Raw genomic sequence first — 114915 nt, 5'->3', positions numbered from 1 at the left:
CTGGCTTCCGTCCCCTTCCTTTGCAGTCCCAATGGAGGGTCTCGGCCTGAAATGTTGACTGCTCTGTTTCCTCCGCAGATGCTGTCTGACCTGCTGAGTTCCTTCAGGAACAAGGAACTTCATAATTTTAAGTACTCAAAGTCATACCATATAAAATTGTATCCAAGACATTAGAAGCTGACTCCTTTTTAAAGCAGTTGTTTCACAAAATAAATTATCATTTGGAGTTTGATTAAGAAGATCTTGTCAAAATTCAACTTGAAGTTATAAAATGTAGTTGTTGGCCAAATCCAAAGAAATTCTAAATACTTGCGGCTTTTCAAATATTCAAATTATTGCAGCCAATTATTTTTCAGATTTTCCTTCATCTCTGATTATCTTGTAACTAAATCAAAGCTTCTGTCTCAATTATCAATACATAAAAAACTCACCCTCCAGCAGGAGTTGAATTATGACCTTTCAGCATAGACTTATTCCGTGAATCCAAATTATGCTGTAAATTAAAGAAAATATTTTCCATGTGGTATCATAAAGCACTATGGAACCACTAAACAATAATTTTACTTCGAAAAGAATTTTCTAGATTGTCTTACTATCATGTGGTGCACCAATTTTACATGACACTTGTTTTATTCAATTGCTGAGCACAATCTGGTACTTCCTGCACCAGCACCTTAGTCAGGTTCTCTTCATTTTCACCCTCCTATCTCCCAATTTGCAGCAAAAGAACAACCAACTTATATAGCACCATCATAAATTTATAGACTAACATGATCTAAGAAGCCAAGGGAGAAAAATAAAGATTAAAATAGGCTGTGCAGCACAAACGTGAGATGCTCACCCAGCAGTGACAAAGGTGTGATTACAACATGAAAAGCCCACAGATGGAATGAAGGGACAAGAATACATTGCCAGATTTTGTTGTGAAGGGAAAAGTGATAGTGACCCTGGAGAAGGCTGCTGTCATAGATCTAGAAATCTAACCTATGGATTTCCCATCCCAGCAGTTTCTTTCTGGTGCCAATTTTAGAAACAGGTATTTAATAGGCAATGCATAGATGACACAACCCTAATGTGAGCAAATGCAATTAGTGTAGATGACAAAGTGATTGTCATAGCTTGATAGGCTACAGAGCCTGTTTCTATGGTACATGACTCTATGGCATCCCTGGCAACCAGCAACACTGATGTCATCAAGTATCAAATCGCCAAGAACAAGGTCTTAATTAATAATCACCTGTTTTTACTGTGGAGAAGGTCACAGATGTTAGGGAATTCAGGAATATGTGTCCTGAAACATACTGATGTTTTGAAAGAAGTGTTAGTAGTCTTTAGGCACATAAAGATAGATACACTCCTCAGGTGTGGAAAAAAAGAGATTTTAGCCCAGGTGGGGTAACAGACAACTGGAGGGTTGCTAATATTGTGGCTTTATCTAAGCAGAGCTGCAAAGACATGCCAGTGAGCTTAGCATTAATGATGGGAAAGTTACTGGACGGAATTCTGAGAGACGGGCTCGGTCTGCATTTGGAAAGGCAAGGACTGATTCGAAATAGTTAACAATGGTTTTATGCATGGTAAATAGTGTCGCTGAAAGTTAACTGGTTATTTCTGACGAGGTGACCAAGATGTTTGATGAAGGCAGGGTAGTAGATTTTACATGGACTTTAATGAGGGATTGTAGAACGGCTAGGGAGGTGATATAACAAATGATCCAAGGTGATTTAGCCAAATGAACGTAACACAAAGAATCTGAGGCCACAAACCAGGCATGCCCGGGATCCTCTTCAGTTTGCGTATCAGGAGAAGGTGGGAGTGGAGGATGCTATCACGTACTTGCTGCACAAATCCCTCTCTCACCTGGACAGGGTCAGTGGTGCTGTGAGGATTACATTCCTGGACTTCTCTAGTGCCTTTAACACCATCCAGCCCAGGATCTTAAGGCACAAACTAACAGAGATGGGAGTAGACTCACACATGGTGGCTTGGATAACGTACTACTTGACAGACACTCCTCAGTATGTGCGGTTGGGAGACTGTAGGTCTGACACGGTGGTCAGCAGCACAGGAGCGCCGCAGGGGACTGTGCTCTCTCCGGTCCTGTTCACCCTGTACACATCAGACTTTCCAATATAACTCGGAGTCCTGCCATGTGCAGAAGTTCACTGATGACACGGCCATAGTGTGGTGTGTCAGGAATGGTCAGGAGGAAGAGTATAGGAAACTGATACAGGACTTTGTGATATGGTGCAACTCAAACTACCTGCGTCTCAATATCACCAAGACCAAGGAGATGGTGGTGGACTTTAGGAGACCTTGGCCTCATATGGAGCCAGTGATCATTAATGGAGAATGTGTGGAGCAGGTTAAGACATACAAGTATCTGGGAGTGCAATTAGACGAGAAGCTAGACTGGACTGCCAACACAGATGCCCTGTGCAGGAAAGCACAGAGTCGACTGTACTTCCTCAGAAGGCTGGCGTCATTCAATGTTTGTAGTGAGATGCTGAAGATGTTCTATCGGTCAGTTGTGGAGAGCGCCCTCTTCTTTGTGGTGGCGTGCTGGGGAGGCAGCATTACGAAGAGGGACACCTCACGTCTTAATAAGCTGGTAAGGAAGGCGGGCTCTGTCGTGGGCACAGAACTGGAGAGCATGACATCGGTGGCAGAGCAGAGGGCGCTGAGTAGGCTACGGTCATTCATGGAAAACCCTGAACATCCTCTGCACAGCACCATCCAGAGACAGAGAAGCAGCTTCAGCGGCAGGTTGCTGTCAATGCAATGCTCCTCAGACAAGATGAAGAGATCATTACTCCCCAACACCATTCGGCTCTACAATTCAACCACCAGGGGCAAGACATGTTAAAGTGCCGGGGTTAGGACTGAGCTTAAGTTACCACTCAATGCACTTTAGTAAACTATTTAAGAACTTTTTAAAAGCTATTTATTAATACTTTTTGGGAGGGTGATTTTAGATGCATATCATATTTATACTGAGTTAAATACTGTATGTAATTAGTTTTGCTACAATAAGTGTATGGGACACTGGAAAAATGTTGAATTTCCCCTTGGGGATGAATAAAGCATCTATCTATCTATCTATCAAAGGGATTAAGTCAAGGAATAGTAATAGGGGGTTATTTTCAGATTGGAGGTATGAACCCTATGCTGTTCTGCAGAAATTAGTGTTGGACCTCCTGTTGTTTGCCATGTATTAGTGATTTGGATCCGTACTGGGGTGGGGGCTGGCCCCTCCCACCTTGCTGCTTTCCAGTGTTAGCTCCATGAAAGACAAGCTGTATTACCTGCAGTCGACCCAGCGAAAGACAGGCTGATTTGCCTTCTTCTGCTGAACCAGTATGAGATGAGGGACCACTGCGTACTTGTTCTTGCGGGTGATGAAGAGTATATGGAATGTTTGCCTTTGTTGGCTGGGGCTTTGAGCACAAGAGTCATGTTACAGCTTCATCAGTGAGAGCACAGCTGGAATTATGGAAATACTAAAAGCAATTCTGGTTACAATACTATAGGCAAGATATGATTAATCTAGAGAGGGAGTAGAAAAGATTCACAACAACGTTGCCGGGAATGGATGACTTGAGTTATAGAATGGATAGGTTGGGACTGTTTACTCTGGAGTGAAGGAGGCTGAGGGGTGACATTTGCTTGTTATGTGCTGTATCATATGACGTAGGCGATCATAATTTTTCCATGACCCGTGATTGTTCTTAGCAAGATCTTCTACAAAAGCTGCTTGCCATTGCTTTCTTCTGGGCAGTGTCTTTACAAGATAGGTGACCCCAGCCATTATCAATATTCTTCAGAGATTGCCTGCCTGGTGTCAGTGGTTGCATAACCAGGACTTGTAATATTCACCAGCTGCTCATAAGACCATCCACCACCTGATCCCATGGCTCCACATGACCTTGATCAGCGGACTAAGCAGGTGTTACACCTTGCCCAAGGGTGACCTGCAGGCTAGCGAAGGGAAGAAGCACATTTTGGTAGAGGTGTATCTCCAGCCCACCAACTAGGTGTTGTATAGCTTTGTAAAATTGAGGGTAGAATGGATGACAACAGTCTGCTTCCCAGGTCTAAAACTGGAGAGCACTGATTTAGCATGAGAGGAAGCAGATTTAGAGCATACCTGAGGGGTGGGTCACTGTCACAGGTGTATAAGTGGCAGAAGAGGTACTGATATATTGTTTAAAAGACACTTGAACAGGTTCACGGAATAAGAAATGGACAGAGGGAAATGGGCTAAATCAGGCAAACGGGATTAGCTCCAGAAGGCACAATGGTCAGCTTGGTCAAGTTTGTGCTGTACAGGTGGCCCCGGTTTTTCCAACGTTCGCTTTACGACAGCTCGCCGTTACAAAAGACCTACATTAGTACCAGATTTCGCTAACCAAAGAGGATCTTCGCTTTTACGAAAAAAAAGATGCCCGCTTTATACGTACTTACTCCGAGAAAGACTACCACCACCGTGAAGCCTTGCAGTTGTGTGCATGCGTGTACATACACAGGCATGTACGTGCTGAATTTTTTTTCTCCAAATCGATTTCAGCTCGTTGCCTTCCTGATTTTGATAATTGAAGCTACACCATACATACAATATTTCTACTTTATATAGGCTGTATATTTATCATATCATTCCTGCTTTTACTATATGTTCCTGTTATTTTAAGTTTTATGTGTTATTTGGTTTGATTTGGTAGGTTATTTTTTGAGTCTGGGAACGCTCAAAATTTTTTCCCATATAAATTAATGGTAATTGCTTCTTCGCTTTACGACATTTTGGCTTACAAACGATTTCATAGGAACGCTCTACCTTCAGATAGCAGGGGAAGCCTGTATAACTAAATTGCTGCAGGTGAGACATTACAATCTTTCTTTTTCTTAGACAGTCCTTTGAGACTTAAGATAATTTGCTCTCCCTCTAGATTTGTGGGTTCTGAGAAGCTAACAGCATTAATGAACAATCACAGGCTCTCCTGCCAATGAAATAGTTCAGTGTGTAATTTGTGAGGTGGTGAACTCCTGCCACTTACACTGTATTTTCCTCTGCTTCTAAAGCATGAACGAAGTTCCAATACATCCTGAATGCACCGCCTTGAGTGGCCATGGAGCATGGACACCCAAGAATAAATACATGGGGATCTTACTGGGTCTTCACTAAGCCTTGGACCACTTGGACACAGCAATTATCTACATCAGGCTGCTGTTTATTAATGACAACTCAGCATTCAACACCATCGTAATCAACAAGCTCCAAAACCTGGGCTTCTGTACCTCCCTCTGCAACAGAGTCCTTAAATTCCTCATTGGGAGATCGCAATCAGTGCCAATTATAAATAATATCTTCTTCTCACTGACAATCAATACTGGTGCACCTCAAGGATGTGTGCGTAGCCCACTACTCTAATCTTTCTACAAGCATCACTATATGGCTTGGCACAGCTCAAACGCATTCTATAAATTCGCCAATAACAACTGTTGTTGGCAGAATCTCCAATGGTGACAAAGAGGTGTACTGGAATTAGACAGATCAGCTGGTTGAGTGGTGTCACAACAGCAAACTTGCACTCAACGTCAATAAGACCAAGGAATTGATTGTAGACTTAAAGAAGGGGAAGCCAAGGGAACAGACACCAGTCCTCATCGAGGGATCAGCAGAGCAAAGGGTGGACAGTTTCAAGTTCTTGGGTGTCAACATCTCTGAAGATCTATCCTGGGCCCAACATATTGATCCAGTTACAAAACAGGCATGTTAGCAGCTATATTTTATTAGAAGTTTGAGGAGATTTGGTATGTCACCAAAGATGAACAAGTTCCTCATGATTATTGGTAGTTATCCTTTTAGGGTTTTGAGGTACTGGCTATAGGTAGTCTAGGTCTCAGAAGCAAACAGGAGGGTAGGGATCACTGCTGCCAGATTTGTGGTCTTGATCTTTAAACCTCCTTCAACTAATCAAGGGCAGTGCCGTTGCACTGAAGACAAGTGAGATAGATCAGCTGGTTGGGTGCTGTCCCAGTAAAAGTCTTTCAATTCCTTGATTGTATGTGGACTTCATAGAGGAGAAATCAGGAGAACAGACAGCAGTCCTCAATTAGGGGGAAGCACTGGAAAGGGTGAGTGGCATCAACATCTGGGGACAACATACAGATACGATCATGAAGGCAGCACACCAGCTTCATTATCTCACCAAAGACTAGCAAATTTCTACAGATCTACTGTGCAGAGCATTCTTACCAGTTGCAATGTCACCTGGTAAGGAAGCCCCAATGCACAGGATCAAAAAAAAAGGTTGTGGACACAGCAAGTTCCATCATGGACACTAGCCTTCCCACCATTGAGAAGATCTTCAAAAGGTGGTATCCATCATTATGGACCTTCACCATCCAAGGCATGCCTTCTTCAGAAGTTTCTACATTCTACAGAGGTTGTATTGAGAGCATCCTGAGCAGCTGCATCACTACCTGGTTCGGAAATTGCACCATCTCGGATCGCAAGACTCTGCAGCGGATAGTGAGGTCAGCTGAGAAGATCACTGGGGTCTCTCTTCCCACCATTACAGACACTTACACCACACACTGCATCCACAAAGCAAACAGCATTATGAAGGACCCCACGCACCCCTCATACAAACTCTCTCCCTCCTGCCATTTGGCAAAAGGCACCGAAGTATTCGGGCTCTCATGTGTAACAGTTTCTTCCCCCAAGCCATCAGACTCCTCAATACCCAGAGCCTGTACTGACACCAATCTACTGCCCTCTACTGTGCCTATTGTCTTTATTGTACTGCTGCACTGGTTTGTGCACTTAATGCAGTCCTGTGTAGGTCTGTAGTCTAATGTAGTTTTTGCACTGTTTTATGTACTTTCAGTGTAGCTTTTGTATTGCTTCATGTAGCACCATGGTCCTGAAAAATGTCGTCTCATTTTTACTGTGTAGTGTACCAGCAGTTATGGCCAAAATGACAATAAAAAGTGACTTGACTTGACTTCTCATTAATACCATAGATGAGGTGGTACAGGAGCCTGAAGATGCATACACCATCAGATTTCTGAACAGTTCATGAGCACTACCTCACTATTTTGCTCTCTTTGCACAATTTTTTTTAATATTTATTATCTGAGAAACTTTCTTTAATGTACTGTATTGCACTGTATTCCTGCTGCAAAACATCAAATTTCATGACGTATGTGAGTGATAATAAACCTCATTCTGAATGGCAAATTTCATCATCAATGTCTGCTACTGCTCAGAGCTGGTTCGTTTCCCCCAAAGATATCACTGTGAACTGTTGTTGACAGAAGGCAGTGTTGTACAATGGAGCCAAGATGGTGAAGGACATTTGTCTTGACCTGTCGAGTACAAGGTCTCATTAGTTTCAGTAAACACTTCAACAAAGGTTTGGAGATTTTTCCTGTGTGCACAAACACAAGTGTCAGACTACATACTGCATCTGACTGCCAATAATGGTGTGCTCTTGGATTGACGTGTAGCTAACTGCATTTTAGCAACCAATGTTTAAATTCTTTCAGACGGATTTACCAATGAATAAAATAGTCAAAACATATCTTACTCTTTTCAACAGAAAGTATTTTCAGACAGCAGCTTTAAAAGTTAAAAGCATAATCCATTAGAGTTAAAGTACTGACCAAATATCTGAACATAACCAGAGTGCAGTGAAGAAAATATATTCCCCTCCCCCCACATTGGTTAACCTTTTCAGCACAAATTAGCAGAATGAGCACAGCTTCTTTTTGCCATTTGAGAAACTAAAGCAACAGAGTTCTGATAAACACAAGGTCTGCAGATGCTGGAAACCCAAAGCAACAACACAAAATGCTGGAGGAACTCAGCAGGTCAGACAGCACCTATTGAAATGAACAAACAGTTGACATTTCATAGAAACATAGAAAACCCACAGCAAAATACAGGCCCTTCAGCCCACAAAGCTGTGCCGAACATGTCCTTACCTTAGGTCTACCTAGGCTTACCCATAGCCCTCTATTTTTCTAAGATCCATGTATCCATTCAGGAGTCTCTTAAAAGATCGTATCGTTTCCACCTCCACCACCGCTGCCGGCAGCCCATTCTATACACTCACCACTCTCTGTGTAAAAAAACTTACCCCTGACATCTCCTCTGTACCTACTTACAAGCACCTTAAAACTATGCCCTCTTGTGCCATTTCAGTCATGGGAAAAAGCCTCTAATATCCACACAATCAATGCCTCTCATTATCTTGTACACCTCTATCATATCACCTCTCATCCTCCATTGCTCCAAGGAGAAAAAGCAGAGTTCACTCAACCTATTCTCATAGGGCATGCTCCCCAATCCAGGCAACATCCATGTAAATCTCCTCTGCACCCTTTTATGGTTTCCACGTCCTTCCTGTAGTGAGACGACCAGAATTAAGCACAGTACTCCAAGTGGGGTCTGACCGGGGTCTAATATAGCTGCAACATTACCTCTTGGCTCTTAAACTCAATCCCATGATTGATGAAAGCCATAGCACCATATGCCTTATTAACCAGAGTCAACCTGCACATCAGCTGAGTGTCTTATGGACTCAGACCCCAAGATCCCCCTGATCTTCCACACTGCTAAGAGTCTTACCATTAATGCTACAAGTATATTCTGCCATCATATTTGACCTACCAAAATGAACAACCTCACACTCACCTGGGTTGAACTCCATCTGCCATTTCTCAGCTCAGTTTTGCATCCTATCAATGTCCCACTGTAACGTCTATAATTTCCTGGGCTATCCCTACTCCTTTCTTGAATAAGGGCTGAGAACCTTCCTCAGGAATGGAGAGGAAGGAGGAAGACACAAAAATAATCAGATGGCAATTGGAATTGGCCACCAGGAAGGGAGCTGAATGCAGAACTAAGCCCAACCTCTCAGCTTCAAAGCAATGAGGGATCAATTGCAGTTGGAGTTCACAGTTTGCTTTTGATCTCAGAGGAAAAGAGATCAGTGCAGGCTATTGTCAGGTAAAATACATTCATGGGCAGGACGTTGATAAACCGCACAGCCAGCTGTGAGTTTACCTATGATGGGAAATTGCTTGCTACGCTAAAATAGTCCTTGTGACTTATTACTATAATGCAAGGTTGCATTCATATTTTAGACAAAACAATCTTAACCAAATAGGTGAAATTTTGGACCACTAATCCCACTGTCATAAACTCATATCTTACACACACAAGACACTGATTATCTGTAATCAGAAAGTCATCGAAACCTATCAGAGCGGAAATCTCCCACTACCAACAGTTCTGAATTTTGGGCTGAAGCTGGGCCAATAATGACCATAGGACTAACTACACCAACCCTACACACACTTTGGTAACAAAACAAGAACAGATACCTAAAAAACCTCTGGTAAGAATCTTATATTTCAACGCCACAAAATCTTTCCAACATTCTCTAGGTGCCAATTTGAATCATCCGTCCATCATCTCACTATGCTTCATTGTGTACCATTCACAAATATATTGGAGTATTTGCAGACCCGTGAGGTAATTATCTATAATTGCTATCCAAGTGTCAGGGTGCAGGTACTACAGAATACCTTTCCATTCTGTACTCTCGCATATTAGAGCAATCCTCTGCTCTCAGCAATTATGAACAATGCTTTAGAGTGGAAATAATTTATGAACAAAAACATAGAACATTGCAACATAGTACAGGCCCATTGGCCCACAATGCTCTACTGACCTCTTAACCTACTCCAAGATCAATCTGGCCCTTCCCACCCACATGGCCCTCCATTTTTCTATCATCCATCTGCCCAAGAGTCGCTCAAGTGTCCCTAATACATCTGCCTCTACCAGCACTCTGGCAGCACGTTCCACACACTCACCATTTTTGTACATAAAATAATGCCTCTTTCAGACACCCACCATTCTCTGTGTAAAATATTTATTTATGACATCCCCACTATTACTTTCTCCAATCATCTTAAAATTATGCTTCCTTGTATCAGCCATTTTCACCCCGGGAGAAAAAAAGTTTCTAGCTGTCCAATCAATCTATGCCTCTTATCATCTTGAACACCTCTAATTCTCCATTACTACAAAGGGAGAAACCCTAACCCAGTCAACCTAAGACATGCTCTCCAATCCAGGCAGCATCCTGGTATATCCCCTCAGCACGCTCTCGAAAGCTTTCACATCCCTCCAGACAGACAGACATACATACTTTATTGATCCCGAGGGACACTGGGTTTCATAACAGCCGCACCAAGAATAGTGAAGAAATACAGCAAAATAAAAACATAAATAATTAAATAATACTAAGTTAATCATGCCAAGTGGAAATAAGTCCAGGACCAGTCTATTGGCTCAGGATGTCTGACACTCCGAAGGAGGAGTTGTAAAGTTTGATGGCCACAGGTAGGAATGACTTCCTATGACGTTCAGTGTTACATCTCGGTGGAATGAGCCTCTGGCTGAATGTACCCCTGTGCCTAACCAGTACATTATGAAGTGGATGGGAGTCATTGTCCAAGATGGCATGCAACTTGGACAGCATCCTCTTTTCAGACACCACCGTCAGACAGTCCAGTTCCACCTCCACAACATCACTGGCCTTACGAATGAGTTTGTTGATTCTGTTGGTGTCCACTACCCTCAGCCTGCTGCCCCAGCACACAACAGCAAACATGATAGCACTGGCCACCACAGACTCATAGAACATCCTCAGCATCGTCCGGCAGATGTTAAAGGACCTCAGTCTCCTCAGGAAATAGAGACGGCTCTGCCCCTTCTTGTAGACAGCCTCAGTGTTCTTTGACCAGTCCAGTTTATCGTCAATTCGTATCTCCAGGTATTTGTAATCCTCCACCATGTCCACACTGATCCCTTGGATGGAAACAGGGGTCACCGGTGCCTTAGCCCTCCTCAGATCCACCATCAGCTCCTTAGTCTTTTTCACATTAAGCTGCAGGTGATTCTGCTCGCACCATGTGACAAAGTTTCCCACCGTAGCCCTGTACTCAGCCTCATCTCCCTTGCTGATGCATTCAACTATGGCCGAGTCATCAGAAAACTTCTGAAGATGGCAAGACCCTGTGTTGTAGTTGAAGTCCGAGGTGTAGATGGTGAAGAGAAAGGGAGACAGGACAGTCCCCTGTGGAGCCTCAGTGCTGCTAAACATGCATGTACTGAGGTCTGCCAGTCAGGTAAACAGTAATCCATGACACCAGGGAAGCATCCACCTGCATCACTGTCAGCTTCTCACCCAGCAGAGCAGGGCGGATGGTGTTGAACGCTCTGGAGAAGTCAAAAAACATGACCCTCACAGTGCTCGCCGGCTTGTCCAGGTGGGAGTAGACACGGTTCAGCAGGTAGATGATGGCATCCTCAACTCTTAGTTGGGGCTGATAGGCGAACTGGAGGGGGTCTAAGTGTGGCCTAACCATAGGCCGGAGCTTCTCTAGAACAAGTCTCTCCAGGATCTTCATGATGTGGGAGGTCAATGTCACCGGTCTGTAGTCATTGGAGCCACTGGGGCGCGGCATCTTCGGTACAGGGACAAGGTAGGACGTCTTCCACAGCACAGCACAGGAACCCTCTGGAGACTCAGGCTCAGGTTGAAGACATGGCAAAGTACCCCACATAGCTGGGGGGGCACAGGCTTTGAGCACCCTGGGGCTGACACCATCCGGGCCTGCAGCCTTGCTTGGATGGAGACATTTCAGCTGTCTTCTCCCCTGTTCAGCTGTGAAGCCCACTGTGGTGGTTTCAGGTGGGGGAGGGGTGTAGTCATGAGAGCAGGGTGGGGGGCTACGAGGAGGGGTAGGAGGGGAGAGTGGAGTATGTGTTGGTTGGGGGCCGACAACAGATGAATCATGTGGGGGATGGGCAGGGGCCACAGTGCTAAATCTGTTGAAGAACAGGTTAAGTTCGTTGGCCTTGTCAACACTGCCTTCAGCTCCTCTGTTGCTGGTTTGCCAGAACCCAGTGATGGTCCTCATCCCACTCCAGACCTCCTTCGTGTTGTTCTGCTGGAGTTTCCACTCAAGCTTCCTCCTATACCTGTCTTTAGCCTCCCTGATCTTGGCTTTCAGGTCCCTCTGTATTGTCCTCAGCTCCTCCCTATCTCCATCTCTAAATGCCCTCTTTTTAGCCTTCAGGATGTCCTTAATGTCTTTTGTTACCCATGGCTTGTTATTTGAATAACAAAGGACAGTTTTTGCCAGAACATTACAGTCCACACAGAAGTTGATGTAACCAGTGATGCACTCTGTGAGCCCATCAAGGTCCTCTCCATGTGGCTCACAGAGTGCCTGCCAGTCTGTCACCTCAAAACAACCCTGGAGTGCCTCATAAGCCTCCCCCGACCATTTCCTCACTGACCTCGAGGTTGCAGGTTTACTCTTCACCAGAGGCACGTAGCAGGGTTTGAGATGCACCAGGTTGTGATCTGACCTTCCCAGTGGGGGGAGGGGAGAGGAGCTGTATGTATCCTTAACGTTAGCATACATCAAGTCCAGGGTCCTCTCCCCTCTGGTTGTACAGCTCACATACTGCGTGAAGTTGGGCAGTGTTCTAGCCATGGTAACATGGGTGAAGTCACCCGAGATGGTAATGAGGGCACTCGGGTGCTGGGTTTGTAGTCCGGCTATGACGGTGTGAATGATGTTACATGCCAACGTCAGGTTGGCAGAGGGAGGGATGTACACAACAACCACGATTGCATGTGAGATTTCCCTTGGCAAATAATATGGCCGGAGTCCAACAGCAAAAAGTTCAATATCCGGGCTACAAACACGTTCCTTGATCATAATATGACCAGGATTGCACCACCTGTTGTTAACCAGAACAGCAAGCCCCCCTCCTTTACGCTTACCGCTCTCAGTGCAATTCCAATAAGGAGATGGCCAGACCTTAGCAGAATATTTCAAATGTGGTCTATACAGGGGTTTATAGAGCTGTAATGTTACCGCACAGCTCTCAAAAACAATCCCCCAACACACCATATGCACTCCTAACAACCCTAACAACTTGTGTAGCAAATTTGAAAGTTGATGGAGATCAACTCCCAGCTCCTGCTGTTCCCCCACTTTGCTAAGAATCCTGCCATTAACCCAGTATTATGCCTTCAATTACAACCTTCCAAACAGAATCACCTCACACTTTTCAGGACTGAATTTCATCTACATCTTCTCACCCCAGCTCTGCATCCTATTAAAGCTCAGCTGTAAACCTCAATAATCTTCTACACTATCCACAACACTTGTTGACTGCCCTCTGACCTTTTGCCTATTGCTCCAAGGACAACCTTTCAGGACACAGAGGATAAATATGTTTATTGTACACACACTTTAGAATATTCTACACTTCTGCAATACCTATTTCTATTACGTGCCTGCCCACGATGCTCATTTTCACTCGTAACTAGATTTAATGTATATTTACAACCATACAGTTCTAATAAATGCAAGGACATTATAGGCCACAGAGAAAGGATTTTATAATATTCCACTGAAGCAAATGCAATGGCAATAACAGTCTTAACCACAATATTACGAAAGTCAACCATATTCACTTCAGTATCACTCAACTTTATTTCGGAGGCTTTTTATTCATCACTTTCCGTTACCGTAAGTTAGCTTATTTGTCAAGTAACTTGTATTTCCTATTGGTGATATTGATGGCTGTTAAAGAGTCAACACATCTCCCAAACACAAAAGAGCATTTGAAACCTAATATTTAAACATTATTTAAATAAAGGGCGCATCGTGGTAGACACAACCTTACAGCAAGGAAAGGCGACACAATTTGACTGACTTAAATATGTAATATTGTGCAAACGCGGTACAGCTATTTAAATTCTTTTTTCTTACTCCAAGACTTAACCACGCGCTGCTTACAAAAATGCGCGCAATTTTTAAAAACCCTTATCAAATCGGCCGTACTAATTTCACGTGGAAAACAAACTTATTTCTGCTTTTACGTGGCCTCCCGTAGCAACGCGGAATTCTGCTGGGGTTGAAACTAGTTCATTTGGTTACCACTGGGGGAAATAAACGAGAAAATAAAACAAAGGGCGTTTAGCAAAGACGCTCAAAAATAATTCGAATTTAGAGCAGAATGTTAGATGAGAGGAATATACATACCGTCAAAACTCCTTCCATTTCGGCCGCCGCCTTCGGTTGATTCTGATTGGACCACAAACAGCTGGACCGCGGCGTCAATGAGAAGATCTGAGGGACATTAAGTAGATTTGGTATGGAGTCTATTTAACAACAAAATTCAATGCAACGCAAAGTAAATTATGTTTAATGTTGCAGTGCTGTTAGGTTGATTGGGAGTAAAATATTAACAACTTCAAGATTTTTTTTAAAAAATTGTCTTCTTATTAATGCTATTGTTCGTCGGACCTTCTACTAAGAGGCTCCGAAAGAAAGTGGAAGTTATTACTGTAAAAGGTTTTTAATGCTTAAATATACAATGATAACTTAAATATTGGATTCCACAATATTCTTTTAGCTTTACAGGGATTGAATTTAATCATATCTCGCTGTACTTTGACAGTGATACCATTTGCAAGAAAAGTTTACGCAATGTCTTTTTTTTAAATCATGTGATTTTAGAAGAAATCAGACTAGTTTAGTCTGGTAAAGAGTCTCGGCCCGAAGCTATCGTTTATTCATCTTCATAGATGCTGCCTGACCTGCTGTGTTCCTCTAGAACTTTATGTTCGTCAAGATTTCCAGCATTAGCAGAATCGCTTGTGATTATGAGTAATTTATGATGGTGTTCGAATAAAAAATGTGTTGCAAGAATGAACTCGCTCTGATTGCTGACTTATCTTGTCTTATTTGGAAACTAAATTATGATTTTCCAGTACTTAACTGGGCTATAATATGTACCTCTATCATTTATCAACAAACAAATTGGCTTAAAGGATATCAAATCAATGATTCTGCTTTATGAATGAAATATGTGCTGAGCCATTGAACCATAATTCAAGTACATTTGAATCAATAAGAATGTGGTGTTCTTTTTTTTTCCAAAGAAAAGTCTTTTATATAAAACTTGATGCAGATGGTATAAAACTTGATGCAAAACAAGGAAATATTCAATAGCTCGAGAATAAATCTAATATTTTTTTTACATGGTGATAAACTATGCTCGGGCAAGAAAATGGACATTTAGGGTGATTGGTTTGTTGTGTTTGCCAGTGAGTGGTTTAAATGTGGTACATATTCTTTATTTTTTTGTGAATGGTGTTGTTGAGATGATTGGCATATGTAAACAATAGTGGGGGGAAAGTGAGCAATTGGGGTATTTTTTATATTTACAATCTTGACAGGTGTTTCTTAACTATTTAGCCAGAAAGAACTGCCATCATTGGCTCTTTTCCATGCCACACAACTTCCAAGCCTACTTAAGTGACAGGCTCTGTAGAAATGTTAGAAAAGAATGTATTCTGAGATTTCTGGGGGTATATACCAAGGTGACTCTGGGCAAGGAAAGCATTGTCTAAGGCGATTGGTGGTTTGCTTGATTTTGTAGTTGGTAGCATTGGCATTCTCTTGTGCCACACTCTAGTGGAATCTGATATGAATTGTCTTCTCCCTAGGTAGCCATCAGCTGATCTGGTGCAGAAACAAAGCCAGTGGATATGACTGACTGCCAGAAAAAGAACTTTGGATTCTCTTATTCTCTTCATTTGCATCAAGGGGAAAACACTGCAGTCTGCCATTTGTATTACTGATTAGTCGGAGAACTGTAGAATTGTTTTATTGTGTGTCTTTTAAAAGGAGACCTCTTCCATCTTTATGTTGGTAACTCCATATCTACCCATTGAAGTAAAACTAGTACAGAGGGATTTTATCTTTTTATGGAGCTGCAAGCAGCTGTAGATGCATTGATAGAAGGAAATGGACAGTCAACATTTCAGGTTGAGATCCTGAATGTCAACTGTCTATTTCCCTCCACAGATGCTGCCAAACCTGTAAGATCCTCCAGCAACTCGTGTTTTGCTTTGTTCCCTTATGCCTTTCAAAGTAACTGTAGTCTTATAAATGCCCAGGAGTCTCTGACAAATGGTACTTTTCCCAGCAAAAAGCAGCAAATACAATACAGCATAGAAAATCCACCACCAATAACTCTTCTGGATAAGAAGACTGATGGTGAGGATGATGCGTGGTTTGGGAAAGACTGGAATTTTTTATTCACCCACACTCCCCAGCTTCTTCTTCAATAAAATGCCCTAGTCCAAAGTGGTGTAGAGTGATCTGAGTTGGGGGTGTACTGGGAGGATGTAATCAAGAGACACCCAAGGAAATAATGGAAGACATTGATAAGGAATGGAAGCAATGGGGTTGGATAATTGACAATTTATGTACTTGTAACTCGAGATGTTAAGTCAAAATAGACATTTGCCTTGAGGAAGACAGCGCATGCTTAATCTTGTTATTCATTACCCACCAATGGTCCAGGTGAGATGGGGTTCTATAACTCTACACTTGCTTTGGAGTTAAAGAATAGTTTCAATAATATCAGATATATTTAGTTTCTCAAAAACAAAAGCATGATATCAAATCTACTTTTTACATTTGTAGAGCAGCTTCAAACTATGTGAATAGTAATCCTAACCCTGGAACCATTTAAAACCCAGGGTACTGTGGAGACACAAGACTGCTGTTGATAGGATTTGGAGCAGCACAGAATGTTGGAAGAATTTCAGTTGACCAGGCAGCATCTGAGGAAGGAAATGAACAGCTGTCCTTTCAGGTCAAGGCTCATCATCAGAACATTTTGTTGAGTGTCTCTAAGTGCTAAGGTCATTGAACAAAATTTGACAATGAGCTTAAAAGATATGGCAACATTCCTAAAATTTGTTCACAGGATATTAAGACTGCTAAAGACATGGACAAATATTTTATTTTTAAGGAACATCGTAAAAGAGAAGTGAGTTAGGGAAACTCGGAGAAGGAACTTAGCGAAACATTGACTGCTGAAGATGCAGTGATTGAAAGTTGGGTATATTGTATTAGTGGAGATGTAAACATCATGAAAAATGGAGGGAATATAGTGATTGAGGTTCACAGGGTAGTGTAATCATAGGATTGTTTTTGAAAATGTATGTTTAAAATTTGAATTGGTGCACAACTTGGAGTTAGTGTGGTTCAGAAAGCACAGAAGTGATGCATGAGTGGGACTTAACTAAGTTTAAGTGTATAAAAGGTAGAGTTGGGAAGGTTGACAAGGAATGCATTAAGCAAGTCTGGAGAGAACAGGCATGGCCCAGGATTTCAGTAGTAGCTAAGCTGAGGTACAGTTAGGGCTGCAATTAGAAGCGGAAATGGTCCAAAATTCATTTCGAAGTGTAAACATCCTACCTCGATCCGCTAAGGAGTTGGGTGAGAGCTGCAGGGACTGATAATTGCTGGTCTTTCCAATATTTATGTGGAGGAAATCTAAGTATTCCTGTACTGGATATCAGATGAGTCTGCTAATTTATATCCTTCCTAATTTAGTATCAGGAGGGACAGTAGGCTTGTAGTACTGAGTGCTGTTAGCTTTCTTACGGAGGCTGATGCATTTCACGGATGATATTTTGAACGGACATAATACAGATCACAAATAAAAAAAGATCGCCTGAGCTAAAATGCAGAAATGTGAAGTGAAGCTATCATGGATGAATGGCTATTACTGTTTGTGGAATTAGAACCAAGCCAATGTGGTTCTACTCAGCCCCATGATGCTGGAAAGGAGTTGGAAAGTGGCATGGTCCATCGTGCTGAAGGCCACATACCAAGTGTAGAGAGTTAGCTTAAGTCCAATAGAATATAAATTTTGATTTTGTTCAGAAATTTTCCTGAGTGTAGTAATCTAAATTGTAACTTCTGGGAAGGTTGGGCGTGGATTTTAAAATCAAATTCTTGTTCAGACTTGTGGGAGAAAGGGGTGAGGGTTGAGGGTTGTATTTTGAAGTGTAATCTGATGGTAAATCATACTTTGGTAAATAATGTTACCAGAGATAGAGAAGTATTAGCAATGGCAATACCATGAGAACCAGAGAAGGAAAATTTTCGCAGTATGGAGTTGAAGGAGCAGGAGATGATTTGTATAGGTGAGAGGAGCCAAATGGAGATGATGGGCATTCTAGGATTGGAGCTAGAACTAGAGCTGAGGGTAATTTGAGAGCTGCTTTTGACCAGTGAGCTAGGGAAAGAAAGTAAGACAGAGGTAGTAGATTGGCTGCAGTGGCAAACTGCAAAGCGGTATTTTGAAAGTGAACTGGGAGAATTTTTCTCTCCACACTGAACTGAGCTGTTCCCCAGTTCTGAGAGCAAAGAAGAAAGCAATAAAGATATCCAGAGGGCATTGAAAAATTGGTGTTTAAATAAAGAATGAAACATTATTTGAATGAAAGCTTTCAAAGGTTATGGGTGCTGCTCAAACAAGCTGCTAAAATGCATTGGCATGATATTTAGCCACATGACTTTTTGAAACATCTGAGTAGTCTTAAAGAGAGCTTAAATTATTAAGTTGTTTTCCATGTTTATATGGTACCAAATGAATGTAGAAAATCAATTTGTTTTGTACAGTATTCTTCATAAACCTCTACTGATATCTGCAATGAATTTGAGATCCTATTGGATGTTTCTTCATGTGAGGATGTCGTGCATCCAGATGGCAAATGATTGGAAAAATGTGGAAGCTCCTATGTGCTCTTGATCTATTGCCTTGAGGTTCTCTATACCATCCCAAATGTAACTTCTTTGCTTCTGAGCAGTTATGTGCCAGGAAATTGCAAGAATCAGTGGGGGTGGTATTCATTCCCCATCCCCACCCCAAAAAAGTATTTGCATACTTGAATCTTTTCCTGTGACAGATATCTGATATCAGGTATGAAAACAATTTGGCCTGTCCAACAAAACAGACTGAGTATAATTGGGACCACACAGCTGGTCCCAATTATGTTGTTTATAACTTGGCTTATTGGTAAACGATATGGGCAGTTAATCAGATTACAAATTCTGACATACCAGAATAATCTGAAAGTTATTCATTAAGTCTTCCTCTGACTATTACAGTACATGTATGTTGATTAAGTTCATTTTCTAAAATTTCCCCAAGCTTGACACCTAAATCAAAGCTGGTTTTATCAATTCCTTTATGCTCAGTACATCACAACCAAAAAAGGCTCTTGTTGCAAGATTAATAAAGCAGCAAGACTGGATCTGAAAGATAAACATTTCTTATGCCTATTTCATACAATCTAAATGAAAAGCCAAGTGTACAATTCAGATTTAAGTTTATTTGAGTTCGGTCGTAAAGTCATAGAATAATACAATATAGGCCTTTACACTAGTTAATGTTGTAAAATCAGAGCTGCAAGTTGGTTATAAAATGATCTGGAGAACCAAGAGTAACTATAGATTATAAAACATCTTGTTAAGTCCACAGAGTCTTTTCTCCAGCAGTGAATACAATGGGCTTCAGTGGTGAGAGAGCTGGTGAGTACTTTACTTTGCACTAGACATTACTGAGTTCAGTTTAACTAGTTTCATTCAAAGCAAACATCAAAGTTCTTGTGATCATGTTCAATGTTTAGTCATTTGTCTTGGGTCATAGTCTATAGCATAGAAACAGGCCCTTTGGCTTATCTAGTCTGTACTAAACTATTAATCTGCCTAGTTTCATTGATTTGCACCCAGATCACAGGCCTCCATACTCCTCAGATCCATGTCCGTACATTCGTATGTGCCGTGTTGTATGATCTGGGTGATCGTGGTCTTTCCATCACCGTGATTGTTCTTGGAAAATTTCTTCTACAAATGTGGTTTGCCGCTGCTGCCTTCTGGGCAGTGTCTTTACAAGATGGGTGATCCCAGCCGTTATCAATACTCTTCAGAGATTGTTTGCCTAATGTCAGTGATCGCATAACCAGTGCTTATGATATGCACAGGTTGCTCATAAGACCCTCCACCAGCTACTCCCATAGCTTCTCTTAAACAGTGAAAGTGAACCTGAATCCACCACTTCTGCTGGCAGCTTGTTCCACGCTCACCACCCTCTGATTGAAGAAGTAACCCCTCATGTTCCCTTAAATAGTTCACCTTTCACCCTTAAGCCTTGATCTGTAGTTCTAGTCTCACCCAACCTCAATGGAAAAGGCCTGCTTGCATTTACCCTATCCATATTCCTCATAATTTTGTATACCTCCATCAAATCTACCCTCATTCTCCCATGCTCCAGGGAATAAAGTCCTAACTTTACTCAACCTTTCACTATAGTTTGGGTCCTTAAGTCCTAACAACATCCTTGTAAATTTTTTTTGCTCTCATTCAATCCTATTGAAATCTTTCCTGTAGGGAGGTGACCAGAACTCCACACAATACTCCAAATTAGGTCTCACCAGTGTCTTGTACAAATTCAACAGAACACTCTAACTCCTCTACTCAATACTTTAGGTCAATAGAAATAAAACTCCTTGCTGTGGGAGTAGAATACTCCCCTCCATGTGTTCCCCTCCACTCCAACCTCAGCACAGCAGATGTTCCATCAATCTTCAAAGCAAGCTAATACACATTCCCTAATAGAGACTTGATCATTAAAATTTAATTTGAATTAAGATTCCAGTTAATTGGGACAGCCACTTATTTGGGACAACTCTTAAAGAACAAAAACTAATTGAGAAAATTGCCAGGCAGAAACTCCCTCCATTTAAATGAGGCCAGGAAACTGTTTTCCCAAACAGATTCTAACTAGCGTCAGTCATGTGCACTTATGTGGCTGTTAGACACTACACCGTATTTAAGAGTGATCAGTTTTTAAATGGCATTTGTTTTGTGTGTTTGTATTGAAAAACCAGAGAATTTTGTCACTGATAGTTGAGGAATGAGCAGTAAGATAAGCCAGAACTGTTTTGCTTCTAATCTCAGCTGCTATTGGATACTTAACTTGGTTCTCAGGGTGCATTCCCAAGGACAAGAGCGCAAATAGAATGTTAGTACAACGGCTCAGTGCATCATTACTTAAATAATATGGGAAGAGTTTGAGTTTGTAATGCTGTGCTGGGGATATGGCACCCTATGGGACAGTGCAAAGTATGTTATCCTGTGTACTTTTATACTGCTAAAGGGAGGCCTTTCCTGCAATGAGCTGAATATTTTAAGGACAGTGTTTGTCTCAGATCTCCCTAACAGACAATGACTGGGATCCTGAGATCAACACTCTGACCATTGACCTAAACAAAAAGCAATTGAATCTTGCCTCGGCACAATCATTACAATGGAAACTTCCAGGAATTGCTGCAATTCTTTCTCCTGCGGCTAAACAATCGCTGCCAATGTGTTCACTATTTCTTAAAAACAATGCCAGCAACCCTACCGCTAATTACACAAAAGGTCAAATCCAGACAGATGGACATCTATGCAAAAGAACTAGTTAGCCACTGTTGCAATTGGCCAGTCTTTCTGCGATGAAAGGAGAGCCTGTCACCGGATGTGACAACTTCAATCGTATAGTGTTGTAATGTAAGACAGTTAAAGATCCAAAGGTCTCAAGATGAGCACAGAGAGTCACTGTTTTTGAGCAATGAGTTTGTTAAGTATTCCTTCTAATACATTATGTAACACTCTTCTTGTCAATGGCTTGTTTCTCTCTGAAATTGGTAGACTATCCATAAGTAGAATGTTCGTCCAATTCCCCCAGTTTCCTGCAAAGGTCTCAACCTATCCAGTTTAGCAGGAACCAAAAAATAGTGACTTGTGCCGTACCCTCAGATTTGCAAATCTAGTGACTGTTTAATTAAATTGTTCATAAAACAGTTTCTAACAACATGATCCATTTTCTCCAGCTATGCAGTTTAAGGCAACCACATCGACCACCTTGCATTTAAATGAGCTTAATATTGCATGCAATTTATGCTCTGGAATATCTTGCTAATTGAGCTTAAATGTATCAAATAGATGTAATAAGTGCCAAGTTCTATCCTGCAGAAATGCTCTGACTGCCTGTAAATAACATTCTCATCATGCATGTAATTTGATTTTAAACTCCTTAGAATAAAATATAATAATATCTTTATATTACTTAAAATTCCCAACCCCAATATGACCCTGCTGCCAAAAGTTAATGCTGGAGATATAGATCTCTCATGGTTTCATGGTTTCTCTTATAGCCAGTGATAAGCTGATCTTGCTGGGAGATTTTAAAGCCCGAGTCGGCCAAGACCATGACCAGTGGAGTGGAGTGCTTGGCAGACACGAGTCGGGAAGATGAACAGCAATGGCCTTCTGCTTCTCAGCAAATGTGAAGAGTGTGACCTCACTATCACGAACACGGTGTTCAGAATGGCCAACAAATTCAAGACAGCAAGGATGCACCCTAGATCCAAACAATGGCATCTGATCGATTATGTCATTGTCCGTCAACGTGACATCTGAGACGTAGTCATCACACGAGCCATGCGAGGAGTAGAGTGTTGGACGGACCACAGACTCCTCCATACCACCCTCAAGCTACACATCGTTCAATCTCACAAAAAGCGTCCAAAGGCAGTACGGCCATCCTTTAACACCTCCAAACTTCAGCACCCTCCGTGTCTACGCGAATTTCAAAATGCTCTTAAACAGAAGCTATCAACAAACCAGCCACTCACAGGTAACCTAATCCAGAAATGGAGCCACTTCAAAAATGCTATAACTGAAACGGCAAAATCAACCCTAGGCCGCAGAAAGCGCATCCACCAAGATTGGTTCAATGAGAATAGCACCATCATCGATTGCCTACTCACAAGGCATTCAAAGAATGGCAGGATGACCCGAACTCCACCTGCAAAAAGGACAGATTCAAGTTCTATCAGGCACTCACTCAAAGGGAAATCCGTATAATGCGTGACACATGGTGGAATAAGAAGGTGGATGAGGTTCAGCACTATGCTGACACAAACAACACCAAGCAGTTCTTCAATGCCATCAAGTCTGTCTTTGGTCCCTCAGAGTCAAGCATAGCTCCTCTGCTTTCTGCAGATGGATCCTCGCTTATCAAGGACAAAAAGGGCATCAACACCAAATGGAAGGAACACTTCAGTCAGCTCCTGAACCGCCCCTCCACTGTTGACCAGTCAGTACTCGACCAGATTCCCCAGAGCCCAGTCCATGAGCACCTCAACAAACTCCTCTTCCCTGACAGAGATCAGCACAGCCATCAGATGAGCTGTGGTAAAGCACCAGGCAAGGATGGCATTCCCGCAGAACTGTTCAAAGCCCTCACCCAGGAGTCACTTGCAGCATTCCAGGACGTCCTGGTCAGTATCTGGGAAGAGGAAGTAATGTCACCTGACCTTTGGGATGCTGCAATAGTCGTCCTATACAAAAACAAAGGCCCACGCACAGACTGTGGGAACTACTGGGGCATCTCCCTACTTTCCATCGCCTGCAAAATCCTGGCTTGATCATCCTCAATGGACTTATTTCAACAGTATCTGAAGGAAACCTCCCAGAATCGCAATGTGGCTTTCGGCCTAAATGCAGTAATGTGGATATGATCTTCACTGTTAGACAAATGCAGGAGAAATGCCTGGAGCAGAACATGAACTTGTACTTTGTCTTCATTGATCTAACTAAAGCGTTTGATACTGTCAACAGAGAAGACTTGTGGATCATCCTCAGGAAACTTGGCTGCCCTCCAAAGTTCATCAACCTCATACGCCTCTTCCATGACAACATGACTGGAGAGATTCTGTCAGCTGACGAATCTAGCGAGAAATTTGACATCTCCAACGGCGTTAAACAGGGCTGTGTGCTTGCACCAGTACTTTTCAACCTTTTCTTCACTCAAATATTGATGCATGCCGTCAAAGACCTAAACCTGGGCATTTATATCAAATACCACCTGGACGGGTCACTCTTTGACCTATATCACCTTGCAGCACACACAAAGACCCTCCAAAAGCTGTTCATAGAAGCGCTCTTTGCAGATGACTGCACACTCATGGCGCACCAAGAGGACCACCTACAAACAATGGTCAGCAGATTCTCCCCCGCATCTAAATTGTTCGGCAATCAGCCTCGGTAAAATAGAGGTCCTCCTGCAGCCGGCACCTAACAGCGCCCCACCACAGCCATGCATCACCATCGATGACACACAACTACGGAACGTTGACAACTTCAAAAACCTGGGGAGTACCATCTCCAGTGACGGTGCCCTTGATAAAGAAATCATGTCAAGGATCCAGAAAGCAAGCCAGGCACTCTGAAGGCTCCGGGTCAAAGTTCTGCAGCACAAAGACATTCACCTCTCCACTAAACTGAAGGTTTACAATGTTGTTGTGGTTCCATCACTTCTATATGGCTGTGAAACCTGGACACTGTATCACAGACATGACAAACAGTTTGAACAATTCCACAATCGCGCTCTGCGATCAATCATGCGAATCCACTGGCAAGACCATATCTCCAACCTGACAGTCCTGGACCGAGCCAATTCCACAAGCATTGAAGCCAAGGCTTTGAAGACTCAGTTCAGTTGGACCGGCCATTTGATCCGCATGGATGAGTCCAGAATGCTGCGTCAGTTGTTCTACGGAGAACTGGAGCAGGGCAACCGTGCCCAAGGTCGACCAAGGAAGAGGTACAAGGACAACCTCAAGTCAAACCTTAAGTGGGCCAAACTCCAGCCCTGAGATCTCGAACACACTGCTGCTGATCGGTCCAAGTGGCGCAAACAACTTCCAAACCAATTGGCACATGCAGCGCCTCAAGGCGAGTCAAGAAAGTCACAGGAAGGCGTCCACTCCTGCCCCAACAGGCAGTGCTCCTTGCCCCATCTGTGACTGTATCTGTGCTTTGGACTTCAGCCTCAGAAGTCATAAGTGTGCCCACAGATGTTGACTGCGCAACACATTAGTCTTCCTCAGACTTCGAGAGACTACTACTATATGGTTTCATAACTAAAGAAGATTAACAATTTGTTGTTTCCTATTCAAGAGATCAATAAACTGAAAGTGATATCAAATAATACTGATGTCTAGTATCTGGCTAGCTTCCAAATCCTTCCTGTTTAATGATCCTAGACAATTACCTCCTTGGATGCCAAAATCTCTACAAAACTTGCATATTGAAATCTCTTTTGATGGAAGATCCATCAACCTAAAATGCTTTTTCCTTCACCACAGAAGCTACCTGATAGAACATGGAACAGCACAGAAACAGGCTCTTTGGCCCACAAATTTGGCTGAACTAATTGAGTTAGTAATTACATTTAGCCAAACTGAACTACTCCCTCTGCCTACAAAATGATCATATTCATCCATTTCCTGCACGTTAATGTGTTTATCTAGAAACCTCTTTAATGCCTCTATTTTGTTTGCCTCTACCATCATCCCAGGCAGCATAGTCCAAGCAGTGATCAATCTTGTCTTGTACTTCTCCTTTGAATTTAACCCCCTCATCTGAAATGGATGACTTCTGGTATTAGATATTTCAGCTCTGTGGGAGAAGATGCTTGCTGCCTGCACTAGATATGCTTCTCGTAATCTTAGAAACCTCTGTCGGATCTGCTCTCAGCCCCTGGTTCTCCAGAAAAACAACCCAAGTTTGTCCAACTTCTCCTTGTATGCCTTCAAATCCAGACAACATCCTGGTCTGCACCTGCTCCAAAGCCTCAACATCCTTCCTTTAATGGGGCTGCAATACTCCAGACGTGAACTAAACAAAATTTTATGATGCTGTAAAATAGCTTTCCAATTATTGAAGAAAATTCCTTGAATAACAAAGGCAAGCATGCCATATGCCGCCTATGGAACCCTGCAGTTAGACGAGAAGCTAGACTGGACTGCCAACACAGATGCCCTGTGCAGGAAAGCACAGAGTCGACTGTACTTCCTCAGAAGGCTGGCGTCATTCAATGTTTGTAGTGAGATGCTGAAGATGTTCTATCGGTCAGTTGTGGAGAGCGCCCTCTTCTTTGTGGTGGCGTGCTGGGGAGGCAGCATTAAGAAGAGGGACACCTCACGTCTTAATAAGCTGGTAAGGAAGGCGGGCTCTGTCGTGGACACAGAACTGGAGAGTATGACATCGGTGGCAGAGCAGAGGGCGCTGAGTACGGTCATTCATGGAAAACCCTGAACATCTTCTGCACAGCACCATCCAGAGACAGAGAAGCAGCTTCAGCGGCAGGTTGCTGTCAATGCAATGCTCCTCAGACAGGATGAAGAGATCATTACTCCCCAACGCCATTCGGCTCTACAATTCAACCACCAGGGGCAAGACATGTTAAAGTGCCGGGGTTAGGACTGAGCTTAAGTTACCACTCAATGCACTTTAGTAAACTATTTAAGAACTTTTTAAAAGCTATTTATTAATGCTTTTTGGGTGGGTGATTTTAGATGCATATCATATTTATACTGAGTTAAGATACTGTATGTAATTAGTTTTGCTACAATAAGTGTATGGGACACTGGAAAAATGTTGAATTTCCCCTTGGGGATGAATAAAGTATCTATCATACTGTGAAGCTGCTTACAGGGAGCTACGGATTTAGACCCCAAGATCCCGCTGTACATTAACAGTGTTAAGGATCTTGTCATTAACAGTGTACTGTCTCTTTACACTTGAACTCCCAAACTGCAACTCCTCATATAGACTGGGTTAAACTCCATGTACTGTTTTTTTGCCCATATTTTCTATAACTCACTGCATCCTTTCTACACTATTCAATCTGTATATTATCTGCAATCTTACTAACAAACCCATCTCCATTTTTCATCAAATTCACTTACATATATTAAAACAGCAGAGGTCCCAGTATGGATCCCTGTGGAATATCTCCAGTTATAGATTTCCATCTTGATATGTTTGAGTACTTCATATATTTTCTGTTAATGACCTCCAAATTTTGATTTCTTATTACTTATTGCATTTCACAAGTTCTTCTTTCTTTTATTGAAACTCTAATAGGCTACACATTTTCATTTATCTCTTTTTGCTTTATGGTGCATGGCGATTCACACATTGAAACAGTGCCTTTAAAGCAATTCATTGTTCACAAATTCCCATCTTTTAAAAACCTTCTGAAAACAAGGCTCCTTAATTTTATTCACTCTTCTGGAATGGTAGTTTGCCATGGATCCCTTTTCAACTGTGAAGTGTCTTGAGATATTTTGCTATGTTCACATAGTGTAAATACAGTATGTTAAATACATAATTCAAACATGCATTGATTACTTAAGCAAGAACAATAAACAATTTTAACACTTTAAGGTACTGGGATTCTAACATTTAGCATCATTCATTCTTTGGGGCACTCCTCTGTTTTCGTGGATGTTTGTGAAGAAAAAGCATTTTAGGATGTATATTGTATACATTTCTCTGACATTAAATTGTACCTTTGAACATCCCTGCAGAGCTAGAAATGGCTTATTAACTGAATGGTTGTTCCATATTGTGAAACCAGTAACTTTAAAAGGAAAGAAAGGATGGTAAAAATGCTTCATACAGAAAGAGCATACTTTAATGCAAATCATCATCACGAGATTCTGCAGATCCAGAGTTTCCCATACAAAATGTTGAAGGAACTTAATAAGTCACGTCTTGGTAGTCCATGGCCTCCTCTTCTATCACAAGGAGGCCATTCTCATATAGGAGGAGTAACACCTCATATTCCATCTGGGGCGCCTCCAACCTGGTGGCATAAACATCGATGTTTCCAACTTCCGGTATTTTCCTCCTTTCCCCACTCTGGCTCCCCTTTATCTGTTCTCTTCTTACCTGCCTATCACTTCCCCCAGTACCCCTCCTCCTCCTTTCTCGCATGGTCCACTCTCCTCTCCTATCAGATTCCTTCTTTTCCAAGTCTTTACCTTTACCACCGATCACCTCCCTGCTTCTTACTTCATTCCCTTCCCCCACCTTCCTGGCTTCACCTATCATCTATGAGCTTGTACCTCTTCCCCTCCCCCAACTTATTCTGGCTTCTTCCCCCTTCCTTTCCAGTCCTGATGAAGGGTCCCAGCTCGAAATATTGACCACTTATTCCTTTCCATAGATGCTGCCTCACCTGCTGAGTTCCTCCAGCATTTTCTATGTGTTTCTTTAATGCACAGGAGAGAGTGAGAGAATAACAGAAGCAACTGTAGAGTTATAAAATCAGGTCACTTTGAAGCCAGAGTGAAAAAGAGTGATAACTCTTTACAGTAGTCTGATTATCCCCAGGAGTGAATGTAAGGTCTGAAATGAAGGATGCCAAGTCTGAAAAAGAGTAAAAACTAAAGTGTGCTAATCCCTGCAGTGCAAAGAAGTAGAAGCCATGATTATCACACTGAGGGGTAAAGTACCACCAAATCTGTTATTCAACTAAAATTCTACCAGGCATTCAAAGAAATAATTGAAAGCAGAGATTTTACCAGCAATTAAACAAACTCAAGTGGGAATGCAATTATTACAAAAATACATTGCCTATTTCACATCTACAAATAATTACCACCAGGGTAACCAAATCTAAATATAACTTAGGCCCAGCAACAATTAAACAATTGCTCTAAATGAGCTGCAAGTACTGTAAATACAGCTTTCTCTGACACACAAAACACCATGTCTGTTCCATAACAGTATTCTAGCGTCAATGTTTTAATTTTGGAAGCTGCTTCATTGCTGCAGTCTTTTTAATTGGTCCTTTCTTGAGATCTAAAATCCTTTTTGTGGTTGGTACATTGCACTTTCCTCTGAAATAAACAATTATTGTTCAATTGTGATATTTCATTCCATTCAAATGTTATAACAGTCTGTAATGGCTACAATCTGTAAAATATCAATATTATTTTCACATTTTAATAAGTGCAATGATTAAGATTTATTTTATGTAGTTCCATATTTGCATCTTATGTTTTGTTCAGTGGAGGAGGGGTAGGCAATGTAGGGAGGAAGGAAAGAAGCATTTATCAATGAGTTTACTGGTATTCCTATTGGAGCTTCATATTTGTTCTCTGCCATAACTTCAAAGAAAAGTAATTACTGAAGAAAAACAAAATCTAGAGCTTGCATTCAAACCAAATCTAGTCATAAAAGGCTATATAGTGCAGCATATATCATTAGATTTGAAGAAGTAAAGATGGTAGCTGTATTGAGAGCGATACGTACAGAAATCAGTTTTAAAAAAATCTGTTATGGCCAAGGCTATCAAAATTATAAGTAACGGAATAGGTGAGAAAAGACTGCTGTAAATGTACCATAAGAAATAAATAGCTAAAGGGAAGGCAGTGAGACTTTGAAGCTATGGATGTACACTTTTAAACACAGCCAGCCGAAAGAAGGAGCATGAGAAAATGGGGAATAAGTGATATGACTGATGTAGCAGGAGCTGCAGACCTTTAGGGAGAGTTGGGGGGAGGTGCAAAGCCTGGAGGTTTGAACAACTGAAAGGGGGAAGACAATCACATAGCACAATCTTGTTCGAGGTCCTCTGACTCTGACTGAAATGCAATTTTGATGCGTCCCTCAAATAGTCCTCATTTAGCAATCCTGGAAATGTCGCAAAAAACCAAGTGGAGATTGGGTGACTGCTTTGCAGAAGACCTGTGTTCAGTCATCAGGTAATTCTGAGGTTCCTGTGGCCTCCCACTTTAATTCCTCCAGCCAGTCTTAACTAGAGATTATGGCTCCTGTACTATCACAGTGGCACCCAATGCAAGCTTGGGCATGTTGAGACTTCACGATTCAGTGTTAAATTCTATAGCTTCAGGTAGCCTGTTTGTGTCAGTCATCCATCTGTCATATTGGCCTAGCCAGCTATAGGAAGGATGTGGAAGCATTGGAAAGGGTACAGAAGAGATTTACCAGGATGCTGCTTGGTTTAGAGAGTATGGATTATGATCAGAGATTAAGGGAGTTTAGGGCTTTACGCTTTGGAGAGGAGGAAGATGAGAGGAGACATGATAGAGGTGTACAAGATATTAAGAGGAATAGACAGAGTGGATAGCCAGCGCCTCTTCCTCATGGCACCACTGCTCAGTACAAGAGGACATGGCTTTAAGGTAAGAGGAGGGAAGTTCAAGGGGGATATTAAAGGAAGGTTTTTTACTCAGAGAGTGGTTGGTGCATGGAATGCACTGCCTGAGTCAGTGGTGAAGGCAGATACACTAGTGAAATTTAAGAGACTACTAGACAGGTATATGGAGGAATTTAAGGTAGGGGGGTTTATATGGGAGGCAGGGTTTGAGGGTTGGCACAATATTGTGGGCCGAAGGGCCTGTAATGTGCTGTACTATTCTATGTTCTATATATGCATACTCTTTTCCCTCTGTGAGTGGAGGACATGCCCAACCCAACTGGTGGGCACAACTTCCTGCTCTGTATTTCACAACTCTACATTTTATTTCTTGACTATGCTCTCACTCACCACTTTCTCCCATTCGCCAGAACCAGACAATCTCCCCCATGGTCACCTGGGTTTTATCCTATCCCAGGCATCTCCTCCCCGCCCCCCACAGCTTATTTTTTTTATTCTTTTCTTCTAATATTTGTATATCTGTGCATTTGCAATGCTATTGTGACACTGTAATTTCCTTTGGGATCAAGTAAGTATCTATCTATCTTAACAAACTTATTTAGTCTCCTTTAGGTGCAAAGTCTTCAAGCTGAAATGGATTTCCAGCATCGGCAGTGTTTGGATTTTCCTCGGTAAATGGATCACCACACATGGTCAAGTTTTTGGAGCAGGGCTCTCGAGTTACCACTGAACCTGATTCTGCATCATAAATTGTTGAGGAGGCTCATGCCCTTGATCTATAGTATTATCTAAATGTAGTGACACCCTGCACCAAGGTGTTCTTCAGATATGTAAATGAATTCTTGTTTTATATGAACTCTTTTGGAAGAGGACAGCGAGGCTTTGAGAGGAAGTGCGGCGGTGGCCATTTTCAAATTGTCCAATTGCTTCTCAGATCGGAGTTCTGAGAGGCGGGACTGTGCAGTCGCGTGAAGGAGGGAAGATATAAAAAGAACGCAGCCTTAAGAAGCAGGCAGCTTCGTTTGCGGGCAGCGGAGTGCACCGGGAGCAGAGTGTAGGGCTTGGGCTCAGGGGACTGAGGCGGAAGAGGGCACAGTAGGTTTATCTTTTAGTTCTTGTTATTTTCAGTTATTCGGGAAGTATGAGTGTGGGGGCAGCTTGTTGTTCTCGGTGTCGGATATGGGAGATCCTGGAGTCTCCTAGCCTCCCGGACGTCCACATCTGTGCCAGGTGCACCGAACTGCAGCTCTGAGGGACCGAGTTAGGGAACTGGAGCTGCAGCTCGATGACCTTTGCCTGGTCAGGGAGAGTGAGGAGGTGATAGAGAGGAGTTGCAGGCAGGTGGTCACTCCGGGGCCACGGGAGGCAGATAGGTGGGTCACGGTCAAGAAGGGGAAGAGGCAGGTACTAGAGAGTACCCCGGTGGCTGTACCCCTTGACAATAAGTACTCATGTTTGAGTACTGTTGGGGGGGACAGCCTACCTGGTGGAAGTGACAGTGGCCGGGCCTCCGGCACAGAGGAAAGCCCTGTAGCTCAGAAGGGTAGGGATAGAAGAAAGAGGACCATAGTAATAGGAGACTCGATAGTCAGGGGTTCAGACAGGTGGTTCTGTGGAGGTGATCGGGAGTCCCGGATGGTTATTTTCCTCCCTGGTGCCAGGGTTCAGGACGTTTCTGATCGCGTCCAAGATATCCTGAAGTGGGAGGGTGAGGAGCCAGAGGTCGTAGTAAATGTAGGTACCAATGACATAGGTAGGAAAGGGGAAGAGGTCCTGAAACGAGAGTATAGGGAGTTAGGAAGGCAGTTAAGAAGGACCGCAAAGGTAGTAATCTCGGGATTACTGCCTGTGCCACGCGACAGTGAGAGTAGGAATGGAATTAGGTGGAGGATGAATGCGTGGCTGTGGGATTGGAGCAGGGGGCAGGGATTCAAGTTTCTGGATCATTGGGACCTCTTCTGGGGCAGGCATGACCTGTTCAAGAAGGACGGGTTACACTTGAATCCTGGGGGGACCAATATCCTAGCGGGGAGGTTTTAAACTAGTTTTAAACTTTAAACTTTTAAACTTTAAACTAGTAAGATGGGGAGGGGCGGGAATCAATTTGAGGAAACTATGGGAGAGGAGGTTAGTTCACCAGTAGAGCAAGTAAGTAGACAGTGTGTGAGGGAGGAAAGGCAGGTAATGGAGAAGGGATGCGCTCAGCCCAAAGATGTAGGGGAGAAGAAAGAAAAGGATAATAATTTTGAATGCATTGTTAGGGATGAAAAGAGAGGAGGAGGTGGAGAGTATCTTAAATGTATCTATTTTAATGCTAGGAGCATTGTAAGAAAGGTGGATGAGCTTAAAGCGTGGATTGATACCTGGAATTATGATGTTGTAGCTATTAGTGAAACATGGTTGCAGGAAGGGTGTGATTGGCAACTAAATATTCCTGGATTTAGTTGCTTCAGGTGTGATAGAGTAGGAGGGGCCAGAGGAGGAGGTGTTGCATTGCTTGTCCGAGAAAATCTTATGGCGGTGCTTTGGAAGGATAGATTAGAGAGCTCCTCTAGGGAGACTATTTGGGTGGAATTGAGGAATGGGAAAGGTGTAGTAACACTGATAGGAGTGTATTATAGGCCATCTAATGGGGAGCGTGAGTTGGAAGAGCAAATGTGTAAGGAGATAGCAGATATTTGTAGTAAACACAAGGTGGTGATGGTGGGAGATTTTAATTTTCCACACGTAGACTGGGAAGCTCATTCTGTAAAAGGGCTGGATGGTTTAGAGTTTGTGAAATGTGTGCAGGATAGTTTTTTGCAACAATACATAGAAGTACCGACTAGAGATGGGGCAGTGTTGGATCTCCTGTTAGGGAATGCGATAGGTCAGCTGACAGATGTATGTGTTGGGGAGCACTTCGGGTCCAGTGATCACAATAGCATTAGCTTCAATATAATTATGGAGAAGGACAGGACAGGACCTAGAGTTGAGATTTTTGATTGGAGAAAGGCTAACTTTGAGGAGATGCGAAGGGACTTAGAGAGAGTGGATTGGGTCAAGTTGTTTTATGGGAAGGATGTAATAGAGAAATGGAGGTCATTTAAGGGTGAAATTATGAGGGTACAGAATCTTTATGTTCCTGTTAGGTTGAAAGGAAAGGTTAAAGGTTTGAAAGCACCATGGTTTTCAAGGGATATTAGAAATTTGGTTCGGAAAAAGAGGGATTTCTACAATAGATATAGGCAGCATGGAGTAAAGGAATTGCTCGAGGAATATAAAGAATGTAAAAGGAATCTTAAGAAAGAGATTAGAAAAGCTAAAAGAAGATATGAGGTTGGTTTGGCAAATAAGGTGAAAGTAAATCCGAAAGGTTTCTACAGTTATATTAAAAGCAAGAGGATAGTGAGGGATAAAATTGGCCCCTTAGAGAATCAGAGAGGTCAGCTATGTGTGGAGCAGAGGGAGATGGGAGAGATTTTGAACGATTTCTTCTCTTCGGTATTCACTAAGGAGAAGGATATTGAATTGTGTAAGGTGTGGGAAACAAGTAAGGAAGTTATGGAACCTATGACAATTAAAGAGGTGGAAGTACTGGTGCTTTTAAGAAATTTAAAAGTGGATAAATCTCCGGGTCCTGACAGGATATTCCCCAGGACCTTGAGGGAAGTTTGTGTAGAAATAGCAGGAGCTCTGATGGAGATCTTTAAGATGTCATTAGAAACGGGGATTGTGCCGGAGGATTGGCGTATTGCTCATATGGGTCCATTGTTTAAAAAGGGTACTAGAAGTAAGCCTAGCAATTATAGACCTGTCAGTTTGACATCAGTGGTGGGTAAATTAATGGAAAGTATTCTTAGAGATAGTATTAATAATTATCTGGATAGACAGGATCTGATTAGGAGTAGCCAGCATGGATTTGTGCATGGAAAGTCATGTTTGACAAACCTTATTGAATTTTTTTAAGAAGTTACAAGGAATGTTGACGAGGGTAAGGCAGTGGATGTAGTCTACATGGACTTCAGCAAAGCCTTTGACAAAGTTCCACATGGAAGGTTAGTTAAAAAGATTCAGTCATTAGGTATTAATGCTGGAGTAATAAAATGGATTAAACAGTGGCTAGATGGGAGATGCCAGAGAATAGTGGTGGATAATTGTTTATCGGGATGGAGGCCGGTGACTAGCGGGGTGCCTCAGGGATCTGTTTTGTGCCCAATTTTGTTTGTAATATACATAAATGATCTGGATGATGGGCTGGTAAATTGGATTAGTAAGTATGCCGATGATACTAAGGTAGGAGGTGTTGTGGATAATGAGGTGGGTTTTCAAAGCGTGCAGGGAGATTTATGCCAGTTAGAGGAATGGGCTGAACGTTGGCAGATGGAGTTTAATGCTGAGAAGTGTGAGGTCCTACATTTTGGCAGGAATAATCCAAATAGAACATACAGGGTAAATGGTAGGGCATTGAGGAATGCAGTGGAATAGAGAGATCTAGGAATAACAGTGCATAGTTCCCTGAAGGTAGAGTCTCATGTAGATAGGGTGGTGAAGAAGGCTTTTGGAATGCTGGCCTTTATAAATCAAAGCATTGAGTACAGAAGTTGGGATGTAATGTTAAAATTATACAAGGCATTGGTAAGGCCAAATTTGGAATATTGTGTACAGTTCTGGTCACCAAATTATAGGAAAGATATCAATAAATTAGAGAGAGTGCAGAGACGATTTACTAGGATGTTACCTGGGTTTCAGCACTTAAGTTACAGAGAAAGGTTGAACAAGTTAGGTCTCTATTCATTGGAGCGTAGAAGGTTGAGGGGGGGATTTGATCGAGGTATTTAAAATTTTGAGAGGGATAGATAGAGTTGACGTGAATAGGCTGTTTCCATTGAGAGTAGGGGAGATTCAAACGAGAGGACATGATTTGAGAGTTAGGGGGCAGAAGTTTAAGGGAAACACGAGGGGGTATTTCTTTACTCAGAGAGTGATAGCTGTGTGGAATGAGCTTCCTGTAGAAGTAGTAGAGGCCAGTTCAGTTGTGTCATTTAAGGTAAAATTGGATAGGTATATGGACAGGAAAGGAGTGGAGGGTTATGGGCTGAGTGCGGGTAGGTGGGACTAGGTGAGATTAAGAGTTCGGCACGGACTAGGAGGGCCGAGATGGCCTGTTTCCATGCTGTGATTGTTATATGGTTATAACAAGATGGCTACATTACTGGCTTGCCTCTTCCCAAAGGTGGGTATTGGGAAAAACATGCTTTCAGTTATCTTTAATATCAGCTACTCTATGTTGCCATTGCTTTCAGTAAACAGTGGCGGCAACAGGTGGTGCCACCTGCTTGAGTTGGTTCAGCCCATACACTTGATCTGCTGCTTTTTAATGACAACCTATAGGTACTCAGTACAATTTCTGGAGTCCTTTCCAAAACTTAGGGCATTCATTACTCTACTTTGTTACCTAGAACCAGATTTTAAACAAAACTGTATTCTCCCCAGCCATCACTTCTAACTCTAATAAATAGTGGTTAGCCAGCGACCCAGGTTCAGTTCCTGCCGATATCTGTAAGGAGTTTGTATGTCCTCCCCATGATTGTGAATGCTTCCTCCAAGTGCTCAGGTTTCCTCCCAAGGACTAAAAAATGTACAAATTAATTTGTCATTGTAAATTGTCCTGTGATTAGGCTAGGGTTGAATAGGTGGGTTGCTGGGCAGTGCGTCTTGTTGGGCCAGAAAGTCCTGCTCTGCACGGCATTGCTAAAAAAATAAATAATTAAGTCTCAGCATTGGTTTTCTCATGCTATGAAATGTACCATTAAGTTCCCAAGCAAGTTTACTGTTGTGTAAAAATAACTGGCAAAATTGATAAAATACTTACATCAAAACGTTCATTTCCCTTGACCCCACTGCCTTCTGTTTCTTTGCTGCTGCAATTGATAAGCATGTCTATAGGAAAGTTAATTAGAAAAATAACTTCAAAAATCCACAGTTGATTGTTCTAATTGTCCTTTTTTAAGTTTCTCTTTTACTCCTATAAAGAAGCACTATTTTAACCAGAAATAAAACACAGAAGATGCTAGGAATCTGAAATAGAGGCTAAAAAGTCAAATGGCATTTGTCGAGAGAGAAACAGAGATAACAAGAAGTTTAAAAAAAATACGTACAAGATCAAAATCAGTCCTTCCAGTTGAGGCAACACTTCATCTGCAAGTCTGGGGTCATCTACTGTATCTGGTGCTCCTGGTGTGGCCTCTTGTATATCGGTGAGACCTGACGAAGATTGGGAGAACCACCACCAGAAAAGGAGAGATCTCCTGGTGGCTAGCCATTCCAATTCTACTTCCCATTCTAACATGCCAGTCTATGGCCTCCTCTACTGCTGCAATGAGGCCACCAGTTTGGAAGAGCAACACCTTATATTCTATCTGGGTAGCCTAAGGGCACGAACAAGGATTTCTCAAACCACCGGTAATTGACCCCATCTTCCTCCTTCACTGCTCCTCATTCCCATCTCCCCCTCTCACTTTATCTCCTTACCGGACCATTACACTCCTCTGGTGCTCCTCCCCTTCCCTTAATCTCTTATCCGATTCCCCCTTCTCTAGCCCTTTATCACCTTCTTGAATCAACTTCCTAGCTCTTTACTCAGTTTCACCTATCACCTACCACTTTGAATTTCTTCCTCCCCACCCCCACCCCCCACCTTCTTACTGTGACTTCTCATCTTTTTTTTCTTTCCAGTTCTGATTTAGGGTCTTGGCCTGAAACATCAACTGTTCATTCTTTTCCATAAATGCTGCCTGGCCTGCTGAGTTCCTCCAGCATTTTGTGAATGTCTTTTCTCATTTTTCAGCATTTGTTTGGTTCTTCAAGTTTCTGGTATCATTGATATTTTCCATACTGGGTAGAATTATATGCTTGATTCTATGATACTAAAATGACAACTTTATATGAGTAATCTCATAATGAATCTTCTTGAACATGAACAAGATAAGGAGATTGCCTTTGGTAATCTCTAGGTTCATTTGTATTCTATTCCACCCACCTCCCCATTTCCATCCTCAAATGCAGCAAATTAGAAGCTGTAGTTTGCATTTGCACTAAGATTTCTCTTTATTTTCAACATAAAACTTATTGCTTTGATTGTTCCCACAAATAGGAAAGAGTTAAAAGGAAGATAATCTTCTTACTTCTCCAAATAGCAATGAGACTGAACATAATTAGTGCCTTTCATATGCACCAGCGTAATAATTAAAGCAACAAGCTGCACATTTCTTTGACATCACATTTTCCTGTTTTTAAAAATAATTAATACCTCAGACAGAACCAGAATAATGTTGTAAATGTTTCCTGCATTTACAAAGTTTAAATAGTGAAGTATTTGACAATAACTTGAGTATTGTGACCACTGTTTCAGATTAATAATATTCATTTACTTACAATTCTGTTTTCCTCTACTTTTAACTATTGTTATCTGTATTATTAAATTTTATTTGCCAAGAACACATTTCAATTATTACTTTGTGTTTATATGCAATAAATATGGAATTGGTTAAAATGACTGCTTGTGTGACTAGTTGTGGATAAAACAGAAAATAATCAGTGCCCTTATTCCTGATGCCACTTTTCCTTTACTTACTCTCAATGATAACAATTCTTTTGAATTATGTGAACTAACGCATTCAAAGGACTGATGGATAACTACATCCTTGGTGAATTATATGGGAACATGAGATTCAAAGAACACAGAACATAAAACAGTACAGCACAGGAACAAGCCTTTTATCACAATGTTGTGCTGAGCCAAATAGATTAGTAATCAAATGGGCAACCTAGCTAATACCTTATGGGTACACAATGTCCGCATCCCTCCATTTTCCTCAAATTCATGTGCCTATCTAAACTTCTCTTAAAAGTCCCCAATGTTGCTGCCTTTACCGCCACCCTATCTCCTTTAAAATTACCCCTCTCACCTTAAATACACGCCCTCTAGTATTAAACATTTCAACCCTGGGAAAAAGATAAACACGAGATTCTGCTGATGCCGGCAATCCAGAGCAATACTCACAAAAAGCTAGAAGAACTCAACAGGTCAGGCATCTATGGAAAACAGTCAACATTTCAGGGCTGAGACCCTTCATTAGGACTGGAAAGGAAGGGAGAATAAAGAGGTGGAGGGGAAGGGAAAGAGGACAAACTCGGTGATAGGTGAAGCCAGGTGGGTGGGAAAGATAAAGGGCTGGAGAAGATGGAATCTGACAAGAGAGGAGAGTGGGCCATAGGAGAAAGGGAAGAAGGAAGGGCACCAGAGGGAAATGATAGGCAGCTGAGGAGAAGAGGCAAGAAGCAAGAGTGGGGAATAGAAGAAGAGGGTAGAGGGATGGGAAAAAAAGAGAACAATCAAAAAATTACTGGAAAGAGAAATTAATGTTCATGTTATCAGGTTGGAGGCCACCTAGATGGAATATGAAGTGTTCCCCTCTCTGAGGCATAGCTTTCTGTCCTCATCAAGGGGCTTATCTTTGTCTTCCTTCACTCAGACTTCAGTGAGTTCTGTGTCTGCCATGATACTGATCAATCCTTCCATCGCCTCTGTCTCCAAGCCCACTTCTTTGGCAAGAATTCTCCACCCTACACTAATGGCCACTTCTTCCATCTCCAAGCCACCTCCTCTTCTAGGACAACCTGCTCTGGTTTTCTGCCTGCTTTGGAGCTTTTCATCTTTAATTGCCAATGAGACATCAACCATTTTGATTTCAGCACTTCTCTCTCTCTCCACACCAATCCTAATCTTACCATCAAACTTGCAGATAAAAGAGCTGATGTTCTAGTGTGGCGGACTGACCTCTACCCTGCTCAGACCAGGCAGCAACTCTCAAAAGCTTCTTCTTACTTACCACTTGAAAAGGACCCCACTCCAGACCACCAGGCCACTGTCTCCTGCACCATCACTAACCTCATCAGATCTGGAGAACTCCCAACCATGGTCACCAAACTCATAGTTCCCTTAAGCCGCAAGGCTCTTTTCTACCTCCTACCCAGCACTGAACTAGGCCCATTGTCTCTGCCTGTTCCTGCCGCACTGAACTCGATTCACATACCTCAACTCCATTCTATCCAGCCTGGTTCAGTCCCTTCCAAGGTACATCTGTGACACTTCACATACTCTTGATCTCCCCAACAACTTCCAGTTCCCTGGCCTGACTACCTCATTTTTGTCATGGATGTCCATTACCTATACACTTCTATCCCCCATCAAGAAGGCGTAGAGCTCTTGGCTTCTTTCTCAACAAAAGACCCGACAAGATTCCCTCCACCACCATCCTCCTCCATATAACAGAACTAGTCTTCACCCTCGACAATTTCTCCTTCGGCTCCTCCCACTTTCTCCAACATCAAGAGATAGCCATGAGCACTTGCATGACCCTAACTATGCCTGCCTTTACGTTGGCTATGCAGAACAGTCCACAGTCCAAGCTCCCCAGCTCTTTCTGCACCACACTGCATTGGTGCTGTTTCATGCACCCATGCTGAGCTCGTCAATATCATCAACCTTATCTCCAACTTCCACCCTGTCCTTAAATTTACTTGGTCCATTTTTGATACTCCATCTCTGGAGACAAATTTTCTAACAACGTCTTTGATAAACCTACCAATTCCCATAGCTATCCTGATTATACCTCTTCCCATCCTCTCTCCATCTTCAAAGAACAGTGTTTCCCTTCCTCCACTGTTGATGCTGTGCTCACTCTGCACCTCCAGGAATTTACTGCATATCCATGCGCTCACCCCCTCTTCCCACCAGCTTAACAGGGATAGAGTACCTCTTTCCAGCTACCACTTCATGAGCCTCCACATCCAGCACATCATTTTCCACAACTTCCACCATCTTCAATGGAATCCTACCACCAAATGCATTTTTACACTCCACTCTCTCCCTCCCAACTCTCCGCATTCTGCAGAGATCACTCCTTCCATGATTCTCTAGTCCATTCGTTCCTCCCCACTAAACTCCCTCCTGGCAAATATCCCTGTAAGTGAGAGAAATGCTAAACCTGCCCATTCACCTCCTCCCTCTTCTCCATTCAAGGCACCAAACAGTCCTCTCAGGTGAGCCAACACTTTACCTGTGAACCTATTGGAGCCGTCAATTGTAGACAATGCTCCCAATGCAGCCACCTCTACGTTGGAGAGGTCTGATGTAAAATGGGGGGCCACTTTGTTAAGCAACTCTGCTTCATCCAGCAAAAGCAGAACTTCCTGGTGGCCAACCATTTAAAATCCTATCCCCATTCCCATTCTGACATGTCAATCCATGGCCTCACCTCCATTCAGGGCCATGATCTTCTGCCAAGATGAAGCCACTGACAAGATGGAGGACCTACACCTCATATTCCATCTAGGTAGCCTCCAACCTGATGGCATGAACATTGATTTCTCCTTCCAGTAACTTTTTAGTTTTTCTCTTTCTCCCCCTTCCCTTTCCCTCTTCTTCTATTCCCCACTCCACCTCTTCTCCAGCATTTTGTGTGTGTTGCTCTGGGAGAAAAGATACTGTCTCTCTACTCTACCTATGCCTCTCACAATCTTATAAACTTCTATCAGAATTCCCCTCAGCCTCTGCCGCTCTAGAGAAAACAACCCGAGCTTATCTAACCTCACATTATAGCATGTACCCTCTGATCCAGGCTACACTTTGGTAAATCTGTTCTGCACTCTCTCCAAAGCCTGTACATCCTTCTTATACTTGGGTGACCGAAACTGCATGCAATACTCTAGAAGCAGCCTAACTAATGTTTTATAAAGCTGCAACACACCTTCCTGACTTTTGAACTCAATCCCTTAACTAATAAGTCCCTTTGTCTTCCATGGGCAAGCCAGTTCTGAATCCAAACAGCCAATTCACCATTGATCCCATGCATCTTAATCTTCTAGATGAGTCTTCCGTGATTGACCTTGTCAAACACCTTACTAAAATCCACGTACAGTTCTACCTTCATCACCTCGTCAATAAAGTCAATCAAGTTAGTAAGACCTGACTTGCCCCACACAAAACTGCGCTGGCTCTCCCTAACTAGGCTATGGTTTTCCAAATGCTCATAAATCCTATCCCAAAGAATTTGCTCCAATGAGACACTGATCTGTAGCTTCCAGGATTATCCCTGGTATCCTTCTTGAAAAAAGTGGCAATGAAATCAAAGTATAATTTTGTTTCCTTTTATAAGATGATTATATTAAGCTGTAAACTACAGCCACAAGAGCAAGTTAATGCTTTAAAAAGATCTGAAAGGGTATAAGCACAAACCTTACATTTTTATGACAATTCTACTTACATAATAATGTTCCAGTTTGGATTATGTTGCTATATATATAAATATTCAGATAAAGAATTCAAGGGATAGAATAAATTAAGTTAATTGTGCCATGTGTCAACTGTGGTTCAGTTCTTTCCTTAATTACATTCATAAGTCATTCTGGAGATTTGAACAGTACAAAATGAGCACTGAATATTTTTTCCACAAACAAGAGAAAATCTGCAGATGCTGGAAATCCAAGCAACACACACAAGATACTGAAGGAACTCAGCAGGCCAGGCAGCATCTAAGGAAGAGAGTATAGTCGATGTTTCAGGCCCAGATTCTTCATCCGGATTGGAGAAAAAAAGATGAGGTCAGAATTAGAAGGTGGGGCAGGAAAGGAAGAAACTCAAGGTGACAGCTGAAACTGGGACGGGGAGGGGTGAAGTAAAGAGCTAGAAGTTGATTGGTAAAAGAGATACAGGGCTGGAGAAAGGGGGACCTGACAGGAGAGGTTTCACCTATTGCTTTGTGTTTCTTCCTCCCCTCTCTCTCAACTTCAAACTCTGACTCCTCATCTTTTTATCTCCAGTCCTGATGAAGGATCTCGGCATGAAATGTCGACTGTACTCTTTTCCATTGATGCTGCCTGGCCTGCTGAGTTCCTCCAGCATTTTGTGTATGTTGACTGAATATTTTTTGAGATGATTGATGAATTGAGTTTGGAGAAACAAATCGCATGTCACACTTCTAAGGAATTTTTTTCCTGTATTCTACCAAGAATCATTCCTCATTCAGTGACACATGAAACAGGCTATCTGTTATTTATAATGCTGTTGTTTATGATATCCTGATGTGCCACGGATCCTGCAATGCAAATCCAAATTCCTTCACAGACTACAAAGCACTTTTAGGATATTTAATAAGTTATAACTGAACCCTAGAGTTCATAGAAGGTTCTACATAAAGTGAAACCGAAAGAGTCATGAACAGTAGGATTAATATGATAAAAATATGGTCTTTAACCAGTGTTACATTTTGCTTTACTAATGATAAGGAAATTTTATTATTGAATTGATCCATTTTGATTTGCATCCTCCACAATCTGAACCATTGGTCTAGAAAGGAAAGTTGCCCAGCAGAAAGGAAGTTCTGGAGTACGAGGTAAAAGTGGTAATTCATAAGATTGGATAGTACAGATTATGAATTATCCACCCTGCCTGTGCTCCAGTGCTAAAAGAATGAGTGAAGATTTAAAAAATGTGAAGATTGTACCTTTGAATAGTTTTGGGAATGTGCATTACTTGCCTGTTAACAATTATTTGCCAAGAAATTAGAGCTGTCTGCTCCCATTTCTATGAGTGAAATGCACATGGAACTACTTTGGCATGTTTTGAAATGTTTACATTAATTTCCTGCTGAAATACTGTCCAGAGGGAAATTGACCCACAAACTTAACAGCAGGAGACAACTTCCTTCTGCAAAAGACACTCACAGCAAGAATAGAAAAAGAAAATTCTGGAAATACTTCTGCAGCAGGTCAAGCATAGTTTATTTGTATACTTTTACAGCAAAAGTGGTTAAGATACTTGATAAGCAAGCAATGAGGGTTAAGAGAACAATCAGATTAGCGTGGTAGTGCATGTTTGAAAATCAAGTGGCCTCACAAAGATTTTAATTCATCTGCTCATAGATAGACATTACTTGAAATTTAAGAGCTCTCTAATGGAAATTACCTAAATACATTTAGAAATCGACAGGAACAGATCTGTATGTTTAGTTCTGATAAAGATTGCTGAGCTGAAACTTGGTTTCTCTTCAGTTTCTGCTTGATCAGCTGAGAAGCATTTTGTTTCTAGTTGCACATACATTGTACCTGGTGCAAGTATAAAGCCATTAACACCATAATCAAAGAACTGGTTCTTTCATTTATTTGTCAATGGGATATCAGTGGCAGTGCCAGCAATTGTCAACCGTTCCTAATTACTGCTGAACTGAGCATCCTGGATGTTAAAAGTCAACCGCATTGGTAGATCTACAGTCACGTGGGGCCACACTGGTTAAAGATGGCTGATGGTTCATGACCCATTAATGAACCAGAATGATTTTTACATCAATCCAGTAGTGTCATGGTAAGAGCAGATATTTTAAACTACTGGAATTTAAATTCCCGAGCTCTCATGGTGGGATTTTGACTTGTGTTTCTAGAATGAGTCGAGAACTCTGACTGCTGGTCTTAGTCACTTAACCATGGTGCATGACTTATCTGTGTTTATAGTCAGTTTGAATGTCATAAAACACATTTTTTAACTTCCAGATTTTTAGATTGCATAGTATTTTTAACTTGCTTATTATGGTGCTAATTATAAATTAAGAAATTAAAGGCCCAAGGTTCACACATTATTTAAAAAAATTAGTTGCTGAAATGAATATATTTAGTCAATTTTTGTTTATGTCTGCTAAAACATGTAGACTTAAATGAGTTATTAAGCAGTCAATTTTCCATTAGTAGGGGAAGTCATAAATCCAAGAAGGTTTTTGTTTTAAAAATCAATTGTATATCCTCATTCACTTCCATCATGCTATGGAGTTCTTAAATCATTCCAGGAAGTACTGCAATGGTTTCTTCATCAATTGATAATTGCAACAATCAATGCAACAACTGGAGAAAGAATTCTTTGCAAAATACTTAGGTTCCTGTGTTGGTTTCAACTTGTGAGGTTAGTTAACAAAATCATTCAAAATAATGCCAAGGAATATATTGGAATGTCTCATCAATTACCCCACCAAGGGAATGAACTTACGTGTTCAATTTCTGTCAGGTAAGTGTGACGATCATCATTGGCTTTATGGTAAGCCTGAAGGAAAAACAAAGCAATTGAACAAAGTTTGGTTAGCTGACTGATCCTGTGTGGAGAAATGTTGAATCCTAGCTTAGTGCTGTCCAAGAGAATTTGATGACCAGCTATGGAATCTGACTCCACTGCTTTTGTCAAGTGCAGAGACTTTAGCAGCATTGTTTTATATACATGTAATTATGCTTCTTGTGTACCAATTAAAGCAAATAAAGTTCCCTAATAGGTCAAAAATGCTTGCATTTTTACCTAACTTAGAGAAAGTCAAAAGAAAAAAATAATAAATATTGTTATTATAAACATGAGTAAGTCTGCAAATGTTGGAAATCCAAAGCAACACACACAAAATGCTGGAGGAACTCAGTTGGCCAGGCAGAATCTATGGAAATGAATAGATTGTCAATGAGACCCTTCTTCAGGACAATTTAGTATACTGTTTTTCAAATTGGAAGTTATAAGTCCAGAAAAATATATAATGTTTGCAAAATTCCATTTTAAATAAGTACTCACAGAATACTTTAAATAAGTTTCACAGAATCCACTGGATAATCTTCTAGAGCTTAAACTGGCACTGGAATTGTTGGGGATAATTCACTGCACACTTCCAACTGAGAGTCATACTTAAAAGGAATGTATGTTGGAAAGCTAACTGCAGAACTGAGGATGCAGAGTCGGTGAATTTGTCCAGGCATTTTTAATAAACAATGAATAGATATACTTATAACTACCAGGTTTTAAAGCTGCTCAAAATATAAACTCTGAAACAAACCTTTGCTTCTTGTTCTATTCTCCACTCATAATTTTTAAGCTGGTTTAGAAGACTTTTCTTTTCTTTGTCCAGTTGCTTTATCATTTGTTGAAGTGCACCCTGCAGAAACATAATTTTGGAGATTCAGTGATCTGCTGACTCTTAATCCAAAAAAAATCATGAATATTTTCCAATTTTAGGATGAAATTCAGTGTTTAATATTTTACTTTGTTATTGCATTTTGAAAGTGTATAAACTTTCAAGACAATACATCAGACCATGCAGTTGATAGAAATTGAGTGAATAGTCAGGCGTTAAAGGACAAAAGGACCTTTATCATTTTTGGTGTCAAAATGTTTGTTGTGATGCATCTAGTGTGGTGGTATAGTGGTTAGTGCTTGTCACTCTCATTTTCAGCTTCCACCACTGGCTAGCAGTCTTGCGAAAAGGCTCATTGGCAACACATGGAAAATGAACTCCTTTTAGACTCAGGCTGAGCTACAGAGGATGGGGAGGAGGTCTGGCTGCTGTACACATTGCACACAGGCCCATTGTATGTAGACCCAGCCATAGGTAAATAGCCCCACTACCTTGTCGGCAGCCTCATGAGAGATGAAGGCTACAGAAATAAACCCAGACAGCAAATCTAGAGTTGAATCCATAAGGTGGCTGGACACCATTGAACATCCTTCCAGCAGCTTCTGCAGCCAAGCTGGTGCCAAATGTATTGTTTCCCAAGCTTTCCTTTGGACTACGCTGGTGAGACTGAGACGGGGATCTTGACAACTGGGCATCTCAGGATCTCTTACCATCTGCCCTGGCTTGTGAAGATTATCATCATCACCCACTTCCCTTTGAGACAGACGGATACCAACCTCCAAAGGACAAGAGGACAACTAGGGAAGCGAAATATTTCACTACAAAATATGATAAGTTGGAATCTATATTTGAATAATCTTGAAACAACATTGCTGGAGTTATCAACTATCTGTTGAGTTGATGAAATTACAGTAAAAATACAGGTGCTGGAGACATTAGCCATTTCTCTTCATACAAAGCTGTTAGATACTTTCATTTAAATTTAGAATTTGTACACAATATTTTCCTTTATAAACATATTCATTTGAATATAATTTGCATATTTTCTCAAATGCTGCTTTATAACAGAGTGACAGAATGAACAGCTGTTTCAGGAGATACTGCATTGTGATCCCAAAGCACCTGACATCTATCTGTCTCATTACAATAATCAAACATCTACATGACAATTCTCAAATGTGTGGATTTGGTTGAAATGCATTTTCAATCCTGACCTATTGCAGGACTGTCAATGTAACCTAGACAAGTAGATCAGCAGTATCTTTTTGTAGATGGAAGGTATGAATACCCAGCCAATGATGAGCAACACATTTACCTGACAAAGATTTTCCCATGCTTGTTTGAAATTTCATGGTAATTTGTACTCTTGATCTGTAGTTCATCAGTTCTTTGCTTGAATGATTGATGGAAAATTGCCACTTACTCAAGAAAGTCTCCATAGTGGGGTGATTATTTCAAGCTAAATTTTCAAACCTAATTTTCCAAATTATGTGCATGAAACTTGTTAATTGCATTTTGGGGATATCCTAAAGAAGCTTTGAGATTTTTGATTGGAATGATGCTTTGGTAACTGGTTGGCTATAATCAGCCAATTTTAAGCATGCAACATGATTTCTTTAAAACACGTAATATTCTGAGTTTATTGATAGAATTAATACAGAGCGGCTGCTTACTCTGGAAAATCTGGAACTGGAGAACATCATCTTGAGATAAAGACAGAAATGAGGAGAAATAATTTTGAAATTCTCAACCCAGCAGATGGTGGATGTTTAGTCAATGTGCATGCTTATTTAAATAGAGACTGCCCAATTTCTAGGTGTAAGCGAATTGAGGAACATAGGGATTGGGCCTGAACACTGAGTGACATTTGCATTTCCTCCAAACTACCATTTATTCCCTAATTCACTTCCCAGTCATCCTCTTGTTATTTTATCTCTTCTTCCCTTCCATCCATCACAAACTTTCCCATTTCAAAAAACAACTCCTCCTCCCCCCTTCGCTTATCTGTAATGATTCCCAGTTCCAGTAAACAATTGTTAATTGCTTCTTTCTCCACAGATGCTGCAAGACAAACTAATCATTTTCACAAATTAGCTACATACCTTTCAAATGGTTGAGAGAATTCTATAAATGGAACATTGATCATCAAATGTTTGCTATATTTGTATTTCAATTTGTTATCTAATTGTTGGCATTATTTAAAACCAGGATAAAATAGAAACTGAGAGTTAATAAAAATAGATTTCAATTTAATCCTTTACAAATCTTGCTACAGTCTTGTAAGGAATTACTGTATGCACAATGTATCTATTCAAATGTCTTTTTAAATGTTGTTATTGTACCTGCCTTAGCTACTTTTTCTGGCAGCTTGTTCCATATATATACTGCTCTCTATGTAAAGAAGTTGACTCTCAGGACCCTTTTAAATCTTTCCCTTCTCACCTTAAACCTCTTGTGCCCTCTAGTTTTTGTTTTTCTACCCTAGTAAATGCATCCATGATTTTATACATCTCTATGAGGACATCCCCGAGTCCCTATTTAAACAAGTTTTTTTTTAGTTTTCAGAGTATGCTTATCAAAAAAAATGCAAATTCCAACAGAAAAATAAGAATGAAACATGGCTTAATGTATAAGTGTAATTTAGTGTCCTAATTCAATGTAATTAATGTGATAGTAGAGACAAGGTTTCCAAAGCAACAGGAATATTAACAGGCTTATTATCATGGTCTCTCTCAAGAAATTAAAATCATTGATGCAGACTTCTTTAAAATTTGTCCATGTCTTCAGAGAGTGGTGTCAGATGCTAACGAATTTTGAGTTCTGATGAAGGCTTGCACACTTGAAATGTTCACCATTTCTCTTTCCACAGATGTTGCTGAGATTTTCCAGCTTTTTGTTTTTGTTTAAAAACACTACAGATACTGGAGATCTTAAATTTTATTTTTGCTAATAGATTCTGTGCTAACCAAGGCTTATATATAAACCACATTTAATAATGCACTTATTGATAGTGATGTGATTATTGGTTGCTTGTATTTTCTTGAATATACAATGCATGCAGCACCTTAGAATGACCAGCTGACAATCCTACATTTATTCATTATTATGATTTTTCCATCAACTATGACCACATAAGTGCCAATGCATTTACCCTCTCAATGATGGGGTCTAACCATCTATCCTAGATGTTCAATAGTATGACATCATTGAGTTTCACTACCATCAAAATCTGAGGAGTCTCCACTGAACAGAAACTAACAGGATCATGCATATAAAAGCAGTTACTTCACCATTCAGTAGCTGTTTATCCTACAGCATGAGATTTGCCTACCAATTTTCCCCAAAGATATCTACAAGGCAGAAACAGTTCTGATGAAAATGCCTTCCTCTTGCCCAAATGAATGCTATGCCAACAACAAAAAAGGAGCCTGACAAAACAACCCTTTTCACAAGCTAAATATTCATTCCTTCTATCTACAAAATGTACTACTTATTTACTTAAGTTATGCTGACAAACTTCTCCTACCAAGTGAACAGGGTAGTACAGCCCATCCTCCTCTTCTGACATGATGGCACCAACCTCAGGTTAGAGGAACAACACCTCATATTCTGTCTAGGTAGCCTCCAAACTGGTGGCATGAACTTTGGTTTCTGCAACTTCCAGTAACTTTCGCCTCCCTCTCCCCTCTTCTTCAGTACCCCATTCTGGTTTCTTACCTCTTCTGCCTATTACTTCTCTCTGGTACCCCTCCTCCTCCCCATTCTCCCATGGTCCATTCATCTCTCTTATCAGATTCCTTCTTCTCCAGCCTTTTGTATTTTCCACCTATCACCTCGCAGCTTCTTACTTTATCCCTCCTCCCTTATCTGCTTGGCTTCACCTATGACCTTCTAGCTTGTCCTCCCTCCACCACCCACCTTCTTATTCTGTCATTTTCCCCTTTCATTTCCAGTCTTGGTGAGGGTTTCAGCCTGAAACATTGACTACTTATTTATTTCCATAGATGCTGCCTGGCCTGCTGAGTTCATCCAGTATTTTGCATAGGAAGACCACCAGCCCTTATTGCAAGAGGATTTGAATATAAGAATGAAGACAAGTAACTATCCCATGGAGCCCTGATGAGATTGAAATGGGATGCTGTACAAAGATTCTTTTTCTTCCTAATGTAAAGAAAGCTTTCGTTCTGATAGATGCCCACGATGATTCAACAGATCGATTTCTGGGATGGTGATTTTGTTGCATGAGGAGAACATGAGCAGACTGGGCCTATTGTCTTAGAAGAATGAGAGGTAATTCATAAAAGTATACAAACTCTCTATAGAATAGTTGCAGGGTTTGATGTTTCCCCTGGATGGGGTGTCCAAAAATGAAAACAACAATTGCATAATAAGACATTAGACAATTAGGAAAAAGAAAAAAAATGTCACCTTAAAGATAATGACCGTGAAGAATTCTCTACTCTAAAGGGCTGTCTAGCCAGGAAAATAGCACTGAGGATGAAGGAAAAAATAGCCCTAACTTTGTTAAGTCTGACAATAAAGAGCCAAGTGGTCTATTTCTATTTTTGATTATTCAAGGGTCTAATTTGGAATGGCCATAAAGTTTCAGTTTTGCCAGCAATAGCTTTTCTAAATGATTTTTTAAAAAATTCTTTCGTCTTGAAGTATAAGTCATTACTATTGGTCTTTCTGTGGTCTGATATCATACACTTACGTTCCGTTTTGAATAAGGTGTATATGAAATTTAAGTATCATACATTTGAACAATGTGCATGTCATCGAGAATAGAAAGTAAACACTGTTTTTATCAGTTATCAAACCCCACCAAACCAATATCGCTGTTGAAAGATAATGAAAAGCCTGAAGATTCTAGAAATCTGGAGTTCTGATGAAGGGTGTTCAACCTGAAACATTGGTTTTGTTTCTCCTTCCCCAAATGCTGTCTGAGCTGCTGAGAGTTTCCAGTATTTTCTGTTTTTGTTTTAAATCCCCACTAAAAGTTTCTACTTTGGGTCCATACATATGCATAGTAATCGATGCATTCATAAAGGAGTGGATGGGGATTACAATCCAAAAACAAGTGACTATCCACATGAAAATTGTTACTAGTGAGATAGAGACTTTAGATGCAAAGCTGTAAGTGCCTTGTCACCCCATCCAGACATATTTTCTCTTCATTTCACCAATTCCATCTCATTCTCCTGCTATACCGATTATATTGATCAGATTATGTAACGTACAGCAGACAGAGACTATTCACAATAGTTAAGCGAGCAGAAACTCAATCTGTGTGCTCTGGTCCTGTTCCCCACTAAAGTGCTACATGCACCATGGTTGCAAATACTGCATAATTACACCTTACAACAGAGTATGAACTCTGTGTAACTAACTAGACATAACAGGTGTGTATGGGAATAAAATATATTCCTTTGACTTCGGCTGTGATCTCTCCAGCTTATTCTTTTGGGTAAGTAAATGCACTGATTACTGTCATTTTATTTAATTCCAAAATGTTGACTATTCAAATAAAAATAAATAAAATGAGAGCACATTCAAATTGGATGAATACTTGAACTAATTCCATTGGCCTAGACCTTTATTATGCAGATCAATATTCCCTCCAGTCTATTAGTCCATAGGGGCACAGAGGAGCTGAACAGTCTATTTAATGCATGCACAGTACAGTGTATCGGACCTGCCAGTAAAACGTTGAGCGTGCCTGGATGATGACCATCTTGAAGCTCCAGATTCGTTTGGTGGTGACAGTGAGAGGCTGATGTTTGCAAGCTGATGGTGAAAATGAGACTATATTCTCACACATTCTCTTCTTTGCTTGTTACTTAGGCCAAATAGAGCTACTTGAAGAGTGAGAATCCTTTGCAAGGTGCAACCCAAATGGGCTTGTAGTTCACTCCTTTTGCTTTCCATATTGGTTGATATTAAGAAATGACAAGCTAAAAATTATAACATGGGTTTTGATCTGCAACTGGCACCTGTCATAATCCAATCAGCAGGGGGTTGAAAATAACAGTAGCATTCTTTCATGGCTGAAACTTACCCTAAAGGTGCCCTAGAAAATCATAGGCTCTAAATACAGTGTTCCTCTAACACATTTCCCCTAACAAGGGGAGTGAGAATGAGTTAATGCAATTGAACAATTGGTAAGTTAAGTACACCCTCTCAACTTTCTCTACAGATCTATGGAAAACAGGTCATGCAACAATACAGTGCTGGCTGGAAATGATAGCTTAAGCAGAACTAATCAGACAACCTGCCGACCTCGAAGATTACTCTTGAGGTGTTCAAAATGACCTCAGCTTCGTATGTGCAGTCAAGAACCAGCTTTTGGGATTATGAGACCTTACATGATTGGTCAATTGCATTAACTCGAATAGTATAAAGGTAGCCTGCTGAACACCAGCTCTATCCCGACGAACATTCAGATTCCAATCTGAACCCTTGTTAATGTAATTTTTGCTGCTGTGATCGTCTTTATCTTCAGCTTGTCATTTGTTTGTGTGCCACTACCATCATTCCATTCATTCAACTCACTGCCATCGTCAACATCCAATAGGCATTCACCGTTTGTGTTAATTTCTTATTTTAATTTAGCCCTGTTAATGATGGATAAATGCATACGGTAAGATCTCTGTGAGTCTGAAGGCAGTGAAGCCTTGAATTCTAATCCTGCCAAGAAACATAAACTACAGAAAGTGAGTCAATACAATGTTACATACCTGGAGTATGGTTTTATTCTGTTCCTGTCAGATCAGTGATGGCCCATGTGTCTTATTTGTAGTACTGTACTATCTAATGAAGCCATGAAACCATCAAGATTTCAGGGACACTTCTGTAAAAGACACCCTGAAAAAGCTACTTATGGTATTACTCAGTTCCACAAGATGAAAGAAGCATTTGAAAAGCATTGCACACTTAAGTCATTTACCAAGAAAACTAAAAATGACCTTGATAGTGGTCTCATTGCTTCTTATAACATTTCCAAAATGATAGCAAAGTGTGGAAAATCTCATACCATTGGTGAAAGATTAATAATGACTGCTGTATCAGAAGTGCTCTCCACTGTTCTCAAAATGGATACCACCATCTTTTCAAGCATGTTATATCTGTTAACAGAAAAATTAAACCGCATCCACTAAATAGCAAAATATTTCACTAGTCATGCCATGATAATGATGAAGAGTTTGAATGCTTGATTCATCTCACAGAAGTGTCAAAAGGCTGCTGCTTAAAATGTTTCTTGGATCTTTTTGACACTATAGTTGAATTTTTGCGCAAAGTCGACAAGAGCCTGGGAAACAAGATTAAGCTTCTACGTGAAGATGTGGTATACCTTGTTGATCTTTATGACAAGATAAGCATTTTAATTATGAACCTACAGCATGAGAATTTCAATTAAATCCAGGAAAAATGTGCAGTGTTCATCTTTATCGGAAAATTGAAAATATGTAAGCAAAGCAATTGGAAAAGAATGTTCTCACAGTTTCCCTGCATAGAAAGTATAGCACTTCCTTTCACAGACTGTGATTTGCAAGAATACTGCTTACATTTGTAGACACTGAAGAAGGAATTTCAGAATCAATTCAAGGATTTGAATGATCTGGAAATTCTGGACTGGGTCATTAACACATTTCTTTGGAAGGTGGAAGAACAGAAGAGAACTTGCAAGAAGAAATTATTGAAATTCAGAATGATGAAGAAGCTAAAACGCTTTCAAAAATGTCGGCTTTTGTGGTATGTGGCTACACTGTCATACGGTTTCCTGGTCTTTGGAAAAGATCCAAACTGCTCTTTATTGCATTTCCATCCTACCTTGTTGAAAGAGGCTTCAGTACAGTGAACCACATACTCACAAAAAACAGAACAGAGACGGCTTGGACATTGCTATATTTGGCGACTTAATGCTTTTGCTGTCAGAACTTGAACCAGATATTTCAACTCTTGCTAAAACCATCAAGCTCAAGGATCACATTGATATCGAAGCTGCTGTACAGCGCACAGGTACTGTGTAAGTTAGACTTAAAGACAAATGAAAATTTAAAGCAGAATAATTTTTCTCATTTTAGCATATGGTAGACATGTTTTTACACTATGAGGGAGCTGGAAAGTATATTGTGCCTAAGAGGGGCTTTGGCAAACAGGAAGGTGCTTTAGGGGGTGATGGGCTGAAAAAGCTTGAGGCTGCACAACAATGTAACCTTCCCTACCAACGATAAAAGTTAACTGAGCTCAGCACTCCAAATGATTTGTAATTCCAGTCTTATGTGAACACAATTCAAATTAACCTGTTAATAAATCTGGTAATAGGGTGGTACAGCAGCAGAGCAGCTAGCATAAAGGTTTACAGCACCAGCAACAGGGTTCAATTCCTGCCAATTCTGTAGAGAGTTTGTACATTCTCCTGTGACACTTGGGTTTACTCTGAGTGTTCTGTTTTCCTTCCACATGCCAAAGACACAAGGATTAGTAAGGGTCAGTAAAATGTGGGCTTGTTATGTTGGATCCAGAAGCATGGCACCACTTACGGACTGCCCCCAGCACATACTCAGACTGTGCTGTTTGTTGATTTGAGGCAAATGGCACATTTCATTGTATGTTTTGATGTTTCAATGTACCTGGGACAAATAAAGCTAATCACTTAAACATTTACTCCCTGCCATTAGCAGACACGGGACACATTACCTTCCTGTTGATTTGCTTTCTTGTCTAGTCTGTATAGGGTGTTCATTATATTTATGGGATTGAGCTGGACATTGCATCAGCACTGACATCATCTATGTTCATGAGTGTGTTAACATAAACAGATGTGACCAGTTGATGATTGTACTATTCACAATGCTTGCGATAAGGATGTATGTTGTGATCAATTGAGTGTAAAATTAATCATAAAACACTTAACAAACATATGCTGTGAGACAATTTCTAATATCTACAAAAAGATGAGTGAAATAAGGGAATGGGATCCCAAGGGAAGAAAATTGGAAACAAGTACTTGATGTCATTGCTGTAATTAGAACTTCTATTACACTGTCAGATCAAATGCACGACTGGCTGCTGCAGATCTTCAGTGCCAGCCACTCGAAACGAGGCAGGGAAGGAGAACTTCCAGGCGGGCAGAGACCAAGGCATCATGGTGTGAACAATGATAAAAAAAAATTAATGGAAAGCGATATAGCAATATTCAATGTACCTGTCACATACTAAAATCAAAGGTTCAGATCACTGGCCTTACTTGAAACTGTATTTTGAAAATTTAGCAAATGACATTTATGATTGATGAATGTGAGTTCAAGGAAGCAATTATAACTGTTGCCAGGCTACAAAATGCCCTTCAAAGAGGCATACCATAAATTTTCAAGTGATTTGTCAATATAAAAGAGCAACAAAAGAATAGTATTTTTATAAAGGTTAAAGCATTATGTTTTAATCACTGATATGTTGGCTTCTGTTCCAGAGATCTTTCTGCAGTGTTCTAATTTATTTCAATTATCACAGATGAAATTTGACAATAAGACGGAGAAACATTATTAGATTCATTAAACAATGAGGTGCCTAAAGAAGAAAGGTCATCTCCCATGCTTGACAAAACAATTGATAGAAATCCTGTCTACTTCACAATCTTTCCAATCTACCAACAAAATTGCAATAACATAAAGGGCACCAGAAACAGCTGAGGAAGGGAGGAGACATTCTAAACGCAGCTCCTAGCTGCAACGAAGCAGCAAATACAAATCCATACTGCATTTTGATTAAGGGTGTTAAATCAAATGAAACGGTAACAAAGAGCATGATAAATAGATCCTGAAGCAACCTTGCCATTTTTTTTAACTCCACTGAGCAAAATGCTGCAATGTGGAAACATCTTTATTCCAGATTTAAAAACTGAATATTAAACACCTGTAAGAGGTTGCTATAGCCTTAGGTTGGCAATATAGCCTTTGAAATTTCTTTAACCATGCTGATACCAAAATGAGATATCGACTAAACTTCCAGCAGGAGCTGGTTCAGGGTGATTTTGTGAAAGGGGAATTAATTTAAAATTTAAGCAGAGAAGATTCACTGGTCATTCAATCTAGTCTTTGGAGAAAATGCAACTTTTTTTAGAATAGCAGATTTGGATAGGTAAGTGAATTAAAAAAAAATTATTCTGTCTGTAGTAATGTTTCCGCTTGATTAGTTTATGGACATATTTTTCCCTCTAGTGATCCTGCTTTTAGTGTGATCACCATAGCTTACAACGAATTAAATGACCATAAACAAAATAGTTTACAATGGTACTCTAATTATTAGAAAGTTGAAATGACCAACAGAAGGTAATTTTGCGTTATATGTCCTTTTAATCTTCATGCATCGCCAATCGTTATTCAACATTAAATGCTAATGGTGGGCACAATTCTTTTTGCGTCCTTACTGAATTCAAAGTATCAATTCATAATGTCTTTCTGAGAAAGAAGAAACATGCCCAGTTATTTTCCCCAAATTTATCAATCAAAATATGTTTACAGCCCCTTGGCCTCTGATTACCATCTACAAATATTTAAACACTCTCTTAACTGTTTAGGAAGCAACTGCATGAGCTTCTATATTCTACAGTACATTCATCACACATACACGCAGCCAGATCAACATATATCCAGGAATCTAAAAAATCACTGCATTACATAAACTGAATGTTGATATAAAGAATATTTATAGGATTATTACAAATTCAGACTATTATGAAATCATATACTGTATCAGGAAACAGTTGCATTCTGACATGATATCATACCATATATATTTTATGTTTTCAAAGTTCAAAGTAAATTTATTATCAAATTATATATATGTTACCATAGACAACGCTGAGATTTATTTTCTTGTGGGCATACTTAATAAATCCATAATAGAATAATAACCATAATAGAATCAATGAAAGATTGCACCTACTTGGGCATTCAACCAGTGTGCAAAAGACAAAACACTGTGCAAAAACAAAAAAAAATAAATGTGCAATAAATGTCAAGAATATGAAACAAAGATTCCCTGAAAGTGAGTCAATATGTGGGGGAACGTCTCAAGGATAGAGCAAGTGAAGTTGATGGATATTATCCCTTTTGGTGCAAGAGCCTGATGGTTGAAGGGTAATAACTGTTCCTGAACCTGGTGGAGTGAATCCTGAGGCTCCTGTAACTTCTTCCTGGTGACAGCAGTGAGAGAAGAGCATTCCTGGGCGGTGGGGGTCCCTGATGATTGGTGCTGCTTTCCTGTAACAACACTTCAGATGTGTTCAATTGTGGGGAGGGCTTTACCCATGATGGACTGGGCCATATTCACTACTTCTTGTAGGATTTTCCATTCAAGGGCAGTGGTATTTCCATAATAGGCTGTGATGCAACTAGTCAATATACTCTCCACCACACATCTATAGAAGTTTGTCAAAGTTTTAGATGTCATGCCAAATCTACGCAAACTCCTAAGGAAATAGAGGTGCTTCTGTACTCTCTTCATAATTACACTTATCTGCCAGGCCCAGGACACATCCTCCGAAATAATAATAATAACACCAAGGAATTTAGAATCTCCACCTTTGATTCCCTGCTGAGGAGGGGCTCAAGGACCCCTGGTTTCCTCCTCAGCTCCCTGGTCTTGCTGACATTGAGTAAGAGGTTGTTGTTATGGCACCACTCAGCCAGATTTTCCACTTCCCTCCTTTGAGTTGGCTAAGATAGTGATGTTGTCAGCATTAAAGCCACACAGTCAAAAGTGTAAAGCAAGTAGAGCAGGCAGCGAAGCACACAGCCTTGTGGGGGTGCACCTGTGCTGGTGGAGATCATGGAGGAGGTGTTGTCAATCAAAACTGACTGGGGTCTGTAAGTGAGGAAATCAAGGATTCAATTGCACAAGGAGGTATTGAACCCCCCTTGAATAAGGGGGGTTGAAACTTAATAAGGTCTTGAAACTTATTAATTTTGAGGGATAATGGTATTGAATGCCAAGTTGTAGTTGATAAAGAGTATCCTGATGCAAGCAACAGATCTGATTTAATTTGCCTGATGTAGGCAAATTGGAGCATATCCAAGTTGCTTCTCAGACAGGAATTGATATGTTTCATCACCAACCTCTCAAAACACTTCATTACTGTGGATGTAAGTGCTACTGGACGATGGTCACTGAGGCGGGTTACGATGTTCTACTTGGGCATTTAATTGAAAATGCAATTTCAGAGATATTTTGCCTATTTAGTCTCAAGACACTAACTTTGAGGCATATGTTCCTCCATCAGAAAAGGTAAAACAGAAAACGCAAGAGATAGTCAGCAAGTTAAACAGGAAAGAGAAAGAGTTACTGCTTCAGATTAGTGACTTCTGATGTGAGGTCATCTGAGCTGAAACGTTAACAGTTCATTTCTTCACAGATGCTGCTCAATCTGCAAAATATCTCCAACATTTTCTATCTTTAATCTCTTTCCAGTTTCTCATTATTTTTGCCCAGTCTGCTGACTTCCCCAATTTTGCAGCTTTGCTATGTCAGACTCACTACCCTATGACTGGATGATTATGACTACCTTACTACTATTCTTTAATCTCCAGGACTCCGGATTTTTCCATAAAAAACGTCCCATATCGAAAAAGTACGTGAAAGATAGTGCTGAGACCCATATTTATTTGCTTTGTTTACGTACTACCCTGAAACAAAAACTTCATAAATACAGTGGCATGCAGAAGTTTGGGCACCCCTGGTCAAAGTTTCTGATACTGTGAATAGCTAAGCGAGAAAAAGATGTCCTGATTTCCAGAAGGCATAAAGTCAAAGATGACACAGTTTCAAAATAACAAAAAAAGGAAAAAGAGCCCAAAGCAAAAGTTTGGGCACCCTGCATGGTCAGTACTTAGTAACATCCTCTCTGGCAAGTATCACAGCTTGTAAACGCTTTCTGTAGCTAGCAAAGAGTCTTTCCATTCTTGTTTGGAGGATTTTAGCCCATTCTTCCTTGCAAAAGGCTTCTAGTTATATAACCATATAACAATCACAGAACGGAAACAGGCCATCTCGGCCCTCCTAGTCCATGCCGAACTCTTAATCTCACCTAGTCCCACCTACCCGCACTCAGCCCATAACCTTCCACTCCTTTCCTGTCCATATACCTATCCAATTTTACCTTAAATGACACAACTGAACTGGCCTCTACTACTTCTACAGGAAGCTCATTCCACACAGCTATCACTCTCTGAGTAAAGAAATACCCCCTCGTGTTTCCCTTAAACTTCTGCCCCCTAACTCTCAAATCATGTCCTCTCGTTTGAATCTCCCCTACTCTCAATGGAAACAGCCTATTCACGTCAACTCTATCTATCCCTCTCAAAATTTTAAATACCTCGATCAAATCCCCCCTCAACCTTCTACGCTCCAATGAGTAGAGACCTAACTTGTTCAACCTTTCTCTGTAACTTAAGTGCTGAAACCCAGGTAACATCCTAGTAAATCGAACCCAGGTAACATCCTAGTAAATCGAACCCAGGTAACATCTTAGTAAATTGTTCTGTAGTTCTGTGAGATTCTTGGGCTGTCTTGCATGCACTGCTCTTTTGAGGTCTATCCGCAGATTTTCAATGATGATTAGGTCGGGGGACTGTGAGGGCCATGGCAAAACCTTCAGTTTGCGCCTTTTGAGGTAGTCCATTGTAGATTTTGAGGTCTGTTTAGGACATTATCCTGTTGTAGAGCCATCCTCTTTTCATCTTCAGTTTTTTTTACAGACGGTGTGATGTTGGCCGATGGTTAAGAGTCAGCGAATGGGTATAAAAGGATCCTAGTCTGTTTGGCTGCAAGTGACTAGCAGTGATCCACAGGGTACGATGTTGAGACCGCGTCTTTTTATGCTGTATATCAATGATTCAGGTGATAGAATAGAAGGTTTTATCATGTTTGCAGATGATACGAAGATTGGTGGATGGGCAGGTAGTACTGAGGAAACAGATAGGCTGCAAAAGAACCTGAACAGATTAGGAGTCAGGGCAAGAGAGTGGTAAATGAAATACGATGTTGATAAATGCATGATCATGCACTTTGGTAGTATAAATAAATATGCAAACTATTATTTTAAAAATCTGAGATGCAACGGACTTGGAAGTCGTTCGGTAAGTGTGATGTTTGCTTCCAGAATTTGCTGGTATTTAATTGAATTCATTCTTCCCCCTACCAGTGAAATGTTCCCCGTGTCACTGGCTGCAACACAAGCCCAAAGCATGATCGATCCAGTTGGAGAGGTGTTCTTTTCATGAAATTCTGCACCCTTTTTTCTCCAAACATATCTTTGCTAATTGCGGCTAAAAAGTTCTATTTTAACTTCATCAGTCCACAGGAATTGTTTCCAAAATGCATCAGGCTTGTTTACATGTTCCTTTGCAAATTTCTGACACTGAATTTTGTGGTGAGGACACAGGAAAGGTTTTCTTCTGATGACTCTTCCATGAAGGTCATATTTACGCAGGTGTCGCTGCACAGTAGAACAGTGCACCACCACTCCAGAGTCTGCTAAATCTTCCTGAAGGTCTTTTGCAGTCAAATGGGGGTTTTGATTTGCCTTTCTAGCAATCCTATGAGCAGTTCTCTTGGAAAGTTTTCTTGGTCTTCCAGACCTCAACTTGACCTCCACCATTCCTGTTAACTGCCACTTCTTAATTACATACGAAATGAGGAAACGGCTACCTGAAAATGCTTTGCTGTCTTCTTATAGTCTTCTCCTTTTTGTGGGCATCATTTATTTTAATTTTCAGAATGCTAGGCAGATGCTTAGAGGAGCCCATGGCTGCTGATTGTTGAGACAAGGTTTGAGGAGTCAGGGTATTTATAAAGCTTTGAAATTTGCATCACCTGGCCTTTCCTAATGATGAATGTGAACAAGCCATAGCCCTAACAAGCTAATTAAGGTCTGAGTCCTTGGTAAAAGATATCTGAGAGCTCAAATCTCTTGGGGTGCCAAACTTTTGCATGGTGCTCCTCTCCTTTCTCTCACTCTAAAATTGTACATAACAAAAATAATAGACTTACTTTGCTAAAATGTTGAAAAGAATGTTTCATCTTTAACCTTATGACTTTTGGAGATCAGTTCTTCTTCTATTTACTTAACTATTCACAGTAACAGAAATGTTGACTGGGGTGCCCAAATTTTTGCATGCCATTGTATATGCAATGCTTGAGAAACATCATGTCACAGACAACTAAATAATGCAGAAGCATTTAATGAGATATATAAACCATATATCCACCCTGTTCAGAGTTGAGCAAAAATATATATGTGCTCCTATCTCCCTGCTATGTACACAGTATATTTCTCTTAAATAAACTATTACAGTGTCTTAATCCTATCCAAATATTTGAAGAAATGAATCAATATTGTAACATGCACTTGAAGTCCATCCACCTGACACCACAACCCCCTCATCGGGTCACCACCACAACAGGAAATAAATTAGACACAATACACTAAAAAGGAATAGACTAAATACACTAAATAAACATGTTGATATTCATATACAGGAAGTGGATAAGGCTGGCTGATGGTTTTTATTGCTTATTCCAAATTATGCTTGAACTCAGTGCCCGCTACGCCATTTCAAGTAGTGGTCAATTATGTCGTTAAGTGTCCAAGTCATCAAATTTTCTTCTTTGTAGGACTTTAATGAATCAGACAGACAGCCAAATATAATGAGCGTGAAAATCTTTGGCAATGGTGCTTGGGACTCTTCATATAACAAACCATATAACCATATAACAATTACAGCACAGAAACAGGCCACCTCGGCCCTTCTAGTCCATGCCGACACTTACACTCACCTAGTCCCACTGGCCCGCACTCAGCCCATAACCCTCCATTCCTTTCCTGTCCATATACCTATCCAATTTTACTTTAAATGACAATACCGAACCTGCCTCTACTACTTCTACTGGAAGCTCATTCCACACAGCTACCACTCGAGTAAAGAAATTCCCCCTCGTGTTACCCTTAAACTTTTGCCCCCTAACTCTCAAATCATGTCCTCTTGTTTGAATCTCCCCTACTCTCAATGGAAAAAGCCTATCCATGTCAACTCGATCTCTCCCCCTCATTATTTTAAATACCTCTATCAAGTCCTCCCTCAACCTTCTACGCTCCAAAGAATAAAGACCTAACTTTATTCACATTCAGCTCTGGGACATCTAAGATTTCCTGTATTCATCTAATCAAAATAACATTACTCCAAAACAAAATTAATGCAATCATTATGTCTTTGGAAAGTAAAGCTTTCAACTCATGATGTTGAGATGCACCAGCTGTTTTTGTAGTTTAAATGTTGTAACACATCTTATGTCTGGTTAAATATCACTTGTAAGGTGATGCATCTTCTGCCCTATAAGACCGTAAGAGACAGGAGCAGAATTAGATCATTCAGCCCATTGAGTCTGCTCCACCATTCTATCATGGTTGATCTATTATCCCTCTCAACCCCATTCTCCAGCCTTCTCCCTGTAACTTTTGACTCCTTTACTAATCAAAAGCCTGTCAATATCTGCTATAAATATACTCAATGACTTGGGCTCCACATCTTTCTGTGGGTAGTGAATTTCACAGACTCAGCACCTATTGGTTAAAGAAATTCCTTCTTATTTCTGTTATAAAGTATTTCTATTTTGAGGTTGTGCCCGCTGGTTCTGGACATCCCCCCTATAGGGAACCTATAGGTTTCAATGACATCCCCTGCATTCTTCTAAACTCCAGCAAGTACAGGCCCAGAGCCATCAAATGCTCCTCATATGTTAACCCTTTCACTCTTGGGATCTTTGGACCCACTCCAATGACAGCACATCCTTTCTAGGATAAGGGGCCCAAAACTGCTCACAATACTCAAAGTATGGCTGACTAATGCCTTATAAAATCTCAACATTACAATGTTGCATTTATATTCTAGCCCTCTCGAAACAAATGCTAACATTGCATTTGCCTTCCTTACCACTGACTCAAATTGCAAGTTAACCTTTAGGGAATTCTATACAAGGACTCCCAAGTTCTTTTGCAGTTCTGATTTCTGATTTGCTCCCCATTTGGAAAACAGTCTATGGCTTTATTCCTTCTACTAAAGTGCATGACTATAAACTTCTCTACGCTATATTCCATCTGCCACTTCTTTGCCGATTCTCCCTATCTGTTTAAGTCCTTCTGCAGAATGGAGCCATGCTGATTTTGGCCTATTTTACTATGTGATGCTAAGTACTCAAGAAACTCATCCTTAATAGTAGAGTCTAACATATTACCAGCCACTGAAGTCAGGCTAAATGGAGTATAATTTCCTGTCTTTATCCAGGATTGTCTTTTCCCTAGTGAACTCAACCTCAAGCTGCTCTAAAAAGCTATCTTGCAGGTATTGTACAAATACTTTCGTTTGCGATTCAGCACCAACCTGATTTTCGTAATCTACCTGCATATTGAAATCCCCCATGACTATTGTTGCATTGCCCTTATTACATGCCTTTTCTATCTCCCATTGTAATTTGTAGATATCCTGGCTACTGTTCAGAGGCAAGTATATAACTCTCATCAGTGTCTTTTTACCCTTTGTTTGTTAATTCTACCCACAAGGATTCTAAATCTCCTCATGTCCTCAAATTCTTATTTGGGTCTCCTTCCAGAGACATAATCAAATGCACTTGCAGAGGTATTTAACTGATCATATAAATTTGTGCAATGCCTTTGACTGACGCCTATCTATCAGATGTTTGATAGAAAGACATATTTATTAATTACCTTGTTTTATAGCCAAGACCACCACACCCACAGTGGTACAGACACATTAGCTATTGAATCTAGCATGATCTAAGTTCTGCTATAGTTTGGTTGCCCTACAGCTGACCAAAGCATTTTTGGATAACAGTCTATAAATATGATACTCCAATAACTAGCACAGACAGTAAGGTGGTCTTTGACTAATATCAGCTAAATGACTGTGCTGGAGCAGGCAAGAATACTCATTTGTCATTGTAGCCCATATGGGAGCTGCAGTGTTTCAAAGGTGAAATCCATTATATTGTTAAATCACTTGTTACATTGCTGATTCATCAAAAGAACCTTAAAAATCTTGTATTATTCACTTTAGACCAGGGGATCCCAACCTTGATACCATGGACCATTAACCAAAGGATCCATGGACCCCAGGTTGGGGACCCCGATTTAGACCAAGTTTTCTACACGATAAGGTATCGAGTTCTGTTTCTATTGCACGATATTTTCAAACTATGGATGTGTGAATATCATTTGAAATCCTCTTATGATAAATTTGTATGATTTCCACAAGTTCATTTCAAGCCTGTACATCTAAGTTCACAGAGATTACTAGATGTACATACACTATAACATTTTTATTTTGTTTTATTTAGAGATACAGCACAGCAAGGCAGTGCCACACAATTGCATCCATGTAACCAATTAGCCTACTCACCCATATGTCTTTGGGAGGTGGGAGGAAACCATTACACCCAAATGAAACCCATGCAGTCAGCTTACAGGCTGTGGTGGAACTGAACCCAAGTTACTGGCACTGAAATAGCATTACTCTAACCGCTACACAATCATGCTGCCCACATTATACCATGCATAACTGGTGTAAATTGTACTAAATTGTACTGTGCATACAAGGTACCTGCCTGTACTTCTGCTCCCAGTGTAAAAGCAGAGACTGCTGATTGCAACACAGGTGGTGAGGAATGAGAAGGTATAGTCAAGGGAGGTGGAGGAGCACTTACAGAACTGTTTTGAGTCGGTGGACTAGACAATGTTCATGGATTCATCTTTGAATTTGAATGAATACACCACAGTTGTCACTGACTCTGTAAAGATCTGTGTGGATGAGTGTGTGCCTTCAAGAACATACCCAAACCAAAAGTCGTGGATGAACCAGGAAATTTGCTGAGGACAAGATATGTGGCATTAAAGATCTATAGATCCAGAGCTACAGAATAAATCCAAGTACGACCTGCGGAGGCTGTTTTGAGAGTGAAAAGCAATTCTGATTAATCTTAGAGACGGAATTGGATGCACTTCAGTTTTGGCAAGGTGTGTAGGTCTTTCTACAAGGCTAAACTTAACATCATGAGTGGCTGTAATGCTTTACTCCCAGATGAGCTCAATACCTTTTAAGTACATTTTTAAAGGGAAAATGTAATGTATGTATCTATTTCTTTTAGGGCAATGACTCCCCCCACCCTTTAGCACTACATATTGATCAGTTGCCTTTGCATGTGCATTGTTCTGTCTCTCACTGCAATGTGAATACAGCAGTTAAAGCCATCTCCTGCGTGCATGCTTTTATTTAATTGATATGTAATTGTGCACAAACACAACAAATTGGCGATGAATACAAACCTGAATGTCAGAAGGTATCACAAACTTCACCAACAGTTATGGGACAAACAGCGAGAGTTAAACAGTTCAAGAAGGCCATCACAGACGCTAACAAATACATGAGTACAGTGCATTGTAACAATGAAAGACATGCTGAATTTCAAGTGTAAGTAACATGGCAATAGCTTCAGTCAGAAAAGTTGACAAATTTGATAGTGCTAATGAAGGATGGGAGTCGTTTACCGAGAGGGTAATGTGGACAACATGAAGGAGCAAAAGAAAGCCCTGCACTTCTTAGCTGAATGGGTACAGTCTCTTACACAACCTATTAATCCTGAAAAGCCAGCAAGAAAGACTTTTGACAAAATTGTTACAATTTTACAAAATCACTTGAGCCTTACACTGCTGCCAACAGCTGAGAGATTTAGATTTTACAAAAGGAACCAGTCAAAAGATGAAAGCCTTTCTGAATACATTGCAGAACTGTGCAAACTTTCCCAGTACTGTGACTTCAGAGATGGACTTTCTGATGCAGTAAGGGACAGGCTTGTACATGGCATGCACAGTCTAAGCACTCAAAAGAGACTACTGTCTGAAAGAGATCTAACCTTAGAATGAGCATTAACCTTTGCAAGACAGTTAGAGACTGCAACAAAGGATGCAGTAGAACTACAGAAAAGGAGGTTAGAATGTGAAATGCACAAAATGTCCCTGAATAGTGCAAAAAGCCAAAGATGTTATCAATGTGGCAAATCCTCCCATGATGCAAATGACTGTTGGTTCAAAGAAAAGTCAGCAGAAAGTATCACAGACAAGGTCACATAGAGAGCGTGTGCAAGGCAGACTAAAAGCACTATGGAGTGAAACGTCTCAAACACAAAACTAAGCAAATGCATGAAGTTACCAAATGTACAACAGAATTAGAAAACACAGAGTTGACAAAGGTGAACTGACGTACCTCTAACTGCATTGTATACCTGAAGCAGATCACAAAGTCATCTGGATCACAATAGATATGTCTGGTGTAAAACTGAAAGTGGAGCTGGATATAGGGTCAGCTTTGACTATAATTCCAGAGGCTGACTACAAAATATTGTTTTCCAAGATACCATTATAGAAGACCTCAGCAATGCTAATGACTTAGACATGCGAAAAAGTGTCTCCCAAAGGCAAACTGAAAATAAATGTGACATATGGCGGCCAAACACAACAGTTAGAGCTTTATATATTGAGAAGTGGTGAGCCAGCACTTTTTGGACGTGAATGGTTGAGAAAAATCCAACTACAGTGGCAGTCAATCAAAGCTCTCTGTGTGAGATCAACAGGCAACGACAGCCCAAATGGTAGCACTAAGCAGAGACTGGCACCGCTGCTTAATGCTAATCAGAAAGTGTTTGAAGGAAATAGATAAACAGATCGAAGACCTGGCCAAAAGCTGTTCGGGATGCCAAACAATTCAAAACGCATCCCCACAGGCAGCATTACACCTGTGGAAGTGGCCGTCTTAGAACATAGAAAACCTACAGCACATTACAGGTTGTACCCAACATGTAAACTACTCTAGAAGCTGCCTAAAATTTCCCTAGCACATAGCCCTCTATTTTTCTAAGCCATGGTCTTCACCAGGGCAAAGAGTACATATTGACTTTGCAGGGCCATTCATGGATTCCATATTCCTGATTGTTGTGGATACTCATTTGAAGTGGCCAAAGGTAATACCAATAAAGTCAACACCTCAGCAAAGACTGTCTCTGCCCTGAGGACTATCTTCACCAAAAACAACTTACCAGAATAAATTGTGAATGACAACAGACCACAATACAGGTCAGAAGAATTCCAACTGTTCATTAAGAAAAATGGCATCAGACATTTCAAGTCAGGTTTTCACCACCCAGCAATGAATGGGTTAGCTGAAAAGTTTATTCAAACATTCAAAAAGTCCATTAAAGCGCTGGTCAAGGAGGACATTTCTCTACAGTAAGAGGTGGACAACTTTTTTTTTGGCATATCAGAACTCTGATCATGTGATGACAAATCACACACCTGCCATGCTGTTCATGAACAGGAATCTGAGATCTTGCATAGACCTCCTGAAACCAGATCTACAGAGGGAAGTGCAGAATAAACAGTTCAGCCAGTTTGCAAGTGAAGCAGCAAGCAGCTTCAGGATTGGACAGGAAGTCCTAGCATGTGATTACAGAGAAGACAAGTGGACACTCAAGTAGGAGCTACAAGAACTAGACCACTGATACACACAGTGGATGTTGGAGATCAAACATAGAGAAATCACATGGATCAGAGAGTGGATGTCCAACCAAAGAACACACCTGAGCTGACTGCATCCAACAAGATGGACACATTACAGTCACCAGACTTACCTCTCAGTGATGATGTCACTGATAGCAATGTGATAGCAATGTGACACCAGAAACTGAGAACGTTGTCTTTGACAAGACACCTACCAAACCTGACACCACTCCACAGGTCCAGGCATGCTATCCTGAAAGAAACAGAGTGCCACCAAAAAGAATGAATCTTTAGAACTGCTTAGTTATTTATGGATAGTTATTGTGGAAGCATTTTTTTTGGAATATGGGTTAACGAAAGGGAAATTGAATGTTTTGTACATATATAGTTTTATGTTGCATTAATCTAAAGGGGAAGGAAGTGTAATCTATGGATCTATTTCTTTTAGGTCAATGACCCCCCCCCCCCCTTAGTACTGCATATTGATCTGTTGTCTGTGCATGTGCATTGTTCTCTCTCTCTCTCTCGCTACAACATGAATACATCAGTTAAAGCCATTACCATGTGTGCTTTTATTTATTTGTGCACAGACACAACAGAAAATAAACCAACACCTGTACAAACCCCTTCAGTATCTGGTGGCTATGTGATCTCTATCTCTTAGGCTGATGTCAGAACTTCTTTCCAGAGGGTAAACCCTCGCAAGGCATCAGGCCCTGATGATGTACTTGTAGGGCACTGAAAACCTGTGCCAACCAACTGGCAGGAGTGTTCAAGGACATCTTCATTCTCTCATTGCTGCAGTCAGAGGTCCCTACCAGCTCCAAAAGGGCGACAATCATGACAGTACCAAAGAAGAGTGGGGACAGCTGCCTCAATGCCGATCACTAAGTTGCACTGATGTCTACTGTGATGAAATGCTTTCAGAGGCTGTTCATGGCCAGAATCTCCTCCTGCCTAAACAAGTATCTGGACCCTCTGCAATTTGCCTATTGCCACAATTGGTCTATACAGGATGCAATCTCACTGGCCCTTCTCTCATCCTTGGATCACCTGGACAATAGTAATATCCATGTCAGGCTGGCTGATTACAGCTCAGCATTCAACACCATCATACCCTCAGCACTAACAAACAAGCTCCAAAGCCTGGGCTTCTCTACCTCCCTCTGCAACTAGATCCTTGACTTCTTCATCAGGAGATCATAGTTAGTACAGATGGGAAATAACATCATTTCCTCACTGACAATCAACACTGGTGCACCTCAATGATGCATGCTTAGCCTACCACTCTATCCTCTTTATACCCACTCAAATTCCATCTTTAAATTTGCTGATGACACAATTGTTGTCAACAGAATTTCAGATGGTGACGAGGAGGCATACAGGACTGAGAAGGAGCACCTGTTTCAGTTGTGCAATAACAATAACTTTGCACTCAGCGTCAGTAAGACCAAGGAATTAATTTTGGACTTCAGGAAGGGGAAGTGGAGGGAACACACACCAGTCCTCATCGAGGAATCAGCAATGGAAAAGGTGAGCAGTTTCAAGTTCCTGGGTGTCAACATCTCTGAAAATCTATTCAGGAACATATTGATGCAATTACAAAGAAGGCAAGACAGCAGTTATATTTCATTAGGAGTTAGAGGAGAATTGTTATGTCACTAAAGCCTCTCTCAAATTTCTGCAGATGTACCGTGGAGAGTATTCTAACTAGTTACATGATTGTCTGTATGGAGGGATCACTGCATAGGACCAGAAAAAGCTGCAGAAAGTTGCTAACTCAGCCAGCTCCATAATAGCCAGTAGCCTCCCCAGCATTGAGGATATCTTCAAGTGGCAATGCCTCAAAAAAGCGGCATCCTTCATTAAGGTCCCTCATCGCCCTCATGCCCTCTTTTCATTGCAACCATCAAGAAGGAGGTACATGAGCCTGAAGACCGTCAATGCTTTAAGAACAGCTTCTTCCCCTTTGCCATCAGATTTCTGAATGGACTAAGAACCCATGTATGCTACCTCACTATATTCCCCCATCTTTTTGCAGACTTATTTATTTTTAAAAAATACTTCTTATTGTAATTTCTAGAACTTCTAATTATTATGTACAGTATTGCAATGTACTTCTGCCGCAAAACAACAAATTTCACAATGTAGGCCAGTGATATTAAACCTGGTTCTGATTCTGAGTGGTATGGCCTTGAACATTTGACTGGGTCTGAATGAAAACAAGAAGTTCTTCTCCAACATTAGTTGCTAGGGATTTTAAGACATCAGTCTTTTTTAAGACTGATTCCTTCTTTCTCGTTTTACCCATTTGTCCCTCCCAGCTCTCCTCCATATCCTTGTGAAAAATTTCCATTTTTTACTAATCAGAACTGCTCTTGCCATCCAACTACCTGTTTCCCCACGTTCTCCAATATTCTACCTGTCACCTTTCCAAATCTTCTTACAGCTCTCCCTGTTGCCCCAGCAGCAATCGCAGCTTGGGCTCTCTAATCAACTCCTCACTATTCACAAACTCCTCACTCTTTAATCATCATTATGCCAGCAGTCTCTTCTTCTAACAGTATCCATCTAGATTCTCACTGGCCCTTTGATACACCCATCTGTCTCTAATTTTTTCCTTGCTTACAATCACCAGAGCAGTTATTTCCTTCTCTATGCTAACTAATCAATTAACAACATTCATTATCACTTTGCCCTTGATCATCTACTCAGCCCTAAATTTCTTTCCCAGCACCCAGCTCTGATCTGGAGGGGAAGAGGGGAAGAAGCTGTTCCTAAAACATTCTAAAATGTTGAGTGTGTGTGTGTCTTCAAGTTCCTGTATCTCCTCCTTGATGGTAGCAAAGAGAAGAAGGGATGTCCTGGGTGATTGGGGTCATTAATGATGGATGCCGCCTTTCTGAGGCATCACCTTTTAAAGATGTCCTTGAATCTGGGTGGACAAGTGCTCATAATGGAGCTGGCTGAGTTTGCAATCTTCAGCAGCTTTTTTTCAATCCTGTATAGAGGCCCCTCCAAACCAGACGGTGATGTAACCAGTTCGAATACTCTCCACTGTGTATCTGTAGAAATTTTCTAGTCTTTGGTAACATACCAAATCTCCTCAAGCTCCCAAAGAAATATAGCCACCGTCATGCCTTCTTTGTAATTACATCAACCTCTTCCAATGCAGCACCCTCTCCTATCTTCATTCCCTACCTTTGATTGTTTCCACAGCTCCTTTTGATTCATAACTTCTTCCCAGTCCTCAATAATCTCCCTGCTGCTATTATCTTCTGGGCAACATTACCACCCCATGCTCCCAACATTTACCCTACCCTCCCCATTATTAAGTTCCCTAGTTCTCACGCAGATCGTATTTGACCACCCTAGCACAAACCTCCAATATGCCGTCTAATGTGATCTGTAATCTCCACTAACTGATAAAGTGTGAGTTCATGGAGAATTATCTTTGAACTTGAATGGCCTGCAGGTTTGTCTATTCCTGACATATTGGGAATACAGCAGCCTCCAAGATTTATGATGAAACATTGTAGAAAACTGCAGCAGCTCTTCATAAAGTGACATTAAAACATGCAGGGAGGAGTTATATTCCCTATGTGTCACCAATGCCTAGCTTAAAGTCAATGAACACTACTGCACAGAAACCGGCCCTTTGGCCCATTTAATCTGTGACAAATTATTATTCTGCCTAGTCTCATCGACCTGCACCCAAACCATAGCCCTCCATACCCCTCCTATCCAATTTATCCAAATTTCTCTTAAATGTTGAAATTGAACCTGCATCCATCATTTCCGCTGATAGCACCTTCCACACGCTCACCCACCACACTCAGAATGAAGAAGTTCCCCCACATATTCTCCTTCAAATGTAATGTAAAGAAATGTTTCCTTAAAGATAAGAATTTAAAACTTCTAGTACACTGCTTTCACCACTGGCCATATCAAATCATTAAGGACATGATTATAAAGGCCATGCCATCACTTTTCACAGCTACTATCAGGCAGGAGTTACAGAAGCCTTAAGTCTCACACAACCAGATCCAAAAACTTCCCTTCAATTATTCGGTTCTTGAACCATTCAGCAAAATCCTATTTACTACAGTTTTAACAAACTATGATCACTTGTACTAAAATGGTTTTTGTTTTATTTTTGTCGTAATTGTGTTGTCTTGTAAAGATTGTGTATAATTTATATTTAATTTCTATTTTTCTTGTGGATGTAGTAGTACGTGCCTGTGATGCTGCAGCAAGAAAGTTTTGCATTGTTGTGCATTCCTGTACTTGTGCATCTGACAATAAACTTAACATTGAATAAGAAACAAGAAAAGGAGTAGGCTATCTGGCACTTTGAGCTTGCTGTGCTATTCATGGCTGATCTAATTGTTCAGTACCATTTTCTAATATTAATTCCATATTCCATATAATATCTTGGAATTATACAGCACTGAAATAGGCCCTTCAGCCCATCATCCATGTTACCGACCCAAGTATCCTATCCCACAATTTCAAAAAAATATAATTACCTTTATGTCCAGAAACCTGTCAATCTTTATTTTGAATAAACACAATGCCTAAGAACCTGACAAACCTATGGTGTTATACGGTACTTGCACTAGTTAAAGGCTTATTGAACAGAAAGAATAAACTTCAGATGCTGTTTAAACAGCATAGAATGCTGTAAATACTTAGCAGGATCCATGCTAAGCATGGAACAAAAAAATGTTAACTTTTCAGGTTGATAGCTTTTCATTAGAAAATTTCTCCAGAGACGCAGCGTCACCTTTCACGTATTTACCTTGATCACATTTCAAGAAATCTGATCATCAGGCTGGCTCCTCCTACCTGCATATAGGTAAACACTACAACACAAAACAACAAAGGTAAAGACAACAAAGAGGTGGTCATGGGGGGCACAGGAGCACTATGAGTTACTTCAAGTCTGTGGCATGGGTCATGTTCAAGGTTTCAGAGGACCTGAACGAATATGCCATAGTTGTCACAGACTTTATAAAGACAATATTAAGGACAAGTGTATCCCCACAAAATAATTCAGGAGTCTTCCACGACCAGGAGCCCTGGATGAACCATGAGCTTCACAATCTGCTGAGGGCTAGACAGGTAACATGGAGGACAGGTGATCCAGGAAATTACAAGGGGCTCAGGTAAGGCCTCCAGAAAGCCATCTCACATGGAAAATGACAACTCTGGGCTAAAGATAAATCAGAGAAGGATGCTCAACAGCTGTGGGAGGGCTTGAACACCAATGTCTCCTACAAAGCAAAACTAATCAACATAAATTACAACAAGGCTTTCCTGCCAGGTGATCTCTATGCCTTTTACGCTTGCTTTGACTGACAGAGCATGAAGGCATCTTCACAAATCCCCACATCCCTGAAATGTGATTTCTTTCTCTGAGACCGATGTGGAAGTATTTTTCGGGAGGATGAATCTAGGGAAAGCATCTGGCTCAGACAGGTTAACTGGGTGAGTACTAAAGACCTGTGCTAAACAACTGTCTGGAATGTTTAAACCTCTTGCTTCAGATGTCTGAGGTACCCACTTGCTTCAAGCAGGTGTCAATCATACCAGTGCCCAAGAATAACACGGTGACCTGTCTCAATAACTATTGCCCGGTAGCATTTATATCCACTAAGATGAAGTGCTTTAAGAGGTTGGCCATGAAACATATCAGCTCTTGCCTGAGAAGTGACCTGGATCTGCTACTGTCATAACAGGTTTATAGCAGGTGCCATTTTATTAGCTGTTCGCTCAGCTTTGGAACATCTGGACAATGAAGATGCATACATCACTGTCATCTCTTTAGAATTTACTACTAAGGCATAGGACATGATACCACCTCGTGCAACTTGCAGATCCCAGTCATTATGGATTGGCAATAACATTTCCTCCTTAATTACCATCAGTATAGGTGCACCACAAGTCTGTGTGCTTAGCCCCTGCTCTACTTACTTTATACTTATGACTGTGAGGCTAAGTACAGCTCCAATGCCATATTTAAGCTTGCTAAACAACTTTTTTGACACCACTGTTGTTGGCCAAATCAAAGGTGGTGACGAATCAGCATACAGGAGGGAGATTGAGAATTTGGTTGACCTTCCCACTCAACGTCAGCAAAACCAAAGACTTAATTATTGACTAGAGGAGGAAGAAGGCAGAAGGTCCATGAGTCAGTCCTCATTAGGGGATCAGAATGGAGAAGTTCCGTAACTTCAAATTCCTTGGCGTTATCATATCAGAGCCAGCATGTAAAAGAATGCACGGCAGCAGCTCTACTTTCTTAAAAGTTTGCGTAGATTCAGCATCTCATCTAAAACGTTGACAAACTTCTATAGTTGCACAGTGGAGGGTATCTTGTTCAGTTGCATCATGGCCTGGTAAGGAAACACCAATGCTTAGAATGAAAATGTCTATACAAAGTGGTGGGTACAGCCCAGTTCATCACAGGCAAAGCCCTCCCCACCACTGAGTAAACGTTACAATTTTACAAGGAGTGCTCTCACAAGAAAGCAGCCTCCTTGTGACTTCAAGCAACACACACAAAATGCTGGTGGAATGCAGCAGGCCAGGCAGCATATATAGAAAGAATAAAAACACAAAATGCTGGCAGAACTCAGCAGGCCAGACAGCACCTATGGGAGGAGGTAGTGATGAAGGCCGAAACATCGTCACTACCTCCTCCCATAGATGCTGTCTGAGTTCTGCCAGCATTTTGTGTTTTTACTTATTTCCAACATCTGCAGATTCACTCGTGTTATCTATAGAAAGAAGTACAATTGACATTTCGGGCCGAGACCATTTGTCAGGACTTCGTGTGTGTTGCTTGAATTTCCAGCATCTGCAGATTTCCTCGTGTTTGCGTCCTTGTGACTTCCCTCATCTAAATCTCCCTTGTATACTTGGCCAGCCTCTCCTTAAGTTTGTACATTCTTCTGAATTTCCTCTTAGATTTCTTGGTGATTATCTCAATACTGATAACTCCTAATTATGTTTTTACCAAAGATGGAATCATTGTTTTTCTAACCACTCTATCAAAACCTTTCATAATTGTGAAGATCTTAATTAACATGTTCATCTTTTCCTATGTATAATCTCGCTCCAGGGGAGAAGGAAAAGAAAATAAGAGAAGAAGAGTTGTGCACAGCGCTACCAAACAACATAAGCTAGGGAAAATTCAATCCACTCTGTCCTTAGGGAAAGACTACAAACTGGAACAAAGGATCAAGATTTGATTTTAGCTCGGCATTTTGATTAGAAGGTCAGTGAGGGTATCTATCACAGGTTATTTCAGAGGGAGTATGAAAATCCACTGGTTTGATGCTAGATGAAGGGAAAATCACAACTGAAATGCCTATTTTTTTATACGTTCTCAGTCAGCTAGTCAGAGAAAGTAGAAGAGATTGAACCAAACGCAGAACAATGGAGACGATTTAGTGATGAGTGATAACTTTAACAACAAACTGCAAAATAACAACTACAAGGGACCGCAAAAAACAAGAAAGAAGACTAGGAGCAACTGGAGGCGGGCCAAAGTCAAGATAGTGCTAAACGGCGAATCCTTTGCTTGCATCTTCAGAAACAGCTCTATTTCTATCTTTAATATCTCTTTTTTTCGTTTTCAGGTTGGGCAGTGGAGTTCTTTTGAAGACCCTGATGGAGTTACACTCTGACTTTGGTTCTTTGCGGGAATGGGACCCGCTCTCGGGGCCTCATGACAGGCCACTTTTTGATATCCCAAGGACATGGCCTGGAAGACGAACATACCTTCAGGGTTCCAAGATTTTGTGCTCTGGGGACATGCTAATTCCAGGCCGGTGCCCCTGACTGAAGAGTCATGGAAGAACACGGAACATCGGGAGCAGCAGGTTAGCTGCCGGGGGTTGTGTGCCCGGAGAGATGTGCCTTTTTGGTGCCATCTCTCTGGGCACAGAGCTCGGAAAAAACCAATGCCACAGACTTTTAACATTGAAAATCAGCGAGTCGTTTGTTATGTCTCCCCTCTCACTGTGAAACAGGGCCATCTCTTTTTTGCTTTTTCTGGAGGGAGGGAGGGGGAGAGGGGGAGAGACAAAGAGAGAGGGACAGATACACACACACATACATTGTGGTACGTCAAATTACCGGGTGAACAAGTAGTTTTTGGGATGATGCAAGTCTGTGTCTTTATTGATGCTTTGCTGCACGCTTGAGTGCTCGGTGGAGGGTGCTGATGCTTTTTTGCTGGTGGGGGATGGGGGGGGTCGTTGCCTTGCTACTTACTGCTTGTGCATGGGAGGGGAAATTAGGGAGGACGGACTTTGGGGTTCGAACATTAACTGTCATTCATTCTTTGGGGTGCTCCTGTTTTTGTGGATATCTGTGAAGAAAAAGAACTTCAGGATGTATATTTTATATACATTTTTCTAACATTAAATGTACCTTTTGAAACTGGTTGGTTTGAATGTGTGAATGAGGATTGTAGATGAGATTGGGTTTAAATAGGCTGCAAGTGATGAGTTGAAAATAAGTAGCAGGTGATTCCTATTAGCTGACTGGAGCCTGGGAGGAGCCTTAATATGTAGGCCTGACAGGAAGCACCCCATAGGCCAGTCCCTGATGGCACAGGGTGATCTGGATGAATCCAGTGGAACTTCTCGATGAGTAATGAATCTAAGATGTAACTGGACAGCACCCAAGATCTCTCTTCATCCGTACCCTTCCCAGTCAACCAGGTACAGCACATGCCATCCACAACAATATAAATTCATCAACTGCTGAACTATGTATACTGGATAACCCTCTGGCACCCTTGGTTCCGAGGATGAAGGCTCAGGTGCGTTGAGTGGTCCATGGACAACAGGGTTGAGGCAGAACACATGGAAGGTAGGTGTAACCCTGAGGGACAGTGGCAGTTGAAGACAGTATATGAATGAATTGATGCAATAGGTAATCTTATAGGGGCCAATGAACTGGGAGGAGAGCTTGCAGGAGTTAGTGCGCAAGGGCAGATCTCGGATGGACAGACAGACACTGTCCCCAGGCCAGAGTAGTCTGGCTGGGCACTGACAAGTAGGCACAGTTGGCAGCAAGGATGGCCCTCTTTTCGCAATGCAGCTGCACTGAACCAGGGCCCTGGCAGACGGGACCACCACCATTGGCTCTTCTGCAGAGAGCAACAGGAGGTTAGTAGCCTGTGGCAGAAGAGATGTGTAGATTGTGAGACAACTTGGGCCAGGGCTGATACTTCTTCCATATGTAAGGACTAGAGGCAGTGAAGCATCACAGAAACTTTTCCACTTGCTGGTCTGCTCTTTCTGACTGTCCTTTGGTCTGCAGATGAAGCCAGAGGAGGAAGCAGAAGGCTTCCCAGAAGCAGGAGACGAATTGTGGGCCCTGGTTCAACACAATGTCCTGGAGATTCAAGTCTGCCGTCTCAGTGGCTGATGGAAGATTGGGGAGGGCAATGAAGTGGGCTGCCTTGGAGAACCAGTCCACCTCTGTCATGATCACCATGGCCTCATCAGAAGGTGGCAAACCCCTGATGAAATTCATGGCGATACTGGACCATGAGTGTTGAGGGACCAAACAGGGTCACAGGTGCCCAGAGAACTGATGGCTGGAGGAGTTGGACTTGTAACATTATGGGCAACCAATGACAAACTGATGTACATCTGAGCTTCAGGTGGGCCACCAGAACTGGCATCACAACAATTCCAGAGTCCATTGTGTGCCTGGATTGCTGGAAAGGGGTGAGGAGTGGGCCCACTGAAGAGCCCCAGAGTGTACAGCCACTGGCATATACATGAGGTTGGCAGGTGTGAGGGTTGGAGAAGGCTTGGGCTGTAGGGCCTGGCAGATCTGGTTCTCAAGGTTCCCGAAGATCAGGTTGAGGATCTGGGAGGATGGAATGATGAGGTGAGGGTCACTCTCACTGGCTTGAGCTGTGACTGGGCATTTGCCTTAGTGTTCTTGGAGCCAGGTCGGTAGGAGATGGTGAAGCTGGATTGCTCAAAAAAGACTGCCCAGTGAGCCTGACCTGGGTTGAGTTGGCAGGACTGTTGAATAAATATGAGGTTCAGATGGTCAGTCCAGATCAGGAAGGAATTGGTGTTTCCCATTAGCCAATGTCTCCATTCCTCCAAGGCCCATTTGATAGAGATTGTCTCCGACCCATAATAGCACTGTGTAGAGTAGAAATTGTGTGAGGAAAAAGGCACAAGGGCGTGTTTTCCCATCTGGTCCCCATAGGGAGAAGACAGCCCAGGCGACCATGTCCAATGCAGCCATCTCTATCACGAAAGGTCCAAAGGGGTTCAGATGAAAGAAAATAGAAGCGGTGGTGAAATGTCTCTTGAGCTCCTTGAATGTGTGGCCCGCAGCTGCAGACCAGGTTATCAGTGAGGTAAGTGACTTGGTGAGGGAAGTGAGAGAAGTGGCAATTTGGCTGTAGTCTATAATGATCTCAGAGTGGAAGTTGGAGCAGCCCATGAAGTATTGTAGATGTTTGAGGAAGCATGGTTGGGGCTGTTCAACAATGGTGCATAATTTCTCTGGGTCCATGGTTATACCTTGACATGAGAAAATGTAACCAAGGAAGGAAAGGAAGAAGTATGGAACTGGCACTTTTCTTACTTTCAGTACAGTTAGTTTTTGAGGAGATGCTTAAGGAACGATCAGACGTGACAGAAGGAAAGGAAGAAGTATGGAACTGGCACTTTTCTTACTTTCAGTACAGTTAGTTTTTGAGGAGATGCTTAAGGAACGATCAGACGTGACAGACATAGTCTTGGGAGTCATTGGAGAAGTTGAGGGTGTTGTCAAGGCAGATGAACATGTACTCGTGTAGTATATCTCAGAGGATCTCATTGAAGAAGGTTTGTAAAATGGTTGGACTATCAGAAGCTCTGAAAGACATCACCAGGTATTTGTCGTGGCCAATAGATGTTATGAATGCCGGTGAGGATCAGGTTGTATGCAGTCCATATATCCCAGTTTGGTGAAGATCTGGGTCCCACAGAGTGTTTTGAATGTGGTATTGATCAACGGAAGAGGATAGCAGTTCTTAATGGTGATTTTTTTGAGTCTATGGTAGTTAATGTAGGCATTAAGACCCCATCAGCTTGGGGATCCATTGAAGTTTGGGCCAGAATCAACGTCTTCCGAAGGAGGTGGTTGATTGGTCCGTGATTGCTGTATCGAGGCGAAGAGTTGGTTGAGGATGGTGAGCACACGGGCAATAGTTTCCTGCTGTATCTGGATAATGTGCTCCTGTCAACAGATGACTTCCTTTCGGCTAACAAACCCTGCTAGGTCAATCACTGGTTCACTCATCCTGTCAGGAAATGTAGAGGAGGCTTGACTCAAATGCAGAGCAGTGGAGATAATTCAGAGGTGAGCAATGATTTTAATAAAAAACTGCAAAACAACAAGCCACGAGGGAGTCACAAAAGAGAGAAAAGAGCAAGTATGACCTCTGAAAAGTCATTTCATAGGCGAAGTGGTGATTCTGGACTAGACTGGAATCAACGAGGGATGCTCAACAGCTGTGACAGGATTTGAATGCCAAAACCTCCTACAAAGTTAAGTCTTGCAACACGGGACAGTAGAGCTTCACTTCCGTACGAACTCAATGCCCTCTATGCTCACTTTGACCACCAGAACAGGGAGGAACCATCACAAACCCCCATATCTCCGGAGGATCCTTTGGTCTCAGTATCTGAAGATGACGTGCGCGCTTTCCAAAGACTGAATGCAAGGAAAGCATCTGGTCCAGATGGAGTACCTGGCTGAGTACAGAAGACATGTGTTGACCAACTGGCTGGTGTGTTCATGGGTATCTTCAACTTCTTACTCTGGCAAAGTGTGGTACCCACCTGCTTCAAGCAGGTTCAATCATACCAATGCCCAAGAAGAGTATGGTAACCTGTCTAAATGACTATCGGCCAGTGGCACTTATATCCACAATGATGAAGTGTTTTGAGAGGCTGGTGTTGAAGCATATCAGCTCCTGTCTGAGTGACAACTTGAATCTGCTCCAATTTGCCGACCAAAGCAACAGGTCCACAGCAGATGCCATCTCATTGGCTCTTCACACAATCCTGGAACATCTGGTCAGCAAAGATGCATACATCAAGGGCTTTTTATCAGTTGGAGCTCAGCATTTCATACCCATCATCCCCTCAAACTAATCAGTAAACTCAAAGACCTGGCCCTCAATATACAATCTTGTGCAACTGGATCCTGGATTTCCTCCCTTTCAGACCCCTGTCAGTTTTGATTGGCAAAACATCTCCTCCACAATCTCCATCAGTAGATGTGCACCACAGGGATGTGTGCTTAGCCCCCTGCTCTACTCGCTTTACACCTATGACTGTGTGGCTAAGTACAGCTCCAACACCGTAAACAAGTTTGCTAATGACTCCACTCTTGTGGTCATACAGGATGGAGACTGAAAATTTGGCTGAGTGCTGTAATAACCACAACCTCTCACACAATGAGAGGATGCCCTGTGCAGGAAAGCACAGAGTCGACTGTACTTCCTCAGAAGGCTGGCATCATTCAATGTTTGTAGTGAGATGCTGAAGATGTTCTATCGGTCAGTTGTGGAGAGCGCCCTCTTCTTTGTGGTAGCGTGCTGGGGAGGCAGCATTAAGAAGAGGGACGCCTCACGTCTTAATAAGCTGGTAAGGAAGGCGGGCTCTGTCGTGGGCACAGAACTGGAGAGTATGACATCGGTGGCAGAGCGGAGGGCGCTGAGTAGGCTACGGTCAATCATGGAAAACCCTGAACATCCTCTGCACAGCACCATCCAGAGACAGAGAAGCAGCTTCAGCGACAGGTTGCTGTCAATGCAATGCTCCTCAGACAGGATGAAGAGATCAGTACTCCCCAATGCCATTCGGCTCTACAATACAACCACCAGGGGCAAGACATGTTAAAGTGCCGGGGTTAGGACTGAGCTTAAGTTACCACTCAATGCACTTTAGTAAACTATTTAAGAACTTTTTAAAAATTATTTATTAATGATTTTTGGGAGGGTGATTTTAGATGCATATCATATTTATACTGAGTTAAATACTGTATGTAATTAGTTTTGCTACAATAAGTGTATGGACACTGGAAAAATGTTGAATTTCCCCTTGGGGATGAATAAAGTATCTATCTATCTATCTATCAATGTCAACAAAACCAAGAAACTGGGTTGTAGACTTCAGGTGAGGGAAACCAGAGGTCCATGAGCCAATAATCATCGGAGGATCAGAGGTGGAGAAGGTCAGCAGCTTTAAATTCCTGAGTGTCACTATTTCACAGGGCCTGTTTTAGACACATCATACAAGTTTAATTGCAAAGAAAGTGCGACAGCACCTCTACTCCCTCAGAAGTTTGTGGAGGTTCAGCATGTCATCGAAAACCTTGGCAATCTTCTATAGACATGTGGTGGAAAGTGTGCTGACAGGCTGCATTAAGCCTGGTTAGGGAACTCCAATACCTTTGAGTGGAAAATCCTACAAAAGTTAGTAGATTTGGCCCATCACCATAAAGTCCTCACAACCACTGAGCACATCTACATGAAATGCTGTCATAGGAAAGCAGATCCATCATTGAAGATCCTCACACCCACAGCATGCCTTTTCTCACTGCTGCCATCAGGTAGAAGGTAAAAGTGCTTCAGGACTCGCACTACCAGGTCAGTAACAGTTACTACGCCTCAACAATCAGACTCTTGAACAAAAGGGGACAACTACACTCACTCTACTTCTGATGTTCCCACAACCAGTGGTCTCACTTTAAGAAATCTATCTTGTTATTTATTTATCTATATTTACGTTTGGACATTGATCCCATTTACAGTTCCATTTCTATAGATTGCCTGCAAGAAAAAGAATATCAGGGCTGTATGTGGAGACACATATGTACTCTGATAATAAATTTAACTTTTGAACTTAACAAGGTAACTGAGGACTAGGAGCAACTGGTTGAGGCCTGAAGGTTTGCATGTGTGTACAAGGACTGCGGATGAGAGCTGGGTTTGAATAGGCTGCAGATGATGAGTTGGAAACGGGTGGCAAGCAGCTCCTGTTAACTGGGTGGAGACCTGGAGGAGCTTGCATGTGCACACCTGACATAGCTTTGTTCACCAATATTTAGTGAAGGTGTATTTGAATGATGCATCCTTAGGCAAAGTGCCACATCTGTGGGACGGTTACTACAGCATGGTGGTACTATTTTTTCCAGTACGCAGGGAACTGAAGGAAAAAAGTAAGCATTTTGTTTTGCAGTACGTCTTCCTGTTGGCAGAAATTAATCTGCTAACACCATATCCTGCCTCATTGGAGTTAATAGCAACCACACTTTTTTAGCACTCTTACTGCCAGAGGATGCTTTTACTCCCACGCACAAGACTGTAGGAAAGATTGGTATGGAAATTGTGTCTAATTACTTTCTCATGAAATTGTAATTCTGGATCTCCAGCTGTCCTGACATAAAAATGACTCAAATACACAAAAAGATTGCACCCTGTAGATTCTAAAATAACGCTTTGGTAATGATTTTTTTAAACACATTAACCCTTAACCACTGCAGGAGATTCAGTGGCAGAGTTTAACCTACCAAAGATTTATTTAACACTTGAGTGTTACAATTACCAGAAAAGACTTAAGCAGTTATCAAAAAATGTCAGGACTCTGTTTTCTTTCATTCCTCACACAATATCTGCTCCTCATTTTCTTGAAAGCAGTCTTCATTATTGAAGCAGTTTTTAATGAGCACAAGATGCAGATGCAAGCCAGTCTTTTGAATGCTGGATTATGATAATTAAACAATGTTTTTTTAAAAAAAAATTGTTCATTCAGGAGATGTGGATGACATTGATTAGATCAATATTTATTGCAATTCCCTTGGGCAGAGAACAATCAAGAATCAACTATGTTAATGCATCTGTAGTCATACCAGGATGGCAGGCTCCACACCTGAAGGACATTTGGGAATCAGCGAATAGTTTTATGGTTACAATAAATTAATGCTGCCTTTTTATTTCATGTATTGGAATAACCTGGAATTTGAACTAAAGTCTCTAGATCAGTTTTCCAGGTCACTGAATACTTGTCACCAGAGCCACCATGCCTCTGTACCAGGTTCTCAGCCTCATTAAAGCTTGGTAAGTGTATGAAATTTAGACAAATTACACAATCATCTGAAGTATGAGTGGGATAAAAAGAAATAAATGGGATGAAGAAGTGTCGGAAGGGAGAATTCTTGTTGGAGGTTGAATACTACCACTGAAAGGAAACTGTTCTTCAGGTTCCAAGAGCTGTCATAACCTTATAATTTTGTTGATGAAAATGAAGCCTTCTCAGGCACTGCCAGTAAGAAAAATTCTCTGCACCTGTGTACCCTGAGCTGGGACACTTGAGGATTCAATGTCGCCAGTGAACATGATTCAGTTCGATGATGGATATACTCTCCTGGCTTCCATCCATGTATTTAATGGCTCCTCGAAGCACCAGGTGCAACGGAATGCCTAGATTTCACTATACATCGAATTCTCACTCAGTTCTCAAATATCACAGTGAACAAAATGACTTCCCTAGTAACTGAATAGTGCTCATGTGACCTCTCACCTTACTATAAAGTTCTTCCCTGAGGACCACTGGACATGTTTTGCACAGCGAACTGTGATGTTAAGCATGGAATATAAAGAAATCTTGGGACTCCAGTAAAGCTCCATTAATCCTGATGTTTGGTACTATGGTGGTGCTAGACTGGGAGATTTTTCAAATTATTCTATATTACCCTCCCTTATTAAATCAACACACTTCTTACTTTCTTTTTGAAAAGTTACACAGTAACACAATAAACATTTCTGTACTGAACACAGTACAACTCCTGAATTTAAAGGGCAGTGTGTTTAAAGGGACTGTGGGAACCAGGGCCCCAGAGTGAATTTGAAGAGGGTACAGGAACCAGGGCCCTGATGCATGTGTATTGGGCACAAGTATCAGGGCCCCAGTAAGCTTAAAGGAAGCTTTGAAAGCAGTACCTGGTGAGCTGGATGCAAAACACTGCGATAGCAGATTTTCAGAGTAAAAGTTCATACCCTGCTCTTCACAGTTTAAGATCTCTACATTTATTTAGCAGCACCCACTGAGAAAGTACAAAATTTTGAATAATTTGCCATGAGTTGTATAAATTTCTTATTCAATATCTTGATTCATAACAATTTGATTCATTGTCAAAAAGTAGTATTGTTCGTAAATTATTTAAAGCTATACTGTACACAATCATGACAAAATGTTAATTTGTACAGCTACAATAAATTTCAACTTATACTTACCATTGACATCTCTTCAAATGAACGGACAGAAGACAATCTGTCTAAAACAACAACATAATTTAATTCAAGATAAACTGTTAGTCATTCAGTATCTGTAAGACAATTTATTCTCTGTGCATTTATCACATAAAATATTCTGTTCAATGGAAACTGCTGACCCATCAATTGCCTATGGGGAAACTAAATTAGCCTGAGGCTTTGACGTAATCTGCAAGAAATAAACTGAAAATTGCAATAAGAAATAATTTTTTTAATGTTTCTGTACTTACTTGCAGGATTACCACGAGTAAACACCACTTTCTGTTCTAAAGTTCTGATTTGCCTCGCTAGTTGTAGATTAAGCTCCTGTTGGGTTTCATACCTGGTTTTCCATTCATTTCCTAAGGATGAATGAAAATACAAAAAAAACGATGAGTGTGCTTGGAGTGAGAATTGAGGCCTTGCAGGTATGCCTACTACAAGTAATTACTTCCTTTCTCAAAGGAAGAGAAATAGACAATAAATGCTCTAATACCCTCATGTAATAATACCCACATCTCATAAATGAAAATAAATACAGTTTTAGCCATCAAAATGGAATTACAGTGAATTCCAATTAATTGGCACACCATTTAATCAGGGCAACTGGTTATTTGGGACAGCTCTTAAGGAACAAAATTGATCAAGAAAACAGTCAGGATTCCCTTTGTTTATTTGGAACTATGCCACTGAATTGGAACAGGATACTGTTGCCGAAAAGTTTCTAACCAACGTCAGTCGCATGCACTTGTGTGGCTGTTAGACACTGCACCATGCTGAGAGCGAACAGCTTTTAAATAGTGTCAGTTGTGTGTGTTAGTGCTCAAAAAGCTGTAGTCACTGATAGTTGGTGAGACATAAGCAGTAAGGCAATACAGAACTGCTTTGCTCACTGCAGTTTCAAGCATTTGGGTTTAGAGATGCCAAAAATGGACAGGAGTGGAAATGAAACAATTTCACTACTTCAACAAGTTAGGAACTATGATGAATTTGAAGGTATCAACAATTATCTTGAATGTTACAATGAAAATGAAGATTTGAAAGATACAGTCATCGAAAGCATTGTATGAAGCTAATCCATTATCTGCACTAGGTGTCTACACTGATTTTGTTCATTTACAGTCAATTAAAAGAACATGGCAAAGTACATTGGATGAATTCCTCTGTCAGTAACTATCAGGAACCAACACACAGCTTTATAGTACTGGATGGAGCATAGTATTGGGATCCATTTCTTAAAGTCCATCAGCAATTAAGAGGACATATAAAGTTTTACCCAAGATTTCATTCATCTGATCCCATTAGTGTTAGTGAATTCCATAAAGACCTGGATCATACTGGCCACGTGGAATAGCTTATGGAGTGCAAAACATGGGATTTAACTCCAAATGTACACAAGGAAAACCATCCCTATCACTCTATCATGTCCCTAAACTGACACCACACCCAAATAAATGCACATTTACTTATCAGTGGGATATAGACATCATTACCAAGGCTAGCATTTATTGTCCACCCATAACTGCCCTCAAGAAGGTGGTGGTAAACTCCCTTTTTGTACCATTGCAGCCCTTCTAGTGAAAATACTCTCGCAATGCCAGGATTTAGACCCAGCAACAATGAAGAAACAGTAGTACAGTACTAGACTAAGACTTTTGCACAGTATTGTATGTATCAATATGAAGTGGAGACTGAGTTTGTAGGTCTGGCAGGAGCAGCAGACATTGGGAATGGCTAGGAGAGAGCATTGCGGGAGGAGTGTGGGACAGTTGGCAGAAGTGGAATGCCAGTGGCGGCGGGGGTGGTGCAGATGCAGACAAGCCAGGGCAAGGTGATTCGATTCCAACAATTGGTTTATTGATCATTACAGGATGTCTCTCTGGTGCTTCCTGCTCCCTCTCCTTTCCCTTCCTATTTTTCCAACCATGATTACCCTCTTCCTGCCCCCTTCCATAATAGAGTCCACAGTAGAGCCACATATCCGAATCAGGTTTATCATCATTTACGTACATCATGATATTTTATGCAGTAGTGCAGTGCAATACATAAAATTCCTACAGGATAGTGCAAAAGTTTTAGGCACCCTAGATACATAATTCCATATTGAAATACTGTGCAACTTGGAGATGTTGGGGTCGTGCTGTGCTGATCCAAATTTCTCAATGCCCATTCATAAACTTACCCTTCTCTATTACATTTGCACTATAATAGGCACACCAACTTCTCTGATGGTGACTCCAATCAAAAGTTTCTGATTAGATTGTAAATACCAATTTAAAATCCAAGAATGGAACACTATAGTAATTAAAAGTTGTGTTTACCTTCATCTTCAATGTTGTCTATTCGTTTTTCCAGTTGAGATACTGTGTTTCGTAGCTCAGAAACAGATTGATCAAGCATATCTCTGTATTGCAAACAAAGGATAATGCACTGAAACAATTAGCAACTACAACAAATATTGTACCTATGATTCCTGAAAGAAGAGTCTCAGCCTGAAACGTTGACTATTCACTCTTTTCCATAGACTCTGCCTGACCTGCTGAGTTCCTCCAGCATTCTGTGTATACTGCATTGTACATAAGTGTTTCTAATATAGGACCCAAAAGGAGCTGGACTGTGCACATCTATACTCACATCATTCTACAGATGTGAAGTAGAGAGCATCCTAACAAGCTGCATCACTGAATGGTATGGGAACCTCACTGTGGTGGACAGGAAGTTAAAACTGCCCAACATGTCACCGGCACCAGCCTACCTGCCATCAAAGTCATACTCTATATACAGAAAGGTGCCAGAAACATCATGAAGAATCCTAGATCATTGACTGTCCCATTCCCATCAAAGAGGAGGCTACGTAGTATCTATGACAGGACCTCCAGACTCAAAAACAGATATTTTCACCAAGCCGTAAGGCTGATCAACCCCTCCACACTTCCAGCCAATGCTAGCTTATCATTTCCTGTCAGTCACCTTATGTAGAGACACTCTTGCACCTCCTGTCACTTTATTGACATACAATCAATCTATAAGTTACCTATGTTTTTATATCTTTTTTTTACTCTTGTTACTATTGTGTTCTTCATCTTATTGTGATGTCTTTGTGCTACATTGGGTCGGAGAAACAAATATTTTGTTCTCCTTTACACTTGTGTACTGGAAAAGACAGAATCAGAATCGGGTTTATTATCACTGGCATGTGATGTGAAATTTGTTAACTTGGCAGCTGCAGTTCAATGCAATACATAATATAGTAGAGAGAGGGGAAAAATAATAATAAATAAAATAAAACCTAATAAATAAACAAGTATATCAATTACGTATATTGAATGGATTTTTTTTAAATGTGCAAAAACAGAAATACTGTATATTAAAGTAAGGTAGTGTCCAAAACTTCAATGTCCATTTATGAATCGGACAGCAGAGGGGAAAAAGCTGTAGCTGAACCACTGAGTGTGTGCCTTCAGGCTTCTGTATCTCCTACCTGATGGTAACAGTGAGAAAAGGGCATGCCCTGAGTGCTGGACGTCCTTAATAATGGACGCTGCCTTTCTGAGACACCACTCCCTAAGGATGTCTTGGGTACTTTGTAGACTAGTGTCCAAGATGGAGCTGACTAGATTTACAACCTTCTGCAGCTTCTTTCATCCTATGCAGTAGCCCCTCCATACCAGACAGTAATGCAACCTGTCAGAATGCTCTCCATGGTACAACTATAGAAGTTTTTGAGTGTATTTGTTGATGTGCCAAACCCCTTTAACTCCTAATGAATATAGCCACTGTCTTGCCTTCTTTATAACTACATCAATATGTTGGGACCAGGTTAAATCCTCAGAGATCTTGACACCCGAGGAACTTAAAGATGCTCACTCTCTCCACTTCTGATCCCTCTAAGAGGATTGGTATCTGTTCCTTCGTCTTACCCTTCCTGAAGTCCATAATCAACTCTTTCGTCTTACTGGCGTTGCGTACCAGGTTGTTGCTGCGGCACCACTCCACGAGTTGGCATATCTCACTCCTGTACAAGCTTGAATCTTAACGAAAATGATATCATGGAATTTGATATTACACACGCAAAATGCTGGAGGAATTCAGCAAATGAAGAAGAATCTATGGAAATATATAGATGCTGCCTGACCTGCTGAGTTGCTCCAGCATTTTGTTTGTGTTGTTCTGGATTTCCAGCATCTGCAGAATCTCTTCTGTTTGGCATTTCACAATTTATCATTTGAACTGAATTGACTTTATTTCTTACATCCTTCACATACATGAGGAGTAAAAATCTTTACATTACGTCTCCATCTAAATGTGCATAGTAATTTATAATAATTTATAACAAATAGAAATAGTCAATGTAATATAGAGTAAACTCAAATCAGTGTGAGTTCATCAGTCTGATTGCTTGGTGGAAGAAGCTATTCCGGAGCCTGTTGGTCCTGGCTTTTATGCTGCGGTACCCCTTCCCGGATGGTAGCAGCTGGAATAGATTGTGGCTGGGATGACTTGGGTCCCCAATGATCCTACGGGCCCTTTTTACACACCTGTCCTTGTAAACGCCCTGAAACACGGGAAATTCACAACTACAAATGTGTTGGGCTGTCCACACTACTCTCTGCAGAGTTCTACGATTTCCCACTCTATACAGTATTGAGCCAGTTTACAGTGCCTGTTGATTGTATGCATCTGCAATGGATCAAATATTTATATTAAATAAGGCTTACAAAGATAGTGCGGTCACTATGGCTCTCATAAATGCACTCAGGATTGCCACCAACATAAATCAATGAAAAGATCTGTAAACACACTTACAATGCCATTAAGCATTTTGCAACATTTACTGAAATCGTTTTACATCTGTCTATTAAAAATTGAAGGCGGTAGATAGGATTCTTCCATTCCGGTAACTGATACTGAATTAGATGAGGATAAAGTTCTCAATTTGGAATAAACTGAGGTGACCAGTTTAATTCCCATTAAATAAGCAGCAACAAACAACAGAATTAAATATGACAGTGAATTGCCACCAGGATGGAGGGAATAGGAAAGTAAATACTAGAGAGATGGCCTTTGATTCTTCACTCACCATCTAACCCCATATTATTCCCATGTCTCGTCTGTAATTCCATGTTTTTGACTGTGATCCTTGCATTGTGCAGCAGGATTTTCATATTCTCAAAAATGTGTTGATGACAACAGAAGCAATAATAATAATTGAACTCTTGCAATAAGACGACAAAGTAGTTTTTAAAAAATATTATTTATTCATAATTTCACAGGGTTGGCCTAAAGGAACAATTTCAACTTGAAAACTTTAACTTCACCTCATACCTGTGACTCCCTTGCAAACCCATAATTTTAAACATTTTACTGCTTGACACCATTGAACGTTACAAATATAATATCCTGATCATTCACAGTTGTTCAAAACAGAATGAAAATTTTGTTGGAAGTGAATTTTAATTGATTACATTTCTACCATGCATTATGCATCATTTAATAATCATCAGCTGCAAAATTATAAATATTTTAATGGCACTCTTTTGACTCACCAGAAACAAAAAGAGCATAGTGCTCTACAATGCTGCATTATATCCATGCTAAGTTTAGCTCTAGGGAAATCTACTTCATCCAGACCCTTACGTTGATACCCCAGTGATGCATTTAAACCACAACAGAATTGCTGTGGACCTTTTTTTTTTGCCTGAAAATTAAAGTCTTAAAATTCAGGATTAACTTGATTATTCTTGTAAATTTCACTTTGATTGTAAACATTCTTCAAGTAACAAACAAACATAAAAACTCTCAAAGCCAAAGGCAGGATTTTCTCTTATCAGAAATCCTACTTCATGATCATTTGCTGTGATACCCCATTTACAACACCTTGTAGCTCACCACTGCATTTCGGAAGATATGGAAAGCTTCACAGACAAAGTGGGCAACGTCCCATTCTTGATCAATGCGAATCAGGTTCACACGTGGAAGGGGCACTTGGCAAATCACTGTTTCACTTTTCACACAATGCTGAATGAATTGTATAGATTTTTCATTTTTTGTTTTTAATTTGATGTTGGTTCTCCTTTTCTTATCAAACTCATAAAATTCTGACCTGCTGGGCAGCTTCCACCACCCCATCATTAGCAATACGTTACAGAGATTAAGCATAATGTGCTGGTAAAAGCTGCCAATACTCTACTTTAAAACACTCTTTGTTCTACATAACTTTTCTCCACCTCTCTCCAAATGAAAATTAACATTTCCCCTTTCTCAGTTCTGTTGCAGTGTGAAACATAAATTGCTTCTCTTTCCACAGATACTGCCTGACCTGCTAAATTTTTACAGCATTTTCTGTTCTTATGTCAGCTTTCTTTATTGTTTTCCCCCATTCTGCAAAACTTCCCATTCATTTGCCAAAAAAAGATCTCCCTTCATAAAAACTGTGCTAACACTGTTGTAATTTTCTGTGTCCTGTTACCACATCTTTAATAACATGCTTTAGAATTCAAATGTTAGGTTAACATAAACTCAACAATTTTCTTACTCAACCTTTCTTTAATCGCAAGAATGCCTTCATGAGATTCACCATAGGGAATCTTTCCAGAATCTAGGGTATTTTGACAGATCAAACTATTGAATATTTCAGTTAAAACCATAAAATGCGCATCATTACATGTAACGGACCTGTGATTATTAGGCTCATTAAATTCAGCACAGCAGCATAATATTTGGGTTGCTTGATCATAATTTTTAAGAAAGGTTTTCTACACTCCTGACAAAGGCTACTAACAAAAGATAGATAGATAGGAAATTAGTGTCACAGATATACAAATATTAGAAGAGAAAGAAGAAAGAATAAAAAAGTAAGTTACCTCAGTCTAACAAGAGGGGGTCATCATTTCCCCAGCTATAGGTTGACTCATTTTAGAGCTCAATGATTGTGGTGAACTACATATACCTGTCTGGACACGCCCCCTGCTGACTGCTCCTGTGGCTCCTCCCACAGACCCCGGTATGAAGGCGATTGAGGTCTGAGCCCGGCCTCTCTGTCTCCAGGATGTAGTATGGAAGTCAACCACTGCTTGTTCCTTCTTCCAGTCAATAAAAGCCGATATCTCACCTTTACGTCTCAGAGAGAGTTATTGATGGTGCATCAATGATCAAGGGTAAAAATGACCTCAAATAATGCTCTGGTTCAGAGCAGTTGTCTTAAGTCAACTGCATTATAGGAGCTGAATTATAGAAACCCTATAAATATTCAGCAGGAACTTGAGAAGCAGGTGTGTAGAGAAATTGTTCAGAATTGTAGGAATGGTAGGTTTGTATTCAAGGGAGATTTTAATTTTATTGGTACATTCAGAATGTTGAGGGCCTGGATAGGACAAAATTTTGGAATGTGTCCACAAATGTTTCCAGAGTCAATATACAGAAGGCTCTGCTCAGGAAGGTGCTGTACTGGACCTCTTCTTAGGGAACTAGACAGGGCTGATAACTGATGTAGCATTCAAGAAGCACTTTGGCTTTAAAGTACACAAATCTAATAGATTTAAGATAGTGATAGAAAAGGAAGCAATAGGTGCACAGGTTAAAGTTCAAAGGTTCAAAGTAAATTTACTATCAAAATATATATACACTGTACTGTGCAAAAGTTTTAGCTCCAAATATATGGCTAGAGTACCTAAGACTTTTGCATAGTACTTTATTAATTTATGTATTGTACTATAATGATGCTGCAAAAAAAAAACAAATTCCATGACATATGTGAGTGATGTTAAATCTAACTCTGATTGGAGTCTCTTTTGTGGACTATAAGTGGGAAGGGATAGGAAGAAAGGAATCATGGTTTAGAAAAGGGAAGAGAGAGGGGAGGAAGCAGGAAGCTTCAGAGAGACATCTGTAATGCTCAATAAACCAATTGCTTGGAATCAAATGACCTTGCCTGTTGTCTCAGGGTTGGATGTATCCACAACGCACCCCCCTGCCCCGGCACTCCTTTTCTGCGACCTCCCCTACACCCTTCCCGTGGCACTCCACCCTTGCCATTCCCAACATCCTTTGCTCCCGCCAGATTTACAAACTTGCTCTCCGCTCCACATGGACAAGCATACTACTGTGCAAATGCCTTAGGCACCCAAGTGATATACACTGCATGTGTCTAAGACTTTTCCACAGTACTAGATGTCACCATATACTATCGCGAGGTTCATTTTCTTGCAGGTGTTCACAATAAACAGAAAGAAACACAATAGAATTGATGAAAACCTACAAAAACAGAAAAACAACCAATGTGCAAAAGACAGCAAATTGTTCAAATACAAAAAGAGAAACAAAAGTGTATAACGATAGATAAATAAGTAATGAATTATATTGAGCACAGGAATTGTAGAAACCTTTGGATGTGGAATCAGTTCAGTGTTGAGGTGAGTGAAGTTACCCACTCTGGTTCAGGAGCTTGATGTAACTAGGAGAGTGGATAGGGGAGAGCCAGTGGGTAACTAGTAGAATGGATTGATGTGGATAGAGAATTGGTTGGCAGACAGGAAGCAAAGAGTGGGAGTAACTCTTTTCAGAATGGCAGGCAGTGACTAGTGGGGTAACGCAAGGTTCAGTGCTGGGACCCCTAGTTGTTTACAATATATATTAATGATTTAGACGAGGGAATTAAATGCAGCATCTCCAAGTTTGCGGAGAACACAAAGCTGGGCGGCGGTGTTAGCTGTGAGGAGGATGCTAAGAGGATGCAGGGTGACTTGGATAGGTTAGGTGAATGGGCAAATTCATGGCAGATGCAATTTAATATGGATAAATGTGAGGTTATCCACTTTGGTTGCAAGAACAGGAAAACAGAATATTATCTGAACGGTGGCCAAGTAGGAAAAGGGGAGATGCAACGAAACCTGGGTGTCATTGTACACCAGTCATTGAAGGTGGGCATGCAGGTACAGCAGGCGGTGAAAAAGGCAAATGGTATGTTGGCATTCATAGCAAAAGGATTTGAGTACAGGAGCAGGGAGGTTCTACTGCAGTTGTACAAAGCCTTGGTGAAACCACACCTAGAATATTGTGTGCAGTTTTGGTCCCCTAATCTGAGGAAAGACATTCTTGCCATAGAGGGAGTACAGAGAAGGTTCACCAGATTGATTCCTGGGATGGCAGGACTTTCATATGAAGGAAGACTGGATCAATTAGGCTTATACTCACTGGAATTTAGAAGATTGAAGGGGGATCTTACTGAAACGTATAAAATTCTAAAGGGATTGGACAGGCTAGATGCAGGAAGATTGCTTCCGATGTTGGGGAAGTCCAGAACAAGGGGTCACAGTTTAAGGATAAAGGGGAAGCCTTTTAGGACCAAGATGAGGAAAAATTTCTTCACACAGAGTGGTGAATCTGTGGAATTCTCTGCCACAGGAAACAGTTGAGGCCAGTTCATTGGCTATATTTAAGAGGAAGTTAGATATGGCCCTTGTGGCTAAAGGGATCAGGGGGTATGGAGAGAAAGCAGGCACAGGGTTCTGAGTTGGATGATCAGCCATGATCATACTGAAGGGCGGTGCAGGCTCGAAGGGCCAAATGGCCTACTCCTGCACCTATTTTCTATGTTTCTATGCTGGGTGAGGAATAAGAACTGAAGCTGAAGGTGTGGTACTTAAGGCTCTTGTGCCTCCTTCCTGATGGCCACAGTGACTTACGTGGGCTGGATGTTGGAGGTCCTTGATAATGCTGCTTTCCTACCACAGCGCTCCTTGTAGGTGTGTTCAACGGTGGTGTGGTGGGGTGGGGTAGGGTGGGGGGCTTCACCCATGATGTGTCCACTACAATTTTTATAGGCTTTTTTCCATTCAAGGGTGTTTCAATAATAGCCTGATGCAAACAGAATACTAAACTGCAGCAAGGTTAATTTTGGGCAGACCGGAGTTCAATGAGGAGAGCTGTTTTGAAGGGGTCAGAATGAATGGCAAGGTTAGATTACGGAAACACCAGGAAAACTGCTGATGCTGGAAATCCAAACTAACATACACAAGATGGCGAAGGAACTCAGCAGGTCAGGCAGCATCTGTGGAAAAGAGTCAAAGCCAAGACCTTTCTTCAGGATAGAGTTCCCCTGTTGTTAACTTTCCATCTCAAAAGCATCACTTTTCAATGGATCATCCTTTATAATCTTTTAACACTAACAGACACGTCTTCTCCATTAATCCACTTTCCGGGACCATTCCCTTGGGTGACTCCCTGACATGCCGCCCACTATGTCCACTAACCACTCCCCTGTTCTGGCCACTATGTCCACTAACCACTCCCCTGTCCTGGCCACAATGTCCACTAACCACTCCCTTGTCCTGGCCACAATGTCCACTAACTACTCCCCTGTCCTGGCCACTATGTCCACTAACCACTCCCCTGTCCAGGCCACTATGTCCACTAACCACTCCCCTGTCCTGGCCACTATCTCCACTAACTACTCCCCTGTCCTGGCCACTATGTCCACTAGCCACACCCCTGTCCAGACCACTATCTCCACTAACCACTCCCCTGTCCTGGCCAGTATGTCCACTAACTACTCCCCTGTCCTGGCCACTATCTCCACTAACCACTCCCCTGTCCTGGCCACAATGTCCACTAACTACTCCCCTGTCCTGGCCACAATGTCCACTAACTACTCCCCTGTCCTGGCCACTATGTCCACTAACCACTCCCCTGTCCTGTCCACTAACCACTCCCCTGTCCTGGCCACTATGTCCACTAACCACTCCCCTGTCCTGGCCACTATCTCCACTAACCACTCCCCTGTCCTGGCCACTAGCCACTCCCCTGTCCTGGCCACTATCTCCACTAACCACTCCCCTGTCCTGGCCACTATCTCCACTAAACACTCCCCTGTCCTGGCCACTAGCCACTCCCCTGTCCTGGCCACTATCTCCACTAACCACTCCCCTGTCCTGGCCACTAACCACTCCCCTGTCCTGGCCACTATGTCCACTAACCACTCCCCTGTCCAGGCCACTATGTCCACAAACCACTCCCCTGTCCTGGCCACTATGTCCACTAACCACTCCCCTGTCCTGGCCACAATGTCCACTAACTACTCCCCTGTCCTGGCCACAATGTCCACTAACTACTCCCCTGTCCTGGCCACTATGTCCACTAACCACTCCACTGTCCTGGCCACTATGTCAACTAACCACTCCCCTGTCCAGGCCACTATGTCCACTAACCACTCCCCTGTCCTGGCCACTATCTCCACTAACCACTCCCCTGTCCTGGCCACTATGTCCACTAACCACTCCCCTGTCCTGGCCACTATGTTCACTAACCACTCCCCTGTCCTGGCCAGTATGTCCACTAACCACTCCCCTGTCCTGGCCACTATCTCCACTAACCACTCCCCTGTCCTGGCCACAATGTCCACTAACCACTCCCCTGTCCTGGCCACTATGTCCACTAACCACTCCCCTGTCCTGGCCACAATGTCCACTAACCACTCCCCTGTCCTGGCCACTATGTCCACTAACCACTCCCCTGTCCAGGCCACTATCTCCACTAACCACTCCCCTGTCCTGGCCACTATCTCCACTAACCACTCCCCTGTCCTGGCCGCTATGTCCACTAACCACTCCCCTGTCCAGGCCACTATGTCCACTAACCACTCCCCTGTCCTGGCCACTATCGCCACTAACCACTCCCCTGTCCAGGCCACTATGTCCACTAACCACTCCCCTGTCCTGGCCACTATCTCCACTAACCACTCCCCTGTCCAGGCCACTATATCGACTAACCACTCCCCTGTCCTGGCCACTATGTCCACTAACCACTCCCCTGTCCAGGCCACTATGTCCACTAACCACTCCCCTGTCCTGGCCACTATGTCCACTAACCACTCCCCTGTCCAGGCCACTATATCGACTAACCACTCCCCTGTCCTGGCCACTATGTCCACTAACCACTCCCCTGTCCAGGCCACTATGTCCACTAACCACTCCCCTGTCCAGGCCACTATATCGACTAACCACTCCCCTGTCCTGGCCACTATGTCCACAAACCACTCCCCTGTCCTGGCCACTATGTCCACTAACCACTCCCCTGTCCTGGCCACAATGTCCACTAACTACTCCCCTGTCCTGGCCACAATGTCCACTAACTACTCCCCTGTCCTGGCCACTATGTCCACTAACCACTCCACTGTCCTGGCCACTATGTCAACTAACCACTCCCCTGTCCAGGCCACTATGTCCACTAACCACTCCCCTGTCCTGGCCACTATCTCCACTAACCACTCCCCTGTCCTGGCCACTATGTCCACTAACCACTCCCCTGTCCTGGCCACTATGTTCACTAACCACTCCCCTGTCCTGGCCAGTATGTCCACTAACCACTCCCCTGTCCTGGCCACTATCTCCACTAACCACTCCCCTGTCCTGGCCACAATGTCCACTAACCACTCCCCTGTCCTGGCCACTATGTCCACTAACCACTCCCCTGTCCTGGCCACAATGTCCACTAACCACTCCCCTGTCCTGGCCACTATGTCCACTAACCACTCCCCTGTCCAGGCCACTATCTCCACTAACCACTCCCCTGTCCTGGCCACTATCTCCACTAACCACTCCCCTGTCCTGGCCGCTATGTCCACTAACCACTCCCCTGTCCAGGCCACTATGTCCACTAACCACTCCCCTGTCCTGGCCACTATCGCCACTAACCACTCCCCTGTCCAGGCCACTATGTCCACTAACCACTCCCCTGTCCTGGCCACTATCTCCACTAACCACTCCCCTGTCCAGGCCACTATGTCCACTAACCACTCCCCTGTCCAGGCCACTATGTCCACTAACCACTCCCCTGTCCAGGCCACTATGTCCACTAACCACTCCCCTGTCCAGGCCACTATGTCCACTAACCACTCCCCTGTCCAGGCCACTATGTCCACTAACCACTCCCCTGTCCTGGCCACTATCTCCACTAACCACTCCCCTGTCCAGGCCACTATCTCCACTAACCACTCCCCTGTCCAGGCCACTATCTCCACTAACCACCCCTGTCCAGGCCACTATGTCCACTAACCACTCCCCTGTCCAGGTCACTATGTCCACTAACCACTCCCCTGTCCAGGCCACTATGTCCACTAACCACTTCCCTGTCCAGGCCACTATGTCCACTAAACACTCCCCTGTCCAGGCCACTATGTCCACTAACCACTCCCCTGTCCAGGCCACTATGTCCACTAACCACTCCCCTGTCCAGGCCACTATATCCACTAACCACTCCCCTGTCCAGGCCACTATGTCCACTAACCACTCCCCTGTCCAGGCCACTATGTCCACTAACCACTCCCCTGTCCTGGCCACTATCTCCACTAACCACTCCCCTGTCCTGGCCACTATGTCCACTAACCACTCCCCTGTCCAGGCCACTATATCGACTAACCACTCCCCTGTCCTGGCCACTATGTCCACTAACCACTCCCCTGTCCAGGCCACTATGTCCACTAACCACTCCCCTGTCCAGGCCACTATATCGACTAACCACTCCCCTGTCCTGGCCACTATCTCCACTAACCACTCCCCTGTCCAGGCCACTATGTCCACTAACCACTCCCCTGTCCAGGCCACTATGTCCACTAACCACTCCCCTGTCCAGGCCACTATATCGACTAACCACTCCCCTGTCCTGGCCACTATCTCCACTAACCACTCTGCTGTCCAGGCCACTATGTCCACTAACCACTCCCCTGTCCAGGCCACTATGTCCACTAACCACTCCCCTGTCCTGGCCACTATCTCCACTAACCACTCCCCTGTCCAGGCCACTATCTCCACTAACCACTCCCCTGTCCAGGCCACTATGTCCACTAACCACTCCCCTGTCCAGGCCACTATGTCCACTAACCACTCCCCTGTCCAGGCCACTATGTCCACTAACCACTCCCCTGTCCAGGCCACTATGTCTACTAACCACTCCCCTGTCCAGGCCACTATATCGACTAACCACTCCCGTGTCCTGGCCACTATCTCCACTAACCACTCCGCTGTCCAAGCCACTATGTCCACTAACCACTCCCCTGTCCAGGCCACTATGTCCACTAACCACTCCCCTGTCCTGGCCACTATCTCCACTAACCACTCCCCTGTCCAGGCCACTATCTCCACTAACCACTCCCCTGTCCTGGCCACTATGTCCACTAACCACTCCCCTGTCCAGGCCACTATGTCCACTAACCACTCCCCTGTCCTGGCCACTATGTCCACTAGGCACTCCCCTGTCCAGGCCACTATGTCCACTAACCACTTCCCTGTCCTGGCCAGTATGTCCACTAACCACTCCCCTGTCCTGGCCACTATATCCACTAACCACTCCCCTGTCCAGGCCACTATGTCCACTAACCACTTCCCTGTCCTGGCCACTATGTCCGCTAACCACTCCCCTGTCCAGGCCACTATGTCCAATAACCACTCCCCTGTCCAGGCCACTATGTCCACTAACCACTCCCCTGTCCTGGCCACTATGTCCACTAACCACTCCCCTGTCCAGACCACTATCTCCACTAACCACTCCCCTGTCCTGGCCAGTATGTCCACTAACTACTCCCCTGTCCTGGCCACTATGTCCACTAACCACTCCCCTGTCCTGGCCACAATGTCCACTAACTACTCCCCTGTCCTGGCCACAATGTCCACTAACTACTCCCCTGTCCTGGCCACTATGTCCACTAACCACTCCACTGTCCTGGCCACTATGTCAACTAACCACTCCCCTGTCCAGGCCACTATGTCCACTAACCACTCCCCTGTCCTGGCCACTATCTCCACTAACCACTCCCCTGTCCTGGCCACTATGTCCACTAACCACTCCCCTGTCCTGGCCACTATGTTCACTAACCACTCCCCTGTCCTGGCCAGTATGTCCACTAACCACTCCCCTGTCCTGGCCACTATCTCCACTAACCACTCCCCTGTCCTGGCCACTATGTCCACTAACCACTCCCCTGTCCTGGCCACTATCTCCACTAACCACTCCCCTGTCCTGGCCACAATGTCCACTAACCACTCCCCTGTCCTGGCCACTATGTCCACTAACCACTCCCCTGTCCTGGCCACAATGTCCACTAACCACTCCCCTGTCCTGGCCACTATGTCCACTAACCACTCCCCTGCCCTGGCCACTATGTCCACTAACCACTCCCCTGTCCAGGCCACTATCTCCACTAACCACTCCCCTGTCCTGGCCACTATCTCCACTAACCACTCCCCTGTCCTGGCCGCTATGTCCACTAACCACTCCCCTGTCCAGGCCACTATGTCCACTAACCACTCCCCTGTCCTGGCCACTATCGCCACTAACCACTCCCCTGTCCAGGCCACTATGTCCACTAACCACTCCCCTGTCCTGGCCACTATCTCCACTAACCACTCCCCTGTCCAGGCCACTATGTCCACTAACCACTCCCCTGTCCAGGCCACTATGTCCACTAACCACTCCCCTGTCCAGGCCACTATGTCCACTAACCACTCCCCTGTCCAGGCCACTATGTCCACTAACCACTCCCCTGTCCTGGCAACTATCTCCACTAACCACTCCCCTGTCCAGGCCACTATCTCCACTAACCACTCCCCTGTCCAGGCCACTATCTCCACTAACCACTCCCCTGTCCAGGCCACTATCTCCACTAACCACCCCTGTCCAGGCCACTATGTCCACTAACCACTCCCCTGTCCAGGTCACTATGTCCACTAACCACTCCCCTGTCCAGGCCACTATGTCCACTAACCACTTCCCTGTCCAGGCCACTATGTCCACTAAACACTCCCCTGTCCAGGCCACTATGTCCACTAACCACTCCCCTGTCCAGGCCACTATGTCCACTAACCACTCCCCTGTCCAGGCCACTATATCCACTAACCACTCGCCTGTCCAGGCCACTATGTCCACTAACCACTCCCCTGTCCAGGCCACTATGTCCACTAACCACTCCCCTGTCCTGGCCACTATCTCCACTAACCACTCCCCTGTCCTGGCCACTATGTCCACTAACCACTCCCCTGTCCAGGCCACTATATCGACTAACCACTCCCCTGTCCTGGCCACTATGTCCACTAACCACTCCCCTGTCCAGGCCACTATGTCCACTAACCACTCCCCTGTCCAGGCCACTATATCGACTAACCACTCCCCTGTCCTGGCCACTATCTCCACTAACCACTCCCCTGTCCAGGCCACTATGTCCACTAACCACTCCCCTGTCCAGGCCACTATGTCCACTAACCACTCCCCTGTCCAGGCCACTATATCGACTAACCACTCCCCTGTCCTGGCCACTATCTCCACTAACCACTCCGCTGTCCAGGCCACTATGTCCACTAACCACTCCCCTGTCCAGGCCACTATGTCCACTAACCACTCCCCTGTCCTGGCCACTATCTCCACTAACCACTCCCCTGTCCAGGCCACTATCTCCACTAACCACTCCCCTGTCCAGGCCACTATGTCCACTAACCACTACCCTGTCCAGGCCACTATGTCCACTAACCACTCCCCTGTCCAGGCCACTATGTCCACTAACCACTCCCCTGTCCAGGCCACTATGTCCACTAACCACTCCCCTGTCCAGGCCTCTATATCGACTAACCACTCCCGTGTCCTGGCCACTATCTCCACTAACCACTCCGCTGTCCAGGCCACTATGTCCACTAACCACTCCCCTGTCCAGGCCACTATGTCCACTAACCACTTCCCTGTCCTGGCCACTATGTCCGCTAACCACTCCCCTGTCCAGGCCACTATGTCCAATAACCACTCCCCTGTCCAGGCCACTATGTCCACTAACCACTCCCCTGTCCTGGCCACTATGTCCACTAACCACTCCCCTGTCCAGACCACTATCTCCACTAACCACTCCCCTGTCCTGGCCAGTATGTCCACTAACTACTCCCCTGTCCTGGCCACTATCTCCACTAACCACTCCCCTGTCCTGGCCACAATGTCCACTAACTACTCCCCTGTCCTGGCCACAATGTCCACTAACTACTCCCCTGTCCTGGCCACTATGTCCACTAACCACTCCACTGTCCTGGCCACTATGTCAACTAACCACTCCCCTGTCCAGGCCACTATGTCCACTAACCACTCCCCTGTCCTGGCCACTATCTCCACTAACCACTCCCCTGTCCTGGCCACTATGTCCACTAACCACTCCCCTGTCCTGGCCACTATGTTCACTAACCACTCCCCTGTCCTGGCCAGTATGTCCACTAACCACTCCCCTGTCCTGGCCACTATCTCCACTAACCACTCCCCTGTCCTGGCCACTATGTCCACTAACCACTCCCCTGTCCTGGCCACTATCTCCACTAACCACTCCCCTGTCCTGGCCACAATGTCCACTAACCACTCCCCTGTCCTGGCCACTATGTCCACTAACCACTCCCCTGTCCTGGCCACAATGTCCACTAACCACTCCCCTGTCCTGGCCACTATGTCCACTAACCACTCCCCTGCCCTGGCCACTATGTCCACTAACCACTCCCCTGTCCAGGCCACTATCTCCACTAACCACTCCCCTGTCCTGGCCACTATCTCCACTAACCACTCCCGTGTCCTGGCCGCTATGTCCACTAACCACTCCCCTGTCCAGGCCACTATGTCCACTAACCACTCCCCTGTCCTGGCCACTATCGCCACTAACCACTCCCCTGTCCAGGCAACTATGTCCACTAACCACTCCCCTGTCCTGGCCACTATCTCCACTAACCACTCCCCTGTCCAGGCCACTATGTCCACTAACCACTCCCCTGTCCAGGCCACTATGTCCACTAACCACTCCCCTGTCCAGGCCACTATCTCCACTAACCACCCCTGTCCAGGCCACTATGTCCACTAACCACTCCCCTGTCCAGGTCACTATGTCCACTAACCACTCCCCTGTCCAGGCCACTATGTCCACTAACCACTTCCCTGTCCAGGCCACTATGTCCACTAAACACTCCCCTGTCCAGGCCACTATGTCCACTAACCACTCCCCTGTCCAGGCCACTATGTCCACTAACCACTCCCCTGTCCAGGCCACTATATCCACTAACCACTCGCCTGTCCAGGCCACTATGTCCACTAACCACTCCCCTGTCCAGGCCACTATGTCCACTAACCACTCCCCTGTCCTGGCCACTATCTCCACTAACCACTCCCCTGTCCTGGCCACTATGTCCACTAACCACTCCCCTGTCCAGGCCACTATATCGACTAACCACTCCCCTGTCCTGGCCACTATGTCCACTAACCACTCCCCTGTCCAGGCCACTATGTCCACTAACCACTCCCCTGTCCAGGCCACTATATCGACTAACCACTCCCCTGTCCTGGCCACTATCTCCACTAACCACTCCCCTGTCCAGGCCACTATGTCCACTAACCACTCCCCTGTCCAGGCCACTATGTCCACTAACCACTCCCCTGTCCAGGCCACTATATCGACTAACCACTCTCCTGTCCTGGCCACTATCTCCACTAACCACTCCGCTGTCCAGGCCACTATGTCCACTAACCACTCCCCTGTCCAGGCCACTATGTCCACTAACCACTCCCCTGTCCTGGCCACTATCTCCACTAACCACTCCCCTGTCCAGGCCACTATCTCCACTAACCACTCCCCTGTCCAGGCCACTATGTCCACTAACCACTACCCTGTCCAGGCCACTATGTCCACTAACCACTCCCCTGTCCAGGCCACTATGTCCACTAACCACTCCCCTGTCCAGGCCACTATGTCCACTAACCACTCCCCTGTCCAGGCCACTATATCGACTAACCACTCCCGTGTCCTGGCCACTATCTCCACTAACCACTCCGCTGTCCAGGCCACTATGTCCACTAACCACTCCCCTGTCCAGGCCACTATGTTCACTAACCACTCCCCTGTCCTGGCCACTATCTCCACTAACCACTCCCCTGTCCAGGCCACTATCTCCACTAACCACTCCCCTGTCCAGGCCACTATGTCCACTAACCACTACCCTGTCCAGGCCACTATGTCCACTAACCACTCCTCTGTCCAGGCCACTATGTCCACTAACCACTCCCCTGTCCAGGCCACTATGTCCACTAACCACTCCCCTGTCCTGGCCACTATCTCCACTAACCACTCCCCTGTCCAGGCCACTATCTCCACTAACCACTCCCCTGTCCAGGCCACTATCTCCACTAACCACCCCTGTCCAGGCCACTATGTCCACTAACCACTCCCCTGTCCAGGTCACTATGTCCACTAACCACTCCCCTGTCCAGGCCACTATATCGACTAAGCACTCCCCTGTCCTGGCCACTATCTCCACTAACCACTCCCTTGTCCAGGCCACTATGTCCACTAACCACTCCCCTGTCCAGGCCACTATGTCCACTAACCACTCCCCTGTCCAGGCCACTATATCGACTAACCACTCCCCTGTCCTGGCCACTATCTCCACTAACCACTCCCCTGTCCAGGCCACTATGTCCACTAACCACTCCCCTGTCCAGGCCACTATGTCCACTAACCACTCCCCTGTCCTGGCCACTATCTCCACTAACCACTCCCCTGTCCTGGCCACTATGTCCACTAACCACTCCCCTGTCCAGGCCACTATATCGACTAACCACTCCCCTGTCCTGGCCACTATGTCCACTAACCACTCCCCTGTCCAGGCCACTATGTCCACTAACCACTCCCCTGTCCAGGCCACTATATCGACTAACCACTCCCCTGTCCTGGCCACTATCTCCACTAACCACTCCCCTGTCCAGGCCACTATGTCCACTAACCACTCCCCTGTCCAGGCCACTATGTCCACTAACCACTCCCCTGTCCAGGCCACTATATCGACTAACCACTCCCCTGTCCTGGCCACTATCTCCACTAACCACTCCGCTGTCCAGGCCACTATGTCCACTAACCACTCCCCTGTCCAGGCCACTATGTCCACTAACCACTCCCCTGTCCTGGCCACTATCTCCACTAACCACTCCCCTGTCCAGGCCACTATCTCCACTAACCACTCCCCTGTCCAGGCCACTATGTCCACTAACCACTACCCTGTCCAGGCCACTATGTCCACTAACCACTCCCCTGTCCAGGCCACTATGTCCACTAACCACTCCCCTGTCCAGGCCACTATGTCCACTAACCACTCCCCTGTCCAGGCCTCTATATCGACTAACCACTCCCGTGTCCTGGCCACTATCTCCACTAACCACTCCGCTGTCCAGGCCACTATGTCCACTAACCACTCCCCTGTCCAGGCCACTATGTCCACTAACCACTTCCCTGTCCTGGCCACTATGTCCGCTAACCACTCCCCTGTCCAGGCCACTATGTCCAATAACCACTCCCCTGTCCAGGCCACTATGTCCACTAACCACTCCCCTGTCCTGGCCACTATGTCCACTAACCACTCCCCTGTCCAGACCACTATCTCCACTAACCACTCCCCTGTCCTGGCCAGTATGTCCACTAACTACTCCCCTGTCCTGGCCACTATCTCCACTAACCACTCCCCTGTCCTGGCCACAATGTCCACTAACTACTCCCCTGTCCTGGCCACAATGTCCACTAACTACTCCCCTGTCCTGGCCACTATGTCCACTAACCACTCCACTGTCCTGGCCACTATGTCAACTAACCACTCCCCTGTCCAGGCCACTATGTCCACTAACCACTCCCCTGTCCTGGCCACTATCTCCACTAACCACTCCCCTGTCCTGGCCACTATGTCCACTAACCACTCCCCTGTCCTGGCCACTATGTTCACTAACCACTCCCCTGTCCTGGCCAGTATGTCCACTAACCACTCCCCTGTCCTGGCCACTATCTCCACTAACCACTCCCCTGTCCTGGCCACTATGTCCACTAACCACTCCCCTGTCCTGGCCACTATCTCCACTAACCACTCCCCTGTCCTGGCCACAATGTCCACTAACCACTCCCCTGTCCTGGCCACTATGTCCACTAACCACTCCCCTGTCCTGGCCACAATGTCCACTAACCACTCCCCTGTCCTGGCCACTATGTCCACTAACCACTCCCCTGCCCTGGCCACTATGTCCACTAACCACTCCCCTGTCCAGGCCACTATCTCCACTAACCACTCCCCTGTCCTGGCCACTATCTCCACTAACCACTCCCGTGTCCTGGCCGCTATGTCCACTAACCACTCCCCTGTCCAGGCCACTATGTCCACTAACCACTCCCCTGTCCTGGCCACTATCGCCACTAACCACTCCCCTGTCCAGGCCACTATGTCCACTAACCACTCCCCTGTCCTGGCCACTATCTCCACTAACCACTCCCCTGTCCAGGCCACTATGTCCACTAACCACTCCCCTGTCCAGGCCACTATGTCCACTAACCACTCCCCTGTCCAGGCCACTATCTCCACTAACCACCCCTGTCCAGGCCACTATGTCCACTAACCACTCCCCTGTCCAGGTCACTATGTCCACTAACCACTCCCCTGTCCAGGCCACTATGTCCACTAACCACTTCCCTGTCCAGGCCACTATGTCCACTAAACACTCCCCTGTCCAGGCCACTATGTCCACTAACCACTCCCCTGTCCAGGCCACTATGTCCACTAACCACTCCCCTGTCCAGGCCACTATATCCACTAACCACTCGCCTGTCCAGGCCACTATGTCCACTAACCACTCCCCTGTCCAGGCCACTATGTCCACTAACCACTCCCCTGTCCTGGCCACTATCTCCACTAACCACTCCCCTGTCCTGGCCACTATGTCCACTAACCACTCCCCTGTCCAGGCCACTATATCGACTAACCACTCCCCTGTCCTGGCCACTATGTCCACTAACCACTCCCCTGTCCAGGCCACTATGTCCACTAACCACTCCCCTGTCCAGGCCACTATATCGACTAACCACTCCCCTGTCCTGGCCACTATCTCCACTAACCACTCCCCTGTCCAGGCCACTATGTCCACTAACCACTCCCCTGTCCAGGCCACTATGTCCACTAACCACTCCCCTGTCCAGGCCACTATATCGACTAACCACTCTCCTGTCCTGGCCACTATCTCCACTAACCACTCCGCTGTCCAGGCCACTATGTCCACTAACCACTCCCCTGTCCAGGCCACTATGTCCACTAACCACTCCCCTGTCCTGGCCACTATCTCCACTAACCACTCCCCTGTCCAGGCCACTATCTCCACTAACCACTCCCCTGTCCAGGCCACTATGTCCACTAACCACTACCCTGTCCAGGCCACTATGTCCACTAACCACTCCCCTGTCCAGGCCACTATGTCCACTAACCACTCCCCTGTCCAGGCCACTATGTCCACTAACCACTCCCCTGTCCAGGCCACTATATCGACTAACCACTCCCGTGTCCTGGCCACTATCTCCACTAACCACTCCGCTGTCCAGGCCACTATGTCCACTAACCACTCCCCTGTCCAGGCCACTATGTTCACTAACCACTCCCCTGTCCTGGCCACTATCTCCACTAACCACTCCCCTGTCCAGGCCACTATCTCCACTAACCACTCCCCTGTCCAGGCCACTATGTCCACTAACCACTACCCTGTCCAGGCCACTATGTCCACTAACCACTCCTCTGTCCAGGCCACTATGTCCACTAACCACTCCCCTGTCCAGGCCACTATGTCCACTAACCACTCCCCTGTCCTGGCCACTATCTCCACTAACCACTCCCCTGTCCAGGCCACTATCTCCACTAACCACTCCCCTGTCCAGGCCACTATCTCCACTAACCACCCCTGTCCAGGCCACTATGTCCACTAACCACTCCCCTGTCCAGGTCACTATGTCCACTAACCACTCCCCTGTCCAGGCCACTATATCGACTAAGCACTCCCCTGTCCTGGCCACTATCTCCACTAACCACTCCCTTGTCCAGGCCACTATGTCCACTAACCACTCCCCTGTCCAGGCCACTATGTCCACTAACCACTCCCCTGTCCAGGCCACTATATCGACTAACCACTCCCCTGTCCTGGCCACTATCTCCACTAACCACTCCCCTGTCCAGGCCACTATGTCCACTAACCACTCCCCTGTCCAGGCCACTATGTCCACTAACCACTCCCCTGTCCTGGCCACTATCTCCACTAACCACTCCCCTGTCCTGGCCACTATCTCCACTAACCACTCCCCTGTCCAGGCCACTATCTCCACTAACCACTCCCCTGTCCAGGCCACTATGTCCACTAACCACTCCCCTGTCCTGGCCACTATGTCCACTAACCACTCCCCTGTCCAGGCCGCTATGTCCACTAACCACTCCCCTGTCCTGGCCGCTATGTCCACTAGCCACTCCCCTGTCCAGGCCACTATGTCCACTAACCACTCCCCTGTCCTGGCCACTATCTCCACTAACCACTCCCCTGTCCTGGCCACTATCTCCACTAACCACTCCCCTGTCCAGGCCACTATGTCCACTAACCACTCCCCTGTCCTGGCCACTATGTCCACTAACCACTCCCCTGTCCTGGCCACTATGTCCACTAACCACTCCCCTGTCCAGGCCACTATGTCCACTAACCACTCCCCTGTCCAGGCCACTATGTCCACTAACCACTCCCCTGTCCAGGCCACTATGTCCACTAACCACTCCCCTGTCCAGGCCACTATGTCCACTAACCACTCCCCTGTCCTGGCCACTATCTCCACTAACCACTCCCCTGTCCTGGCCACTATGTCCACTAACCACTACACTGTCCAGGCCACTTTCTCCACTAACCACTCCCCTGTCCAGGCCACTATCTCCACTAACCACCCCTGTCCAGGCCACTATGTCCACTAACCACTCCCCTGTCCAGGTCACTATGTCCACTAACCACTCCCCTGTCCAGGCCACTATGTCCACTAACCACTTCCCTGTCCAGGCCACTATGTCCACTAAACACTCCCCTGTCCAGGCCACTATGTCCACTAACCACTCCCCTGTCCAGGCCACTATGTCCACTAACCACTCCCCTGTCCAGGCCACTATATCCACTAACCACTCCCCTGTCCAGGCCACTATGTCCACTAACCACTCCCCTGTCCAGGCCACTATGTCCACTAACCACTCCCCTGTCCTGGCCACTATCTCCACTAACCACTCCCCTGTCCTGGCCACTATGTCCACTAACCACTCCCCTGTCCAGGCCACTATATCGACTAACCACTCCCCTGTCCTGGCCACTATCTCCACTAACCACTCCCCTGTCCAGGCCACCATGTCCACTAACCACTCCCCTGTCCAGGCCACTATATCGACTAACCACTCCCCTGTCCTGGCCACTATCTCCACTAACCACTCCCTTGTCCAGGCCACTATGTCCACTAACCACTCCCCTGTCCAGGCCACTATGTCCACTAACCACTCCCCTGTCCAGGCCACTATATCGACTAACCACTCCCCTGTCCTGGCCACTATCTCCACTAACCACTCCGCTGTCCAGGCCACTATGTCCACTAACCACTCCCCTGTCCAGGCCACTATGTCCACTAACCACTCCCCTGTCCTGGCCACTATCTCCACTAACCACTCCCCTGTCCAGGCCACTATCTCCACTAACCACTCCCCTGTCCAGGCCACTATCTCCACTAACCACTCCCCTGTCCAGGCCACTATGTCCACTAACCACTACCCTGTCCAGGCCACTATGTCCACTAACCACTCCCCTGTCCAGGCCACTATGTCCACTAACCACTCCCCTGTCCAGGCCACTATGTCCACTAACCACTCCCCTGTCCAGGCCACTATATCGACTAACCACTCCCCTGTCCTGGCCACTATCTCCACTAACCACTCCGCTGTCCAGGCCACTATGTCCACTAACCACTCCCCTGTCCAGGCCACTATGTCCACTAACCACTCCCCTGTCCTGGCCACTATCTCCACTAACCACTCCCCTGTCCAGGCCACTATCTCCACTAACCACTCCCCTGTCCAGGCCACTATGTCCACTAACCACTACCCTGTCCAGGCCACTATGTCCACTAACCACTCCCCTGTCCAGGCCACTATGTCCACTAACCACTCCCCTGTCCAGGCCACTATCTCCACTAACCACTCCCCTGTCCAGGCCACTATGTCCACTAACCACTCCCCTGTCCAGGCCACTATGTCCACTAACCACTCCCCTGTCCAGGCCACTATGTCCACTAACCACTCCCCTGTCCAGGCCACTATGTCCACTAACCACTCCCCTGTCCTGGCCACTATCTCCACTAACCACTCCCCTGTCCAGGCCACTATCTCCACTAACCACTCCCCTGTCCAGGCCACTATCTCCACTAACCACCCCTGTCCAGGCCACTATGTCCACTAACCACTCCCCTGTCCAGGTCACTATGTCCACTAACCACTCCCCTGTCCAGGCCACTATATCGACTAAGCACTCCCCTGTCCTGGCCACTATCTCCACTAACCACTCCCTTGTCCAGGCCACTATGTCCACTAACCACTCCCCTGTCCAGGCCACTATGTCCACTAACCATTCCCCTGTCCAGGCCACTATATCGACTAACCACTCCCCTGTCCTGGCCACTATCTCCACTAACCACTCCCCTGTCCAGGCCACTATGTCCACTAACCACTCCCCTGTCCAGGCCACTATGTCCACTAACCACTCCCCTGTCCTGGCCACTATCTCCACTAACCACTCCCCTGTCCTGGCCACTATCTCCACTAACCACTCCCCTGTCCAGGCCACTATCTCCACTAACCACTCCCCTGTCCAGGCCACTATGTCCACTAACCACTCCCCTGTCCTGGCCACTATGTCCACTAACCACTCCCCTGTCCAGGCCGCTATGTCCACTAACCACTCCCCTGTCCTGGCCACTATGTCCACTAGCCACTCCCCTGTCCAGGCCACTATGTCCACTAACCACTCCCCTGTCCTGGCCACTATCTCCACTAACCACTCCCCTGTCCTGGCCACTATGTCCACTAACCACTCCCCTGTCCAGGCCACTATGTCCACTAACCACTCCCCTGTCCTGGCCACTATGTCCACCAACCACTCCCCTGTCCAGGCCACTATGTCCACTAACCACTCCCCTGTCCAGGCCACTATGTCCACTAACCACTCCCCTGTCCAGGCCACTATGTCCACTAACCACTCCCCTGTCCAGGCCACTATGTCCACTAACCACTCCCCTGTCCTGGCCACTATGTCCACTAACCACTCCTCTGTCCTGGCCACTATCTCCACTAACCACTCCCCTGTCCTGGCTACTATGTCCACTAACCACTCCCCTGTCCAGGCCACTATATCAACTAACCACTCCCCTGTCCTGGCCACTATCTCCACTAACCACTCCCCTGTCCAGGCCACTATGTCCACTAACCACTCCCCTGTCCAGGCCACTATATCGACTAAGCACTCCCCTGTCCTGGCCACTATCTCCACTAACCACTCCCTTGTCCAGGCCACTATGTCCACTAACCACTCCCCTGTCCAGGCCACTATGTCCACTAACCACTCCCCTGTCCAGGCCACTATATCGACTAACCACTCCCCTGTCCTGGCCACTATCTCCACTAACCACTCCCCTGTCCAGGCCACTATGTCCACTAACCACTCCCCTGTCCAGGCCACTATGTCCACTAACCACTCCCCTGTCCTGGCCACTATCTCCACTAACCACTCCCCTGTCCTGGCCACTATCTCCACTAACCACTCCCCTGTCCAGGCCACTATCTCCACTAACCACTCCCCTGTCCAGGCCACTATGTCCTCTAACCACTCCCCTGTCCTGGCCACTATGTCCACTAACCACTCCCCTGTCCAGGCCACTATGTCCACTAACCACTCCCCTGTCCTGGCCACTATGTCCACTAGCCACTCCCCTGTCCTGGCCACTATGTCCACTAACCACTCCCCTGTCCTGGCCACTATCTCCACTAACCACTCCCCTGTCCAGGCCACTATGTCCACTAACCACTCCCCTGTCCAGGCCACTATCTCCACTAACCACTCCCCTGTCCAGGCCACTATGTCCACTAACCACTCCCCTGTCCAGGCCACTATCTCCACTAACCACTCCCCTGTCCTGGCCACTATGTCCACTAACCACTCCCCTTTCCAGGCCACTATGTCCACTAACCACTCCCCTGTCCAGGCCACTATGTCCACTAACCACTCCCCTGTCCAGGCCACTATGTCCACTAACCACTCCCCTGTCCAGGCCACTATGTCCACTAACCACTCCCCTGTCCTGGCCACTATGTCCACTAACCACTCCCCTGTCCTGGCCACTATGTCCACTAAGCCCTTATGTTCAGGCCACTATGTCCACTAACCACTTCCCTGTCCTGGCCACTATCTCCACTAACCACTCCCCTGTCCAGGCCACTATGTCCACTAACCACTCCCCTGTCCTGGCCACTATGTCCACTAGCCACTCCCCTGTCCAGGCCACTTTCCCTTGCAATGCCGAGGAAGTAAACACCTTTCCTTTCCACCATCCAGGGACGCAAAGCGTGTGGTGTGGTGACTTCACTGCCGCTAGATAGCGCTCCCATTCTACCACACAGATCTGCTTCGCCCGATACCCCAGGAAAGGGCCGGTTTTCAGGGATGAACTTGCGAAAGGAAGCAGAGCAGCCAGGTCTTCAACCGACTGCGGGCATATTGTGTGCGGAAGGCGAGGAGCATGCCTGCCCTCTCCCACAACCTCCTTTACCTCATCTCCTTCTCCTGCTCCAATTCGCTACTCAACCACTCCAGGTCGCCCTCGCTGGAACCAGCGCGCTCCTCCGCCATGCTGTTGCGTTCGTCTCCTTGGCAACGTGCTGTCATGTGATCCGAAGCCGGAAGTCCGCGTCGCGGCGGGCGTGGATTTCCCCGCGCGATTTTCAGAATTCGGAGTTGAAAATTATGGATGGATTAAAGGAGTACCAGAGGATGATATCGAATATAGGTAGTAATATGTATTTGAAATGGTTGATTTAATAATGCTGGAAGTAGTTTAATGTGGGATTAAGTTTGAGTCGACAATTTCAGTTAAAAAGTGTTGATACGGCAGTGAAATTATTTTACCGTCTTTTAAGGTACCTTTTTTTTAAACTTTTAAAATGCACTCTTAGAAAGTGCTTTAGTCTTACTCAGAAAACAAATACTGGAACTGTTCATTCCAAGCATTTTCCGTTTAATCCATAGGTTTCATTAATGGAATTTTAATCACCGAGTGATTAACATTTGTTTCTGTATTAATAATCAGCTCTTTATTCAGGGGGCAAAAATTGCATTTGTTCTAGATTTTAAAAGGTTAATATTAGCTAAATTTATCTCAAGTCACAGTGATGTGCAGATCATACGTGTATCATAGATCATGGAAACATAGAATAGTACAGCACATTACAGGCCCTTCGGCCCAGTGTTGTGCCGACCTTCAAACCCTGCCTCCCATATAACCCCCCATCTTAAATTCCTCCATATAACTGTCTAATAGTCTCTTAAACTTCACTAGTGTATCTGCCTCCACCACTGACTCAGGCAGTGTATTCCAGCACCAACCACTCTCTGAGTGAAAAACCTTCCTAACTAGAGTTTTATAGACGTGCATCATTACATCGCACCTCTTAAACTCTATCCCTCGACTTATGAAAGCTAACACCCCATAAGCTTTCTTAACTACCCTATCTACCTGTGAGGCAACTTTCAGGGATCTGTGGACATGTAGCCCCAGATCTCTCTGCTCCTCCACACTACCAAGTATCCTGCCATTTACTTTGTACTCTGCCTTGGAGTTTGTCCTTCCAAAGTGTACCACCTCACACTTCTCCGGGTTGAACTCCATCTGCCACTTCGCAGCCTACTTCTGCATCCTATCAATGTCTCTCTGCAATTTTCGACAATCCTCTACACAATCTACAACACCACTAACCTTTGTGTCGTCTGCAAACTTGCCAACCCACCCTTCTACCCCCACATCCAGGTCGTTAATAAAAATCACGTAAAGTAGAGGTCCCAGAACAGATCCTTGTGGGACACCACTAGTCATAACCCTCCAATCTGAATGTACTCCCTCCACCACAACCCATTGTCTTCTGCAGGCAAGCCAATTCTAAATCCACCTGGCCAAACTTCCCTGGATCCCATCCTTCTGACTTTCTGAATAAGCCTACCGTGTGGAACCTTGTCAAATGCCCTACTAAAATCCATGTAGATCACATCCACTGCACTACCCTCATCTATATGCCTGGTCACCTCCTCAAAGAACTATATCAGGCTTGTTAGGCACGATCTGTCTTTCACAAAGCCATGCTGACCGTCCCTGATCAGATCATGATTCTCTAAATGCCCATAGATCCTATCTCTAAGAATCTTTTCCAACAGCTTTCCCACCACAGACGTAAGGCTCACTGGTCTATAATTACCTGGACTATCCCTACTACCTTTTTTCAACAAGGGGACAACATTCGCCTCCCTCCAATCCTCCGGTATTGTATTTTGTATCATGTATTTTGGTTCTAGATAATCTTTGAAAATTTGTTATTAAATGACTGATGATAGCGAATGTTACAAGAGACACTTGGAAAGCAGATCCTTTTCATCCCATTTATTAGTAAGTTTCACTCGTTAACAACACGTTAAGAAAAATGGAGACAATGTTTTAAATTCCACGTTAGTATGTTCACATTTATAGTAGAGAAATTGGAAATCTGTATTTCTACAATGAAGATGCTCTTACCCTTGAACTTTACTCTCCCTGAGCAATGGAAAAGCTAATATTAAAACAGTATTTTAAGTAAACATAATAGAGACAATTTCACATTGTGTGATTATTTGTATTGCAGAGAAACTTACAGAAGAATCTTTACAGTTGGCTTCACACCAGAAAAAAATGGTGGAACACAAAGTTGTGCTAACAAAGCTTTGCAATAATTTCAATGAGGTAATTTGAAGCTGCTTGCAGAGTAGTGTCTGAATCTTAGCTTGGTTAGTTGCAGAATGGATCACTCTTTATCTCAATAATATTATTTGCCTGACTCAAGCAAAAGCTGCCAATATATGAGTTTTATACAGTCATAGAAGTAATAGAACACTATAGCACAGAAAATAATTCATTCATCTAATCTTAGCCAAACTATTAAACCACATGTTTTATTGAAATCCATTTGATATATTGAAATCATATATTAATCCATATGTTTTATACTTTCATAGTATTTAGGTGCCTATTTTAAACCATTACCAGCCAGGCAACTGTTATAAAGTACAAGAAAAGTACTTAAGCTGATGAAATTGGAAGTCAGTGATTTATACCCCGGAGTTTTGAAAGATGTGACCATTGCAATAGTGACTGCATTGCTTTCTGTCTTTCAAAACTGTATAGATTCTGGTATTGTTCCTGCAGGCTGGACAGTAATAAATGTAAACCAATCATTTACAAAATTATGGAAAAGGAACAAGAAACTACAGACCTGTTACCCCAACATCAATGGTAGTGAACATGCTGGAAACCTTAAAGGATTATATAACGGAACACATAGAAATAGTAGTATTGAGTAGAGTCAATATTAATTTGAAAGGAAATCATATTTGACTAAACTGTTGGATTAGATGTACGAGTAAAATAGATAAGAAAGAACTAGCATGCCTGGTATACTTAGATTTTCATTAAGATTAAGAAGGTTGATCAATAAGTTTTGAACACAGAATTGTGCATAATGTAATGGCAAGGATTGAAAATTGATAGGTGAACAGAAGACAAAGAGTTGGAATAATTGGGCCTTTCTCAGAGAAGTTATAGGCTACTTCAAGATTTGTGCATGGCTGAGGAGACCAAAGATCCTATTTCCAGGTTTGCTGATGATTTAAAAAAAACTAAATGGGAATGTGGGTGTAGGGGAAAGAAAATATAAAATTGCTTCAAAGGGCCCTAAAACAAATTGAGATAGATAAAAAGTGTGAGATCATCCAGTCCTGATGAATGGTCTCGCATGTTTATTCCCATCCATAGGTGCTGCCTGGCCTGCTGAGCTCCTCCAGCACATTGTAGGTATTGCTGTAGATGTCCAGCATCTGCCATACCTCTTGTGTCCAAGGTCATCCACTAAGTGCACAAAACATTTATTTAAAACATTTTTTGGTGGTGACAAATTGGGATATAGAAATATTCATGAGGACCTAATTATCCTTGTACATGTCACAGAAAGCTAACCTGTAGGCGCAGCAAGTCGTTGGGAAGCAATTAACACATTGGTAAGGGAGCATTTGTATATATGAGTACAAATGTCTTACAGCAATTCTATAGAGCCTTGCTGATGCCATATCTGGAATATTGTATACAGCATGGAAACAGGTCCTTCAGCCCCTTGGTTGGCATTGATCATCAAGCACCCATTTACATCTATCCTATTGTGTGTAGTTTTGGTCTCCTTTCGTAAGAAATGCTTGCCAAAGCAAGGGTATAAAAGAGACTTTCCAGGGAATAGTGTTTGCTGAGAGAGTAAACTAGTCCTGTAATTTCTGTAAAATAAAAAAATGCAGATGTTGGAAATCTGAAATAAGAATGTTTTTCACCTAGGCTGCCAGAAGCAGGTCGTTGGGTTACAGTCCGAGGGGGGAAAGCGAAGGGGAGTAGACAGATAGTGCAGAGCACCCCTGTAGCCATTCCCCTGAATAATAAGTTTACCGTCCTGGGTGCTGTTGATGAGGACGACCGACCAGGTGTGAACTATGGTGGCAGGGCCTCTGGCACTGAGTCTGACCCTGTGGTGCAGAAGGATGGGACGGAGAAGAGGAGAGCTGTCGTCATTGGAGACTCTATAGTCAGGGGAGCAGACAGGAGATTTTGTGGACGTGAGAAGGAAACCCGCATGGTTTGTTCCCTCCCAGGTGCTAGGGTCCGGGATGTCTCTGACCAGGTGCATGACATTCTGGTATGAGAGGGAAAGCAACCAGAAGTCATGGTACATGTTGGTATCAATCACATAGGCAGGAAGAGGGATGAAGTCCTGGAGTGTGAGTT

The 114915-nt window shown here is 43.5% G+C and overlaps 1 protein-coding gene across 3 annotated transcripts; it reads right to left on the bottom strand.

The window, feature by feature from the left end:
• Positions 1 to 457: 457 nt before the first annotated feature.
• Positions 458 to 110738, bottom strand: ccdc169 (coiled-coil domain containing 169). Of its 3 annotated transcripts, XR_009511116.1 has the most exons (9): positions 110623 to 110738; positions 85271 to 85353; positions 83201 to 83311; positions 82932 to 82972; positions 44896 to 44994; positions 44076 to 44129; positions 35853 to 35920; positions 14146 to 14232; positions 458 to 493 (listed from the first exon to the last, which is right to left on the bottom strand). XR_009511116.1 is itself a non-coding variant. In XM_059964068.1 (8 exons), exons 1-8 carry the CDS (start codon positions 110736 to 110738, stop codon positions 28613 to 28615), a joined length of 675 nt encoding a protein of 224 aa, XP_059820051.1. In that variant the 3' UTR covers positions 19227 to 28612. The 3 variants fall into 3 exon arrangements, 2 of the variants coding, with proteins under 2 accessions (XP_059820052.1, XP_059820051.1); XM_059964068.1 differs by lacking the exons at positions 458 to 493; positions 14146 to 14232 and adding an exon at positions 19227 to 28715; XM_059964069.1 differs by lacking the exons at positions 458 to 493; positions 14146 to 14232; positions 44076 to 44129 and adding an exon at positions 19226 to 28715.
• Positions 110739 to 114915: the final 4177 nt, after the last annotated feature.

The sequence above is a fragment of the Hypanus sabinus genome, chromosome 3 (genome assembly GCF_030144855.1).
Source record: "Hypanus sabinus isolate sHypSab1 chromosome 3, sHypSab1.hap1, whole genome shotgun sequence".
NCBI lineage: Eukaryota > Metazoa > Chordata > Chondrichthyes > Myliobatiformes > Dasyatidae > Hypanus > Hypanus sabinus.
This window is presented reverse-complemented; position numbering and strand designations above follow the sequence as displayed.

What these genes read in the sequence shown, in the direction of transcription:
- ccdc169 (XM_059964068.1), bottom strand. Translation starts at nt 110,738, where the DNA reads ATGACAGCACGTTGCCAAGGAGACGAACGCAACAGCATGGCGGAGGAG. An exon ending in GAATAGAACAAGAAGCAAAG is followed by an intron (nt 44,130 to 44,895) that starts GTTTGTTTCAGA and finishes TTTTTCCTTCAG; the next exon opens with GCTTACCATAAAGCCAATGA. An exon ending in ACCTGACAGAAATTGAACAC is followed by an intron (nt 35,921 to 44,075) that starts GTAAGTTCATTC and finishes ACTTTCCTATAG; the next exon opens with ACATGCTTATCAATTGCAGC.